This window comes from Tasmannia lanceolata, unplaced genomic scaffold (genome assembly GCF_043159265.1).
Source record: "Tasmannia lanceolata isolate RefF3 unplaced genomic scaffold, GAP_Taslan_0.1 ptg000018l, whole genome shotgun sequence".
Lineage (NCBI taxonomy): Eukaryota > Viridiplantae > Streptophyta > Magnoliopsida > Canellales > Winteraceae > Tasmannia > Tasmannia lanceolata.
In genome coordinates this window covers 61,617,748-61,761,926 of record NW_027518695.1, presented here as the reverse complement: position 1 = coordinate 61,761,926, position 144,179 = coordinate 61,617,748, and the positions used below count along the sequence as shown (strand labels likewise).

The following is a 144,179-nucleotide window of genomic DNA, read 5'->3' as shown; positions in this document are numbered from 1 at the left end:
AAATTTCAATATTACTGTCCCAATGTGTGCTGTATTGTATCGAAAGAATGGGCCATGGGCTGCTCTGTTCAGAGCAGAAAGTTCTGCTTCCAGTTGGCTTTAAACCAATCTTGTTTAGGCAGCTGAAAGTTCTGGAATTTCTGCTCTGGGCTTGCTCCCAAACTTTGTACTAAATCAGTGATGGCTCTCCAGTTGACAGAAAGTCACTAGTATAAATTTATCGGCAGCACGCTAGTCACACTAACAGTAAAAAAGAAAAAGAAAAAGTGAAATTCTGGACTTGGAACCCATTCCTAGCTGATCACAAGGTGTTAGCTCTGAGATCTGTTAGCACTTGCAGGTCTCTTTTCATATTCAGCCAAGCCAAAATTAAATCTGATCTGATGTCACGTTTGCCCTGAACAAAAGCAACACAACAAGATGAATGCAAAAGTGGCAATCAAGTGCACAATTGGAACAACGGAAGTTCCTTCACTGAACGGTCTAAATAGCTCTAGGAGTGAGGACAGATTGAAATATTTTCACCATCAAATTCCATAGCAAACATTTGAAGTTAGTTCAGCTAGCTCATGAGGCCTAGTCTACTCATGGATGCAACAATTCCAATCACATTCAAAACCCTCTTAAGTGACATTCAGAACTTTCCTAATGTGGTTAATTCAAGAATTATGGTCTAGGCTCTCGGTTAGGAACATTGGTCAAAAGTAAATCGAAGGCTCTGATTCTGTCTCCTTGAGTTCTATTCAATCAGACTCTACAGACTTCCTTCTAAATATAACACTTGCTAGCATGCAACTTGCCAGTATTGAAAGTCAGAAAACCAAAGGAAGCTCCAAGTAAAATAAGACTCAGCTACACATTTAGAAATGGAACGAGTTCAACAACACAATTCTGTCATTTTATCAGTAGTCCTCCACAGCAGAATCTGCCCCAAGATAGAATGTGTGCCCTAGCAAACATGTGAACTAGCAGTCAACAAGCAGAATGCCACCCTGCACTAACACATTAAAAGGTTGCAGCACCTTTGGAATGGGAGTTAGTGCTGCTATGACATCTTCAGAAGTGGAGAGGTGCCAAAAGTGGACTCTTCCGGGCACAAAGATTCACTGAGAACAGTGACCTACGCCATTTAAACCTTGCCACCCTTTCAACTATCAAACAAACCTGTTGATGTAGAGGGAAAAATATCTAGAGGAAGCTCAATTCACCAAAAGTATCTAGAGGGCACACTTTTGATGCTAATCCCTTGGCTTCAGCTGAGCACATGGAAACTGAACTTACAATGCAATTCTTCCCTTGGTTGTAACTTCTGTTGTAGGACTGAGTAGGATCCAACAGAGCAACTCTTGGTATCCCAAAAGGTCCCTTCTCAAGCACTAGTTCAGTTCCTCCCTCAGAAAGCTACCACTCTCTAACACAACTAAAAATCACAGGGGATTCAAGCCAATCTACAATTGAATTCTGTCAAACACCTGGAGTTCACAATTGGCCACTGAAGATTTGTTTTGGCTCAAGCAACCCTGGTTGCATACTTCCCTTGAAACTCAGATTTAAAACCCTGCCCGGATGAATTTTAGGCTGCCCCTCTCTTCTAAAGTAACATAACCATATGGCTTCTACCCACTTCAATAGAGTTTAACATCAACAGTACTCATGCATGAACCAAAACCGAAAATAAATGGGTATTTGAATAGCAATTAGGCAATCTTAATGGCAGAACTCTGTTGTTCATGGGATTCTTTATCACCCAAATAGGGAACCAAGCCAACAACTTTAGAGCCAATAAGCATTTAGGGGTTTCCCCAATAAAACATTGTCTTCTAAAAACAATACACTGGCAGCAGCTGAAGTTGACCAAACATTGTACGGAGATGTAATCTTCCACAATTAAATCTCTCGAAGAGATTCCCTAGGAGCAATTGCTCCATTCAGACGATTTCAATCCAAGGAAACTCAAAACCAGTAGTATTCTCTTGGAAATCAAGAACTCAACACTAAATTTCCACAAAAGATAGCTCTAAGAATGGAATTTCAAAAGCTCACTTGAGGAAAAAAAATTGCAAAGAGAAGACTCTCGTTTTGGACAGTTGGTCCCTGAGCATGCCGAGAGCAACAGATTCCGTTTTAAAACCCAATGCCAGGAATTTCTCCCAATTTCCTTGCCAACTCTTATTTCATCTCAGATATCCAGACCTAACTAGTTAATTTGAACTAGACAAGGCCAGTGAATGGTGAAACCGAGAACAATGAAGCTACTCGTTTTTTCACTGGCCTAGCAGCACTTACATTGCCTTCTCCATAAAAATTTCTGCTACGAATCAAAGGTTTAAAAAAACACTTACAAATTGGATTTGTTGGAGAGAAAATTCAACCTAGAACCTCTCAAGATGACTCCATTTCCTGGAAGATTTGCAGCATCTCAAACCTAGGACAGATTCTTGATAATATCCGCAGACCAACACTATTTTTGTGGGATAATTACATTTACACCCCCTCAACTATGGCCAAATTCCGCTTTTGACCCCGAGGTATCAACTTCACCAAAGACGCCCACTCACAGGGTGGACGGGAACGAAGAAATTGTCAGGAGATGTCTTTGATGAAATTTGAACTATAGGCTGAAAAGTCAGGGTCTACTTGAAAATGTCAGAAAGTTGAGGAGGGTGTCTTTGGTACCTTCAATAGCACGGGGTTAGAAGCGGAATTTGGCCATAGTTGAGGGGGTGTATATGCATTTTTTCCTTTTTTTTACCCTAGGACAATAGAAATTTCTACTATCCGGCTCTGATACCAAATTGACGCAGTACAGCGCGTTCGGAGGCGTAATATTTAGAGCATGTTGAAATTAAACCTATAATTTTTCTTATATTTTTTTAAGGCATAAGGAGCTCGATCTTAACACAAGCGAGGGGACGCACTAGGTGGAATCAAGCACGGAGTCGGCGAAATGAAATTCTTGCATTCAACAAGGATAGATGGGAGAGATGGAAGAAAAGCTACATGCAATAGCTTGCAAATCCATTATCTCAAGGAAGAAGATGAAGATACAAGAGGAGTCAAGCTCTCTCAAGAAGAAAATTTTCTACCCAAAACTCAAATCATCAAAAACATAGTAAAAGAGAGAAATAAGGGGCTTCATATTTCAGCCCTAGGACAAAGTTACTTCCTAAACTACTTAATATAAGGAAAAGACAATGAAGGGAATACACTAAATACAAAAGTGGCATGCAAAGACAACTAAAAATGATAGAAAATGACTATGCAGTCTAATAATGCAACTACCCTAAGAAAACATGAAGGCTGACGTAAAATACCCTGGGGATGCTCCTACATCACTAAGGTGTTTCGGTGGTTGGATGGTTAGAAAGGTATTGTAGAAGGTTACCGGGAAGGCTGATGCAGGAGGAAGTTTTGGATGATGGTGGAAGTCTGTTTACAGTCTCTTATGTTTTTTTGCATTTTCATACTATGTAATTCTGGTGGGATTACAGATCCCCGTGTATATTCCATGATATGAATATAATAGTCAATTTTCAAAAAATAAAAATAAAAATACTCCATACCCCAAAGGGAGAACAAAATAAGTAATCAATAGTCCTGTTCTTTACACCCCAGGCTGTCCGAGTATCCCAACAACTTCCCAGCTGGCCAGTTAATTCCGACAAGTGAACTTTTTGAGAAGTAAATCTTTAGGCCGGATACGAGCTCAAACTTTTTTTTTTTGAAATGTATACCGGCTCAAACTATTTGAAGATTATTTTTGTATTCCTCACATACTCCAAAAAGATATGCATATCGTCAACACACTATAGATGAGATACCGGTTGTACATTTCTGTTAGGCACCAGCCCTATGATTCAGCCCAAACCTTCCTTTTTTTTGTATCAGCGCGTCAAACAACATTATGGAAAAGATATTCTTTTCAATTTTTTTGGCACACATGCAAGCCCAACACTGCTACTTGCTGCCGTCACCCATACCTCTACCTCTTACAACACACTATCTACTCCCTTAAGCATGCGTCTGCAATTAAACCTCACCCTCTCAACAGAGATTATTACCAACCCTCCTCTCCCTTCTCCATAGCAACATTCGACACGCCCCACAACCCCTTTCATTCAATCATCAAAACCCCTTAATCCCTTCCTCTATTGACTGCCAAGGATCTCCAATTCAGCTCATCAAAACCCCTTAATCCCTTCCTCTATTGACTTCCCAGGAACTCCAATTCAGCTCGTCACCCAACCAAGAAAACCTAGAAGCCCTGCTACCCCTATACAACCGACAACCAGATCCATTATAGTGAAGGCCTACAGCACCTCGTCCCCTCACTAAAATCCCTCGACTATCACAAACCCATGACTGCTACCTTTGCAGCAGGCCTGGACCCATTCCCTTGTCAAACTGCACATTTTCATAGGTTCAAGAACCCATTTTAAATTCAACTACAACCCTGTGATTCATCTGAAACTCGGCCAACATCCTACCTTTCCATCGTACCCCCCCTAACCATCCCTGAATTGTAACCAAAATCAACCCTTACAGTTCATACTTGTGTATTGTCCAAACCCCAAGACCTGTAATAGTACACCTATGACCCGTAAAACCCTTCATAAACCTTTTCCTTGTGACGGGTAAGCATTCTATAGTTTTCTAAGCATATAGAGTTCACTTTCATTGACTGAATTACCCAAAGCCTTTCCTCTACACCCAACAGTCCGTGCGTACCCGTCGATTCCTAACACTATTCCCAGGTAGCAAGCAAGCTGATAACTTAGCGAATAGCATGCTGATAAGCTAGCGAAAGACGGTGCGGAGTTGGATTCGTTGATGTTTTTAAACCCATAATGGTGGTTTGAATGCCCTGATTCAGCTGGTTGATTATTTGGGTCGGAAATTGATGCAGTCCATTTCCATCAGAGAGATGCCGGCTTCATGCTGCCTTGATATATAGGAGCAATAAACCTGTAATGCTTGTTTTTTCCTTTTTCTTTGTTTTTTTTTTTAAATAAATACCAAATATATTAAGAATAAAGGATGAAAAGTGCACTTCTGGGGGTTAAGATTGCCCAAAAAAAAGATTGCCCCATAAACAATAAGACATCTTAGACTGCTTCTTCATAACCCAACAGTTGTAGTTTATAGTCTCAAACTAGGAGAAATCATATGACGAATGGGCGGGCCCACTTTTTAGATGTTACTATTGAATTAAATATCAAGGGTGATAGTTCTAGGCTTACTGAACTACACCACAGACTGCCACAGGAGAGTCCCCATTCAGCTTAGCCTTCGGAGTAGAGGCAGTGATCCCAATAGAGACCGGCATCCCGTCCTTCAGAGTCGAGAACTATGACGAGCAAGAGAATTCCCAACTTCTGACGAACAACCATGACTTGAAAGAAGGGAGAAAGCACGGATTCGCACCGCCGCCTAACAGCAAAGGGTCTCCCGATACTACAACTAGCAGATGAAAGAGTGAGCCCTAAAGCCTGCAGACATGGTCCTTCGACGATTAGAAGTTTCAAACCCTAGGAACGCTGGAAAGCTCGCCCCCAGTTGGTAAGGACCATACAAAGTCGCCAGAGTCCTCCAACTGGGCACCTATTAACTGAAAGATTTGAATGGAACCAAGATTCCTCGCACATGGAACATGGAGATCTTGAGGAAGTATTATCAGGAAGCGGTTGGTTTGTTTAGATTATGTTGGCTTTCGTTTGTTTCTTTTTGCTCGATGTAGGAATAAGAATGGTCCACTTTCAATGTAACGAGATCTCCATTATATCCATTATGAATGAAAACTCGATTATCTCCACACTGTCTCCAAAATTGCGCCGCTCCAATATTTCTTCAGATTATCTCCAAGGGCGGACTGACCATACACCCTAGAGGAAAAACCATGACCTGAGAGAGGAAAGAAGGGAGAGAGCACGGATCCACACTGTCGCCTACTAGCAAAGGGTCTCCCGATACTACAATTAGCGGACGAAAGAGAGAGCCCTAAAGCCTGCAGACATGCAAGGAAGCACAAAGGGGATGCCCAGAAACCATAACCCCTTCAAAGACATGGTAGAGCGCATCCTCTCTCCGCGAAGCTCCCCCCTATCTCCGGAATGATCTCCACAGAGGATTCTCCAAGGGAAAAAGCTCGGATCCTACCTCTTAAGGTCATATCTCAAAGCTCGCCTCTATCTCCGGAAAGATCCACACGGGAAATTCTCTAAGGAAAAAGCTCAAATCCTACCTCCTAAGGTAAGATATCTCGAAGCTCGTCACTATCTCCGGAAAGATCTCCATAGGCAATTCCCAAATGAAAAAGCTCGAATCCTAGCTCTTACGGTCGGAGATCTCGAAGCTCGCCTTTATCTCCAGAAAGATCTCCACAGAGGATTCTCAGAGGAAAAAAGCTCAAATCCTACCTCTTAAGGTCAGAGATCGTGAAGCTCGCCTTTAGCTCCGGAAAGATATCCACAGAGGATTCCCCAAGGAAAAAAGCTCGGATCCTACCCCTTGAGGCTGGAGATCTAGAAGCTCGCTTATCTCCGGACAGACTCTACGAAAGCTCCACCCCGCCTACTCTCAAGTAGCAGGGGAACAAAACAGGAAAAGACCTCCGCAAACAAAGTCCGGAACTGTAAGTGTTAAGTAGGACTCGATAAAACAATCAAGTATCGACACCCGAATAGTCTCCCTAAAGACTTTGTTAAAACCCATAGTTCGATTAAGTCCCCCAAGAGTTCGTTATTAAAGAAGATAAACTATGACAGAAGAGAGAGAGCAACTCCGTTAAAGTAAAAGGTTTTCTACAAACAAAAGACCATTCGGCCAATTACATCGCTTGATCGAGTCAACATCAGTACAATTACATCGACAGGAAAATCGTATAAGAATACAGATTATAGAAAAAGAGCGCCCATTCAAGGTCAGCACCGAAGGACAAAGATCGCCCTCTGATAGGACTACTTCCCGACCTTAAAAAAAATAGCTTGAGATTTTGACACGCTGCAATGGCACGCCAAGTTGTTGCCACATCCTTGCCCGCCACCTCTTACAGGGCTGTACTCCACAACCTTGTCCACCACCTCCTTAGCATGCGCCTCTATCAAAGAAGACAGAGAACCTTCTTCCCACACATGAGGGGACAGAGATCGTGCCACTCTCCCCACAAGGACGATACTACACGGTGTAACGCCAACATTACCCCTAACTAATGAGGCCATATCACTTCGTACACACACCGAATCGCAGTGTATGAGCTCCTCTCCGAATAAAAGACAACACGCTCAAAGGTACCAGGATCTCATCTTCTCCCCTCTCTCACTTCATCTTCGATCTCAGAAAATACTATGATACGCTCATTTGGCAGCATCGCTACCAAAGTCCCGCACCATTCGGAGCACCCGCCCATCGAGATGAAATGGAGATTCCCACGAGGATTCGCTTTTATCGTTGTAAACAAGCTGAGCAACAGAGAGCTTTCCATAAACCCTAATACCCACAAGGGGAATCATACAAATCCCTCTCCAGGGCACAGATTCATACATTTTTGGGATGAAGAGCATACCCATTCCTTTGCAATTTTTACCAATCTTTCCCGAATGGTAATCATGTAAAAACAAAACTGGGACAAGAAGAAACTGTGTACCTTTATTTGATTTCAGACTTAAGCTTTTGAATCCAACCTTTATTTGTTACTTGCTCTTCTTCAGCAAACGCCGAAGAGAACAAAGAGATAAAAGAAAAGCCAAGTCTCGATGTATTTATAACCAAAACCCTAACCCTAATTGATCATTAATATGACCCCGTATTTAACTAGAGACGCCCCATTCTAAGTGGTCTACTGGGTGCCTCTATCTCAAGTAGTTAAGGCTTTGTGGGTCAACAACCTTCAGCTGACGTACACCCGAGAAAAATTAAAAATAAAAAACAAATAAAGAAGAGCTTACCTAATAAAAATGGATGAATTAATGAATTATCTACTCCCAATTAGACAAAGGTTACTGCTAGTTTTAATATGTTTTACTATGTTTTAATAATTGCACAAACTCAGCTTGTATTTTCTATGTTTTAAATATCGACCGAAATCCGAGATTTCGGGTTTCGGCCAACCACGAAACCGAAATTGGAGATACCTGAAATGTACAATATTTCATCCGAAATTTCGATTGAAATTTCTTTTTCCATGAAATTTCACCCCAGGAATTTCACCCAAAATTCTAGATTTTTTTAATGGAAAAATTATTAAAAAAATGCAAAGTTTACGTTATATAGTGAATAAAGGGTGGGGTTTTCAAATTCATGAGAAAAGGGCTGGCAGGTACGGTAGGGAATGGAAAATGACTAAAATACCCTCCCATCACTTTAACCACTCGTTTTACCCTTTCTCCCCCTTTTACCTTTTTTCACTCGTTTTCTCTCTTTTTTCACTCGTTCTCCCCTTTTTACCTCGCCGACGGTGACTATTCTTGCCGGAAAGCTTCGGTCCGCGTCGGAAAGCTTCGCTCCTCACCGGAAAGTGCAGCTCCTCTTGCGAAAACCACTACTTCAACTCTCCCAAGATTATTTTTAAACCATTTAATCTAGGGTTCATTTTTTGGGTTTTCTTATTGGGGGGTTGGATATGAAATAGTTGGAACCATTATTGAAATTGTATAAAGCTATAATTAGTTCCTGTGTTAGGGTTTCAAAGGGTTTCAGTTGATTTCTAGGTTATCAATGGTTTCAAATGGTTTGGAAAGGGTTTCATTTTGTTGATTTTCATTTTTTTAGGGTTTGGATGGAATGAAAGAAATATATTTTAGAAACCAAATATTTTCTTAGTTTCCATGTATTTGACTATGGTTTCGAAGGATTTAATTTAGGGTTTCTATATTTTCAAGGGTTTCATTTAGGGTTCCAAAGGGTTCCATTTGTTATGAAAGGTCTAATTGTGGTTTGTTAGGGTTTCATTCAGGATTTTTAGGTTTTTAAGGGTTTCATTTTGGTGGCCAAGGGTTTTATTTTTGTTTTCAAATGGTGTCATTTGATTTTGTTGGCAGAAGGACCGTTATCAATTTTGCTTTGTACTCTTTTGACAGAAGGGAAAGAGGCAGAACCATTATTTTTGGGATTTTTGAGACTTTAGAACCCTTGAAACCAGTAAGTATGGTTCCAAGGATCCTTGTAACCATTGATTATGATTCGAACTGTCTAATACTGTATTTCAAGTGGTTTGAAGTCTGAAAATAGTGGTTCCTATTGTTCATTCTGTGGAAATAATTATCCTAATTGTCAATTTTGGTTCAATTGTGGTTCCAACTCTCTAACTTGTGGTTCCAACCCTCATATTTGTGGTTCCAAGGATCCTCTATTTCGGCATTTTTCAATGGGTTCATCTTTGGTTTCTTTTTTGTATATAGTTAGAACCATTTTTGTTTCTGAAGGGTTTCAATAGTTTAATTTTTGGGTTCAAAAGGTTTCAATGTTTTAGGGTCAGTGGGGATTGAAAGATTACTAAAATACCCTTCCTTCCTCTTTAACCACTCGTTTTACCCTTCTCCCTCATTTACCTTTTTACAATCGATTTCTCTCTTCCATTCCTCGCCGACGGAGATTGTTCTTGCCAGAAAGCTTCGCTCGTCTTCGGACATCTATTCCAATGTTGCCGGGATCCATAATCCTCTTTCCAAAACCACTACTTGAACTCTCCGAAGGTATTTTTTTAATCAGGGTTTCTTTTTTTGGGTTTTGTTCTTCAGGGGTTGGATCTGAAATACTTGGAACCATTACTGAAATTGTATGAAGCTATAATTAGTTCATGTGTTAGGGTTTGAAAATGTTTCACTTGATTTCTAGTTTATCAATGGTTTCAAATTGTTTGCAAACGGTTTCGTTTTGTTGCTTTTCGTTTCTTTTGGGTTGAAACAAATATATTTTTGAAACCAAATATTTTCTTAGTTTCCAAGTATTTAGCTATGGTTTCCAAGGATTTAATTTAGGGTTTCTATGTTTTGAAGGGTTTCATTTAGGGTTCGAAAGGGTTCCATTTGTTTTCAAAGGTCTAACTGTGGTTTCGAAGGATTTCATTCAGGATTTGTAGGTTTTAAGTGGTGGCCAAGGGTTTTATTTTTGTTTTGAAAGGGTTTCATTTGATTTTGTTGGCAGAAGGACCATTATCGATTTTGTTTTCCACTCTTTTGACAGAAGGGAAAGAGGTAGAACGATTATTTATGAGATTTTTGAGACTTTAGAACCCTTGAAACCAGTAAGTATGGTTCGAATGATCCTTGTAACCAGTAATTGTGATTCCAACTGTCTAATACTGTGTTTCAAGTGGTTCCAAGTCTGAAAATAGTGGTTCTTATTGTTCCTTCTATGGAAATAATTATCCTAATTGTCAATTTTGGTTCAATTGTGGTTCCAACTCTCTAACTTGTGGTTCCAACCTCATATTTGTGATTCCAATGATCCTCTATTTCTGCATTTTTCAATGGGTTCATCATTCGTTTCTTTTTTTAATATAGTTTGAAGCATTTTGGTTTCTGAAGGGTTTCAATAGTTAATTTTTGGTTCCAAAGGGTTTCAATGTTTTAGGGTCGCATTTGTGGTTTCAATGGTTTCACTGGTTTCACTTAGTGTTTCATTAGGGTTTCAATGGTTGCATATAGGTTTTCAATGGTTTGAAGGGTTTCATTTGGTGTTTCAATGGTTTTCAATGCTTTTCAATGGTTGCAATGTTTTGAATGTGTTTGAAGGGTTTCAATTAGGGGTTTGAAAGTTGGAACCATTATTCCATGGAAGTTTGATCCATAAAACCACATATTACAAAGTTGGAACCAATATTCCATGGACCCTCTATCCAGTAATAGTGGTTCGAACGGTCTAATTTGTGGTTCCGTAGTTCCTCTATCCAGTAATTGTGGTTTGAACTTTCTAATATGTGGTTCCAACTGTCGTATTTGTGGTTTCATGGATCCTCTAACATTGGTTTGAAGTTGTTCCAAGTCTCTAAATAGTGGTTTTTGTACAAACATTATGAAACATGGTTTTGTTCGAAGTATCTTCTTTTTCAACTTTTCAACTATCTTCTACTTGAAATATCTTCCCCTCCAAGTTTATTCTCCTGCTTTCTGCAGATAGTACCGGAAGCTGCTCCATTTTTACTTTGTGAACCCCTCTAACCACCTAAGCCAAAACCCCTATAGTCATACTGCGCGCTAAGCAAACAAAGAAGAATGTGAATATAGACGAAGGGTCTTCCACCCGCAAACAGCGTGGGAAGGCTATCCGTGAGCCCTCCCCTACTCCTCCTGCCTCTGACGAGGATATGGGTGATGACGATCAAGATGTAGAGGTCAGCTCCCTCGGTCGTATAGAAACGAAAGGCATACTCCGAGGTAGGAAAGTCATTTTTAAAGATCTCGAAGATTTTAATGTGAAACCCTTATTTCTGGCCTTTGGATTGGTCAATTTTCTCGAAATTCACTGTGACTCGTACGCGACTCTCGTGAAGCAATTCTATGTCGACAAAGATTCGAAGGTCTTCCAATCCAGAGTAAACAATAAAATTATCCATATGACACTTCAAAAGTTTTGTGAAGTTGTCTCTCTTCCCACCACAGGCGACGAAATCTACTTTTGGCCCGGTAATATGGATGACATTAGCGCCTGTATACATGATCCGGTCGCCGCCTATAGGGAGCTTGGTTACGAAGGCCCACCTACTGACGGCTCAACCAACGTATCATACAATTCCCTCAACCATATGTGCAAAGTCCTACACAAGATTCTGACGAGCAATATCACGCCTCGCGGAGGCAATGCTGACATGGTCCGGCCTTTTGAGGCTTTTATTATGCACCGACTTCTTCGCGGCACGGCCCTTCACCTTGGATATATCCTCCTTAGGTTCATGGAGGACACGAGGACGAAGGCCTTGGCTAGTCTACCATTCGGGATGCTTCTCACGCATATCTTGAAGCATGAGATGCTGATACAAGGTGGTGAAGAACGCCTTAGTCCCTCTACTACGTTCAATGCTAAAACTATAAAGGCCATGCGGCTTGATGTACAGGGCCCTGCTCCCCCTTCTCGCCAGTCGGGTCAGCATTTTGCATCACAGGAGTTTGTTGTGCAGGAGCTTCGTGCACATTGTCAGTACCTTGACGGGCAGTTTACCGCGGTTCATCAGCTTCTAGAATCCCATCATCAGGACCAATTGGCGACTCAACAAGCTTTGACTGGGCTACGCACCGCGGTCTCCATCCTCCGCGAGGACTACGCCACGGCAGTCACCTCCCCCTGCCAGGACTACGGCACAGCGGTCACCTCACTGACCGAGCAGGTTTCTTCACTCACCAACTTGGTCCGCCGTCTGTTGCTCCCAGATCATTAGACCGTTGCTGTGCAACTTTTTTTTTGTTTACTGTTTTTTGCACGTATATGGATCATATGTTATTATGGTTGTTGTGGTTGATATTATGGATTGATGGATGTTATGTTATATAGGGGTTTCATATGTTATTATGGATGGATGGATGATATGTTAGTATGGTTCTATTTCTGTGTCTTGCTTGCATGATATGTTTCTGATGGTTGTTATGAATTTGATTCAAGTATCTATATAGCTATGGTTGTTTTAAGTGATTTTTGGTGGTTTAAGTTTGAATGGTTTAGCATGAGTCTCATACGGTTTGTTATGGTTGTTATGAGTTGGGGAGCCGTATGTTGTTTGAAATGATGTTTGATTGTTTAAATTTGAAGGGATTAGCTACGGTTGTCATATTTGGTGTTGATGATCTTTACGTATGGTTGTTTGAAGTTACTTGGGGAGCCCTGTGTTGTTTCAAGTGATTACATATGGTTTCTCTATCCTTGTTGTTTCAATGGAGTAATACTGTGTTTGAATAGACTAATATTGTGTTTGAAGTGATTGTTGCTGGTTTCTACAGATACAGACCAAGTTAAGAAAATTATTGATCTTTCCCATCAATTATTTGCATCTTCGTCATGGTGAGTAACTGTTCTATTTTCCGTTTGCATCTCCTCGTGTTTCTACCTCAACTGTTTCATAGTGCCATTTTTTGCAGGCGAAATATGTCTTATCTAGATGCTGTCTGTCACGCTTTCACGAGTCCCTAAAAAAGATTCGGTTACGGGATGCGCATAAGGATTTCATAAAGGAGACCCCATTTACAGATTTGATTCTGCATGAGGGCCTCAAAGATGTGGAGTTGCAGAAGAAGATTTTGACGACACTGGTAAATAAATGGGATCCCAAACGGAAAGCATTTCGTTTGGGCGGCATTGTAGTCCCATTTCTAGTTAGTGATGTAGTGAAAATATTAGGTTTAAGTATGATTGGGGAAAGGCCGCAATTAGATTGGTCTAGCAGGGATAGTGTAGATGGTTGGAGGTTTGGGGCTCCAACTGCCACCTTTGACAAGGTGGTCAAGGTTATTCATGCCGATATGGATTCAGACGAAGAAGACTTCGTGAAGTCGACTGTGAAGCATTTGATATTGTTATTCTGCAGCACTGTCTTGTTTGCGCAGAGGGACCAGAAGGCATGTTCTTGCCTCTTCCCGTATATTGATCTGCAGACTATAGGAAATGTTGCATGGGCTTATCCCGTTCATGAGTTCTTGGTCAGATCATTAGATTCACATGCTGCACTCCGTGGAAAGGGACATATATTGGGTTGCTCTATCCTTTTACAGGTAATTTTCCATTCATTGCATATAGTTTTTTGTTTCTATCTTATACGGATCTAATCTAGTTTGATATCAGGTATGGCTATTTGAGCATACCACGTTATGGGCACCTAATTATTCTGATGCGTATCTGCGTCTATTTAAGTGGATCGCTTAGATGGATACGAAGAAGATGGAGCATAAACAGTTGATTAACTGTATTCTTCATGGGATGGTGAAAGCCTCAGAGGTGAGAGTATAATGCATGTTGGTCGTTGTATGTCTTTCGTGTTATTTTTTACAGTCGTATTTGTAATTAATAATATGGAATGTATTCTAGGTGGTTAGGAGGGTCGAAGCTATGGCAAGGGAAAAATCTCTACTTCGAGTCGATGATCAACACGACGATGCTAGTATTCCTTGCGATTCAGTCGGTTCAATTGTGGTTGCAGTGGGGGATTGCATGGGTCCAACTGTGCCTGTACTGAGGGATCCAATGAGGCCAATTGCGACATATCAGAGGAGGGAACGAAGGAGGAGTAGTAGGAGAGGAAGAGGGGAACATGGGAAGTCTGAGGTACATGAATCCGTTACAAAGAGGTCAGTGGGGGATGGCATGGGTCCAATTGTGCCTGTAGTGGGGGATTCAATGGTGCCAACTGCAGTAGAGCAGGGGAGGGAAAGAAGGAGGAGGAGTAGGAGAGGAAGTGGGGCACATGAGAAGTCCGAAGTAGATGAATCTGTTACAAAGAGCTCATTGTTGGAGAGGATAACCAAAGTTGAACGTGAAATGAGGGAGATAAAAACTCATTTGTTCGGGAGAGATTCGAGAAAGAGGGAAGGTTTGTAGTCAGGGAATGATATCCCAACGAAGATAACGAGAAAGAGGGAAGGAGAGGGCGAAAATAAGGATGGGGAAGCCGAGATAGTGACTGCCAAGGGGGAAGTAGGGGATGGTATTTTTGTAGATGATATGGGAAAATATTTGGTTGATGATAGCGTAGAACATATCTCTATTGAAAACCTAATTACTCGGGATGTCAGGGATGCTGCAACTAAATGGTTACTATCTTGCTTGACAGTCCTGATTTGAACCCCAGTCAGAGTAAGAAATCAAATAAGAAACAAGATAAAAAACTGATTGGGAGCATTGAAAAAATGTGAAGCAACGTCGAAGGAGGTTACAACCTAGTAGAGCACTCAGTTCACCGTATGTTATAAGCAAGCGGAAAAGTATTTATGCTCTTCGCAATGTCACCGGGCCTGCAGCGATGAAGGATCCGCATTGGCAGCACTACAACCTTGGTAAATTTTCGTACAACCTAGATTGTTTTGGAATTCTAATTTCTTCGATTAATTTCATAGATAGGTTGTTTCAGTACAATTATATGAGCAAAGGTCCATAGAGGGAGATGACTTTTTACTGGATTTGCAGTGACAGAGTCATTCACAGTGATGGGTACCACATGTGTAAAGAAGACTTGCTTATACTAATCGATTGTAGATGGTGGTTATCATCTCCGATAAGATGTTATATGGTTCACTTAGTAACGTAAAGAGTGAATAATGCGTTGCTACACATTTCTTCTTAAATTCCTTCTTGTTGACCTATGGTCTGTTCTGTAGATTGTTAATGTATATACGGCTTACTTGAACTTGCGGGACGAATGTTTGCGAACAAAACAAAAGGGAGCATGCATTTGCCTTACTACCCATCTAGCTGTGAGATTAAATTCACTTATAAGTAATTATTTTTGTTTTTGAAGCTGCAGGCAATTCTAACATTTCCTTTTCTGGTTGCAGCAACTTATACTTCACAAAAGATATGAACGTCCCGATGCATGTTCCAGATTTGTAAATCGTCTACAGAACATCCCATTTCAAGAGATACGAAAAGTACCCATTCCAATTAACATAGATATGGTTCATTGGGTTCTTCTAGTGTTGTATATGGGGCATCGTACCTTCCTTCTTTATGATTCTCTAGTCGCTCACACGAATTCTAGAAGGGTGCAACCCCTTGTGAGTACTACTCTAAACTTGATTCGTAGGCCAATTATTAATTAATTTGTGATGACTACTGCCCTAACGTACGGAATTATTGATTTGTAGGTCGATTACCTTGTTCAATGGTTCAAAAGGTTGAAAGACAGTGATATAAGTGCATTCCCCATTGATGTAGTAGCCGATCGGCCCATACAAGGTAACAGGTATGTTACGTGCAATTACTTCAGTTTACAAAACCTCCGTAAACGATTAATTCTTATTGTTGCATATATTCTTCATGTTTTGCAGCCACGACTGTGGGCTGTTCGTTTTGAAAGAGATGGAATACATCACCTGTGACGCTAGCCTCGATTTCACCCAGAAAGATATTACGGCTATGCGAGCTTCGCTACTTTCCGAAATGTTGAATGGGGTGTATGGGACGGTATCCATGTAACTTGTTGACATTCTTACCTGGGAGACATTATTGTTGGTTGTACATGTATTAGACTTCAATTGGTCGCCAGCTGATCCGATACTTGCTCTCTTCGTTCCAGAAGTAGGTGGCAGAAATCAACCTGCTAGGGTGAGTGGATATTGTTCAAACAATTGGGAAACATCAAAATGTTTTAGTTATTCATTATGATAATTGTGCTTGTTTGCAGGTAAGCCTTGTTCCAATTCCTGACTCTCTTCAGCGTTAGTGGCAAGTTGAAGAAGTCGTGGATGAAGAATGGCTTCAACATCTGCTCCTTCAATGGCAAGCTTATGAGTGAGCAGGATCGAGAGAAGTGGAAGAAGTTGCAGGAAGAATGGGAGAGATGGGGGAAGCACTGGAGACAGTTGCATGAGATGGCAAAACTAGTGATGAAGAGGAAGAATATGAAGCCAAAGAAGTGGAAGTTGAAGAATTCGTGGATGTTACAGAACAGATTGTCTCATATGATTTTTTAGTAGTAGTACTCATTAATCACACTCTATTTTTTTTTAACTTTTAAATGTTGATTGTATGTTTAATTTCAACCCATAACTGACACAGCTGGGACTTTTTGTTTCAGTCCCTATGTTCCATGAAACCAAGAGGCAGGTGCTAATTTTTCTTTCAGCCAGTGGTCTCTTGCTATTTATAAATGTAATCTGCAATTTATTATTTTTGCTGATATTGGCACTACAATGTTTTGATATTAGGGCGAACTCCTCTTATCTTTGGCTTATGACAGCATTTTGGCAATTGTACTACTTTGACAGCTAGTTAAATAAAAAATGAGAAGGTGAGTTTGTTCCATTATCAAAGCATGGGATCTGTTTCTCCCCTTCCAACTTTTCAGGTTTGTTTGTGGATCAATGCGTGTATAAGGTAGTGCTTTTAGTAAATCTGTGTCATCGTTCTCTCTGCCGTTGTTTGACCCCTTCACCTTAAATTCATTTTTCTCGGCTGGACAAATGTTTTTCAATTCTGCCCATACGAAAAAAATACTGGAATTGCACCCAATATTACTTACACAGTTACATGTAAACCCCCTTAAAGGTTTGAATTTGTATAAGGTAGCCCCCTCTTTGAAACACGAGCAATGGTAATGAAGACCCCATACACCCCTCTGAACCCCATTCCCATATCCAAACACTGGGATTTGAATTGGTGTTAGATAGGAAATCTGAAAGTTTGTTTCGGACTTCCGAATGAAGTCCAGGGGAATGGCCATTCTACTGGTCTTCATTCGGAAGTCTGAAACTGTGTTCGGACTTCCGAAAAACCTTTCGGACTTCCGAATGAAGTCCAGTGGAATGGCAATTCTACTGGACTGCATTCGGAAGTCCGAACAAAGTTTCGGACTTCCAAATGAAATCCAGTGGAATCGCAATTCTACTGGACTTCCGTCGGAAGTCCGAACGGTTTTTCGGAAGTCCGAACAAAGTGTCGGACTTCCGAATGAAATCTAGTGGAATCGAAATTCTACTGGACTTCCTTTGGAAGTCCGAGGCTTTGTTCGGACTTCCGAGTAGGCCTACGTACACATTGTTGGTCCACAGATGGAAGGGTTACGATGATCCGATGGACCTGATTTTTGGGGCACACCCTATATATGTGACGGTCCATCAAATGAACGCTTTGGATGATCCAAACAATGTAGGCCGACTGAGTTTTCGCTAGTGTTTCGAACCAATGATATTTCCAACACCAATGATACATTAATGATCACTTTTACAACAGTCACGATCAGCTGTACAACCAATTTAATACTATAAGTTTATAATAACGTTTAATTTATACAAATTCTGTGTGAGTAAATATCATGTGCAGTATGAAGTGTCCCAAAATCAATGCCACTTTGTACAAAAAAACCAACAACTCCATCCCTAAGCAAAGAAAGGAGGTACGAAGGACACACTGGACCTACAAGAGAAACTTGCAACAATCAATAAAATGATGGGTTTGATATAGAAATCATATCGAGTGAGTAATAATGGAACATACTTATTTTCTGTAGGTGCGGATGGACCGATGGGCGTCATATTTAACTGACGACTTACAAGGGGGGGATTTTTGCACGTTCTTTTGTTGTGTCCAGGTTCCGCACATGATTTGCAGTTGTGATGTTGTCCAAATTGCAGCCCTCTTTCCATTCGTACTTTTTTGGGTCGTCCAGGCTGTCTTCTTACTCGTGGTGGCAACACTACTTCTAAAACATGGGATGGCCCCGGCCATTGTGTTCGATCTAAAGTAGGGTGAATCACCTCCTCATATGTAGTCCGATAAGTTGAAGCCAAAAACCAATCCTGGCAGTACCTATATTTGTCCAGCTTGTTTACTCCCATGGCTGCTATGGCATGCCCACACGGCAATCCCATCATTTGGAAAAGACCACATGTACACGTTCTCTTCTCTAAGTCCACACGATCCGTATTAGTTGATGATATCACTTCATATTCATTCCAACTACACGGTCGGGGTGTAAACTTACTGCCATACAGACATGATCTGTCTAACAATTTTTCTGCATTATGGGTCAAATGTGTTTTCCATTCAGAAGCAGCCTTGCGGCGAAAGTGGAAGTAGTCTTGTACTTTCCATCTAGTGTGATCGACTAGAGTGGCGATCGGTAACTCCCGTGGGCCCTTTAATACGTTGTTGAAGGACTCCGCGGCATTAGTTGTCAACATATTCCACCTAGACCCTTTAAAGTATACATTAGCCCAGTTTTCTTTAGGAATCTCAGATATCCATTTCTCTGCTTTTGCGTTTTTTGCTTTAATACATTCCATCGTCTCCTTATAGTCTCTCTCCCTTAAAGCATATGCGGCTCTTGAAAATAGTTTGCAAAGTATTTGACTCTTAAAGGTCTTCAGGAAATTGGCATTGAGGTGACGAATACAGTAGCTATGGTAAGATCCCGGCAATGCTTCGTTTATAGCTCTAGGCAAACCCTTCATCCGATCAGAGGAAATAGTGAATTCGTTGTTGTTTTTTTCTGCTGGTATCACCCTCTGGCGGAGTAAACGAAGAAACCATAGCAGCTCTCATACATCTCATTCTCAACCACCGCATACGCTAACGGAAATAATCCACCGTCACCATCTACTCAGTCGCAGCCAATAAAATTCCTTTATACTTGCCTCGCAAATGCGTCCCATCAATTAGTATCAGTGGTCTAATTGTTCGACTGAAGGCGCGTATGCTAGGGCCGAATGACCAAAATAAACGACCAAATGTATTATCTCCACCCGTCCATAGCTCCCGACTTCGATATACACACATAATGGTGCCAGGATTGCATCTCTCCATCTCTTCAGCATATGCAGGAAGGATGCGGTAAGACGCCTCGGCATTTCCACACATTATTTCGTGTATAATGACCTTCGCAATGAAAGCCTTCGCATAGCTTATGGTTATACCCCACTTATCCTTGATGTATGCTCTTATCAAAGTAGGCCTCACGTCTCCTGGGCGGGGAAATAACCCAAGGCAGGTGTCTGCTGCCCAAGCTGTTGTGACAAGGGGATGGTCATTACCCCTCAAAGTACGTGAGCATGTATGCTCTGGCACAAACCTTTTTACCATAACATGATCCAAATAATTTCTCCCACTGATTTTGAAGGGGCAACTTTTATCCTTGCATCTAACAACATACTTTGTAGGCTTTGAATCTACTGGGACGAATACAAACTTCCGTTCAATTGCGTACTCTTTGACTTTCTTCTTAAATACTTTCAAATTCGGGAAGATTCCTCCCACCTTGATCTCCTCAAGTTCTATACGTCCCTCATTTAATTCATCTACAACCATCTCATCTACTTCCAACGGCTCCCTTGTATACGTATTACAGAACGGGTCGCCCACAACGTTCTGTAGACCAACGAGGGAGCATACACATTCACGCTCATCTTCCTTACCAAAGTCACCTTCGTGCTCACTGTCCTCAACAAAGTCATCATCACCAAATGAATCCTCACCCTTTATACTGTTACCATCATCGCATTCAATGCCATCACTAACATGCATATCACTATGGGAATCCCTGCTGAACTCTTCATCGTGCCTGCACAGTAGGGACTACATTAGAATGACTATTGTATGAGACAAACATAGAACTGGCCAAGTAAATGTAATTAGTAATTAGAAGATTACATGGCAGTGCTCATATGTTGAGTTGTATTTTCCTCTATCTCATTAAGAATAGGGTCCTCATAGTCTTGGTTCAAGTCCACTGAATATTTTTCGGATTTCGAGCAATATTGGTATCTTTTCGGATTCTGCCCAATATTGGTATGTTCTTCGGACCAGCAACGTCATTTCAATTAGGTGTTGCTGAGGCTGCACGGATGGAATTATTTCTGGGGTTCAATGGCGGTTCAAGAGGACGAGAAGAAGGTTCACAAATATTTCCATATAAAATAGGATCTTCATAATGTTGATTTCTATCCCCCATATTCCTGACCAATGACAAATTTCACATGAGCTAATAGTGTAATCGAATGAGAGTTCAAAGAATGAAAATTTCCACCTGAGTGAATATTTTACCTCCGGATGGGGATCGGTGCAGAACTAATTCTTCCTACTTTGTACTCTTTGGTTATGTACAGGCTCATACAATTGAAGAGGCTATTCTCAAAAAGCATCATCACCATAGCTAGGTCATCATCATTTCGAATGTCGTACAACAAGATTTGATATGGATCCACGACATATCGACATTTTATAGATTGCGAGATACCGGTTGTTGTGGTCCCAATTTTTTGATTAACTAGAGACTCACATTCTGAAAATTTTATATGCCGATTCACAATTAAAGACATCTTCGTCCCGCCAATAGACTGAAATGATACTTCATCCTTCAAGTACCCATCAACGTGTAAGATAAAAGAAGCCATTCTTTCCACCATTTTCGCAAACCCTATTAGGATAAGAACCATTATTAAACCTTCATAAAATTTCAATACAAACTATGAACAATCATTTACAATGATACAACCACTTTAGAATGTTAGAACCACAATTGGAACAATAAGTTAGACTCTTGGAACCACATTTTATACCTCGGAACTAATACGGAACCACATTTTATACCTCGGAACACTTAGGGGACCACATTCTATACCTCGGAACCACTACGTAACCACATCTTACACCCCAGAACTAATTAGGAACCACAATTGATAGCCCGGAACCACTAGGGAAACACATTTTATAGTTCGGAACGACTAGTGAACCAGATTTTCTACCCTGGAACCACTCGAGAACCACATTTTATACACCGGAACCACTAGGGAACCACATCTTATACCCTAGAACCACTTGGGAACCACATTTTATATGCCGTAACCACTAGGGAACCACATTTCATACCCCGGAACCACTAGGGATCCACATTTTATACCCCTGAACCACTAGGGAACCACATCTTATACCCTGGATTCACTTGGGAGCCACATTTTATACGCCGGAACCACTATGGAACCACATTTCATACCTCAGAACTACTAAGGAACCATATTTTCTACCCTGCAACCACTAGGGAACAACATTTTCTACCCCGGAACCACTAGGGAACTACATTTTATAAGCCGCAAGGACTAGGGAACGACATTTTATACCCCGGAACCACATCTTATACACTGGAACCACTTGGGAGCTATATTTTATACGCCGGAACCACTAGGAACCACATTTCATACCCCGGAACCACTAGGGAACCACATTTTATACTCCGCAACCACAACGGAACCACAGTTTATACCTTGTAACCACTAGGGAACCACATTTTATACCCTGGAACCACTAGGGAACCACATTTTAAACCCCAGAACCACTTGGAAACCACATTTTATACGCCGGAATCACTAGGGAACCACATTTTATACCCGGAACCACTAGGGAAACACATTTTATACAACGCAACCACTACGGAACCACATTTTATACCTCGGAACCACTAGGGAACCACATTTTCTACCCCGGAACCACTAGGGAACCACATTTAATACCTCGGGACCACTCGGGAACCACATTTCATACCCCAGAACCACTAGGGACCACATTTTCTACCCCGGAACCACTAGGGAACCACATATTTTACCTCGGGACCACTCGGGAACCACATTTTATACCCCGGAACCACTAGGGAAACACATTTTATACCTCGGAACCACTAGGGAACCACATTTTATACCCCACAACCACTCCGGAACCACATTTTATACCTCAGAACCACTAGGGAACCACATTTTCTACCCCCGAACCACTAGGGAACCACATTTCATACCCCAGAACCACTAGAGAACCACATTTTATACCCCGGAACCACTACAGAACCACATTTTATACCTCGGAACCACTAGGGAACCGTATTTTCTACCCCGGAACCATTAAGGAACCACATTTTTTACCCCGGGACCACTCGGGAACCACATTTTATACCCCGGAACCTCTAAGGAACCACATCTTATACCCTAGAATGACTTGTGAGCCACATTTTATACCCCGAAACCACTAGGGAACAACATTTTATACCCCTGAACCACTACGGAACCACATTTTATACCTCAGAACCACTAAGGACCCACATTTTCTACCCCGGAACCACTAGGGAACCACATTTTTACCCAGGGACCACTCGAGAACCACATTTTATACCCCGGAACCACTACAAAAACACATTTTATACCTCGAAACCACTAGGGAACCACATTTTATACACCACAACCACTACGGAACCACATTTTATACCTCGGAACCACTAGGCAATCACATTTTCTACCCCGGAACCACAAGGGAAGCATAGTTTTTACCCCGGGACCACTTGGGAACCACATTTCATACCCCGGAACCACTAGGGAACCACATTTTATACCCCACAACCACTACGGAACCACATTTTATACCTCGGAACCACTAGGGAACCACATTTTCTACCCCGGAACCACTAGGGAAACACATATTTTACCCCGGGACCACTCGGGAACCACATTTATACCCTGGAACTACTAGGAAAACACATTTTATACCTCGGTACCACTAGGAAACCACATTTTATACCTCGCAACCACTCCAGAACCACATTTTATACCTAGGAACCACTAGGGAACCACATTTTCTACCCCGGAACCACTAGGGAACCACATTTCATACACCGGAACCACTAGGGAACAGCATTTTATACCCCGCAACCACTACGGAACCACATTTTATACCTCAGAACCACTAGGGAACCACATTTTCTACCCCGGAACCACTAGGGAACCACATTTTTTACGCCGGGACCACTCGAGAACCACATTTTATACCCCGGAACCACTAGGGGAACACATTTTATACCTCGAAACCACTAAGGAACCAGATTTTCTACCCTGGAACCACTAGGGAACCACATTTTATACACCGGAACCATTAGGGAACCACATCTTATACCCCGGAACCACTTGAAAACCACATTTTATACGCCGGAACCACTAGGGAACAACATTTCATACCTCGGAACCACTAGGGAACCATATTTTATAGCCCTGAACCACTACGGAACCACATTTTATACCTGGGAACCACTACGGAACCACATTTTATACCCCACAACCACTACGGAACCACATTTTATACCTCGTAACCACTGAGGAAACACATTTTATACCTCAGAACCACTAGGGAACCATATTTTCTACCCTGGAACTAGGGGTGTATACGAGCCGAGCCGAGCTTGGCCAGGTTCGGCTCGGCTCGTTAAGATCAAAAGCTCGGCTCGGGCTCGAACCAAGCTCGGCTCGGTCAGGCTCGGCCAGGCTCGCGAGCCTTATCGAGCTCGAATTATATTAATTTCACACCCCTCATCTTCCCTGGCCAGCCCTATCTAGTGTTTTTTTACTACTCTTTTTACACTACGGGGGGTGGTCCAAGTGACAAATGGGGTTCCAAAAAAGAAGTGACATATTTTGCCTTCCCCTTTCACTCCCTAGACAACCCTTTTAGTGTATATATTAATATATAATATATATATTTAAATATATTATATTCTTAATGGCCTTAACGAGCCGAGCCTGGCCTAACTCGGGCTCGGCTCGTTAAGCTTAATGAGCCTGGCCAGCCGGCTCGGCTCGTTAAGGATTCGAGCCGTGCTCGAGAGAGCTTCCGAGCCCGAGCCAAAATTGACACCCTTACCTGGAACCACTAGGGAACCACATTTTATACACCGGAACCACTAGGGAACCACATCTTATACCCCGGAACCACTTGAAAACCACATTTTATACATCGGAACCACTAGGGAACCACATTTCATACCCTGGAACCACTAGGGAAACATATTTTGTACCCCTGAACCACTGAGGAAACACATTTTATACCTCAGAACCACTAGGGAACCATATTTTCTACCCTGGAACTAGGGGTGTATACGAGCCGAGCCGAGCTTGGCCAGGTTCGGCTCGGCTCGTTAAGCTCAAAAGCTCGGCTCGGGCTCGAACCAAGCTCGGCTCGGTCAGGCTCGGCCAGGCTCGCGAGCCTTATCGAGCTCGAATTATATTAATTTCACACCCCTCATCTTCCCTGGCCAGCCCTATCTAGTGTTTTTTTACTACTCTTTTTACACTACGGGGGGTGGTCCAAGTGACAAATGGGGTTCCAAAAAAGAAGTGACATATTTTGCCTTCCCCTTTCACTCCCTAGACAACCCTTTTAGTGTATATATTAATATATAATATATATTTAAATATATTATATTCTTAACGGCCTTAACGAGCCTGGCCAGCCGGCTCGGCTCGTTAAGGATTCGAGCCGTGCTCGAGAGAGCTTCCGAGCCCGAGCCAAAATTGACACCCTTACCTGGAACCACTAGGGAACCACATTTTATACACCGGAACCACTAGGGAACCACATCTTATACCCCGGAACCACTTGAAAACCACATTTTATACCCAGCAACCACTACAGAACCACATTTCATACCCCGGAACCACTAGGGAAACATATTTTGTACCCGTGAACCACTACGGAACCACATTTTATACATCGTAACCACTAGGGAAACACATTTTATACCTCAGAACCACTGGGGAACCATATTTTCTACCCTGGAACCACTAGGGAACCACATTTTATACACCGGAACCACTAGGGAACCACATCTTATACCCCGGAATCACTTGAAAACCACATTTTATACGCCGGAACCACTAGGGAACCACATTTCATACCCCGGAACCACTAGGGAACCATATTTTATACCCCTGAACCACTACAGAACCACATTTTATACATCAGAACCACTAGGAAACCACATTTTATACCCCGGAACCACTACGGAACCACATTTTATACCCCGCAACCACTACGGAACCACATTTTATACCTCGTAACCACTAGGGAACCACATTTTATACCCTCGAACCACTAGGGAACAACATTTTCTACGCCAGAACCACTTGAGAACCGCATTTTATACGCCGGACCCACTAGGGAACCACATTTCATACCCTAGAACCACTAGGGAACCACATTTTATACCCCTGAACCTAGTACGGAACAACATTTTATACGCCGGAACCACTTGGGAACCACATTTTATACGCCGGAACCACTAGGGAACCACATTTCATACCCCGGAACCACTAGGAAACCATATTTTATACCCCTGAACCACTACGGAACCACATTTTATACCTCGGAACCACTAGGGAACCACATTTTAACCTCGCAACCACTACGGAACCACATTTTATACCTCATAACCACTAGGGAACCACATTTTATACCCCGGAACAACTAGGGAACCACATCTTATACTTCGCAACCATTACGGAACCACATTTATACCTCGTAACCACTAGGGAACCACATTTTATACCCTGGAACCACTAGGGAACCATATTTTCAACCCCGGAACCACTTGGGAACCACATTTTATACACGGGAACCACTAGGGAACCACATTTTATACCCCAGAACCACTAGGGAAGCACATTTTATACCCCAGAACCACTAGGGAACCACATTTTATACCCCTGAACCACTACGAAACCACATTTTATACATCAGAACCACTAGGGAACCACATTTTATACCCCGGAACCACTATAGAACCACATTTTATACCCCGCAACCACTACGGAACCAAATTTTATACCTCGGAACCACTAGGGAACCACATTTTATACGCCGGAACCAGTACGGAGCGACATTTTCTACTCCGGAACCAGTACGAACCAAATTGGGTAGAAACAAGTAATGGTCTTTTTCCAACAGAGAAAATGGTGGTTTTAACTTTCTTTTAAAACCCAAGAAAACAATGAAAATAATTATACAACCAACATAGAACAACTTGGGTAATTTCTCTGTTTTTTTCAACACAAAACAATGAAAATAATGAAAACCTTCATAAAATGTTAAAACCCAACAAAACATGAAAACCTTCATAAAATGTTAAAACCCAACAAAACATGAAAACCTTCATAAAATGTTAAGCCCTATTCAAGTAGAGAGGCATGGACCTACTTGGAGCTATGTTTATCACCCAAGTTCAAATTTGTCACAAGTAATGGTGTTTTTTTTAACAAAATACAATGGGATTGGAGATTCCAAAGGATGGCGATGGCTGCACTGGGTGTTTTTCACGTTGGATGGGTGGGGAAGAAGAAAGAAAAACGTGAAGTGGGTAGCTGAAAAAAACATAGGGATTAGAGCATAAAAAATGGTGGGAAAATGAAAGTGGGGGTATATTTGTCCTAAAACTCATACTCTCTCACCTGACATCCCTTTTTTACAAAATTTAAATATCTACCCTTTATTCACAATTTAGCATAAACTTTGCATTCTTTTAATAATTTTTCTTTTTTAATTATTTAATACTTTCCCGAAATTCCCTGAAATTTTAGCCAAAATTTTCTATGAAATAAAATAGTATTTTATTTGGTTTCGTGGATTTCTTCTAAAATTTCGAAATTTTGGGCGAAAATTTCAGTTTTGGTGAGGACTGAAAAGCTTTCCGAAATCGAAATTTGAAACCATGGCAAAAAGTGACTTGAACCAGCGGGTCCACCCGGCCTGCCCATAATTTACGAGTCCGGGTCACTAAATCATGACCAGTTGAAAATTTGACCCGGCCGGCCCAACCGGTAAAAACTGGGCCTGGTCGGGTGGACGCGCGGGTGCCCATAAAAACCCAAATGTTCGAGATTTTATACGGTGTAAGCCCTCATGGTCCCATAATTCTCAGAGAGTACTGTACTGACCACATCATAGGTGATCTAAACCATCCATGTGATGGAACTCACCACAAATAGGCAATTTGGTGAACCCGGACCCCACCCGTACGGGCCAGGTGGACACACGGGTCACCTTTTTTTTTTTTGCTGTTTTTATTCCCACATTATAATAGGATGATCCAAGCCGTCCATGTAATGCACCATAACGTAAATAGGTTGTATCCAAAAAATCATTTCCATATGATGATCCGCCCTCTGATCTATGGAGGAATTGCATATTATTATTTATGGAAACATCTAGATTAGAGGGCTAGGATCATCCTATGGAAATGATTTTTGGTGGGTGACCCGTAAAATTCCGGGTCATTTTTTACCCGGCCCGGCCGTTTGCCAGGTCTAGAAACCATGCTTCTAAGAGCTTTCTGGGAGCTGTGATAACCTTTGGCTGCTGTTTAAATAAAAGTTCTACCACAGAACGGAACCAAACAAATGCCTACATTAAACATGGCATAGAGCGGGGTAGTTTTCGAAATTAGAAGAAAACAACATGGGAAGAAAAAAACTCTGATGGTTCCATTATTCTTTAAATAATAAAAGACAAGACGAGTTATTGCAATTAATACATGGTGGTGCCAATATCAGTGGCCAAGATAAATCTTTCTAAAGGACCATTTTTTTCCGGCTCCACATGTCCCACGTGGATGTGATCAGCTCCATTGATTTGTCTATCACAAGTCTGGTCATTATCCTTCTCCCCACCTTGAATAGATGATCCTAGAAATGACGTGTTGTGCTGCATTGGACCAGGAGCAGAATATGGGGCCACCACATGTTAGTAAACAAGATCAACGGTCCTGATTGCACATGTATGCTCCCTTGTGGGACCAGAATTGATGGCTACGCCTAGGAGTCTCCTCGACCCATCTGAAAAACACTATTGAGGATGGTGGACTTCACCAAAATGCCCCTTTTTCAGGTTAATTTTTCAAATAAAATGACCTCTTTTACATTCTCAGTCATCACCATTTTTTGCTGAACTTTGAAATCCTTGTCTCAGCTATTAGCAGTCTTAATACTTAACCAGTACATACATATCAGACCCCCCTTTGGTAGTTTTATTAGCATCACATTACATGAACAATAACAAAAAGTAGATAAGAGAGAAACCAAAACATTCACCATTTTTCACCTTCACACTCATCTGTATCTTTCTATCTCCCCTCCCTCAGCTCATTTGTTTGTCTTGCATAGTCGCATGCCATCGCAGATTAATAAAACCCATAATTCATAACCAGACAACACATGTTTCGCATCTCAGCCGCCCTAAGTAGCATTATTGAAAGATTAGAAATTTCTCATTCCATAACATGGAGCCTTATTGGGTATCCCTATTGACCTCGTGGGTTAGCTCTCACTTTTCGCCTCATTTGGCAAATCAGACTCTGGCTCAACCACAGCCTCACTCACCATGGATTGAATTCCACCCACATCATTGTTTGACGAAACCATCTGCTTTTCGATCGGACTTTGACTCCCCCCATACGTATCGATCGTGGTTTGATTCTCTCCCACTCCCAGGTTTGACAAACGTGTCTGCTTTTCAGTACCAATTGGATTTTCAATTGCCTCAAAAACCTCGACTGTCATGTTTGGCAAATCTGTTGGCTTCTCAACGGCTGTAGGATTTTCACCCACTTGAAGGTTTGGAAAATCTGACTGTTTCTCAATAAAAATTGGGTCTTCACCCACTTCCATGTATGAAAAATCTGACTGTTCTTCAACTATAGTTGAATTATCACCCACTTCCATGTTTGAAAACTGTGTCTGGTTCTCAATCTCTGTTGAATTTTCACAAACTTCCATGTTTGGAAAATCAATCTGCTTCTCAACCATAGTTGGATCTTCACCCACTTCCATATTTGACAACTCTGTCTGCTTCTCAACCATAGCTGGATTTTCACCTGTCTTATTACCTGCGGTTGGATTTGAACCAGCAACATCGACCATGGTATGATCCTCGAGTTCCTTTGAGATTGGCAAAGATGCTGGATCTTGGACTGACACTTCTAGAACATTGGCTGAGCTATCCATTCTATTCTCTGCACATTTAGCCTCTTCCCCAGAAGAGGAACCAACAGTAAAAACTGTCATGGCACACACAGGAATTGCCGGCTTGGATGATTGGACCTCTTGCTGAGCTGGAAGGTCTGATGATGTGGCAGCAACAGACACAGAAGGTTGTGTGACACTTGGCATGGGGCTATAATGGGTGGGCCCCGGCAACTTCTTTGGCTTTCGAATAGAGTGATCTTTGCCATGCAGTCGAGGTGTGGATAGTGATGATTTGGAGAGTGAAGTTCCTCCTTGTCTAATATGGACTGCATTTCTAGACTGTGCGGCTTTGAGTAGAGAGGCAGCAGTAGAAGGATTGGCAATACGAGCTCCGGCAGCAAATGCAACCTCCTGTATAGAACACTTCATTGGAACTGATGGTGTTTTAGTAGCAGCTTGAGATTTAGGAGCTCGATTGGATTTTCCCTTGTGAGAATCCCCTTGGTTGGGAGCTTGCTGAGATTGATATGATGCCTGTGAAGAGCTGTTGAGTGTAGAAATGGGCAGAGCATCTGCTGTTGTAGCAGGCAATGTTGATGAATTGCTTGGAGAGGTTGAATGTGTGCCAGTTCCTTCAGAAGCAAAACATCAGAAGTTAAATGCTATGTCACAAATATCTCCGATATTTTCAAAATACAGAGATTTTATCACGATAGTTTGATAAAACGACAAATCCTGAAATAGACCCAATTTCATTTATTGAAATAAGATCATGAATAAAAAGAACCCGATTCAAAATGTAATGGACAAAATGCAGCAAAATTTATTTAAGAGAAGGGGGGCTTGATATGGGGTGAAAAGATGAAAAAAGAAAAGAAAAATAACTCACTGCATCTAAATCATTCCAGTAAGCTCTGGATTCGAACAAAACCAACGAATTCTATCATTGACAAATATATTAATAAGTCCAGTTATTTTATTTTATTTTTGAAAATTGACATATTTCATTAATACTCAAAGAGCATTCGGGACCAGCCTGCATTACAAGAGATTAACATACATTGGCACGGGCATACCCGAAACCAATGGAAAACAAACAACACAAATATGACCTGAAAGACATAAAATATCCATTTCCTCTCTTTCCTAAACATGCCTTCTTTAAATCATCTATTGTATTTCCAAAAAACTTTCATATGTACCCTTCCGAAACTGCACAAAACTCTAATTAGCCTAAAAAAAGTACCTCTGATTGATTGATTAACTGATAATTCCGAAAATATCAATTCTCACTTGGGGATTCTAAAGATCTAAATGTAGAAGCAACACCAGGAAGATATAGCAAAACTAGAGGATCCAGAATTCCAGACATGAAGACAAAACTCTAATAAGTCCAGTTATAGTAACTCTTTAAACAAAGGTTTAACAGTACAGTAGAGAAATTCCTCCAAATTCTACCAAATATTTTAGTGTTGGCTATGTTCTAGCCTAGAAGTTGCATTCACCATATGATTGCAACCGATGGACAATTCAGTCACTATGAAAAGAGAAAATGAAACTAAAACCTACTTTTCACTTATCTGAATAAATATCCATTTTGCATTTATGATAGATAAGAATTTTTATAGATAAGTTAGTTGAGGCTAACTGAAAACTTCTACATAGAAGGACAACTGGATTCGAAACCATGACCTCTCTCCCTAGAATACATAGGACAATGGCAATCCAAGATTTTAGTTTGTGTACAATAAATTGATTTTCCATAGCTTGAATGTTTAACGAATATGATTAGTAAACCTAGAACTTAACAAATGTCTACCTCCCCCAAGCGGGCCAAGCCGGTCTATATGGAGCCACATCCTTTACCAAGTTAACATATCTGTAAATTCAGCTTGCAGGTCAAATTTCTCCACAGTACCATGTCATGAAGTAAATAATCTTGAGCATATTCTGTTAACAAAAACATAATTGCCATTTTTCTATAGATTTCATTGAAACATACTCTTTTTCATAACCTCTGAAATGTTTTAAAATCAAATGCTTTTCTCAACCAATAACGAGCAATCAATAGATATGACACCATCTTTTTGACAACATAACATCCTAGATACAAATAAAAGAATTTTGTGTTCTTTAATTTACAAATCAATAACACTCAAAAGATAATTAGCACAAGTACTTTTTACTATTGCCTCATTTGTTGTAGTGAAATCTGCTTATTCTACTTGGTCAAAAAGGTATCAACGGGTAGTACAAACTTCTCATAAAATGTGTTATAGCCATATACAAAATGCATCTAGAAGTCATATACAGATTCACGTCATTATATTTTGTGAAGACATTTAAGATATCTATGCCATATCAGTTTCATTTACACTTTACAAGGTGCTTGATCCTGCAATGCCCAAGCTAAGTCATGGGTGCTAAGTCATGGTTTTACAATATCTAGACCAACTTATCCACCTCAAAAAAAATGCATAAAAAATAGAACGAAGAGACAAGTGTTCAATGCAAAAAAACCAATCTCACCATGTGTTAGCTGATAACTCTTTCTTCAATGATGATTTACTTGCAGGAGCCTTTTTTCGTTTCTTCTGAATTTTTTTATGCAATTGTGACTCTATAGAAGATACTTCAAACTCTCACCGGAGAAAAGTTAATCCCAAAAGTCTCTCATGCATTCAGTCTTCTTTTTTCTCTTAATAGGAAAGGAAGTGAAAAAAAATAGAGTACCAAAGGAAAAGGATTCAATATTCAAGCTTGAAGACTTACATCAAGGAATCGAGAAGCAGAAATCGTGGCAGAGAGAGATAAAGAGCTAAGAATGAGAAATGACATTGAATTAGTGATGGAAAGGGAATGGAATTAGGGTTTCTGCGGAGGAGAGCTGAAAGAGGAGGGTTCTGGCATGTTTCTCTTCGAATCAAACAATAATCCAGTACTTACATGAATTTAGAATATTTATGTAGAGTAGAATTTGCTATTATTGCATATACTGCATCAAAGATTGTGAACTAAAATGAAATATTGTAGCATTCATGCATAATTAAGATGAAATATGATTGCTACTATGGCATATGCTGGCATTGAAGTCTTCACATGCATTTCCTAATTCTTCATTGCATTCATATCAGTACTTATAATTTGAACAGAATTTCAAGATCGAACTTTAAAAAATGCTTATAGAAGAACCCTTACATTAGAGAATAATAACACCATCAGTTACCCTGTAGAAACCATACAATCATTAAACTCACCCCAAATACGAAGCATAAAGCAAAAACTCCAAAATAACTAAATTACAAATGCAATATCTCGCAACAGCAGTATCATGCAAAAATCATAATACTACTATTTTTTTTTTCATTTCCTTGCAAATGATCCATAAAATTCACTTCAAATCAAAAGAAAAACAATTAAAATTTAAGAATTCACAAATATTAGAAGATATACATAGAAATTTAAAGACATGTGACGTCTCATGTCACAGGATCACATAAGTTAGTCATCGAAAAACGTATTTGATCACCAAAAAACTACAAAATCATCAGGATTCTTTTCGGAATTCAAACTTAACTGGTCAAATTTATTTGAATGCCCAAAAAAATTGCAAACATGAAAGCATCTAAACCTCAATTTCTGTTTAATCATGATCAGCAAAAACAGGAGAAAGCATTATAGAAGCATAAATCAATAAAAGCTTATCTTGCCTCTGTCTGGAGAATCCGGCCCTAGGAACAGCACATCCATGCAATGTAGATATCTTGGAGAATAAACACTATATCGGAAGCCCAAGGTCAGGGATAAATGTTGCATTTTTACTATTGCAATTCCAACCTCTAATCGGAAAAGGGAAGAAATTTAACACCACAATCTTGCAGACTGATGGCGGGTTGTGGGCGAGGATCGGTTGGTTCTCGATTGAGGAGTTGGAAAGAAGCCCAAAGCAAAAGAAAGAGTAAATTCCGAAGAGAAAGAGGGGGAGAAAACAGGGGTGTGAAAATCCAGAGTGGGTAAGAGAGAAACAGAGATAGGGTTTTGCATCACCGTGACGAAAAACCGCAAAAGAGGGTGGGTTAGAGAGAATGATGGAGATAGGGTTTTGCAAAAGGACGGGATCTGAGGGAAATCACAGAGGCTCAGAAGGAGAGAAATAGAAAGGAAAGAGAGAGAAGGGAGGTCGGTCGACACTTCTAGACACAGAGAGAGCCGGGGCAAAAATCATCTCTAGGATGAGAGAGAGAGAGAGAGAGAGAGATCCGGGATAAAGGGGGAATTCTGGACTTTAGAGGGAGTTGACTATCCTAAACGGCGTGAAAATGCACACGTCAAAACAACAGATTTTACAAATAAATGGAAACAAATCTAGCCTTTTCTCTTCTACTATATAGTATATAGACACACACACACACACATTTAAATAATTTTATTTTATCATTTTCTTCCCGTTATAAACCCGAAAAAAAAAAAAAAAAATAAAAAAAAAAAAAAAATATATATATATATATATCACGTGATTTTACTACCAGAGAAATTCCTGACAATGATATTTGTGACATAGGTTAAATGCAAAGAAAGGTTTATATAACGTAATAGAAAATATACCATTCAAAAAAAAAGAATTAGAGGTTAAATGCAAAGAAAGGTTGTATATAAAGAATTAGAAAATATCCCTGACCTGGAACAAAGAAACCAAAGCCCTAATATGTGATCTACATACGAAAGTCTAGAAGTTGTATCGTCCATGCATATGAAAGCTGATTCTTTTTCCTCTCTTGAATTCCTTTTTTTTTTTTTTTTGGGGGGGGGGGGGGGGCGGGGGGGGAGGATTGAGGTTAACTGAAAAGTTTTATGAAAAAAGTGAAGAAAAGAAAGTACAAAGAATACAGGATGAGTCTCCTAAACACATTCCATAGCACATCTCAACCAAATAACTATCTGTTGATACATTTAGCATCACCAACATTTAATTGAAAGATCATTTTGTATGCTTGCTTGAAAGTGAATGTTGAGTAAATGTTTCATGTTAGTCAACTAAAAATATGGATCAATTGTTCAGTTCATCTTCTATCTACTCTTCACTTGCTGGTCTTCTATCATTTTGTTCATCATAAAATTCTTAAGATCCTATTTATCTATAGTTGGCACTAGGAAATTTAAAATTTTGAAACCACAAGAATAATTTTACATCCGAGGCATCGTTATTTTGTCAATATCTGAAGTTTAAGAGTTCAAGCTTGGGAAACCCCAATCCAGCAGGCATTGGAGGTGTTTTGAGAAACGACTTAGGGGAGGTTGTTTGGGCCTTTGCAGGGTCCATTGGAGAGGCGGATGCGTCAGAAGTAGAATTTCGTGCAGTTCATCAAGGTCTTAAGGATCGCATAACCACCCTCGGAGATTTGATAGGTTCTTTGATGAATTGTTTGACCAGTTTTTAAATAGCTGTCAAATGTGATTACCTTTCCCAAAAACTGTCAGCAGCCACCAGTTGATATGCTTGGCCATCATATTTAAGATAAGGCCTAACAATGCTTTAGCATCTCTTGGCATAACATTAAACTAGAAAGAGAGCACAAGAGAGACCCGGATTAGCACTCCAAACTGACCCATGACCCCATATAGCGAAACAACTTAGCCTACCCTCATCGTACCCCATACCCGTACCGCGTACTGAAACGAACCGCATTCCAGGTAACCTTGGTTTCAACGTGTGAGAAGATCCGATAATTCGGTGGCGGATAGACTAGCGAGAGATGGAGTTTCTAAAGAGTCACTAGCATTATTTGACTCCCTTCCCCCTTCAGTCCTTGACTCCTTGTATTTGTAGTTTCTTTGCTCTTCTTTTTTTCGTTGCTCTTTTGCATTTTGAACATTTCGGTCTCTCTTTTTAATAAAATTTTTGGCTATCATTAAAAGAAAAAAGAGTTCAGGATTTCATATCCCTTTATTAAAAAAATTAATTTCTTGCTTGTCTAAAATGAGCACAATATTCATTGGTTTTGAAACCACTAGAGTAGTTTTAGACCCCGATACATCGTTATTTAGTCAATATTGGAAGTTCAGGAGTTCAAGCTTTCTTGTTTGGTTGGTAAAGGGGTAACTTTATTAATGGATAAATAAACACAGCATCCTCAATTTGAAGGGGACTATTATAAGTCAATGTTTCATATTAGTTAAATAACAATGGATAGTCTACATTTTCAAAAAAAAATAAAATAGATACTCTTAGAAATGAGGTTAGGGTTAGAGAGAGGAAGAAGAAGAGGAATGGAGAGTCTCCACTAAGGAGCTCTTCATGTATATAATGTATATATAGGCCCAAATAGGGCAACAATGTACAATGACTACAATACCCCTCAACATATAACTAATGCCTAAACTAAACATATTATTCAACACTCCCCACAAACTGGAGTGTATATACTATTGAACTTCAGCTTGCTACAAAGAAAGTACAACAAACAACTAAAAATACAAAAAAAGGACCATACAACAAAAAGTACAATAATCTCATACACATAGCCAGCTTGGTACAACACTCCTCCTCAAGCTGGAGTGGTGAATACATAATGAAAAGCATAATAATAAGAGACAACGGCCACCATGAGTCCAATCATCGAGATCAGCGACCACTAAAAAGGAACAGCTCCCCCCAGAAGAAGCACTACTGCGAGATAGATCAGATTAAAGCCTCCCCTTGAATGAGATACCAGCGAATAAATCTGCAAAAAGCGAATGATCGAACAGAGACACAGTGACAGGGAAATCGCAACAATACATCAAGCAAAAAGGGCACACCAAATGAGCACATTACAAACAACAACAAAGTAGCACTGGCTGGCAGAGAAATCAGCTGAGTAGCACAACGCCAAGAGAAGAAGAGCAACCACCGGAAAGGTAATCGAATCCAACCAACGACGGGGTACACCGTCGTCTAGAGAGAAAAGGTCGACGACAGGATATCGCCGCCTGAATATAAGGAGGGAGAAGATAACGATCCAACGATAGGGACACCACCGTCTGGAAAGAAGGTCAATGGCATGAACATCGTTGCCTGAAGATGACCAACCAATGATAGGGAAACCGTCGTCTAGAGAGAATGTCGGCGGAGACACCATCGCCTGAAGAGAACCAACCAACGATGGGGAAACCATCGTCTGGAGACAAGATCGACGGGGACACCGTCGCCTAAAGAGAACCAACCAAGAATGGAGAAACCATCGTCTGGAGACAAGGTCGACAGCGTAAATATCGTCGCCTGAAGATAACCAACCAACAGTGGGGAAACCATCGTCTGGAGACCAGATCGACGGGGACACCGTCGCCTGAAGATAACCAACCAACGATGGGGAAACTATTGTCTAGAGACAAGGTTGACGACATGAACATCGTCGCCTAAAGAGATAACCAACCAACAATAATAAGAAGGAACAATTAACAATGAGAAGAACTATTAATGCGAAGAACGACTGACAATGCGAACAAGAAGAAACCAAACACTTGAAGAATGGTGAAAAACATCAAAGAGAAAGATAACATAAAGCAGGACGAAAAATGGAATCACCAACAATACTCCCCCCCGGGTGAGACTACATAAGCCCAAAGACAACAAGATAAGAAAACAAGACAAAACTCCTTAAAAAAAAGACAACAAAGAGAAAAAAAGAAAGAGAGAGACAACCCAAGAGCTACAATACAACACCCTCCCTCAAGTTAAGGCCGAATACCTTCAACTTGCAAAGAAAAGAAGACTTACAAGGCACAAAACCTCTCTTAGACATTTCATCGAACACTTGGGATGCACCTTGGAGATGAGGAGAAAGGTCATAGAAGCCAAAAAAATAACGAAAAGAGAAACTAGATGAGTTGGAGTGGAGTTTTGGGAAAGGAAAAGGATTTTGGGGAATAGATCTAACCAAATACAAAGGCCATACAAGCCAAAAAAAATAGAAAAGAGAAAATAAATGGGTAGAGGGGAGATTTAAAGATTGGGAAAAGGGTTTTGGGATGCCGAGGGGGATTTGGGTAGAAGATTTCTTCCCAAATGAATTCAATGAAAAAGAAAGGAGAGATTGGTTGTGGAAGGAAGAGAAAGAGTTGTTTTTTTTTTGTTTTGGTTGTGGGTTTATGGCAAACCCCAGTTGCCGAGAGACAGAAAGAATTTTTGATAAGAAGGAAAGAAATGGGGTTTTACGTAAAACAAGAAAGATAACCGGGAGATTTTTATTTCTTTTTTTCTTGAGATTTACGGCAAACCCAAGAGGGATTCCGTAATGTGCATAACAGAGAGAGAGACCCGAGAGTATGAGAGAAAAAAGATATGCGAGAGAGAGAGAGAGAGAGAGAGAGAGAGAGAGAGAGAGAGAGAGAGAGAGTTGCCAGGGAATATGCTAGAGAAAAGATATGTGAGGATGATAGAGAATGGAAAGATTGAGAGATTTTAGGGATCTTCTAAAAAAACAAAAAGGAAACAAGGAATATGCATGGAGAGAGAGATTTGAGGGATTTAGCTTAGAGAGAAATTAGGGCTTGACAGATTTTAGGGGTTTTGCCTATTTGGCAAAAAACCAAACACACCACAATGCAAATGCGCAAGATAATTGAGAGAGTCTCACGGCAAACTCAAAAAAAAAAAAAAAAAAAGGGAGACGAGAGCTAGAGATAGAGATGGCATGGCTCTTCTTCTTTCCTTCTACCTCTTCCAAAGGATCTTTGCTTTGATACCATGTTAGAAATAAGGTTTGGTGTGAGAGAGGAAGAAGAACAGCAATGGAGAGTCTTCATTAGGGAGCTCATCATATATATATATATATATATATAGAGGAAACTGTTGGTGCGCTTAAGCTCACCAACCTTATGGTGCGCTTAAGCGCCCAATCACATGGCTCCCACATTTTCTGTGGTGATCCAAACCATTCATTTGCAAGGTCCTATCGTAGATAGGGGGTGTACCAAAAATCAGCTCCATAGAATCATCCTAACCCATCCATTTTTGGAGAATCATCCTAACCCATCCACAAATCTGCCCAGTTTTGTCCTCCACAAATGGAGGTGTTAGGATGATCCTATGGAGCTGATTTTTGGTACACCCCCTATCTACGATAGGACCTTGCAAATGAATGGTTTGGATCACCACAGAAAATGTGGGACCCATGTGAATGGGCACTTAAGCGCACCATAAGGTTGGTGAGCTTAAGCGCAACAACAGTTTCCTCATATATATATATATATATATATATATATATATATATATATATAAGCCCAAATAGGCAACAATGTACAATGACTACAATACCCCTCAACATATAACTAGTGCCTAAACTAACCCTTACATATTATTAAACAGATACCACTGATTTGGCTCCTCTTCTATCTATTCTTTGGTTGCAGATCTTGTTTATCTGAGTTTAAGTTTGGTTATTCTGAGAAGGAACAAAAAGAAAAAGTTCACCAGTAACATCCTATTCAATAGATACCCATTTTGCTTGGTTTGCTCTCATCTTAAGACTAAAAAGTATAGAACGGGTGGAGAATCATCAATACCAATTGAACACATAGCTGATAAGCTTCCCATCATAGGCATATTGAGAGCGATGGAGACTGCTTGGCGTGCTGCCAGCTGTGCCTCAGAAAGTGTTGTACCCGTTGAGTTGCTAGTACTGCCTCGATTCAGGTTGGCCTTACGTTTTCTGATGATGGCCCATCTCTGCATGTATATTAGCAAACAAATTAATATTCTTTCCAAAGAAATATAAATTAATAATGGGATAAAACTAAAATAGAACTACATATGACCACAGGAAAGAAATAAGGGACGCCTTAAATTTTAAACAGCAGATATCACATGAAAAAAAAGATCACATGGCTTTGTTGAAACTTGAAAGCCCTTGCTTGATAAGATTATTATGATTATTATTATTTTTTTATGGGTAAGCAGGCATTAGGCAGACCCCAACCAGAATTCATATAAATGGCAAAAGGTACACTAAGGGGGCTCGAAAGCCAACAATTTTAGGGGGGCAATCCAAGAAGGACCCCTAACAAAAAAACCCAAAAAATACAACATGAAAATAGAGCAGTGCATCCAAAGTAAACTATCCCTAAAGCCAAGGGCGATGTCCACAAGAATAATCAGCAACCACAGGAATAGGGCACTACTCAAAAAAACAGGGCAGCAGCTAGACCGATCCGGAATGAAGAAACCAGCCTTCCGAGCAGCTAACTTAAAATCGAATATAAGACTTCTCATCAGTAACATCAATAGAAAAAAGGATTACACACGAGCATACAAAGTTCCCCCCCTATCTTCCTCAAGAAAGGACAGAAGGGGAGGAGGGCAATCCACAGAGGACATGCAGGAACCTTTACAGGGGCAATCAACTTTAGATAGAAAATCTACGACCCTATTTGCTTCACGCCAGATGTGGGATAATTTCCAAGAGGATAGTGAGGCTAGGACTATTTTGATAAATTCAAGAGTTTGAATTTTGCGCCAAGAGCAGGTTGAATTTCCTAAAATCATATTCTCAGCATTTTTTGAGTTTGTTTCAATCCAGAGGTGCTGGATCCCTTGGGAGGAAGCAATTTGGAGGCCATGAGCTATAGCTTCGAGTTCAAGGTCATTGATGGAGCAGGCTTTCATGTCTAGCTAGTATAGGATTGAGGGGATACCTCTGCAATCCCGGAAAATCCCCCCTATTGAAGCTCTGTCTTCTGAGATGGATGCGTCTGTATTCAGTTTAACTGAGTTCCCTTCAGGAGGTACCCCCAGCTACAAGTTTGAATAAGCTCCTCTTTCTGAAATAGAGGGATATTCAGGTTCAATGCAATCTAATTGTTTCTATCAGATTCAATGTCATTGAGTTTCAGATTAAGCGTTCTGACTTTGATAAGGGAGAGGATATGCCTGAGTATAATCTGCATGTGTGTCTCTCTTTTCTCAAAAATTCTTGAGTTGCGTTCCAGACATTAAAATCTGGAATTCTCTAGTTTTTGGCAGAATTGATATCCAAGCTCCATTAGTGCATAGTGAACTTGAAGAGATTTAGAAAAGATGTGCTGAGGATCCTGCTAATCTTGCTTTGAGAGCTGAAGAAGTAAAAGTAAGGGAAAAGTTCATCTCCACAGCTCTTCTGGAGGAATTCCTCCTTCGGCAAAAGTCTAGAGTTGACTGGATCAACTTGGGAGACCAGAACTCAAAGTTTTTCTATTCTGCAATAAGCGCAAGGCGCAATTCCAACTGCATCCAGGGGATTGTAGATCAAGATGGTCAAATCACATTAGAGCCCAGTTTAATTGAAAGCATTTTAGTCTCTTATTTTGAAAAGATTCTAAACTCAAATGTTCATCTTCAACCTTGTATCACTCCAGATCCAATTCGCACTATTACTCCTGTTGAAGCTGATGATTTAACAAAAGAATTCTCTCCTATCGAAATTGAAGCTGTTATCCAAAATTCTAATGGTGATAAAGCCCCTGGTCCTGATGGATTCAATGGAGCTTTTTTCAAACAATTCAGTAAAGGATGATACAATTGCTGCTATCAAAAAAAATTTCCGTTCAGGTAAGCTTCTATCTGAATCAAATGCAACTTTTATCTCACTGATACCGAAATGTGCAGGAGCTTCCTCCCCATACCAGTATAGGCCAATTTCCTTATGCAATTTCATATACAAGGTAATTACAAAGTTGATGGCAAATAGGCTAAAAAGGATCATGGGGAAGATTATATGTCCTTCCCAGTCAGCTTTCATTAAAGGAAGACTCATCCAAGACAACATCCTTCTATCCCATGATCTTTGCCACAATTTTCATCGGAAGGGCACAAAAAATGCAATGTGTGTCAAAATGGACCTAAGAAAGGCTTTTGATAGCATCAGGCACGACTCCCTCCTTGAATTCTTAAAGAAGATTGGTTTCAATGAAGTGTGGTGTAGGTGGGTTCAGCAGTGCATCACAACTCCCATCTTCTCTGTGTTAGTAAATGGCTCTCCAAAAGGATACTTTCGGTCCTCAAATGGTATCAGACAAGGGGACCCTTTATCACCTCTCCTATTTGGCATAGTGATGGAGATGTTATCCGTTACTCTTGAAAGGTCTCTCCCGTCATCGGATAGATGCTCTCCCTTCGCCAGAAAGAATATCAGAATATCCCACCTACTGTTTGCAGACGATGTTATGATTTTCTCCTCTGCTTCCATGGAAGCAGTAAAGGAAGTTAACAGATGTATGAAGTATTTCCATGATTACACTAGTTTGGATGTTAACCTCAACAAATGCGAATTTTTCTTTGCTGGGGTAGATGGCTCAAATCGTCGAAGAATTTGTAGGGTGCTTCAGATAAATGAAGGAAAACTTCCTATAAGGTATCTGGGCCTACCACTTTTCTCCTCCAGAATAACATTTCAAGACTGTCAACCCTTCATCTCTAAAGTGAGGAAAAAGATTACTCTTTGGTCCAACAGACTCCTCTCGAGAGCAGGTCGAATTGAATTAATCAAAACTGTGCTGAATTCCCTTCATCTGTACTGGTCTTTTGCTTTTTGTATCCCAATTGGTGTACTGAACTCTATTGAGAGAATATTTCGTGATTTCCTTTGGGGTGGATCCTCTCTTCAAAAAAGATACCACCCAATTGCTTGGGAAGCGCTATGTAAGCCAAAATCTGAAGGTGGGGTTGGCATCCGGAGGCTCACTGATATAAATAAGGCTGCTCAGCTGACACTATTCTGGCACATTATTCAGCAAAGGAATACTCCTTGGGTGAAATGGTTCTATGGGAAGCACGTAAAGAAAAACATCTGGTTAATGAACATGCCCTCTAAACCATTGTGGGTTGCAAGAAGCATCTTCAAAGTGAGAACTGAGGCAAAAAATCATATCTGTTATGCCATTGCCTCTGGGCAAGACATAAAATTCTGGGAACAACCCTGGCATCCAAATGGTCCCATCGATTCCCAAATCCCTGTGGGGAGATCCCTCACCAACATTCCCAGACAGTCTACCATTGCAGAACTGAGAAGCAACGGCATCTGGGATCTTACCCTGATGGATCCTCCCTATAATCTCTCGAAAATTCTGAAAGAAGGAATATATCTCCAATCCTCCACAGAAAACTACCCCATATGGAAACTGGAAAACAGTGGCATATTCTCTTTTCGCAATGCCTGGGATCAAATTAGACCAAAATCTCCAAAAATTGTTTGGGCAAATACAATATGGTTCCCTGGCCATATCCCTAGACACAGCCTCATAGCTTGGCAAGCTCTGCAAGGTAAGCTCAGCACATCTGATCGCTTGTTTTTTCTTGGTACCAACAGAGATTCGAGATGTGTCCTATGTAAGCAAGTTCAGGAAACTCATGATCATCTATTCTTCCATTGTTCTTTTTCTTCTTGGATCTGGAGATCCATTCTTTGGAGGTTTTCCCACAGGAGGAATCCTGCAAGCACTCTTCTGGCTGAGGAGGAATGGGTTAGATGCACTCATAGAGGAAGGGGGAAATCTGCAATAGCAATGAAAATTGCATTTTCTGCTTGATAAGATTATTCACAACTAGTATGAGGTCACAATTTCCTTCAAACCAGACCCAGAAAGGAAAGTGCATCCGTTTTCGCAACGAACTATACTTGAAGATTTTATAGATTAAGCTCTTCTTTATGTCACATTTAGAACTGTATTGTACATTAGGGAGATGATATCTGCACTCCCATGTTTGGCTGTTGATAGCTTGCTGTGTGTGCGTGCGTGTGTGTGTGTGTGTGTGTGTGTGTGTGTGTGTGTGTGTGTGTGTGAGAGAGAGAGAGAGAGAGAGAGAGAGAGAGAGAGAGAGAGAGATGTCGGGTGTATGGATAGGCCATGGATGGATGTTTTCCCATGACTGTATAGCCTGGACTTAGATAGAGAGAGGAGCACATCAAAGACTTATGGGTCTAGGATGGAGTTGTTACCTGGGCCATTCCATTTCCCCATCCCTGGAGCTGTTACCTGGGCCATTCTATTTCTCCATCCCTATCATTGACTAAGAGAAATTCGCTCGGATGTCGAGGACAGGCAGTTTCTTTCTTTTTTTTCTTTTTTTTTTTTTGGAGAAAATGATAATTTCATTCCATAAGTCAAAACATACATTGTTATGGGGACAAGACGTCCCACCATACAAAGTAAGGGATTGATAGAATGAACCCATAGAGGGTGATTTACATATAAGATTCAAATTCGGAAGACAGGATTAATCCCCCCCTAACGATTACAATAACGCGCATAGCTGGTAATCCTGCACCTTTCTTTGCAAGCTCATCCGCCTTTGAGTTTGCTGACCGACGCATATGGCGAATGGACGGTTTGATGAGGCAAATTAGATCGCAGATTTCGTCCAATAAATGAGCTAGCCTCCATGGTCCCGAGCGTCTATTTTTCAACCAAGCAATTACATTCACAGTCACCTTCTACAATGAGGGGACCAAGATTATGCCCGGCATAGCACTTCAATCCGGACGGGAGTGCTCTTGTCTCAGCCTCAATTGCATCCCAGAATCCAGCAGGCCCAGAATATGACATGATGATTTCACCATTCAGATTCCGTATAACACCTCCAATACCTCCAGCCACAGGGTTCCCCATTGAGCTTCCGGCAAAATTGAGCTTCAGCCACCCTTCTGGCGGAGGTTCCCATCTCGGAGCTATATTGAGATGCTGAACGCACTCGTTGATCACCAACATCCAATTTTGTAAAATCATTCCCGTAGCATACGGGATACCTACTGTTGTCTTTGCCCGTGAGATGATAGCCAATTTAATGTCTAGTACTATGTATTTCCAATGCCTCTCTTTAGAATTGAAGATTCTGTTATTTCGTTCCTGTCATATATGTGATGCAGGAGCATCCCCTGGGCATTTTACGTCAGCCTCCATGTCTTCCTAGTGTAGGTTTTATTTTGGTTTCACTAGTATTAGTCATGTTGTGTCATGTTTGTCTTTTCTTATTTTCATGTGTTTTAGTGGTCATTTGCTTACTAGGGTAGTTACGTCATTTTATATTGTAATGGGCTAGTATATAAACATGATCTGTCATTTTAGACACCCTCTGAGGATTTTAAATTTGGAGAGAAATTTTCTCTTTTCTTGTTTTTCTTGTTTTTCTTGAGAAATGGGAATTGCAAACTATTGATTGCAGTTTCTTTTCATTTTCTCCCATCTTTTCATCCCTTGTTACATGCAAGGTTCTTTGTCGACGATTCCGTGCTTGATCCGATCCCGAGTGTCCAAATGCCAGAAGTAAGATCAAGATCCCTATCATTTTCAAATTTCAAAAAAAAAATATTTTTGCAGATCTAGATCGCTTCCGCCGATCGCGCTCTACATCAATTTGGTATTAGAGTTAGCTCACAGAAATTTTAATTTCCACAATCCTCGGACAGAAATTTGCAGAGATTGAGACGACCTTGATCATGGCGATTGTGTGTGTGCTTGGTTGAAGATCAGCTAAGGATAGTGATTGCAAATTACCCGGATTTCCACAAAGCTTGAGGAATCTGCTTGTGTATCTCGCAATAGGTGATTGTATATTTTTCCAAGGTCTGCATCTGAAATCTCCTCAAATTGAAATTTAGGTAAGCCTCCTAAATCTTTACACCAGAGTAATAGAAAGGTCCATCGTCAAACTCAAAGATCCCTAGGTAGAAACATTCTCTCGGTTTGAGCACCAGAGATCCTGAAAAATCGGAACTAGATCTGGAATTGCGTTGTTCTTTTCCAGATCTTTTGTATGATCCTTAATCTTGCTTGGATTGAATCTCCTCTCAAGCTTCAGATCTACAGCAACTACATTCCTCGAAGAGAAGTCCAGCTTTGAATTGGAAATCATAATCCTACAATCAACATGCAGAATCTTCAATGCCTTCAGGACGAGTTTGTTGTTTGAATAAGGTTCCATGAAGTGAATGGCTAGTAAAATCCTTACCAAGCTACACATGAGAGATGAAATCATGTTGATAGCATTGTAAGTGCTTGCTAAAGTGCTACAGTGAACCTCTTCCTCAACTCCTTGCAATTTCAGTCTGGAATTTCATTTTGCATATTGTTTATATGAGTTCCTGAGAAGAGATTTTTTGTGGAATTATCAGAAAAAAAGATGCACCTCAGCTGTTTGAGAAATGTCCTGTTATAAAACAACCTGTGAACCACACTACAGAGCAAGGACTGTTCTGCCCACAATATTTTTACAGTGTTTTTTTTTACATATTTGGGCTTTACAAAGTACTCTATTCTTGCTTGATCTACCCGAAGGAGCACCATTGAGCACAGATTAGAGCAAAGACCCAACACCTTAATTTTGGTCATTAGCGGAAATGAAACATGTTGAAATTCCTCACCATTTGAATCTGAACAAGAAGCACTTGTCACATGGATCAATTTGTCCATGGTCATTCCTCAAAGATGGCATTTTCATTACAGATTGTTTTGGATCAACCCTTATCCACATTTGCTAGCAGAACCAGTTAAGGCTCTTAATTGAGTTGGATCGGAGCTGATGCTAAGGCCTTTTACAGTTTGGTCTGGGTTACTTGGCCACTGTTAGTTAATGTGCTATTTGAAACTTTCTGCTACTTGATCGTCCCTAGCTGATTTCCTTTGCTGGAACATTATTAGATTTAATGGAATTACAGTGTACAAGCTTGTTGAATGTGCTATATTGGAATTTCTCAAGGCATGGCTGTGATATTTCAAACAAAACACTAGCGGTTGATATTGTGCTATGCTAATTGTACTGAGCCAATATTATTTTTTTCCAATAGTACCAACCTACAGTTGAACATCGGACTGTTGTAATTTCAACTCAGTGTTGGAACATGCCATTGGGAGTGGACAGTTTGTGGAGAGCAGCAGCTGCGTAGTTGGGTTCCAATCTCGAAGGAGCAATTCCCATGCTAGACACCTTCAGGTACTTGAATCTTGTTGAACCAAGCTTGTTGTTCGCTGGAGTTAGAGAACAGTCCCAAGACCTGCCTACTGCATACTTCCATTTTGGTTGGAATATATAAGTAACTCCAATGAATTTTTTTTTTCAGGTTGGCGGGTTGCCCATGCTAGACACTTTCAGGTTGCCCATGCTAGACACTTTCAGCTACTTGAATCTAGTTGAACCAAGCTTGTTGTCCACTGGAGTTAGAGACCAGTCCCAAGACCTGCCTACTGCATACTTCCATTTTGGTTGGAATATACAAGTAACTCCAATGAATTTTTTTTTTCCAGGTTGGAGGGTTGAATACTAGCATAAGATGGCTCTCAATTTCAGTTTCTCCATGTCCGTCAGTTCCTTCTAGTACAAAACTCTTCCAAAACAGAGAGCTCGTTGACCAATCTGACAGTCATTGCATGTTCTTTCAAATTCAATTTTCAGAAATTACAATCTCTTGGGACGTCTTAAATCAAGGTGTCGGAACATAAATCATTGGCTATTATATTTGGCTTCTTGGCATACAGGAGCAGCAAGCAAATTAGAGTATTTCATCTAGAACTTGAATGAGAAAACCGGCAGCTTAATCATCAAATCTCAGGCTTATTATACAGAATTTGCAGGACTTATTATCTCTCAGTTGGAGATAGTTCTTCAAGGTTTTCTGCAGTAAACTATTTGGCCGTTATAGCTGACTGGTTCACATCCTGGGTGCTGATTCTAGGAGTATATGGTGCTGAGTATGTCACTGATCAGATTTTATAAAGGCGTGAACTGATTTGTTTTTACAGAAGTTGCTAATTGAGAACCGAGGAAAGAGCTGTCAACATAAATTGGCAGTTGCAACTCTCAAATCTGACAAAGCTGCAATTGTTAAAAGACAGAGAACTTCTAATCTAGCAGACACCAAACCCAAGTTGAGCCTTGACTTCAGTTGAGTTGAACCAGCCTGTTGCTTGCCAAGCATTGAAGAATAGTTCAGATTTGCAGACCAGCATCCTTCAGCATATAGCATCACAGAGCATTAGTTTAGATTTGGCTTAGTAAAACCGCAGTGTGGCATTAAAGGCTGCAGCTAATTTCCATCTAGTTTTTTTTTGGAGCCGCGCAAGCATCTATGGCATCACCACTTGTTCCTCACATCTATGGCTATGGTGATGTTGAGACTGAGTGTACGATTTGGGCCGATGCACTTGATTCGTATCACAGATACAATGGCTTCAACCATCGTGAGACATTACGGCTTGCCAGAGAGATTGTCAAACTAAGTGCAGAGTCTATGTGGATGCTCATAGAAAGAGAGCGTTGTGACTTAGGCAAACCTCCATTCCACCGATGGGAGCAGGTCTGTGATCGCTTGTTGAGGATTCATGCTCCGAACGAGTATCGACGGTGACATGATGAGGAGAGAGCCCAAGAGGACCGATGGGAAAAATTAATGGCCCAGCATCGCCGAGAACAGGAGCCTCGCCATAAACAGAAAGATAATCTTGATTCCCTCACCATGCAGTTGCAGAGACTAGAGTGACATGCACATACAATGATGGTGGCATGCTTGGCACCCGTGTTGTTGTTGATACTGTTGGACTCGAAATTTTACAACAAGGGCAAAATAGTAAAATCCCTTATTAAGATTAGAAGAGAGAGAAAATGGGTGGTTACGCATTACGCTATCCCCTAAAGTAAAAAGGGATTAATAAAAAAAGTTAATCCCTAAATACAGTGATGGTTACGTATTCCTCCGAAAAGATCTGTTAACAAAAAAATCATATCTTGCTGAAGGATAATTAATTAAAAATTGTATTTAGATAGGGAACCTCTCAATGGATAATGAGAGGCATTTTCTTTCTTCAAGAAATGTAATTAACGACTAATAAAGCCGGAAATGTACGATCCCTACCAAAATTAATAAAACCTCTTCTCGCAGGAGGGAAATTTAATCCCAATTTATTTTATGTGTGATTTCCCTTTTCATGCATGTGAAATTTGTTGCGAACAAATTTTTAGCATGTCCGGTAGGACACACTTCTCCTCTCATCTTGGAGTAAAAAAGGTTCCTTCAACTAAAGCTGAGTCCTGGTTTGCACACACTGGGTCAGGATTTCCTAATCATCATAACCTTCCATGCCGGGTTTTTTTTCCGACTCCGGACGGCACGGGGCCCCCTACGACTTGGCTCTCAGTCGGCGAGGGCATATGCTCTTAGTCGGTGAAGCCTCGCAACCAGAGGTAAGGCTCCTTTAGGGCCTCCACTCACGACTTGCTTATAGGGACATGATCTGAGAGCTTGAAGGAGAGGAGGCTCTCGGTGCTTCTAACCTAGCCCTCCAGCCCAAAAGGGTTCCAATACCAGCGTATGTTAGCTCAACCTGTAATTCACTTGTTGGATATAAAATAAAATATCTCGTACCTAGAGTTTATGTATTCCTATTTTCTTTACTCTTTGTGCAGAGAGAGAGAAAGAGAGAAAACAATGGCTTTTGTAACACCGAAATCAACTTGTGTTATTTCCTCAACTACGGATTCATTCACTCCAGCTGCATCAAGAATATCGCTTCCAGCTCACGTGGAGACTTCACCACCTTTGAATATCAACTTTCGAACAATCTACGCCGTAGAACTCTCAGTTTGTGGACTTCTCAAAGGGAGTCCACCAGTGGGCGTGGAATCCTCTGTCTCAAATATTAGGTTGGGAGCAAACTTCATCTCAACAGCGGCGACGACTTCTGCAAAAATGCCCAAGATTTCGAGAAAGCAAAGGGCTAAAAGGAACAAAGCCAAGAAGGAGGTTGAGATGAAAGTCCCTGACTGCAGCCAATATGCGGGTCCAGTTACTCGCAATATGACTAAGAAGATCTTGAAGACTTTATCCAAAGTGGAATCTCCTGTGTCACAGAATACACCATCGGTGATGAGGGAAAATCCAATGTACGGAGATATGGAAGCAATTTTCGTCGAAAGTGATTTTCCGGAGTCGCCAAAATTATCAACTCCCCGAACCCCAACTCCTATCCATTCTCCGCTAAGGTCACCATCTCCAAGGTCGTCAACGCCTCTGACCCTGCTAGGATTCTCTAATGAATATGTAGTTGAGTTATGACTACTGGCGCCACAGAACAATCTGCACTGGCCGCGGAAATTGCGGAATTAAGGAGGAGATTGGAAGAAAAAGAGGCGGAAAACATAGCTCTCAAAGTTGGGCAACCACCAACAGTGACACCCTCAATTATTGGGGCCTTAAAAGATATGGTGATACAAATGGTCCAAGAAGTTACAACGGCGGCATGTAAGACCCCACTTAACAATCAAAAACCATATCCCAGATATATGGACGATATTCTATTTCCTTCAGGATACCAACATCCAAAATTTGATAAGTTCGATGGAACTGGATTCCCAAATGAACAAATTGCACATTTCATTTCTGCGACTGAAGATTCGGCAAAAAGTGGCCCTCTTTTGGTAAGGCAATTTGTGCAAACCTTCAAGGACGCAGCTTTCACATGGTACACAAAGTTGGAGCCAAATTCGATTACTAGCTGGGAACAAATGCAGTATGAATTTCTAAGGCATTTTTACAGCACTCGACGAGATGTAAGTGTTAGTGAACTTACCAAAACCAGACAAAGGCCAATTAAGTCTACTGATGACTATATAGCTCGTTGGAGAAACCTGAGCCATAGGTGCACCACCAATTCGAAAGAACCAGAACTCATTCAATTGTGCCGGAAAGGGATGCATTTTGCAATTTCGCACCCGTTGTTTGTTACTACGATCAGGAGCTTCGAAGAATTGGGCACCAAAGCGCATAATCTAGAAGCTTCTCTCAAGCGAAAGCAGACGGAGCAGCCACTCCTGCCTAAGAAGAAAAAGAATGAACTTCTCCTTAGGTTAATGAAGTAGCCTTTATAGAAGTCGGAAAAGATCGAAAAAATAAAGGAAAAGAAAAGGTTGTTGAAAACAAAGAAATAGTAAATGAAAAAGATAGAGTTAAACCAAAAACAAAATCAATTAAGGAGAGACAAGAAAAAATTTACTCTTTACCAAATGAAGAAGTCGAAGATTTGTTTGAACATCTACTGGAAAAGGAACTAACAGAATTACCTCAGCCAAAACGTCCAGAAGATATGAAACGACCGATCATCTGAAGTATTGCAAATGCCATCAATTGGTCAACCACAATCTTCAAGAATGTTTTGCTCTCAAAGGCAATCCAGAAGCTGATTGATGAATGGTCCATACGTCTGAAAGGAGATCACAAGGAAGATAATACTAATGCAGCAGCTACCAATGTTATCTCCATTAAAGAAGCTCCATCTCTTGCCAATAGAAAGAGAGGGCAGCTTCCGAAAGCTACAAAACGATCTCCAGATATTCCATATCCCAAAGATGGGTTCAAACCAAAAGCTCGAAGCCTCGTGACACTTAGAGAGTTTATGCCGCCAGAATTCTATAATAGAATACAATGAGAAACCTTACCGATATTGGTGGTGCCTCGCTCCTCGGTGGACCATGAATTCTTTCCAAGTGATAATAGTGACACGGATTCTTCATATACTGAGGATTCATGTGATGAAGGCGGGTTTCAATGGTTTGTCAGTCGTAAAGAGAAACGGCTTTCAGAGAAGTTAATGGTTGAAGCATTGGAAAGATCAGGGTTACCTACCACTCAAGAAGAAATGCAAAGGAAAGGATTGCCGTGGCCATTGCTAATTAAACCCGGGCTCCCACCAAATTTTAAAGATACGCCCTGGAATGAAGATGAAGGATGCGAGGTGCCTCCGCCATATGAGCATTTGGAGTCTCCACGTCTGTTCGTTCTAAATGTAGCGTCAGTTTCACCTATCTCTGAGGAGGGTCAACTATCAGAAGATTGCTTGATGGCGCAAATATTTGAGGATGACGGTGATCTATGCTTTCTATCTGAAGAGCCTATCGAAGCAAATGCAACCATTTTACAATATAGTCGACGACCAAAGCAATCGGCAAATCCTTCAGGAAAAGAGAAAACTGAGGGAAATGAAGATTCTTCAAACCTAGTCCCAAATGCTTTACCCTCAACAAAGGAACCGGTTAAGTACGATGTTGTAGCACACCTCAAAATGGTTCCCGCTTTACTTGGCGTTTACGATGCTTTAAAAATGTCAAAAGAGTTGAGATATGCACTAATTTGAGGACTCATAAGCCCCGCCGATTTTCTCACTGAAGTTTGTTAAGTCGGAATAGGAGAGAACCCTCCAAAACCGGAGACAATCGTAGAGTGTATGGCAACCCTCACTTTTACTGACGATGATCTCTTGCTGGGCACAAAAGCACACAATCGACCACTCTTTGTTAGAGGGATACTGGAAGAAGCAGAAATCAACAGAATAATGTTAGATTCTGGAGCTACAGTCAACTTGTCGCCTTGGAGAATCATCACTCATTTGGGTTCGAAGGTTCAGGATCTCACGCCAAGATCTCTTGTGATACAAGGGTTCAATCAAAATGGTCAAAGAGCCATCAGCACGATAAGTCTCCACCTTGAAATTGGCAACCTGAGATCCATGGTCTTTTTCCATGTCATTGACGCTGAAACATCCTACAATGCTTTACTTGGAAGATCGTGGATACACAATAATGGGGTGGTATCTTCGACGCTACACCAGTGCTTCAAATATTATTTTGAAGGGAGTCAAGAAAAGGTGAATGCAGATGAACATTCTTTCACTAAGGCTGAAGCATAATTCGCGGATGCAAAATTCTACATGGTAGAGGATCCTCAAGAATGTACGGTTGCAGATCTTGAAAAGTCATCTATCGTTGATCCCAAGGAACCTAAAAAAGCAACAATTGAGTCGTAAAAGGAAAAAGAAAAGAAACTCGTTTTCCAATACATACCAAAATCTCAACAGAAAGCGTGTGAACCTAGGTTGGTTCGAATCAATAGAGGGAGAATGACTCTATCACCAATTGAGATGATCCACCCATTGACCAAGATTGATCCTTTGATTCCAGAGGAGCTAAAGACTTGCATAGTCCCATCAAAGAATCCAAAGCAAAAGCCTATCTGATTCTCTAAAGGACCATCTTACGTATCACCGACTCCGAAAGAGGGTTTAGTGAAATTAGACCCCCCATGTCTCGATTATATAAATGTTAAGGCGGTAAAAATGGTAGAAAATATGGGTCTTGACCTCAAGAAGCCCCAAATGAGACGAGTGGCTCCATTTGAAGTCCAACAAAGTTGTATAAATGCCACACACGGGCTAGGATTTCAGCCCTTTGTGGTAGGAAAGCGTAAGATGGTTGTCCATCACATAGCGACCGGTGCTCAAAAAACTCCATTATCAAAAGGCAAATCTTCAGCCTCTACAAGTCGGGCACATACGACTTGGCAAACGGAAGCTCAAGAATCTTCATCAGGAAAGAGATTCTAAAAATTCAAAGAGTCAAAGGCATCTCATAATAAATCTCCTCGTGTATCTGTCTTCGAAAGACTTGGAAAACCCAAACTTACAAATGGAAAAGGGAAGAAGATAGTCCCAAATCACGTACCTTTTAGGGGAAGACAGCCAGCAAGGTTTGTCAAATGGAATCACCGAGTGACACCAGCTATGGGACCTGTGAGGATCACTAGGCGATTTGATCAACCGAACAAACCAATATATGGGACACACAATTCTCATTCCCAACAAACTCCGAGTCCAAAACCCTTACATCATTATTCGGAGAAGGCATTCAAATTGATTATGTTAATGGGATATGAAGTTGGCAACAGTCTGGGACGGAGTGGCCATAATGATATCCACACACTAGAAGCCGATTTGTCTCGCCAGGTGCATGTGACTGGGATGGAACCAGAAGAAATAGAACACGTCCTCATGGTATTTGTAGATAAAATACCGACAGATGAAGATGTTATCGAACCAAACTCTGCTCCGCCCCAATTTGAAGGAGGCCAAGCCACTGTTGATGATTTGTATGAAATTAACCTAGGAACCCCTGAGGAACCTAGAGATACTTATGTAAGCAAATTACTCAATGATAACGAAATGAAAGTGTACAATGCGCTCCTTCTTGAGTATATTGATGTGTTTGCTTGGACTTATCAAGAAATGCCTGGTTTAGATTCTAAAATTGCTACTCATAAACTCACAATAAATCCTGAAATAAAGCCAGTTGAACAGTCCCAACGAAAATTCCAACCCGAATTAAATGTCCAAATTGAAGCAAAGGTTGATAAGCTAAAATCTGCAGACTTCATTCGTGAAGTAAAATATCCCATATGGGCAGCAAATGTAGTCCCTGTCAAAATGAAAAATGCGCAGATTCGGGTCTGTGTGGATTTTCGTGACCTTAATAATGCATGTCCTAAAGACAATTTCCCACTGCCAATTATAGAATTAATAGTTCATTCGACCACAGGTTACCAAGCCTTATCTTTTATGGACGGCTTCGCAGGATATGATCAAATATGTATGGCACCTGAAGATAAAGAGGTCACTGCATTTCGAACCCCTAAAGGGATCTACTGTTATAAGGTCATGCCTTTTGGGCTAAAAAATGCAGGAGCCAGATATCAACGTGCAATGACAATCATCTTCAATGATATTCTCCATGAACTGGTTGAATGTTATGTGGATGACTTAGTGGTCAAGACAAAAGATTGGCAGAATCATGTCAATGACCCTCGTTGTGTATTCGAACGCTTAAGGAAGCACCAACTAAAAATGAATCCTCTAAAATGTGCTTTTAGAGTGACGTCTGATAAATTCCTAGGCTTCATAGAACGTCATCAGGGAATCGAAATTGATCCAACAAAAATAAAGGTCATCCTTGACATGCCTCCACCTCGCAATATCCGAGAATTAAAAGGGTTGCAAGGGAGATTAGCATATATCAGGAGATTTATTTCAAATCTTTCTGGTTGATATAAGCCATTTTCCCGATTAAGGAAAAAGGATGTTCCTTTTGAATGGGATCAAGCTTGTAGCAATGCGTTTGAAAGCATTAAAACATACCTCCTCAATCCACCAGTATTGACAACACCTGTCAAAGGAAAACCCCTAATCCTTTACGTCGCGCCATTGGAGGGATCACTGGGAGCATTATTAGCACAGGGCAATGACGAAGGTAAGGAAAGTGCCTGCTACTATTTAAGCTGCACACTGGTAGGAGCGAAATTAATATCTAGGGTTGATCCACTAAAATAATTGATGTCCCGGCAAACCCTTTCTGGACGCCTCGCGAAATGGTCTCTACTGCTATCGGAATTCGAAATCACTTATGTACCACAAAAACCAGTAAAAGGTCAAGCTTTAGCCGATTTCCTTGCTGCAAATCCCAAATCCGATAATTGGCCATTATCAGAAGATTTACCTAATGAAGAAGTCTTCTATATGGGAATTCGAAAAGGATGGCAAATGTTCTTTGATGGAGCTTCTCAAAGGTCTGGAGCGGGGGCAGGCATTGTATTTTGCATGCCGGAAAACGGCGTACTACCATATTCCTTCACCATTATCGACCCATGTTCAAACAACACTGCAGAACATGGAGCGCTAATTATTGGGCTGGAAATGGCAATCGGCATGCAAATCAGCTCCCTACAAGTATTTGAGGACTCAAAACTAATTATAAATCAACTTCTCCATGTTTATGAGGTAAGAAAACCCGAGTTGGTCCCCTACTTTAAAAAGGTCCAACAGTTAGTAGGTCAATTCCAGCATAAAGAAATGATGAATATACCACGCGGAAAAAACACCCAAACTGATGCTTTAGCTAAATTAGCTGCATCGCTAGTACTTCCTAGTAATGAGATAACCCAAGTTAATATCAGAGAACGACAAATTTTGCCATCTTTGTATGACTTTCTTGAAGATGAAAGTCCCATTATGGATACGGTCTCGATTTATGAGATCGAAATAGATGACTGGCATCAACCGTTGGTCGATTATCTGCAGAATGGGAGACTACCTCCTGACCCTAAGCAAAAAGTGGATGTAAGGAGACGTGGTCCTTGATTCATATACTTCAATGACGCTTTGTATCGAAGGTCCCTTGACGGCATTCTCCTAAGATGTCTCTCCGAAAATGAGGCAAGAAGTGCATTGAACGAAGTGCATGCTGGTATATGTGGTGCTCACCAATCAGGTCCAAAGTTACAACAACAGTTAAAAAAAAAGGGTTATTATTGGTCTACCATGGTAGCAGATTCTATGGAATTTGCCCGAGCCGAGCTGAGCCAGGCTCGAGCTTGGTTGGGTTCAGGTTCAGCTCATTTAGTAAACACAACAAATAAATACCATTAAGTAATATATACATATAATATATATATAGTAATATACGAACATAATCCGAGCTTTAAAGCTCGGCTCGGCTCGGCTTTATGAATCCAGCCTAAAAAGTTCACGAGCTTGTCCAAGCCGAACTATACAAAGTTTGAGTTCGACTCGTTTATTTGACGAGCCTAATTTTTGGGCCCATGTTCGGCTCGTTTAGTAAACGAACGAGCCTAATCCCGAGCATTTAATGAGCCGAACCCAAACTTGTTTGTGATCCGGCTCGGTTCATTTGCCGCCCTACAGGCAATTCCCCTTAAAGTTGTAAAGGCAACAAATGTTACTAATTTCATCCGAACAAATATTATCAACCGTTTAGGTACCACAGCGAATTATCTCAGATAATGGAACACCTTTTAAAAATTGAGCCATGGACCGATTCTGTGATAAATTCCACATCAAACAACTGCATTCGTCAGCCTACTACACTCCAGCAAATGGGCTGGCAGAAGCATTCCACAAGACACTCTGTAAAGTTCTTAAGAAAATTACCTCAAGAAATAAAAGGGATTGGCATGAAAGACTTCAAGAAGCCTAGTGGACGTATAGAACAACATATCCCACCCCCACACAATCTGCCCCTTATTCTTTAGTCTTCAGTGGAGAGGCTAAATCACCTTTGGACGTACAATTCCCGTCTTTGAGAGTAGCCATCCAAAATTCCATCACTGAAGAAGAAAATGCCAAATTAAGATTGCAGGACTTAGAAGCATTAGACGAGCACCGCCTTGAAGCACAACAACGACTAGAGGCGCATCAAGCACAGATGATGCCTTCATTCAATAAGAAAGTTAGGAGACATCCTTTAAAAAAGGTGATTTGGTACTCACCATCAAAAGACTTATAGTGATATCGAGACGATCTCGCGGAAAGTTCAATGAAAAATGGGAAGGGCCGTATGTAGTTGAAAAGACTTGCAAACGGCGCCTATTAGTTGATTTGTGTCGAAGGTGATCGCCTCTTCCCTCCTATCAACAGGCGTTTCATGAAGTTATACTACACATGAAATCCGTGATCTCAAAAAAACAAAGCCTACATCACATAACCAATAAATGAATAAATAAGTAAAGAAAATAATTTCTTTTCAAAAAAGGGGAGATACATAACCAAATGTTATCCTCCCTAAAGGGGAGGGAAGAAATGAAAACATACAATAAAAATCCGAACAAGTCATTTGAAATGAGGCGAAATCTCTAAATTTCTTCCTTTCCTCCAAAGTTGTCTGGCTTTCCCTCAGAAGATTTTGTCGCTCTGAAACTCGTCATTCTGCATTTTCTTAAGAAGCTATGGCAGCTACTCTTTCTGTCGTTGCCTTTATTAATGCTTCTTCACACTCTTCAGATCACTCATCTTAGTCTGCATCATTGATCATTCTTTTTTCAAATTTTTAAGGCGGGTGTTTATAACAGATTCCTCGGCCTTAAGGGATTCAATGGCATGCTTACTTTGATCGTACTTCAAAGAGGACACAGAAACTCGATGCTCCGCTTCTGCAATACAATCCCAATGAAATGATTGTTTGTCTTTATCAAGGGAAGATTCTTCCCCCAACCTAAGGATTCCCGATATATGTGCCTTACAACTTAGGGAATGAGCTCCGTTGATTTGAAATGGTTCGATTTTACTTAGGATCATTTGTGCACAATCCTTCACTCCATGGAGTTCTGAGACCTGACAACGAGCTAAGGCTTTCAGTAGTGTCTCCCCATACACTGGCGGCAGCTAAATTAGCGGGTATCAATGCTCACATCAAAATCAGCCATGTCAAAAGGTTGTTCAGAAACTGGAGTCTCGGTTGATGAATTGTTGTGAGACGACGACATCACAGTAGTAATCTCAGTCGAAGAAGAAAGTGCTGCCATAGATGGTTTATTTGCCACCAAAGGGGATGTTGGTATTAATATAGCACTAGGTGTCAGTTTTGGTGTCGGTTTTGATATAACTCCGGATGTTGGCGTTGAAACACTAGGGCCAATAGCAGAAATGCCATTTTTTTTTATTTCGAAACTTGCACAAGTGGACCACTCAAACTTGATGGAACACCAAAAGAAGCATGTGGTAGCGAATGAGAAGCCTTTGATGCAGCCATCGAGGTCAAAGCAGCCAAATTTGACACAGGTGATGAATTAGTTGGAACCAGCAGCGATGGTGTAGCCGTTTGTGTCTCTGAGTTACAACGGATGGTTTCAGCATTTGTGTTGCAGAAGTCAACCCTACATCCTACATTCGATGACAATTTCAAGGGTGCAAATTGGATAATGTCCTTTGGAATTGGAGCATTCTTCTGCGAAACTTTCCGTAGAGTGTCTTGATCCTCCACGTCCACCCTTAAGGCAAAAAAGGGAAAGATTAGAAATAGAAAAGAAAAATCTCTCGTAGAAATTTATACTTGAAAGAAAAAGCGAGAACTGGAGGAGATTACCTCCATCTGATGGTACACCATTCAATATGCTGTCAATTGAAGATCCCATAGGCAATTGATCCAATGACTCCAGATCTATAGGATCGAAGGGGATATCTACTTTGTCACCCACAGTCAATTTTTTCGATTTTCTTCTTTTGGCTGATTTTTTATCTTTACCTGAGAAAGAAAGGAAAGAATAAGAAAACGCAAACATTGTAATGTATCAAATCATCAAAGAGCGGAAAAATAGACCGTACCTTGCTGCGAAACTACTTCAGTCGGTCCAATAATGGTAGGAGTCGATCCAGTGACAACAATTGGATCTTCAGAGGCACAATCATTACTACCAAAGAAATCATCTGGAGCATGCTCTAAATCATCTTTTTCCTCCTCCTATGTTTAGGATTTCTGTCTTCATCTGAAGACCCTTCAGAAGTAGGTCTTAGGTCGTTTCGCCCTTTGACGCGAGGTAACATTCTTATTCTTTGGTTTGGATGAAGCTGAAACTGGTGTGGATGAAGTCTTATTCTGGACCTTCGCACTAGGTTTAAGGTTTGCTTCGCTATGCCTATGAAACTGATATCTTCCCCCACATGATTCAAAAGCAGCATGTTCCGGCAGAACAAGATTGCCAATATTCTTAGCAAAAGGTTTTCCAGGCAGAAGACCACCAACGTACGTACACAATTCCTTCCTCTCGAGTTCTTTGGAATTATAAACGTCACACCTGTGCCCTCGCGCAATAAATTTATCCAAAGGCCGGCCGGCTCGGCAAGATTCACATTTCGACGATCCAAATGTTCTAATGGAGAAGGTAGCTGAACCCTTTGATCATAACGAAATATGTGACCATATCGGTATGGGTAGTACGGCTCCAAGCCAATTTATTGAAGATCTCTTAATGTCAGAAGAACCTCCCTAATAGAAATACGAAATTCCAAATCCGACTCAGGAATGCTATTTCTTTTCCCTCCTGTGGTCAAGTAGATGTTGTCGCTTAAAGTCTTATCTTCAGGGCCACCACCAAGAGTATAAGGACGAAAATTGACCTCTTTCTAGCTTCTGAATAGAAGTCTGCTTCTTCGAGAAGTGTATTTTTGTGGATGCGTGCCCATAAAACGCTCTGCAATACAATCCAGTCGATTATCAGATGGCATCTTGCCATAAGTCGTCGGGAAATAGCTACCCACCCATACGACTGAGAAATGAACAGTAACATCTCCAGGATTGTCCTTACAACGGGAAATTTGTTCAAGACTGTTACAAGTACTTACGAAAACCGACGGGGCAAGCGAGTGCTTGATTTCCACTGAAACTATAAACGTTTCTACGCATACATGGTCTTTATCTCGTGGCAGCACGAAGCGACTTAACCACAACGACTAGCTTAGAAGCACGACAAGGGCAGGGGCGGGGGCAGAGGAGGGAGCGGGGAAGCGTGGGGTCTAGAAGAGTCCGGAGCGCCATGGGAGCGTCTATGTAATATTTTAATTATATTTCTTTAAAAATTCAAGTACATCAAAAAGTAATAGTTTCTAACCATTTTGTTATGTATCTTTTAAATTTTAAGTACATCAAAAAGTAGTAATCTCTAACTATCTTTTTTTTCCCATGCTCATTTACGTGTACTTGTTCCTCATGCCTTCTGAAGATGCACAAGCCTTTGTGCTTGCTCCAATGAAGTACTTTGAAGAGTTGGAGAAGTATGGTGATGGTGGGACTAGAGTAATTGAAGCATGTGAGAGAATCATGGAGCAATTCCCATCTCTTTGGGGTCACGCTCCCTGGAAGCTCCTTCCTAGGGAGCGCCGAATCAAGGTTCTGAGGGAGGAGCAGCACCTCAAGGGAAAGTTCCTACTTCTAAGACGACAAGTAAGCAGCTAAGAACCCGCTCCTGTACAAGTCAACACGGCAAAATCGAACATGATCACCCTCTAGACTATTCCATGATGAGGGATTTCCTTTGAAGAAATGATCAATCCAATCGTTATAAGTCACACGAGACTTGCTTCTTTTATATTCTGGATTTGAACAAATTTCATTATATTCATAAAATTACGTTCGAGCCTCTTTTGGATGTAATATGCATCTTGCTGCCCGTGGGAAATTGGCAAATATAATTCCTTGTTTGTCGGAACGTATTCATCAAAAGTCTTTCCGCAGATAGGCAAACCACAGAGATAACGGAGATCCCACAAAGATGGGGCCATCTCCCCCCACGAAAAATGACAAGTGTTAAGTCCTCCAACACCACATTTCGCATAAAGCTGGCGTGAGTTGAGGATCAATCTTATATCCATATTTCGCATAAAGCTCGCACCACATTTTCCAGAGTTTTGAATTCTTTACTGAACATTCCCAAAATAACTTCTGTCCACACCGTAAATCCATGGTCATGTGACACGTAGCCTTTTATGTTGAAATAATTATTCCAAAGGTAACGTCTCTTATTGGAAATAAGTTTTCCGAGGATGTCAAACTCTTCTGGGCCGGAAGTACAAGTATGAGGAACCAGACTACGGATCTTTTCCGTACGCTGAGAGAAATACTGAAGTCGGTGGTTCAAATTATCAAGTTACTCTGTTTTCTCCAAATACAACTCACGAAAATTCCTTGGCACTTTGAAGATAGGGTCTAAAGAATATCTTCCAAATAAAGGATCGCCCGTGATAATACTACTCCAGTATATTCACCTCCACGATCATCCTTTGATTTTAAATTTTCTTTGACCATCCTAAAAGAAGAAAAGAGAAAATATAAAATCGGTAAAGAGAAAACATAAAATCAGTATGATGACCCAGCAATTAGTCCAATTCTGTAAATCCAAATAGCATAAAAAGGGGTGCCCCAAGAAAGAGCTCCACTGAGGAAACAATAGCACAGTTCGCCCAGAGTACTCCCCTGCTGATGTGGTATGGCACCCATGAAAAAAAAATCAACGCAGTTTGCGCAGATGACTCCCTGTCGATGTTGTATGGTACCCATTAAAAAGAAAAAATCAGCGTAGTTCGCAGTTCGCCTAGAGGACTCCTCTGCCAATGTGGTATGGTAGTCATGGAATGGAAAAGGGAAAATCAGCGCAGCTCGCCCAGAGGACTCCTCTACCAATGTGGTATGGTACCCATGAAAGGAAAAATCAGCGCAGTTCGCCCAAAGGACTCCCCTGCCGATGTGGTATAATACTAAGGAAAAGGAAAAACCAGCGCAGTTCGCCTAGAGGACTCCCCTACCGATGTGGTATGGGACCCATGGAAAAGGAAAAATCAACGCAGTTCGCCCAGAGGACTTCATTGCCGATGTGGTATGGGACCCAATGAAAACGAAAAATTAGCGCAGTTTGCCTAGAGGACTCCCCTGCCGATGTGGTATGGGACCCATGGAAAAGGAAAAATCAGCACAGATCACCCAGAGGACTCCCCTGCCGAGGTGGTATGGTACCCATGGAGAAGAAAAAATCAGCGCAGTTCACCCAGAGGACTCACATGCCGATGTAGTATGGGACCCATCGAAAAGGAAAAAACAGCGCAATTCGCCCAGAGGACTCCCCTGCTGATGTGGTATGGTACGCATGAAAGAGGAAAAATCAGCGCAGTTCGCCAAGAGGACTCTCCTGCCGATGTGGTATGGTACCCATGGAAGAGGAAAAATCAGCGCAGTTTGCCCAGAGGACTCCCCTGTTGATGTGGTATGGGACCAATGGAAAAGGAAAAATCAGCACAGTTCGCCCAGAGCATGGTTTTAAATTTCGGCCGTTCGACCGAAATTTTTCGGTTTCGGTGGAAAACGAAACGAAATTCACAGTGAGTCGGAAGAGTACCAAACTCCGCCGAAACGTTTCGGAAATTTCGGCCGAAACGTTTCGTTTAGGTAAAATTTCGGTGAAATTTCGGAAATTTAGGTGAAATTTCGGAAATTTCGGTGAAATGTTTCAGTGAAGTACAAAATTTCACCTGAAATTTTGGAAATTTCGGTGAAACGTTTCGGAAATTTCTGAAATTTCGGTGAAATTTTTACAAGATTTCGTCCGAAATTTCGTACCGAAACCGAAACCGAGATTTAAAACCTTGGCCCAGAGGACTCACCTGCCAATGTGGTTTGGTACCCATGGAAAAGGAAACTTCAGCGCAGTTCGCCCAGAGGACTAACCTACCAATATAGTATGGCACCCGTCGAAAAAGCCTCACATGTGTAATTAAAGATCACCTGCTTGCTTTGCAATAAATGAATATCTCCTACGAAGTTGAATCTCCTGCGAAAGTTGAATCCACTGGGCGAACTGCGCTTTTCTTTTCTTTTCCATGGGTCCCATACCACATCGGCGGGGGAGCCCTCTAGGCGAACTGCGCTGATTTTTCCTTTTCCATGGGTACCATACCAAATCAACAGGGGAGTCCTCTGGTCAAACTGCACTGCTTTTTCTTTTTACATCGGCTTCCCTTTCCATGGGTGGCATGTCACACCGGCAGGAGAGTCCTCTGGGCGAACTAAGCTGATTTTTTTTCTTTTCCATGGCTGTCATAACACATCGGGAGGAGAGTCCTCTAGCCTAATTGCGCTGATTTTCTTTTTCTTTTCCATGGATGCCATCCCACATCGGCGGGGGAGTCCTCTAGCCTAACTGCAGATTTTCTTTTTCTCTTCCATGGATGCCATCCCACATCGGCAGGGGAGTCATCTAGGTGAACTGCGCTAATTTTTCCTTTTCCATGGGTTCCATACCACATCAGCAGGGGAGTCCTTTGGGCGAACTGCACTGATTTTTCCTTTACCATGGATGTCATACCACATCGGCAGGAGAGTCCACTGGGCGAACTGCATTGATTTTTCCTTTTCCATGTGTTCCATACCACATCCGCAGGGGAGTCCTCTGGGCGAACTACGCTGATTTTTTCTTTTCCACGGTTTCCATACCACATCCGCAGGGGAGTCCTCTAGGCGAACTTAGCTGATTTTTTTTTCCACAAGGGAGCTCTTTCTTGGACACCCCTTTTTATGCTATTTGGATTTACAAAATTGGACTTATTGTTGGGTCATCATACTGATTATATATTTTCTCTTTACTGATTTTATATTTTCTCTTTTCTTCTTTTAGGATGATCAAAGAAATTTTAAAATCAAAGGATGATCGTCGAGGTGAATATACTGGAGTAGTACTATCGTGAGGCGATCCTTTATTTGGAAGATATTCTTTAGACCCTATCGTTAAAGTGCCAAGGAATTTTCGTGAGCTGTATTTGGAGGAAACGGAGGAACTTGGTAATCTGGACCACCGACTTAAGTATTTCTCGCAACATAAGGAAAAGATCCGTAGTCTGGTTCCTGATAATCGTACTTCTGGCCCAGAGGAGTTTGACACCCTCGGAAAACTTATTTCCAATAAGAGACGTCACCCTTGGAATAATTATTTCAACATGAAGGGGTGCGTGTCACATGACCATGGATTTACAGCATTGACACGAGTTATTTTGGGAATGTTTAGTAAAGAACTCAAAACGCTGGAAATATATGGGGCAGTCGTTAGTTCTCAAAGCAGATATAAGATTGATCCTCAACTGGCGCGAGCTTTATGCGAAATGTGGTGCTGGAGGACTGACACTTAACATTTTTCATGGAGGGGGATGGCCCCATCTTTGTGGGATCTCCGTTATCTCTGTGATTTGCCTATCTACGGAAAGGCTTGTGATGAATACGTGCCGATAAACAAGGAATTATATTTGCCGATTTCCCACGGGCAGCAAGATGCATTTGAACATCCAAAAGAGGCTCGAACATTATTTTGTGAATATAATGAAATTTGTTCAAATCCAGAGTATAAAAGAAGCATGTCACGTGTGACTTATAACGATTGGATTTATCATTTCTTCAAAGGAAATCCCTCACGGAATAGTCTAGAAGGTGATCATGTTCGATTTTGCCGTGTTGACTTGTCTAGGAGCGGGTTCTTAGCTGCTTACTTGTCGTTGTCATTAAGTCGCTTTGTGCTGCCAAGAGATACAGACCATGTTCACCCAGAAACGTTTGTAGTATCAACAAGAATGGCGGTGGGAATCAAGCACTCGCTTGCCCCGTCGGTTTTGGCAAGTACTTATAACAGTCTCGGACAAATTGCCCGTTGTAAGGGCAATCCTGGAAATGTTATTGTACATTTTCCCATTCATTTCTTACTCGTATGGGTGGGTAGCTATTTCCCTACGACTTATGACAGGATGTCGTCTGATAATCGACTGGATTGTATTGCAGAGCGTTTTATGGGCGCGCATCTACAGGAATACACTTCTCGAAGTAGAAGACTTCTATTCAGAATCGAGAAAGAGGTTAATTTTCGTCCTTATTCTCTTGGTGGTGGCCCTGAAGATAAGACTTTAATCGACATCTACTTGACCACAGGAGGGAAAAGAAATAGCATTCCTGAGTCGGATTTGGAATTTCTTATTTCTATTAGGGAGGTTCTTCTTCCATTAAGAGATCTTCAGCAAACTGGCTTGGAGCCGTATTACCCATACCGATATGGTCACGTATTTGGTCATGATCAAAGGGTTCCACTACCTCCTCCATCAGAACATTTGGATCGTCGAAATGTGAATCTTGCCAAGCTAGCGGGCCTTTGGGTAAATTTATTGTGCGAATGCACAAGTGTGACGTTTATAATTCCAAAGAACTCAAGAGGAAGGTATTGGGTACGTACGTTGGTGGTCTTCTGCCTGGAAAACCTTTTTTCTAAGAATATTGACGATCTTGTTCCGCTGGAACATGCGGCTTTTTAATCATCCGGGGGAAGATCTCAGTTTCAAAGGCATAGCGAAGCAAACAAAGGTCCAGAATAAGACTTCATCCACACCAGTTTCAGCTTCATCCAAACCCATGAATAAGAATGTTACCTCGCCTCAAAGGGCAAAACGGCCCATAAGACCTACTTCTGAAGGTTCTTCAGATGAAGACAGAAATTCTAAGCATAGGAGGAGGAGAAACGATGATTTAGAGCATGCTTCAGATGATTTATTTTGCAGTAATGATTGTGCGTCTGAAGATCCAATTGTTGTCACTGGATCGACTCCTACCATTACTGGACCGACTGATGTAGTTTCGCAGCTAGGTACAATGTATTTTTCTCTATCTTTGATGATTTGACAAATTAGATATCCCTTTCGATCCTATAAATATGGAGTCATTGGATCAATTGCCTATGGGATCTTCCATTGACAGATATTGAATGAGGTACCGTCAGATGGAGGTAATCTCCTTCTCCAGTTCCCGCTTTTTCTTTCAAGTACAAATTTCTATGAGAGATTTTTATTTTCAATTTCTAATCTTTCCCTTTTTGGCCTTAGGGGTGGACGTAGAGGATCAAGACACACTACCGAAAGTTTCGCAGAAGAATGCTCCAATTCCAAAGGACATTATCCAATTTGCACCTCTGAAATTGTCATCGGATGTAGGATGTAGGGTTGACTTCTGCAACACAAATGCTCAGGTTGAACAGAGAGACACAAATGCTCACACCAACGCGGCTAGTTCCAACTAATTCATCAACTGTGTCAAATTTGGTTGCTTTGACTCGATGGCTCCATCAAAGGCTTCTCATCCGCTGCCACTTGCTTCTTTTGGCGTTCCATCAAGTCTAAGTGGTCAACTTGTGCAAGTTTCGAAATAAAAAAATGTCATTTCTACTATTGTCCCTACTATTTCATTGCCAACATCAGAGTTATATCAAAACCGACACTAAAACTGACACCTAGTGCTATATTAACACCGACATCCCCTTTGGTGGCAAATAGACCTTCTATGGCAGCACTTTCTTCTTCGACTGAGATTACTACTGTGATGTCGTCGTCCCAGATCAATTTATCAACCGAGACTCCATTTTCTGAACAACCTTTTGACATGGCTGATTTTGATGCGAGCATTGATGCCGCCAATTTAGCTGCCGCCAGTGTATGGGGAGACACTACTGAAAGCCTTAGCTGGTTGTTAGGTCTCAGAACTCCATGGAATGAAGGACTGTACACAAACGATCCAAAGTAAAATCGAACTATTTCGGATCAACGGAGCTCATTTCTTAAGTTTTAAGGCACATATATCGGGAATCCTTAGCTTGGGGGATAAATACGTGCAAGAAGAATCTTCCCTTGATAAAGACAAACAATCATTGTGTCGAGATTGTATTGCAGAAGCGGAGCGTCGAGTTTCTGTATCCTCTATAAAGCGCGATCAAAGTAAGCATGCCATTAAATCCCTTGAGGCCGAGGAATCTATTATAGACACCCGCCTTAAAAATTTGAAAAAATAATTATCAATGATGCAAACTAAGATGAGTGATCTAAAGACGAAGATTGCAACTGCAAAAAGTGAGATGAAAGAGTGTGAAGAAGCATTAATAAAGGCGACCACAGAAAGAACAGCTGTCATAGATTCTCAAGAAAATGCAGAACGACGAGTTTCAGAGCGTCAAAATCTTCTGAGGGAAAGCCAGACAACTTTGGAGGAAAGAGAAGAAATTTAGAGATTTTGCCTTATTTCGAATGGCTTTAACAAGTTATTTTCGAATTTGGAATTTTGTTATATGTTTTCATTTCTTTCCTCTCCTTTTAGGGAGGATAACATTTGGTTCTATATCTCCCCCTTTTGAGAGAGAAATTATTTTCTTTCATTTATTTATTCATTTATTGGTTATATGATATTTAATGGTTATGTGATATTGGCTATATTTTTTAGATCAATGATTTCATGTGTAGTATAACTTCATGAAACGCCCGTTGATAGGAGGGAAGAGGCGATCACCTTCGACAGAAATCAATTGATAGGCGTCGTTTGTAAAAGTCTTTTCAACAACATACGGCCCTTCCCATTTTTCATTGAACTTTCCGCGAGATCGTCACGATATCACTATAAGTCTTTTGATGGTGAGTATCAAATCATCTTTTTTAAAGGAACGTCTCCTAACTTTCTTATTGAATGAAGGCGTCATCCGTGCTTGATACGCCTCTAATCGTTGTTGTGCTTCAAGGCAGTGCTCGTCTAATGCTTCCAACTCCTACAATCTTAATTTGGCATTTTCTTCATCAGTGATAGAATTTTGGATGGCTACTCTCGGAGACGGCAATTGTACATCCAAAGGTAATATAGCCTCTCCACCGAAGACTAAAGAATAAGGGGTAGCCCGTGTGGGGGTGCGATATGTAGTTCTATACGCCCACAAGGCTTCTTGAAGTCTTTCATGCCAATCCCTTTTATTTCTTGAGGTAGTTTTCTTAAAAAGTTTACAAAGTGTCTTGCTGAATGCTTCTGCCAGGCCATTTGCTGGAGCGTAGTAGGCTGACAAATGTAGCTTTTTGATGTGGAATTTATCACAGAATTGGTCCATAACCCAATTTTTAAAAGGTGTACCATTGTCTGAGATAATTCGTTGTGGTATACCGAAACGGTAGATAATATTTGTACGGATGAAATCAGTAACATTGTTGCCTCTACAGCTTTAAGGGGAATTGCCTCTGCCCACTTGGAGAAGTAATTTGTGGCGGCGAGAATGTACTGATGATTTCCGGAAGATTTGAGGGTTAATTGGACCTATCACATCCATTCCCCAAGCCTCAAAAGGCCATGACGTGATGTTAGATGAAGTGGCTCTGGTGGTTGATGAATAAAGTCTGCATGGAATTGACAGACTTTACATTTTCGGGCAAATTCCATAGAATCTGCTACCATGGTAGCCCAATAATAACCCATTCTTTTTAACTGTTTATGTAACTTTGGACCTAATTGGTGAGCACCACATATACCAGCATGCACTTTGTTCAATGCACTTCTTGCCTCATTTTCGGAGAGACATCTTAGGAGAATGCCGTCAAGGGACCTTCGATACAAAGCGTCATTGAAGTATAATATTCCATAGAATCGAGGACCATGTCTCCTTACATCTACTTTTTGCTTAGGGTCAGAAGGTAATATCCCATGCTGCAGATAATCGACCAACAGTTGACGCCAATCATCTATTTCGATCTCATAAACCGAGACCGTATCCATAATGGGACTTTCATCTTCAAGAAAGTCATACAGAGATGGCAAAATTTGTCGTTCTCTGATATTAACTTGGGTTATCTCAGTAAAAGGAAGTACTAGCGATGCAGCAAATTTAACTAAAGCATCAGCTTGGGTGTTTTTTCCGCGTGGTATATGCATCATTTCTATATGCTGGAAATGACCTACTAACTGTTGGGCCTTTTTAAAGTAAGGGACCAACTCGGGTTTTCTTACCTCATAAACATGGAGAAGTTGATTTATAATCAGTTTTGAGTCCCCAGACAATAGTAGGGAGCTGATTTGCATGTCGATTGCCATTTCCTGCCTATTAATTAGAGCTCCATATTCTGCAAGTTGTTTGAACATGGGCCGATAATGGTGAAGGAATATGGTAGCACACCATTTTTCGGAGTGCAAAATACAATGCCTACCCCCGCTCCAAACCTTTGAGAAGCTCCATCAAAGAACATTTGCCATCCTTTTCGAATTCTCGTATAGAAGACCTTCTTCATCAGGTAAATCTTCTGATAATGGCGAATTATTGGATATGGGATTTGTAGCAAGGAAATCGGCTAAAGCTTGACCTTTTTACTACTTTTTGTGGTACATAAGTGATTTCGAATTCCGATAGCAGTAGAGACCATTTCGCGAGGCGTCCAGAAAGGGTCGGTCGGGACATCAGGTATTTTAGTGGATCAGCCCTAGATATCAATTTCGTAGGATGTGCCAGGAGATAATGTCGGAGTTTTTGTACAGCTAACACAAGAGCTAAGCAGTTTTTCTCAATAGGAGAATAATTGTACTCCGCTCCTACCAGTGTGCAGCTTAAATAGTAGCAGGCACTTTCCTTACCTTCGTCATTCCACTGTGCTAATAATGCTCCCAGTGATCCCTCCAACGGCGCGACGTAAAGGATTAGGGGTTTTCCTTTGACAGGTGTTGTCAATACTGGTGGATTGAAGAGGTATGTTTTAATGCTTTCAAACGAATTGCTACAAGCTTGATCCCATCAAAAGGAACATCCTTTTTCATTAATCGGGAAAACGGCGTATATCGACCAGAATGATTTGAAATAAATCTCCTGATATATGCTAATTTCCCTTGCAACCCTTTTAATTATCGGATATTACGAGGTGGCGGCATGTCAAGGATGACCTTTTTATTTTATTTTTGGATCAATTTCGATTCCCCGATGACGTACTACGAAGCCTAGGAATTTACAAGACGTCACTCCAAAAGCACATTTTAGAGGATTCATTTTTAGTTGGTGCTTCCTTAAGTGTTCAAATACACAAAGAAGATCATTGACATGATTCTGCCGATCTTTTGTCTTGACCACTAAGTCATCCACATAACATTCAACCAGTTCATGGAGAATATCATTGAAGATGACTGTCATTGCACGTTGATATTTGGCTCCTGCATTTTTTAGCCCAAAAGGCATCACCTTATAATAGTAGATCCCTTTAGGGGTTCAAAATGCAATGAGCTCTTTATCTTCAGGTGCCATACATATTTGATCATATCCTGAGAAGCCATCCATAAAAGATAAGGCTTGGTAACCTGTGGTCGAATCAACCATTAATTCTATAATTGGCAATGGGAAATCGTCTTTAGGACATGCATTATTAAGGTCACGAAATCCACACAGACCTGAATCTGCCCATTTTTCATTTGATAGGGACTACATTTGCTACCCATGTGGGATATTTTACTTCACGAATGAAGTCTGCAGATTTTAGCTTATCAACCTCTGCTTCAATTTGGACATTTAATTCGGGTTGGAATTTTCGTTGGGACTGTTCAACTGGCTTTATTTCAGGATTTATTGCGAGTTTATGAGTTGTAATTTTAGAATCTAAACCAGGCATTTCTTGATAAGTCCAAGCAAACACATCAATATACTCAAGAAGGAGATTTGAGCTTATCAACCTCTGCTTCAATTTGGACATTTAATTCGGGTTGGAATTTTCGTTGGGACTGTTCAACTGGCTTTATTTCAGGATTTAATGCGAGTTTATGACTTGTAGAGGCTGAAGATTTGCCCTTTGGTAATGGAGTTTTCTGAGCACCGGTGGCTATGTGATGGACATCCATCTTAATGGAAAATGAAGAAGACATCTCCATTAAATACTCCAAGGACTTTCTAAAGGGAGGAAGATGAAGACCACCTTTCTCTCTTTAGAGTCTCTTTCGGGGACTTTCTAAACGGAGAAAGATGATGAAGACTTCCCTTTAAAGTCTCTTCCAGGGACTTTCTAATGGGAGGAAGATGAAGAAGACATTTCTCTCTTTAGAGTCCTTTCAAGGGACTTTCTAAATAGAGAAAGATGATGAAGACTCCATTTAAAGTCTCTTCCAGGGACTTTCTAAAGGGAGGAAGATGATGAAGACTCCCTTCAAAGTCTCTTCCAAGGACTTTCTAAAGGGAGGAAGATGAAGAAGACCTTTCTCTCTTTAGAGTCTCTTCCAGGGACTTTCTAAAGGAGAAAGATGAAAAAGACTCCCTTAGAGTCTCTTCCAGGGACTTCCTAAAGAGAGAAAGATGACAAAGACGGTGGTTTTCCCCAAAAGATAAAGACGGCAGTTTCCCCAAAAGAAAGACGGCTTTTCTATTTCAAGAGAAAGATAAAGACTCCCTTTAGAGTCTCTTCCAGGGACTTCCTAAAGGGAGAAAAACGATAAAGATGACGCTTTCCCAAAGAAAAAAAAGGAAGAAAGTTTGAAAAGATGAAATTTCCTCAAAAAAGATCTGTTAACAAAAAAATCATATATTTCTAGAGGATAATTAATTAAAAATTGTATTTAGATAGGGAACCTCTTGATGGATAATCAAAGGTATTTTCTTTCTTCAAGAAAAGTAATTAATGGCCAATAAAGTTGGAAGTGTACGATCCCTACCAAAATTAATAAAACCTCCTCGCAAGAGGGAAGTTTGATCCCAATTTATTTTATGTGTGTGATTTCCCTTTTCATGCATGCGAAATTTGTTACGAACAGATACTAGTGGTGAGCTTGTTATCCTTGATAATGAGGTCGTCGATGATGATATTGAGGTTATGACACAGTATGTTGAGATAGAGTCTGTCGCACTGTTAGTAAGCACAGTTTTAGATGACGAGCATACACTTGTAGATGTCGAAGGGTAACATCACCATTACCCCAGTTGCATAGGAATTCTTGGCAGATGTTGTTCATGTTGAGATGGTGTTGCCTATACCTATTACACCCGACATAGATGAGTTATTTGTTGAGATCACATCTGGTTGGCATGGCGGACCACTATACCACTCCCACTTTTAGCAGATGCTTATTTTGATATGGACGACTACCCCTCCAAACCGCCCCATCTGCAGGGATGATCCATTCTTGATGAGATGCATGGGGCGGGCTAACTTCTAGTGGTTACTACTATCCCTGAGAGAGTGGGTCATCTAAATTTTTGACCCCCGGCGGATTCCTTCCACTACGAGATTGATGAGAACTCGAGGATGAGTTCTTTTAAGAAGGGGAGTTTTTAATGCAAGAGCATCCCCTGGGCATTTTACGTCAGCCTCCATGTCTCCTCAGTGTAGGTTTTATTTTGGTTTCACTAGTATTAGTCATGCTGTGTCATGTTTGTATTTTCTCATTTTCATGTGTTTTTAGTGGTCATTTGCTTACTAGGGTATTTACGTCATTTCATATTGTAATGGGCTAGTATATAAAGCCCCATGATCTCTCATTTTAGACACCCTCTTATGATTTTAAATTTGGAGAGAAATTTTCTCTTTTCTTGTTTTTCTTAAGAAATGGGAATTGCAAACTATTGATTGTAGTTTCTTTTCAATTTCTCCCACTTTTCATCCCGTTTACATGCAAGGTTCTTTGTCGACAATTCCGTGCTTGATCCAATCCCGAGTGTCCCCACGCCCGAAGTAAGATCAAGATCCCAATCCTTTTAAAAATTCAAAAAAACAAATTTACAGGTCTAGAACGCTTCCGCCGATCGCGCTCTACATGAATATGCCATAGAATTGCAAAAGGGATTGCGCTCCACATGTCTTTGCCCATGCATCCTGAGAAAGCATTCCCCCAATGTCGGAGGATTCTTGTAATACTGTTTTGCATCACGGTTGACATACCAAGATATCGTATTATGCTCATCCAGATTGCGTACATGTATGGGCAACGAAGAAATACGTGATCTAATGATTCCTCCACTCCATAACATAAAGTACACCGACTCGCTAATTGGAAGCACCTTTGTTTCAAGCGATCGTGCATATTTATGCATCTGTATGACACCATCCAGGCGAAGGCCGTAATCCACGGCAGTGTAAATGATAACCACAATTTTGACCTACGGGATGCCCTTTGGTTTCCATCAGTGATGACCCGAAACATCGACCTTACCGGAATTCTCCCTCAGCTTTCTGGAGTCCAAATCTATCCATCTTCCTCCGCCGATGACAGGTAAATAGATGATAGAAGCTGAAGCATTGAAGCGAATGCAGTTATCTTCTCATCAAATCAGATCCAATCTTATATCTCATGACAGGTTTCCACTATCATTCATTCTCAGCACATGATGGATTATTTTATGCAGAAATCCATTTCAGGGGATAAAAATGGTTTACCCATTTTCGGGGAAATCAATGCAACAAAAATAATAAGGAAATACAAAGCGGGGATAATCATGGAGGATCATAAAAAGCCAGAGACTCCTTGGAGACACCTGCTCTAGCAAGACCATAGTTGCCGGCTCCACCACCGTTTTATGAGTTTTGGTAGCCAATCGGTAGATGCTAGGAAAAGTGGTCATTAGTGACGCTTCACCAATCCATAGATCGTCCCAAAATCTGATTGTGTCCATTACCAGCTTTAAATCGAACATTGGGTAGGAACATTTCACGAACCGCACTCACAGATTTCCATACACACGATCCCTTCCCTGACGGGAGGTTTTTCACAAACCCAACCTCCCCATCCACGACCATACTTGTCCCCTATTATATCGTGCCACAGGGCCTCCTTTTCAACCCCAAACCGCCATAACCACTTCCCCAATAGCGATTGATTCCGGAGTCTTATCCGTCCAATTCCAATCCCACCTCTTTTTTTGGATTTGCATACCTTGCTCCATCTTAACAGATGTTTTAACTTCTTGCCCTCCTCCTTTCCTTCCCATAAGAAATCTCGTTGTAATTTCTCAATTCGGTTCGCCACCTTCGCCGAATTTTGAAGAGGACAGGCAGATATGAAAGTAGATCTCGAATGGGGTGTTCCCAGCCAGCTCATTATAACCCTAACTCTCTAGGAGTGGTGCCCTCGAGGCCTTTTACCAGAAGTTGGCATTTTTCTGCTCCTGTGTGTGCTTGCTTTCTGCTGGACTACATGTCGCAATAAGATTCTAATTATGCACCATCTTGTCCATCGTTTGAGGATTATCGCAATTCATTGTTCGATCAGTGTGGTTGACACAGAATCAGTGGACCCAAGGTTACCTACCCCAGGAAGGTGGGAAGCGCGCTTCCGGGGAATCACATTTCGGAAGGAGGAAACGCACGACACTTCCCCAAAACAGGGGAAGCACATTTCCGATTCGTGGAAAGTGCGCTTCCGAAATTGGGAAGCGCGCTTACAAAGTTCCACTTGTACTTCATTGGATGTGGATTGGGTTAAATAGAAAAGTAGCTACTAAAAAAGACCACTCCTACTTTTAAAATCTTTAAAAATAGCCAACTCCTTTTTACTATGTATAGAAGGTCGAAATTTTCCAAAACATTTCTTCAGACCAATCATTAAATCGATGGAGAGAGAGGGGGGAAGCTGTCCCATGTAAATGATGTATATATAGGCCCAAAGTAGGGCAACCTTGTTCAAAGACTACAATACCCGTCATCATACATATAATGCCAAAACTAACCTCACACGCTCTTTAAAATCTTGGATGTAACAAAAGCCCAATAATGCAGCCAAATTCTGTCTTTGGCTTCGGACTCAGACCTGAAATAGGACAAAGGGATTCTAGATTTAAGAGTAGGTTTTCAGTCGGTCCACGGAAAGACTGGTGAGATTAATAAAGGCTTGAGAATTCGTATTTTCCTGCATTCGAGCCTTCTAAATGCTGAAGATCTATGTATATGAAAGAACCATCATTCAAGCAGGAAATAAAGAATCAGTGGATTAAAATGGTGTATCTCATAGCAGCTCTATGACGTCATAAGTCACAAATTCAAGGCAAAATCGTCATGAACCAAAGTAGCTTGGCGGCCTTCTTTCGAGATGGATCTTTCGTTAAGGATTTGAACTCAAACACCAAAATCAGTCGAGGAAAACTTTTAGCCTGAATTGGCAATCTATGACCAAATCCTGTGAAAAATGGGGACTCCTTGCTGCTTTGAAGTCCGGAAATGGATAGTTTGTTCCAGATATTGATTATTCAATGGAATAGATCTGATCTCTCAACCAGAGCAGTTCAGATATGTTCATTTCATATCCTTGCAAGCTTCTTTTCATTTCAAACACCACAAATTGATGGACTTAACATCGGGAATTTGAATATCTTACCAGTATTAGGAAGATAATTGAAAATCATCTACAAAAATCCAGGAGTATAAGCTCTCAGCAGTGACATAATCCACACACAAACAGTAAAGAGATGCTGCCTTAATTCTTGCAATTAAGGCCGATGTAGACATTCCCCTGGATGTGTTTGGTTTGTTTTGCTTTAGTCTCTTTTGTATTTTGCCTTTGACCAGATTCACTCTTGCTTTAGTTGTTTCAATAAAGCACCTCAAATTTCTCATAAAAAATCCTCAAAACCCCCTCTTTATGATAAAGGAGGTTATGCTCATCCTCTAGCATAGGACTATCAACCTCTAAGGTCTCATGGAGGCCAACTATATCGTCTATTCAAGCATCGAGATTCGAGACATGTTTCACATGAACAGGGTTGAGGATGGAGCCATGGGAGATTTATCATTTGAATAACTTTTTATTGATTGTGGTTGTTACCTGGTAGATTAGCACCCAGAAATGTCAAAAAGAACTAGAGCATTGGAATTGCGGTACACATGCAATAAAATACTATTTCTTAATATGCATATAATACTGCAACAATGAGGAAATGGATACTAGAAACTATTCTGGCCTCTTCAGATGAATAAGTATTAAGTTGCATGTGAATTTTTATGAACTTCAATAGTAATCCGCAAGCCAGGATAAGAAATGAAATGAACTACTACAAACTATGACATAATGGCACACAAATTATAGAAGAAACCAAGGTTTAAAATTTCAGTTTCGGTGTCGGTTTCAACAGTGGCCGAAACCAAAATTTTGGCCAAAATACCGAAATTTCGACCGGAATTCGGTAATAAAAAAACAATTTCGTCATGTGCCAAAATTTTCTGAAATTTTAGCTGAAATTCCGAAATTTCAGCCGAAATCTGGGCATGAATTCATGTACTTTCGGTGTCGGCCCTGGCCGAAATTTAACACCATGGAAGAAACTATCCAATGAAACTGTGGGATAAAGGTAAGGAAACCTGAGATAGCTGTGAAGCAGTTCTATCGTGCTTGAAATCTCCTCTCAGCATGTTTGCCCAGTTCCCTTCGCCGCATTTTTGTACGGCCGCAATAAGTTCCATATCCTCCTCCGCCGTCCATAGTTTCCTTTTTCTTTTTGCGGGAAGGTTTGTACTTAGTATTCCATTTCCATCCAACCCTTCTACAGATGGCACCGTAGGCAGAGGTTGCTTCTGAACAGAAACTGGAATTGTAATGTTGGTCCCTTGTGTAGAACGCAGGATCTGTGAATTATCTGATGGGGTACGTGATGCCAGACCATTAGGTATGTTTATAGTCAAAGGAGCCTCTACAGTTGAAGGGTTCATGGGACCAGAGTCATTTGGCAAACCAGAAGCAATTAGAACCTGACCAAGCCAATAATTCAGATGTCTTTAGTACAAACATATGGATGAGATCCTAAAAGACTTGAACTGAAAGTATTGTTAACGTATAACAGAAACAAATATATCATGTTTTAGATAAATTACACGCCACTTAAAAAAATCTTCTTTCATAAGTAGCTTCCCTTTATTAGAGGAAGCAAAAAATAAACAGGCACAAAATTCAAAATCTAGAAAACATGGAGTGCATCCTTAAGACATTAATGTCTCAAAAGTTTAGATACATCTAAGGAACCAAAAATGTCACTAGTTACCTCCATCTCGTTCATAACCCTATAAAGAAAAGTGGCAACTCCACTTGCTAATTAGTTCACATTAAACAAGTTGCCATGGGTAACCCGGGTTGGCCTAGGATTGGAGGTATTTTTTTAAATGATAAGAGGTAAGGTGGTGAGAGTTTCTCCGGTCCAATTAATGTCATTGATGCCAGAAAAGCCAAGATTCTTGCATTGTTGATGGGAATCTATCATTTTTGTTGACAGAGTTGTGGGAGTTTATGAGTCAATGGTGATAATGTGCCTTGTTTGGCTGACAATAACAAGCAGCCTACACTAAGCTACATTTAGAAACTAAGCTACATTTAGAAAGCAACTGATCGAGCAAAGAAGTAAATTAATGGAAGACGATGGAATATCCTAATTTAGAAAATTATTTATGAGTGGGATATATAACTCCAACAATCCATACACGCAGCTGGATACTTCCCTAATCGAGAACTTTATAATTATTAGAATCTTACATTAGATGGGGCCCATCACTTATGTCAGTTATACGACTAAATGTGATGGGTCTCACATATATTGTGTGCATATAAAAAAAGAGGAGAAAATTCATGAGGGTTTTCATTTTGAAAACCTATGAACCTCCTCTCCAAACCTTATCCTCTATACTCTTCCACTGTTTACATGGTATCGGTGCAGTGATCTTATCCTCATGTTCTCTCTGCTTCTTCTTCTCGTGTCTTCTTGATATGTTTAGGAAACTTCAGATCTGTTTTGATCAGACCACCAGATCTAGGGTTTTTCCCTTGTTGTACACAGAAAACCTATGAAGTTCACAGTGCTTTAGCACCTGGATGTTACAATTGAGGCTATTCCTTTTTCCATGTCAAATCAAGGAGGAATAGTGACTTAGATCGCCTAGCTAACCAATTCTGCCAGAAAAGTGTGTTTGTCTTTCTTTAAAAAAGCCTATTGGCAAGCTAGGCAGTTTTGAGCTGTGCTTCTATGGTTGCAAGGATCCAAATTTCGGTGTCGGTTTCGGCCACCACCGAAATCAAAATATTTCGGTTTTGATGGAAATTTTAGCCGAAATCATGTAAATTTTGGTAAAATAAAATTCGATTTTTTTTTTAATTTTGGTGGAAATTTACAAAATTTCAGTGGGAATTTCGTTAATTTTGGATGAAATTTCGGTAATTTCGGCAATTTCAGTGGAAATCTTATAAATTTCAGGATTTCGCCGAAACTCTATAAAAAACGGATTCAACGTACTTTTTTTTTTTTTTTTTAAATATGACAAATATATTCATACTAGCAAAATTACAATGGGGACCAGTAGTCCCACTAGATTTACATAGTATGAGATGCCCAGGAGCAATCTCCTTGGCTCAAGAGAGAACCCATTACCCCTTACATTACCCAATAGCCTTAATTGAGACAAATCCAGCAAAAATTGCCAAATTTGCGGTGTGGAGACCCTTCCTTTCTGCACCAAGCTATGGGCAGATTTTACATGCCAGTCAGACTTAAAACTCGAATCTTTCTCAAAACCCTTAGTAGATTATCTACTCCTAGCATCAACCCCTTCTAAAACCTTTAGAAGCCTCACCAAAGTCCTTTATTTCTTGAGGTCCCGCTCCCATCTCTGCAAATCGGGAGGAAGGCAAGGCAATCATCAAAACATATTTGTCATCACCATCTAGATAGTCATTCAGTTTGTACTTTTAGACAAGTCGCCTAAGCCGAACACTTTTCCAACTCCTCCATGATAAGCTGGATATGAAAATCCGGCAAATCAAGAAGCAGGTCCTCCGGAATCCGATCCAAGAATCCAGGATTTTTTTTGCTCGCAATCCTTTCTTCCACCAACCGGATACCCACCGCCTTAGTAGCTTCCCAGTTTTGCCTCCTCACAACCCTTTCTTCAATCGCACGTAGAGTAAAGAACGGATGATTGGGCAACGGCGAATGGGTGTCTTTGATCGGAGTAAAACCACAGAGGCTAAACCAAGTGAATGGCCTGTTTTGAGAGTCTAGCTTGAGTAATTTCCAGTACAAGCGAAGAAGATCTACCAACAATTCTTTGAGGGTTGGAGAATTGATAGAAGCCCGCTCTTCATTACAGACCATCGATCTCATCCTCTTAAGGAGGTTTTCTAAAACCATGATTTCCATGAATAGCCGTCTACGACGTCCTCCAGAACAAGAAGAAGATTCTCCTGAATCACCGAGATTTTCCATTCCTCCTTTGTTAATGGTAGAGACAAATAGAGGCAGGAAAAATCGATGAAATCTTTCTTGTGGCTTTTGTGCCTTCTCAAAGTTCTGGATTGAAGGTACCTTTTAATACAAATTTCAAAGCCTTAAAACATTCGCTCCTAGAAAAGAGAGTTGAAACAAAGAAGTAATGAAAAGACGTGTAATGAATAAGTAGAAGTATAACCCACTTCCCAACAACCGAGAAGAGATAAGATAATAGAGACACCCGCAAGCGCTTTAGTCACTATGGCCTCTCGTCTAAGGTAGATATTAGACACACGCCCCCCCTCCCCCCCCCCCCCATAAAGCCAATATCTACAGGCGCCCAGGGGCCAAAACTACTAGATTAGCCATAAACGGAGCCAATCGTGGCAGATTTGGAGTAAAATTTTAAGAGATTTACCAACCTACTGTTTTTCTTCCTTGATCCTAAATTTGTGACCAGAAGATTATCCAAAATATTCATAAGAAAATTTTCTTCTGATCTTGGCCCCCTGGCAAAGAAATTTAAACAATCATGATAGCCGCCAGGGGCTCGATAATCAGAGATGTTCCTTACTTTTGGTTGGAGCCCAGCTGTCTTGTTATTCTTGATGGGCAGAACCAGCCAGGCAACTTTCCACCTAGGGGTAGGTTATTTTGACTTAGTTGTCTCGGGACCCGCCAAGAGAAGACAGGGTTGACCTAAATTTCTATTTTCAGGTTCCACCTCACCTTTTTCGAGGTGAACCTTAGGATCATCCTTGGGAGGCAAAACCGGAAGCTTTGATTAGTTAGATTTGAAAGTTAAAATCAACACGGGATCCGAAGGCTCACCAGGAACCGGCCCCTGACTCGCCGGGGATCTTTCAGCAGGCGAACGGATGCTCGATCCAAGAAGGCCCAAGGAGAAAGAGGATACAGGAGAACAAACGCAAGTTTTATTTTCCTGAAGAACAACCCCAATGCTATAGGTCAGCCCTAAAATCCTAATTTTAAAGCAGGAATTAGGAAAATGCAAACCGATTTTGGCCGAGACGAAACTCATACAATTCGTGTGGTTGCCTCCCATCTTGGTTTCTACAACCTTACCAAAAAGGCCCCGTATAACCTCCACCATTGACACAGCCCAAGCATGCAATGGGATGCCATAAAAGTGACCCAGTGAGCTTCCTCGCCTTGAAGAAACTCCATTTTCCACGGTGAGAGAGAGAGCAAGTAATTACCCAAGGCCTCAGGTCCCTTAGCAAGGATCTGTGATGCCTGGGTTTTCGTTTCGAACATAAAAAGAATTTCATTCTTTGCCAATATAGGACATTGTAAAGATGGAATTGTTAGAGTTAGTGCCCTAAAACCCAGTATATTTCGCATGTTAATCAATAAAAGTTTCTTTTCATGACAATTAATGGGTACCAAAAGTTAAATATGTGTTATATATTACATGTTATTGACACATATTTGTCCTTAGGTAGCAAAGTAGGAAACCCATGCTCATGGATTCACAGATCCTAAGGAGCAAGGAGATATGGGATTCTGGTTCTTTGCAGACCTTAGTAGTTCCTAGTTGGGGTTGAGGTTGGACACCTCCTCCTGTATACAACTAGCATTTATCTTGCCTACATGCACGAGATGTGGAGTGACTTATCTCAATCACTTCGGTAGTGGACCCTAAGCAAGATAGAATGGGCGTGACAATGAGATGTGTATCACATTAGAATAGCTTGTGGACAGAAGACAGTTGAGTTATTCTACTAGACAGAACCCTTTACATGTCCTTTGACCTGAGGGGTCATATTGGTATGTTGGAGAGTCTCTCATTTTTTGTCTACCCGTGATTCTCTTGGAGTCACCAGAGGGTAGTACTGGCGTGTTGGACAAACCTTCGAGGTCAATACTAATACCCGACATGGAATTCTCCACCTATTTAATAAGATAACATCTATGGTTTTTAACAGAGCAATAGGCCTAGAAAAATACCTGACCAGGTGGATTTGATAAAGTGTTTATCAAAAGAATTTCACAAAATAAGTTTTGAAATGGTTTTAGCAAATGCATTTGCGGGCCAACATTGCTTGACTGAAAGGTATACCATGAGTGAGCCCGGGGGGTAGTTGATGTCCATCCCCCGTAGGACTCAACTCGGTAGATGTGGACTTGGAGAAAGGACTTGCACATTTGATGTGATTAGGGGTATGATTATTTGACAGTTATCTTCAGGGTTAAGTCTAAATGGAGGCCACTGACTCAATGCGGTTGTAGCATTAAGCTACGGAGCAATAATCGCAGTGGGGCCCTCTTGTGGGTTCTGCAGGATCTACCATTAAATCCCTGCTACAATCCCACTTACTACTCGATTGACCTATTATAATTTATTAGATAGAGGTCCCGCATTTATTTGGTTGCTCACACGAACTAGTTTAGTGGTATTTGATGCATTGAAAGGATATACACAATGTATATAGTGTATATGTACTATGGGATACATTAGGAATACCAAAATGGTTTTGTATTAACCATAAGGGTATTTTGGGAATATCATAAAATATATTGGAGCTTAAATCCTATTGGATAGGATTAGATTGCATTAATTTAATTGGGAATTAAATGTGAAATGCAATGGGAATTTGAATTGGAAAAGTGGACCCACATGGGACAAATTTGGGTGGGACCCATTGCCACACGCCCCATGTGGTGTGCCATTATCAAATTGGAATTCAAATAATATTTAGAACATTATTGCTTGATCTGTGTTCTCAAATTAAAGCAACACATGTGATGATATTGGAAAGAGAAAGAAAGAAGAAACAAACCAAATTGGAAACTTGGGAACCACATGGGCAACCAAGGGTTGCTTGCAAAGCAAGCAAAACCCTTGGGGACGTCCCATATGGGTTTCCCAATATGGGGTTGCTAGCTTTGCCCAATTGAAGCTTCCAATTGTGGCTAGTTTCCATAGATTTTGGGATTTCTCTAGAAACTTTGGATTGTACGTATGGAAATTGAGAACTCTATAAGACATATTGCTGGAGTTTTCAAGAGTTCTTCCATAATTCTATGTGCTGAAAATTGGTAGAGACACCCCAAAGTCTCTCTTCTTCTTCTCTTTCAATTACATCAACTAGTTTTGTCTTTTCTAGATCAAAGACAAACATCCAACCAAGCTCCATTGATCTAAATACATATTCACATATTATAATCTGATTTAGATCAGATTCTAAAGTGAACAAAGAGTTGTACACAAGATCCTTTGCGCAACAAAAGGAATCCATCGATTCAACGTGCGGTTTTGCGTCGATTAGATCGCCGGCGAATTTTCGAGAAGTAGATCAAGAGAACGAGTTCTTTTCTACATAAAGGTATTTATATTTGTGTTTATTAAATCACAATAAAATCAATTAGTCCCTATGAATCCTGGATTAGAGCAAAATTTTTGTTCTACACGGTTTATTCTTCTACAACGTGTAACAATTTTGCTTGGGGATTTTCAACCAATCTGACAGGAATATCCCAGGACTTTTGTTCCCATTTCCAGAGCTCCTGCAGGGTCCCACTATGATTTTTCTTTTTCCCTATCAGGCAAGCTTTTAGGGTATCCATTCGCATATCCACTTCACCACCCGAGATAGATAAAGATGGACTCTCTGAACTCTTATGATGATAAATTTTGCCAGAATCAGGCCAAAGATCATCCTCACCACGATTGGACTCTAGTCGAGAAGTTGAGCTAGCACGGGGTACCCATTTTGAGGTTAAGGTATTGACACGGGGTACACAAGCGGCATTTATCCCGCCATCTGAAGTTAAGGTATTGACAAGGAGAGCAAGACCAAGCTTCAGATCTATTAGCTTTACTTGGCTTAGATCTCCCTTTGGATCACCCCCTCCAAATCGCGTAACAGATGAGGGGATCGAATTCGCTCTGGCTTGCGAGCTCTTTCTGCATCTTTTCCGCGATCCAAAGTTGTGGTAGAGGCAGTAGGGGCACTGCCAATCCTCCGCCAAGATGCTCATTCCGCCAACATGTAACTTGGATCAATATTAACTAATTCAAGCAGTAAACTTCTCTTTTTTCACTTTACCATCCATTCCTGTGCTGCCATTGGCTTGCCTATGTGCTTTTCTCCGCTTGTAAAGTGCACACTCCAAATTCTTCTCTGAAAATATTCTGAGACCTCATCCTTGCTTTCGGATCTGAGGAGAGTTGCAAGAAGAATCCAATGTACTTTTGGTTTTAGACCAAACTGAAACCGAAATATTTCAGCCAAAATTTCAGATTTTGGCAGAAATTTAAAACTATGTATGGTTAGCCTGCCAGTATGAAATCAAGATAAAGGCTACTGCTATCAACTACGTACTTTCTATCTATCTAACAAGATTTTGAACAAGGTTTGATGTGGACCAACATCAGCGGAAGCACAATCATAGTTCATAGAGTAGGAGATGGATCTTCTTGATTGCAGTCAGTGTTTAAAAACTCGTTGACTCGACTCGGAACTCACCCGAGTCGACTCCCTTTTACCTTGGCCGTGTTCCGTGTTGCATTGCATCCACATTCCACGTTTTCCCGACAGAGTCAATAAAAACTCCTTTGACTCTCCCGAGTTATGACGTGTCAACCGCGTTCTTAGCTGCATCCTCGCCGAGTCGACAAGGAACTTTCTTGGCCGCGTTCCGCGACACATTCGCATTTTTAAACACCAGATTGCACTAAGCAACCATCGTCAAGAACACACAAGGGATGAGGATACTTGGTTTACAACCACTTAACTTCTTGGTTAGGTAGAGGTTTCAAGTAATTCATGTGCAAAAACTGATGGATCTATAGAGATGAATAGTATTTCAATTATAAAACTCAGAGCAGATGAAAAGGATTCAGTTCTCACACAAATTTGGCACAGATCAGCTCTAACTGAGAGCTACATAACACTGCAGGTTTTGAATTCGACTAGAAATTCAAGAGCGTGGAGGATTAAATCTCACATAATTATAAGTGCCTTCGTGAGAATTATTTTTTTTACGATGAAATCCAAAGTACACTCAGGACTTGATGGAGCTTGAAAAGATTAGGGGAGGAAGCTCAGAAATTCAAGCTTTATGTCAACCGAAAGGACTCTAGTTCCGCAGAATTTGGTCAAGGTCTGAGAAACCAAGACTTTAGATGAACAGATCTCTGTTGACTAGTGAATTTCTCAATGAGGATTTTTTTTTTTAGCGGCGCGATGAGGATTCTACAGTATGATTTCCAAACAGCACTCAGAAATGGAATGGAGATAAAAAAGACCGGGAATGTATTTAAAAATCCGAATTCTATTACTAAGAAGAGTGCTAATAATCTGCAGCAATTTCTAGAATGCAACCTAAGAATTCGAGAATTCGAGTGATGGAAAGGGGTAAATCTCTCATAAGATATGGAGTGTTCATTGATGGATCAATAGAAAATTGGTCCTCACATCACTCAATAAAGGTAAGAATTCGAACAGGACTGGGATCAGGTCCGAAGTTAACCGAGAGCTGGATATAGTTCTTAGGTTTTGTGAAACAAACTCTTGAAAGTGGCAATCTTTTGATCTGTTAAAGAAGAACAGATCAGAGCAGAATCTCATTAGATATTGACGATTTGTGCAAGAGATTATCTCAGGTAAGACTAAGGAAACAAATCAGATAGAATTGATCAAAGAATGAAGTGTTGCCAATCAGCTAACTAGTCATGACAACAAGTTCAGATTAGTGAACTTTTGCGATTATGCGAAACAAGATTCTTCATCAAAAGAGCAAGATCTGAGTCAAAGGTCAGATCTGATCTGAATTCATTTTCGTCGAGGCAGGAACATACTTAGATCTCAGGCAGAAATGGAATTTGATTTATGAAGAGAAAAAACATAACTAGAAATTGTAAGATGGGAAATTCAAGATCAATGAACTCAAACTAGAAAAGAAAACATCCAAAAGAGAAGATAATTGAACACTGATATTGATTGCAAATTTCCAGGCATTATCAGTAAGTAAACATTCAATTAAATACTGATAATATGGAATGCAAATCTCAAAATAAAGAGCATGAAATGCAGGGAAAACTTCAGAAAGATCTTTCAATAAAAAGAGTAATGTAATTGTAGAATAATCATCAAGAAAGATAATAAAGTACTTAAAACCAAACAAAGATGGAGTTTGACAAGAACCTCATACATCACAATGGACTAGCTCAAAAGGATGAGATACTCGACTAACTACTCTGGAGGGAAATGAGACCCTATGGTGTTTTCCCAGTTCACAGGACTCGCAATGAAAGAACTAAGTGGACTTGATACTAAGACCGATTTTCGAAGCTTCTTAAGTAAAGGGTGGCCCAAACGGCAATGCCACTGAAAGGAATCAACAAAGCTTCGTAGGGCTGCACTTTCCCCTGTCTGATCAAGGTAATAAAGACCATAACTTCACGACACGAACCAATATTCTTCCCGGTCTTCATATCCTCAAAAAAAATAAGGAAAGAAAAAAAACTAAACAATTTAAATGTTTAGTTACCTGACTAACAGAAAGGAAATTAAAAGGAAATTTAGGTACACAAAGTATGGACAGTAATGAAAGACCTGAATGAGAGGAAGCAACACCTACTCCAGAGACGAGATGCAGTCCCATCAGCCAAGATAGCACTATGACTAGGGGTGTTCATTATTCGGTTATAACCGAATAACTGAACCGAAATGAATTGGTTTTTTTTCTTTTCGGTTCGGTTTCGGTTATTTTTTTTGGAAATTCGGTTATCTCAAAAAAAAATTCGGTTAACCGAATAACGGAAATTACGGATAAAAACCATTATTTTTCCAAAAAAAGTGCTATATGGTCACTCCGTAGGATGATCAAAACCGTCCATTTGATTTATCACAACTTAATTAGGTTGTGCTCAAAAAATCATTCAATAGGATGATCCTAGCCCTCCGATCCAAATCAAGATTTTGCTTTTTTTCCTCTTTTTCCCCCGCTATTCGACCGAATTTTTAATCGGTTCAGTTTTTGGAAATTTCGGTTCTATTTCGGTTATCAAAATTTGATAATTTCGGTTATCGAAATTTGATAACTGAAATCATTTCGGTTATCAAATTTCGGTCTATTCGGTTCGGTTATAACCGAATGAACACCCCTAACTATGACACAGTGAACAATATAACTAAAAGGAAGAAAGTATACCGGATTTATCGGTTATGTGGTTGGATGCTCCTGAATCAATAAGCCATAACCCAGAAGTAGTAAGGGAACAAGAGGAAAAGCTACCATGTTGAGCTAAAGTGGTAGTTGGTTGCTTGTCCTTGTCCTTAGACCTCAAAAACTCATCATATTCGGCATGGGGGACCACTAGAGAATCACCTTGCTCAGCCTGTCGGGATGGCGATGGGACTGAGCCCTCAAAGGCAACAACTGAAGCATGATTGGCATATCGAGAATTCGGATGCAAATCATAGCAATAGTCGAGCAGTAGTCGACAATGCGATGAGAATCACGACCACGTGCTATTGTTCACGTGGTATTGTTCATGCGGTATTGTTCACATGGTAATGTTTAACTTTTTTTGAGTTCAGTAGAACAAAAAAAGAAAGTAGGACAAAAGACAAAAGGATGAGAACTTCACAGCTAAGAACCCCCGGGCTCTGATACCATATTGATGACGGAGAAGGAGAAACGTTGAGAGAGAGAGAGAGATGTAGAAACGTGAGGCAAAATCATATCAGTAACGGAATATGATATATATATATATATATACACACACACACACACACACACACACCATATTGATGACGGAGAAGGAGAAAAGTTGAGAGATGTAGAAAAGCGAGTCGAAATTGTCAGTAACGATATATATATATATATATATATATATATATATATATATATATATATATATATATATATAGAAAAGTGTTTCTAGTCTGCCGACTAGAGATCATTCTCTAGTCCGGCGACCAAAAAACATGGGTCCCAACTTCTTTGGGTGATGCAAAGCATTCATTTGATGGGCCCTGACATAGAGAGGGTGTCCACAAAAAATCAGCTCCATAGGATCATCCCAACCCTGTGATTTTTGGAGCTTAAAATGGACAGCTATAAATCGGCACAAATCTGTCCATTTTTTAGCTCCACAAATGGAAGGGTTAAGATGATCCTATGAAGCTGATTTTTTGTGGACACCCTATCTATGATGGGGCCCATTAAATGAATGCTTTAGATCACCACAAAAAAATGTGGGACCCAAGTGTTTTTTGGTCGCCGAACTAGAGAATGATCTCTAGTCGGCAGACTAGAAACACTTTTCTCATATATATATATATATATATATATATATAGAGAAAACGGTTCCTACACATATGTGTAGAGAGTTCTCTACACACTAGCTTAAAATACAGTGGGGGCCCACATTGTTTGGGTGATCCAAGCCATCCATTTTAAAGGCCCTCACATAGATAGGGTGTCTACAAAAAATCAGATCCATAGGATCATCCCAACCCTACGATTTGTGGAGGTAAAATGGATGTCTTTAAACCTTCACAAATTAGTCCATTTTTTGTCTCCACAGTTCGAATGGTTAGGATGATCCTATGGATCTGATTTTTTGTGGACACCCTATCTATGTGAGGGCCTTAAAAATGAATGGTTTGGATCACCCAAATAATGTGGCCCCCACTGTATTTTAAGCTAGTGTGTAGATAACTTATCTACACATATGTGTAGGAACCGTTTTCTCATATATATATATATAGAGGAAACTGTTGGTGCGCTTAAGCTCACCAAACTTATGCTGAGCTTAAGCGCCCAATCACATGGGGGCCCACTTTGTTAGGATGATCCAAAGCATTCATTTGAAAGTCCCTTACATAGATGGGGGGTGTACCAAAAATCAGCTCCATAGGATCATCCTAACCCCTCCATTTGTGAAGGACAAAAATGGACAGACACAAATCTGCCCATTTTTTGTCCTCCACAAATGGAGGGGTTAGGATGATCCTATGGAGCTGATTTTTGGTACACCCCCTATCTATCATAAGGCCTTGCAAATGAATGGTTTGGATCACCTATGGAGCTGTGGGACCCATGTGATTGGGGAGCTTAAGCGCACCATAAGTTTGGTGCGCTTAAGCTCACCAACAGTTTCCTCATATATATATAATACTAGGGTTGTACAATGAGAAAGACAAAAATACCCTTGGACTGGCACATAATTACTTAACCCTTCTAACAACACTATAAACCCGAACATGGACTCTAACAAATAGGTGATTGACGGTTTCTATAATTGTATAGAGATGCTTGTTCCAGATACCAACATGCAAGATATCATTTCCATAGAATTGCATGTCACAAAACTGCAAAAGGGCTATTTGGAAGGGATATGGCCGTCCCATAAAGGACAAAAGTAGAGCCTAGTATCTTTTCTCTTTAATCTTTACATGCTTGGAATTAATTTTTCCACCTAGGTCCCCGATTTTGGTTGATTGGTTGGGATAGAATCAGTAATTAGTAAGCCATTCTTTAGGTTGCAGCTTCGCTCTTCCCATCACAAGCCCTCAGTGCATGAGCAAAGCCGCCCTCTTCGAGGCTGTGTAAAAAAAAAGGAGTAATGCGCATACCTTTTTAAATTCTTAGTATGTGTTTATAAGTTAGTTTTAATTAACATTTTCAAATTAACTGACAGACTGATTTCAGTTGAATGGTAGAAATTGTCAGGCAAGGGACTCCAAATTTGCAATAATCAGCCTTTGATGTGCTTACCCTATCTTTTCTTTTTTTTTGAAAGTTGACATATTTCATTGATATTAGAATTACATTGGGGACCAAGAGTCCCGTCCTATATTTACAAAATATCAAAGCTGGTTCGGGCATACCCTTGACCAGGAAACAGTAAGACAAGAAAAACAACGCAAAATACAGTAACTTTTCTTCCTTCTTCCTTTACCATTACATTGACAAAATAAACTTTTAAGGTCCCAAGTGCGCCTATCTATACCATACTCTTCCCTTAGTCTTTTTACAAGCTGAACCACATTAAACCTGTTAGCCCTAATATTCACAACCACCAGGTATTCCACACTTGCTCTAACCGCCGCGCCTCCAGTGAAATAAATTGTAAAGCAGAAAGATCCAGACAAAAATCCAGTCTTAGCGAAAGAACTAATCTCTCAAGTCAAGCTCGGTCGTAAGTGTCGCCCATCTGGATACAAAACAAACTTTAAAATCTTTGCTATGTAATGGTGGCAGCTTTACCCTAGATAATCACAAGATGTTACAAATAACCTTCCTGAAACTTCCCCAATATTATACTTCAAACGGCCTCCAAATATACCCTAAAGATCGAACATCTCCTTCTGAGAGCAAGAAAACCTCTAAGGAGTGATTGCACCCTAAGTGAATGACCCTAAAGTCTATCAAGCCCTAGAGAATCAACTTCCAGGCAAATACTCCACGGCTTCCATTTAGCTCAACGCCTCAAGTGGGCCTATATGACAAAGCACGGTGGAGACTTTCAACTAGTGTTTCGCTAACTTGCAACCTCCAGGAAACTAAGATCCTTCATCTATGAGCCTAACTACCCTATGAACTTCCTAAACAGCTTCTATAAACACTAGAGAAACTAACTAAATATGTACTGGGAGGGGGCCGGAAGGTTCTTCCTTCAGGGTTTACGACCCTCGGCCCCCAAGACATCAACCTGCTTTCCCGATTCTTGTTCAGTACAGCTCTCCCTTTTTTCCTTTGAATCTCTTATCACCATTGACAGAAACAATTTTTTCATAGCTTCAAGGTCGTCATCAAGTCCTATCCCAAAAACATCTCCTATCACCAGCATCTCATCAAACTCCTCAGTAGAAAAAACATCATTTCCTGCTTCCCCTGAACTTTCCCCTAGAAAATTCACCTGCTCAAATTTTAGCTTCCAAAGTAAAACTTCTCTTGAAGGATTTTGATCAACCTCTCTCCCCTAAAATGTCGGAGGAAGACGGTATCACGAACAAGAAGAGGAAGGCCACCTCCTTCAATGTAGAAGATCTTAAGTTCCTAAGAGAGCTGGAATATGATGAGACGTTGGCCTCGAAAGAATGTCCCACACCGAGAGAAATTTCTATGGGGATTTGGAAAAAGCAATGGAAGCAGCTCAAGGAAGGATGCAAAGGAAAATAAGGAGGAGCTCAAAAAAGTCTCTGGGTCAACTGACCCGAAGGATGTTTATGTTCGGATCTATAAGCTTCCTTTTTTCAGGAAGCTTTAGAAGCAGAAAGAAGGGCTCGTCGTAGGCGATGGGAAGAGAAGAAAGCAGCAGAGATAGAGAGGTTAGAAAATTTGGTTGTGGGCTCATTAGAGGAAGCACAAGATTCTCAGGACTCATTAGACAGGGAAGTTAGTAAGGAGATTCGGGAACGGTTGGGAATGGAGGATGGAGAGAAAGGCTCATATTCCAGGTTGATCAAACTCCGACATGCTTGCCCTATCTTGAAGTGCATTTGGCAGCGAATGCAACTAGAGAACATTTGAGCAGGTGAATTTTCTAATAATTTTAAAAGTTTCGCAATGATTATTCTTATGCTTCCATTTTTTATTCACTCTAGCTGATTTATTTCATTCCTTTACAGCATGAAGATCCATAACAAAAAGAGACGCCTGCTAGAACAAAAGAAATTGCATACTGTAGTATTTGTCTAGTACAACCAGTATCTTGGAGTTGAAGGAAAATTATCAATAATAATTACTCACTGGAGGGATGTGTTGTTTTGGATATTATATTTTAATTATAGCACGGATAATTTCCCTTGGATCTTTAATCATGAGATGGATGGATCAAGGATTCTTCATTATTTTAGTTTTTGTTTACTCTTTACATATTTGAATGGCTTTTTTCTGAATGGTACATATTTGAATGGCTTATGCAATAATTGTTTCCATCATTTGACTCTTTGAATAGTTATGTTTTATTTTTTGAATTTGAATGGTTTTTTTTATTGGCTGCTCATGTTAATTATTTCCATGTTTCTTCGAATCTTGTTATTTGATTTTCATGCACCGGCGACTGGTCGAGAATCTTGAAAAATAGTAACAGCTAGCTGATGTAAATTGCCAACAGAACTGTTCATTCCAAATATAAGGTACCCACCTTTGCCATTTTAAAAAAAAAAAAAAAAAAAGAGGTACCTACCTTTACACATGCTGCAGCCTCTGTTGAAGCATCACCACTAACAGCAGGAACAGGTTCCAATTCAAATTCCAAATCACTATCATCATCCTGCAAGCAAAATCTAAGCATCATTCACATTATATAATTTTCATAATTAGAATAGCAATAAAAAAGAGGGCATGGTAAGAAACGGTAAAGGTACAGCCGTACAGGCAGCTCTGAAGTTTGACGTAGAGTATTTTCTAATTGCTTATAGAAAACCCAAACATGATCTCAATATATTGAAGAAGTAGATAGCAGCCTTCTATCAGTTGCTTATTTGTGTTATTTTCCATCCTTGATTTGTTTCTTGGACAATAACATTTTCAAAGTGTTTCCTCATTTCCCTAGCCGGTTAGGAACTGCTCAATCACGTATAATCGCAAGTTTTGGAATTTTCCATTCCAGTTTTAAATCGCATGCCTAATTATATTTTAGGGAAATGTATCAAAACATACTTAGTTTTTAAACTAGATTCTAAAACAAAAATTGCTTAATATCTAAAACCTATTTACCTTTTACTGTATTTACGGAAAACATACTTCAAATCAACTATGCATCTTTACCCAACCTTTTAGATAGTGTGAAACAAGTTTACCCTTTCAATTTAGAAAACCAAAAACCTATTTAGTCCATCTTTCCCCTCCCGTCCATCATGTTGTAAAATGCTAGAAAAACAACTCCTGTCCGTCACATTCAATTAGACCCAACTTCCTATGCTCAACATGCTGGTGTTAGGAAAGGGGAATCCCCATTCCCCACAACCAAATGTGCCTACTGTAAATGAGTCCACTATACAAAATTCTCAACCACTGAGATCCTAACCATTTGATCAATGTCAAAAATTTTGAACCATTGAAATTAAATGCATTGATTTGGCATGTGGCATCTCACCAATGGGTGAGATGTTGGGCAATGGACTACGCTCGGCCCCATCTAGTAGTGTGGGTCCCACATCACAAACATTGTGCCATGTTAGGTCAATTTAACTGCTGTTAGCATTAGATGGAATTTGCAGTTTTAATTTTTTTCTACTCTGCATTACATGTTATACATTTCATGTATGTTGGCTAAAGAAGATGACCCAATTATGAAACCCATTTGTACATTCTACACAATGGACAGAAAGATTGATATTTCTAGAAGTTTCAAACTGACCAAAGGTTCGGCGCCATCATCCAATTTTTCGACCAATATGTCATGGTAAGCCAAATGTCGCCATAGCATCTGATATTCCCTCGCACTAGATATCCCAGTAGAAGTCTTCTTCACTAGTGTATTCCAATCTATTTTCACACCAGCAAACTGAGCAACTTCCTGAAGTAGAGCGAGTATCGTTGGTGCAGTGTACCTTCCACAGAAAGGAAACCAATTAGAATTGTAAGTGGCATTACAGTTCTGAAAGTTCTGAAATTTAACTTTATAATATCCACTCTAACAATTAACTGCAAATCTATAGATTTTTATTTTCCGCCCTCTTTTAGCTTGCAATCTACACACAAATTGAAACCAAAGGCAAATAGGGTGCAAACCCAAACTGACCCTAAATACTAACTGTTCATAATATCCCTTCACACAAATTTCACAGGAATTCTAATCCAACTCGAGAAATAATTAGATAGTCGAAAACCCATCAAAGATGTGACATACAAACTAAAAATAAAAACTCAAATGGTGATTCACAACTAGGAAAACAATAAGAAAAAATACATATATGAGAAAGTGGTGCACTCTAAAAATTAACTGCAAATCACCCTTTTTTAGCCTGCAATCTACACACAAATTGAAACCAAAAAATCAAATGGGCTGGAAACTCAAACTGACCCTAAACACTAGAATTGTTCATATCTCTAGAATTGTCATCATATCCTTGCTCAAAAAATTTACAAGAATTCTAATCCAACTCCAGAAAAAAATTGATTGTCGAAAACCCATCAAAGATACGAAATACAAAATAAATGTAAAAACTCGAATGGTGATTCAAAACCAGGAAAACAATAAGAAAAAATAAAAGTAATGGTGGTGCACTCCAAAAATTAACTGCAAATCTAGAGATTGTTAATTTATCACAATGTTTTAGCTTGCAATCTACACACAAATTGAAACCAAAAGGCAAATGGGTTGCAAACCCAAACTGACCCTAAACCCTAGAATTGTTCATTATATCCCTGCTCACAAATTGAAACCAAAAAGAAACTGGGGTGCAAACCCAAACTGACCCTAAACCCTAGAATTGTTCATTATATCCCTGCTTAAAAATTGAAACCAAAAAACAAATGGGGTGCAAAGCCAAACTGCCCTTAAACCCTAGAATTGTTCTTTATATCCCTCTGTGATGCAGGAGCATCTTGCCAAGATCAACGGTCCTTGATAAATCTAGTTTAATTTTTTTCCATGGAAAGTTGTTTTTGGAAAGCTTTTAGTTGTTTAGGAAATCAAGAAGTCTATTGAGTTCGGTCAAGTGATAGGGTTGAAGAAACTTCTAGTATTTATCTTCATCTCTTTGTTCCTTAATCTATTTCTTTAGCATAAAGGAAACAAAAGATAAGGACTCCTAAATATGAAAGGCAAGCTTAGAAGGAGTCCTGGGTGATGGAGAATTTAGGAGTTTGTTTTTTATTTTATTTTTCTCTAGTTGGATAGGGTTTAGGAAACATAGTTAGTCTAGGAAAGGTCTTTTACAAAATTCTATAAATTCCATGGTTGTAACAGAGAAAAGCATTCCAGAGTTTCATTAATAAAAGCTTGTGTTGTTTTTTTAGGAATTGAATTCCTTCTATCTTCATCTTCTTCTTGGTTTGAATTTACAAATTGAAATAATTTCTTTTTTGTACCTTCCTTCCCCATCTCCTTCCATCTTTTTCTATGCAAGATCTCAACCATTGAAGTAGCCATACCTGCTTCATCTCCTACCTTCCATCATCACCAATCCCCATCTGTCCGAGCCACACCAACCTGCAGATTTTAATGCTCTAAAACACCCCATCGTCAAGCCTTTAATTTCATCCGAGTCATTCCATAACAGCAGCACAATGCCTTCATCCCTTTGATACCCGATTAAACAATCCATAACCATTTCCTAGTTATTAAACGATTGAAACCCTCTCCTTGGACCCAACCTATAACCCAATCCAAAACCCAGTCCTTGTAGCACCAAAAACTAGTCCTCAAAATTTCCTTTGCATCCCCATAAAAGTCACCCGAATACCACCCTTTTCAGCCCACTGCAACTGACTTTAATAACTTAATATTCTTCCCAAAATAGCCCCTGTTTTAACTTCAGATTACCCTTCTTTTGATCAATCAAACCCAACCCTATCATCAACCAAACAACCCTCTTAACCTGCTACCCATAGCCCTTGTTTCCTTTAACCCTATTTTTTATTCTCAGCCCACCTGATTTCCATCCTACTTATTATTAGCCACCCCATCTTTGCATCTTATACCACAAACCTTGATCATAAACCACATCCGATCATACACAGACCCTATTGGTTGTATGCAAATAGTCCCTCCAACAACACCTCCCTTCCCTTTTATTCACCTTCCTTTAATTCCTAAACCAAGTCCTATTCTATCCGCGCAAGCTTCCGCAACCCACCCTCTCATCACTCTGTTCACAAATTTCACAAGAATTCTAATCCAACTCGAGAAATAATTCGATTGTCGAAAACCCATCAAAGATATGAAATTCAAACTAAAAATAAGAACTTGCATTCTGATTCACAACCAAGAAAACAATAAGAAAAAAAAATACAGGTAGAAAAAAAAAAAGATCTCTTCTTTTTGTGTCTCTATATTATGTTTTATAAAAAGAAAAACAAATTACCTTTGTAGAAGTAAGGAAACATCGTCTTCGCTGATCGAACCATTCTTCTTTGTGTCAATCATAATGTCTCCACATTTACAGTACTTATGAAAGGTGAGTATAAATATATGCAAAAACTGGATTTTTGAAGAAACCCAGAAGAGAATTTAAAGATACTGAGGTTTTTGGAGCAAAAGGGCTGTTAATAGTGAAAGGATTTGAGTGTTGAGAACTAAAAAAATCAGGGTTTTGAGAGTGGGGTTCAAGCCCTCGACTGTAGAACAAAATATCAAAAACCCCAAGCAACTCGGGTTTAATAATAGAGACGGGTACTGATATTTGCACTACAGTGTTTTAATAATTGCACAAACTCTGCTTGTCTTTTCATTTTTAATTGGCTTTTTTAGAGCTTTTAGGGAACTGTAATAACCTTTGACAGCTGTTTAATTAATAAAAGAGGAAATGAGTTAGTGCAATTATCAAATTAGTGCCTACATCTGTAGCCTGTAGAAACGCTAGACTCTCAGAAAAAACACTTGAACATACAGCCAGGCTACTACTATTGTGATTTAATAATGTCACAAACTTTGCATGTCTTTTCTTTTTTTAATTGGCTTTTAGAGCTTTTAGAGAACGATAATAACCTATGACAGCCCTTCAATGATAAAAGACAATATGAGTTACTGCAATTATCAAAGGAGCAACTACCAACAGTAACGACCCGGATTTTGAAAACCCCTAAAACCTGGATCATTGAACTACAATTAGAGTATTCATATCTAAAGAAAAGTTTAACGATTCATTATTGGAAAAAAAACTAAAATCATGTCTCATAACTAAAAAATAACCAGTTTACAATCTCATCATTAGTGGATTACATGCCAAAGGTACAACTATACATCAAAATTTCACTATAAACATATTAATTACTGGCTACTCATATAGATCATCACCTCCCTCACTTGACTATATACCCAAAATTCTCTTTCTTTAAAACTATATCACCTCCTGCCACTGAGATGTCGAGGGTAAGTATATCTCTAATTAACTTAATAACAACAAGCACTGGTAGAGGGAGTTTGTGATTAAAAATCGAGCGTTAGGAAAGAAGAGCAATGGGTGTAGAGAGTAAGGCAACAGGCGTTGGTAGAGGGAGGCAAGGATTTCTTGGACAGTTTATGTAGGGGTAATTTAGAAGATGTAAATAGCAAGATGGGATGAGGTAGCCAACTAATGGGATGACTTTTATGGAAGAAATGGGAATCAAATGTAATGGGAGACACGAGTGGCATGATAAAATGGGAGTTTGGCTTTTAGAATAGTAAAGATTATTATTATTACTACTATTATTAGGCAACTAATATTGGCACTGACTTATCTTTTTTTTATTTAAACAGTATTCAAAGGTTATTACATTTCCCAAAAAGCTATCAGAATCATCCAATTAAAACAGAAAAGACTAGCTGAGTTTGTGAAATTATTAAAACATGGTAGTGCAAATATCAGTATCCTATTATTAGTAGGGATTTGCTAGCGTCCATCGGAGAAGTCGCAGATGGCCTGTTGCATATCAGAGCAGCCACACAGGCTCACTTTTCAGCAGATTTTGTCTTCATTCATGAGGTGGGCGCTCTGACATGCAACATGCCATCCGCGAAATGCCTTCTGCGATGGACAATAGCAAATCCCTTATTAGTAATATTATTACTTTATAAAAATACTTATGTATTTGCCAACCCAAAACTCATGGACACTTGATTGAGTGTGTCAAGACGTGTGTAAATCCACTTGAGGGGTTGGTAAATCATGCTTGGGAGCTTTAACGGGTAATTCGTTTGTGGATATTCGTGGAGACATAAATGGCAATATATGATTGGTTGAAGTCATTATTCTTTTAAGGAAAACACTTTGAAAATGGGATTCCGTTTGGAAGATAAAAACGGTATAGACATGACCGATGATTTGACCTTTTTGATGGTGTATTTATTGCTTTTATGAGGATTTGAACCCCTTCCTTTGTCTTTTAGTGGATGTGGCTCCATTGATTGATGCAAGGAAGCAGGATTCGTCCCTTTAGGAGGGGAATCGCTAATCCCCGGAACACGGATCCGATTCGGGATTCGATTCAATTACCTTAATTTTGGGAATCCCGAATCAATGTAATCGGAAACGCGAATCCCATTTTGGGAATCACAATTTACAATTCACGAGAATCACGATTCTCATATTAGGATTCGAGATTCACTAATCATGTGAATCGCGTTTCAAATATTTACGATTCACTGATTTAAAAAACATAGATTCGAGATTCCCATTTTGTGAAACAGCAAATTCTATTCACTGAAAACCATTTTTAAGTAACGGGAATCGCGAATCCCATACTTTTGTTGTGAAATTACAGTTTTTTCCCACTTTTTAAAGAACCTAGGGTAATTTGTTTAAGGGCATATGTGTATTTTCCCTCTTTAAATCGTATAAAGGTTAGAGAGCCTTTTTTTGAACTTTTGCAGCAAACCCTAACCATAATATCCCTTTCACCGAAACCATAAACCCAAATCTGCCGGAGAAGAGAAGAAGAAGAGGAAGAGCCCGTCAATCTGTCCAAAGGAAGAAGAGGGAAGACTCCGGCCGACAGTGGGTGAAATTTTTTTTCATTTTTTTGCAAAAAAAAGAAAGGGAAATGATAATTTCCAGTTTTTCACCACCCCTCCCCCTCTTTAACGGTTTCTGTGAGAATGGTTCCCTCCCCCTCTCTAATGATTTATGTGAGAATGGTTCTCCCCCCTCCCCCTCTCTAACGATTTATGTGAGAATGGTTCTCCCCCCTCCCTCTCTTTAACGATTTCTGTGAGAATGGTTCTCCCCCCTTTTATGGTTTCTGTGAGAATGGCTCACCCCACTTTTTTCAGTTTTTGTGAGAATGGTTCACCGACTTCACCCCCTTAAACGATTTATGTGAGGGTGGTTCACTGCTTGAGGATAAATTCACTCCTTTTAACATTTTTCTTTGACTATAAAATCTAACGAATAATTTTAAAGGGAGGGATTTTATCCATCAGAGGCGGGGGGGGGGGGGATATCATTTCCCTTAAAATTTTGTTTTTGTTAAAGGGGGGGATTTTATCCATCAGAGGGGGGGGGGATAGCATCCCCCCCTTTAATGGTTTATGTGAGAATGGTTCACTGCTTGGAGGATAAATTCACCCCCTTTCACGTTAAATGGTGAGTTTTATCCGTCAGAGGGGAGGGGAAAATCATTCCCCTTTATTTTTTATTTTTTTAATCTTTGTTGTTAATATTTGATTTTGTGTTGTTGATTATGTATTTTGTGTTGTTGATGATTGTCATATTTGATTCTGTGTTGTTAATGATTAGTATTTTTTAATATTTTGTTGATAATATTTGATTATGTGTTGAATATTTGATTATGTTGTTGATAATATTTGATTTTGTGTTGATGATTTTGTGTTGGTAATATTTGTATTCTGTGTTGATGATTTTGTTGTTGATAATATTTTATTCTGTGTTGTATTGCCTTTAAATCTTTTTAGTATTTAGGCCCTCTTTGTTTCAGATTGTGACAACCTATTGTGAGCCCATCATCTGATTATTGGCTCGAAATTTTGTAAATGTGAGCCAATAATCAGTTGGGGGTTCACAATTGGTCCTCACAACAAACAGGGTCGTAATGGGCTGTGAAAAAAGGTTATCAGAGTTCCCAAGAAGCTCTCTCAGAAGCCCTTTAAGTACTAAAAAGACAAGCTAGGAGAGCACAAACTCAATTTGTCTCTTCTTTTTAATCGGATTCTGGCTTTATGAGATAAAAAGATGGCAGTGCTAATATCATTTCCCTAGCTATATGTGTTGGAAATTATTAAAGGGAAATGATTTTTAGCCCTGCCAATGTCAAGTTGTCAACAGCATTTTACTGTTATTAATCCTAGATCTTGGTGTTGTCCATAATAGTGAGAACTGTGAACTCTATCAATTTGAGCTAATAAGAAATTGTTTATCATCTGCCAGTCGATAGTAGTAAGAGTGATGACGACTGGGATGTCTGAAGTCTCCAACAATGGTTTGTTGGAATGGATCAATGGGTTGCAACAAGTGGAAGGCATTAATCTTGGCACGGTAGGCCTATGCAGCTTACGCAATATTGCCACTGTCTTTGTTGATTAGGGTTTGGTTCGTATTGCAATCAAATATTGGGATCTCGATATACATGTGTTTTATTTTTTAATGCAAGAGCTTTGTCCGACTCATGAAGATATTTGCATGATGCTCTGCATTTCCCATAATGGTCCCTTGTTCAAGCCTTCCCTTAAGGACAGCTATGATAAGGCACTGAGCCATCTAATTGGCGTGCCAAAGAAGTCCCTAGCTCACTACCGTCATGCGATTAGTATCTTCCTTCATAAGCTAGTACAAGTCTTTTCACCAAATAGAGAACTGGATAAGGAGTATTGTCGTTGCCGTGAAAATGAATTAGCACTATGTGCTTATACAATGTTTCTCTTTCATGTCCGATCAGAGTCATCCGACTCGATCCTGTTATATTTTGTAGGCTTGGTTGATCAAGTTCGCCAATGTGCAAATCTAGCTTCTACTGTCTTAGCCGAACTTTTTGATAGCCTAGATAGTGCTCGCCAATCTTCTGGATCTGACTTCTTAGAAAGTTTCGTCATTCTTTATGTAAATATTAGATGGTTTATTAAAAATGCTTGAATGATGTGCTTTGTTATGGATAATTATTCCTCACTTTCCTTTCTTTATTCAGGTTTGGTTAGTGGAGAGATTACAAATATTGGCTCCACCACCTTTGCCAATAGGCCCAATACGACCCTGAACGAGGAGTTTTAATACTCGGGAGGTGTTGGTTTCATTCGATGATCCCGCCAGTTGGGCTATATGGCTTGAGGGTCACGAAAGTAAGGACATCGCCTATGGTTGCCCATTTGCTCTGCAGTCCTCGAGACTTTTGGTCAGAAGTGCGTTTGGATAATGGGCTTCCAGAGCACTTCCTCTTACTTGCCTCTGCGGATCCTTCAACAATACTATGGAGCCCAACATCACATAGAAATTATGGATTTTTCGGTACCGGACTCCTTTCGGCCTCAACCCTTGAAGATGAAGACAGTGAATGCGATTGATAGATACTGGAATCGGCGAACCATCATTGCCCTTCAGAACACGCCCACCCCTGGAGAGGTGAACAACTATTTTTGGGAATGGTATGGGACTGGTGGGGCAAGTTGTGCTCTTGGGGCAAGTGCTGCTTCTGGGAGCGGTGCAAGGGGGTGAATTATTTGTATTTTGATGATGTATTTTGTTGGACGGGTATCGGGTCTATGTAATAGCTAATTACTTAATTATGCTTATGTATAATTCTCAAATAGTGCTTATGTGTAGTTAACTTAATTGTTCAATTATTACTTCATGTTATTTCTTATCTTTGTAATGTTTCATGTAGTTTTATATTTCGATGAAAGATAAATATCACACACTCTCTCAAGTACAACATACTTGCATTTTGCATTGCAGTACGTCCCTCATGGATGTAGTGCAAAGCAAAATGTGCTACGTCTAATGCAAAATACCCTCGGGAATTCCCACGTAAGATGGTCTGTTGGAAAATCCAATGGATTCGACACTGCGCCACGGAAAATCCAACCCTGACCGTACTCTTGTAAAATAGTGAATACTCCCGAGAATTCCCACGTAAGACGGTCTGTTGAAAAAATCCCATGGATTCGACACTGCGCCACGAAAAATCCAACCCTGGCCCTATGCCTGCAAAATGGTGAATACCTCCGGAAATTCCCATGTAAGACAGTCTGTTGGAAAATCCAATGGATTCGACACTACCCTATGGGAAACCCAACCCTCACCCTACCCCTGAGCTTACCCCTACATACCCTTGCTTGCATGCATGTAAGACACTCACAGCAGAAAATATCTATCATACTTAGCTGAAATAAAAGTAGGGCAACCCAAGAGGGGGGTGGATTCGGAAATTTAAATTTTTTGCCTAATTAAGTGTAATATTAAAAATAATTTTAACAATTAGTAATTATAAGTTTAATTAGGATGTTTAAAACATTACAAGTTTAAGTCTAACCCTTGTTAATTAACATAAACATAAAGAGGGTTAGAGATTACCAAACACCAAGTGCAAGAAGCCAAGCAAGAGAAGAAGAGGCACACCAAGATTTATAGTGGTTCGGTCTATCAACAAGACCTACTCCACTCTTCCAAGTTTGGCTCCTTGGATACTCCACTAATGGTGAGATTCTACAAGCCGAATCTCCAAGCTTTACAAACGCATTCTCCGCCTCCGAGGGAACAAACCCTCTTTGCTCCAGATTCACCATCTTAACGGGCCAAATCAGAGACCCTCTTACAATCAAGCTTCTCCTTCCAAAGGCCGAAGCGAAAACACTCTTCACAATCTTGATTCTCCTTTCTTACCGGGCCGAATCGAAGACCCTTAATACAATGAAGAATAATAAAAGAAAAACTCTCTTAGCCTCTTGACTAGGCCTGATACAAAGGTAATAGCTCTCAAAAACTCTCCAAGAGAATAAATAATGTAGAACCTATAGAGATCCTCTTGGCAAATGTAGAATACAAATTCAAAGCATAGAAGAGGAATAACCTTTGATATGAAAGTTTAGGTTCAAAATAGATGTGAAATGATCTTGCAAAAGGTTGTTTAGTTGGTCATGGATAGGGTATAAATAGGCCATACAAAGATATGACTGTTTAGGGGCAAAACAGTAAATAACAGGCCAAAAAAGAACTAGCCGTTTGAGCTCCAACGGCTACTTTTCGATACCGGCACGGTCGACCGAGGTGTCGCGGTCGCCCACCTTATCGGGCGCTCTCTTTTTTATTTTGAAATTTCTTACCGCTGCGGTCGACCATGTCTATCGCGGTCGATTGGACTTTTTATTTTTTGTCCAGATCCCTATCCGCAGTCGCCCGGCTCTATGGCGGTCGACCGGCTCGACCATGCTGGATTGTTTCTGGATTTCCAGAAACACATCTGCGGTCGCCCGGGAGGCCCCGGTCGACTGGCCTGCTAAGTTTCGGTAGGTGCTGGATTTCCAGCCACCATACCGTGGTCCCCCGGGAGACCGGCCCTGTTTGAAAATTCAATTTTAAATATAAAAATTTCAGGGACTTGGGCCATTGTCTTTGGGCTTTTGTCCAAGGTTTTCAAAGGTATTTTGGGGAGTGTAGATGGTTTCCAAAGATGTTAAATTTATTTATGAAAACCATTTTGAAAACCCTTTGAAGGTACAAACACAATTAAACAAGAGGACTCCAACATAATCTAAAAGTGTAAAACCTTGAGTCTTCTTGATGTCTTGGCTCCACCGCACTTTCTTGGATATCTTCAACTTGTGAGTAAACTCTTCGACTTTCTTCGGGTCTTGTGAATTTCTCCATTCTTTGAACATCTTCTATATTGTATGAGAAGGCCACCAACGCTAGTTCATCTCCAAGCTTCTTCTGGCCCTTGTAAGGCATGCTTGTTGTGGACCCCGATCCCGAGGACGAGTGGGCAAGGGACACGAGATCCCGCGTCAATCCTCTAAGATCTCCACAATGTGAAGGAGAGCTCTACCAAGGAACTCTCGAAATGATGCCACTCACAGCATGGGTGGCGATACAAATGAGATACCTCTCGATTCAAGGACTGGCCCGGAACCAAGATGTACCTATAACAAAGAAGAGTCGCCATCCAGGGAAGTAGGCCCTGGATCCCATGAAATACTCTGTTGCAACGGATAACCAGAGATACAAAAGTCCGTGCCTGATGACGAATGGGAAAGGTGTTAAGCGCCCCCAATTCGCCCAAGTGCAAGCACCTGGTCTCTTATGCCATTTTAAATTAATTTTGAAAAGTTTTGGGCTAAAATCATGTGAAATGGGAATGAGCATCCCCGAGAAAACGTCTATCTAAGCATGCATGACCCGGGGATGGGCAAAAGAAAATAAACATCCAAATCCTAACTCACCGCATCTAATCCTAACTCATCACATCTAGAAAAGCAGTAACATCCACACGCACAGCTACAGCTAAGCAGATAATCAAGATAAGATGAACAAATGCTACAACTAAGCAGGTGAGAGGACAGATAAGCACAGCTGTAAACTACCAAAGCAATAGAATAAACACACTAGCATGCGAGCCTATGTAAGAGATAATGCTAAGGAAATAATAATCAATCTCATGCTAGGAAAGTAAACAAGCTAACAGTAACACATAAGAAGTCAAAGATAAACACACAATGAGCTAAAAGATACAGGGAAAGAAATGAATCAGAAAATCAACGGTACATGAGGACCGAGAATGCCAGGGAGAAGAAAAGTGAGCGTACGATAGGCTCAGGGAGCGATTCTAATGAATCAAGCTCAGCGATCCTGATCCGCTAAAGATCGGATAAGTCTCACGATCGTCATAGCCTATCGTTGGGCTCAGCGAGGACAATCCCTGTGAAAGGGCCACGCTACGTCGTCGCCCGTCCCAAAACCCGATAAAACGTCGGAAAACCGATAAAACCAGAAAACCATGATCAAAATCGGAAATGAAATGAAAGGAAGGCTCCGAGTGACCTGGCAATCACCATCCTTGCCCATTTTGGTTTTTGTATTTTTGGAAAAAAGCTTGAAAGATATTTTCAGATGCTGAAATGATTTTTTTAAGGGTTTAAATGATTTTATTGAAAAGTTTGACTGAACTTGGGATGACGATCCGAAGCTGCCTACGTACCCTGTGAAAAGGGATCAAGCCAACGTAGTTCGAAACAGCTTTTCGAAAAACGCTTTGAGTGTTTTTTTTTTAATGTTTTTTGGATTTTTGTTATTTGATTTTTATGTATTTTTATCCCTTTTGATCGAAAGGGGGTTTTGGCTCAAGAGGTTGCCGTCCGTCATCGCCTGAACAACCCTTCATTCTTTCTCATTACAGGCCATTCGACTATCCCCTGATGATTGCGACCCAGACCTGCACCGGGAAGGTACCCCTGTTTACGCATCATCTTTACAACCCGGGGATTAGTGCTGGTGAGGAACAAAATCTCTTCATTCTTTGCCTTTTCAAATGATATGACCGTGACTTCTACAGAGAACCCGGTCAGACTAACATCACCTTTCTTTTCTGAGATACCCTCCTGTGAAATTTGGCCTACCTCTAAATCAGGATCACCCTTGACTGTTATCACCCTGTTGTTTCTGATGAACTTCAGTTTCTGGTGCAGTGAAGAAGGGATAACTCCAACCTTATGGAGCCAAGGTCGGCCAAGCAAGAGAAGGAAAGACGCTTTGATATCGAGCACTTGGAACTCTACTTCAAAGATTTCTCCTCCTATCAGAATTTCGGTTGCTAGCGTTCCAATAACATCGCGTCTGGTACCGTCATACGCCAAAATTCCTTGTTCGGAAGGGATGAAGTCATTCGGCCCAAATCCCAGGACAGTAGCAGTGGCTAACGGACATACGTTCAGTGCGGACCCATTGTCAACTAAGACATCTGGAACCTTCTTACCGTTACAGACAACAGTGATCTTCAGCGGACGCGTATGATTGTGACACTTAGATGTCAAATCTTCATCAGTGAAAGAAAGAGTCTTGGACACCCTAGCCATCCTACCAAACCAACCAGCTCATCTGATGTAATATCTACAGATACTTGTGCAGCATTCAACTCTCTTAGTACAACTTGACGGTGCTTTGGAGACGCCATGAGCAAACCCCAAATTGAAATATTGGCCTGGGTCTTTTTAAGTTGACGTAAAAGACTCTCATCCTCCTCTTCGCAACTCGGCTTGTTCTGCTTCTGTGCTTCTGCGGCCCTTACAACTTCAGCTGGGTTCTCAGCTCTTAACTCGGCGGGTTTGAAAATTCGCCCACCTCGAGTAACATGGCGGACTTCGTCACATTGATCGTTCAAGAAATCAAAGTCATCGTCATCAAAGCTCAGAACATACGGAACCACATTTTGAACTTCCTCTTCATCGCATTGAAGGATGTAGGGACCAGTAGAAGACTCAGCATAATCATCTTCGTCTCCGCCCAGCACATAAGGTTTCCCTTCCTCTACTTCTTCAACTTCTTCGCCAAATGCCAAGACAGTCGGTGAATCGGAAGCGATAGCACAAATCAGGGAAGCAGGGTCAAGGATAGGCTCTTCAGTAAAAACCGCCCCAACTTGTAGGTGGAGGGCGCGCAGCATGAGCTGGTAATGGATTCCGGGTAGTGTTTGGCATAAATACAGCGATTTTTTTCGCTTCTATCATATCCTGAATTTTATGCCTCAAGGCCATGTAGTTATCTGTTAGGTGCCTTGTTCCTTGATGATATGCACAATGCTGATCTTCACGCCAATATCTGGGGAGAATAGGCGGTGGAGGTCTCGGTTCTAAGAGAGTGATCTTTTTGTCTCTTAGTAACTTCTTGAGAGCGACGGATAAAGGGTAAGGTAGCGGATCAAAATGCCTTGGCGCTTTCCTCGCTGGCTGCTCTGTCTCTGCTACAACTCTTCTCATAGGGCGCGCAGCAACCACATTGTTAACCTCAGGCTTTGAAACTACCATTGGTTTCTTTCCATTCCTCGGATCAAAAGATGATTTCGCCAGAGAACCCTTCAACAACGCATCTTCAGTTATGGTTCCTGTCTTGATCAAGTGATTGAAATCAGAATAATACTGCGTCGCCATGAAGTGGTAATACTGCGGAGACAGGTTCTTGACCACAATTTTGATCTGATCTTCTTCAGAAGGGCGGTTAGTCATCTGGGCCGCTTTTCTCCTCCATCTTCTTACGAAAGACGTAAATGTTTCCTGAGGTCCTTGCTTGATCGCTTTCAGATCCCTCTTCGTAACTTCAATTCCTTCTTCCATCGAAAATTGCTCAACAAACTTGTTAGCAATTTCGTCTAAGGTTCCGAGCTCTTGGGGTTTCAGATGAAGGAACCACTTCTTGGCTACTCCTGCTAGAGACATCGGAAACACCTTAGCGATCTGCTCTGGAGACAGCCCATACCCTTCTAAATTTGAAATGAACGACCTCAGATGACTCCACGGGCACCCCGTCCCGTCATATTTATCAAAATCTGGCATTCTGAATTTTGGAGGAAGAGTGACACCAGGGAAAAGGGAAAAGTCAGACATATTGATCTTCCTTGGGCCCTTAACTTGCATGCTTTCAACTTGCTGGGTCAATTTTTCAACTTTATCGACCAATTCTTTCTCTTTGCTTGGCTTGACTGATTGCGGGAGACAGTTCTCCTCTACATACTGCTCGTCATAGAAATCATCTTCAGGGGAATGACAGACCGAACAAAGCCTGGAATCACATTGGGAGGATTTTGGACAACAGGTTGTTTCGAGGTAGCGGCTTTATCGCTCTTCAACTGAGTAACCTCTTCCTTTAAGGTAGATACCTCTCTTGTAAGGTTCCTCATCATGTCTCTCATTTCAGCCAGCATCTCATTTGACTCGGCCATTTGGTTAAGACTAGGGGAGATAAGTGGAAATAAAGCTGGTGGGAGAGGTGAAGAAGATCTACGACTTAGCCTCGACGTAGAAGATTGCCGGGACCAAGCAGGCTGTGAAATGGTAACTTTTTTCGAAGCAATGGCTATTGCTTAACTCAGACTCCTGAAATGGAAGTAAGAACACTAATTTAAATTAAGATAATCAGAAAGAATGTTATGCACAAATTGAAACAAGAGGTAATACAAACACATCTCTCCTCTGGGGAAAGACCAGCAGTACAACAATTGTAAGAAGGGTCATGACGGCCCATCAAACCTAAACGGATAACCATCACACTCATGTTGTTTCAGATAAAAATCCGACAGCATAACGGCGTTACAAAAGGATCATGGCATGGTAAACTCCTGGTTTATCACTAACACTAGAGCATAAAGTCATACTCAGAAGGTTTTAAATAAAATCCGGCAGCATAACAGCCCCGTAGAAGGATCATGGTAAGCTCATGGTTCCTCAATAACCCTAAAGAATACCGGTCACACTCAATATATTCTGGGTAAAATCCGGCAGCATAACAACTGTACAAAGAGATGTGATAAGGTAAGTACATGGTTTAGCTACCAGCCTAAAAAGATGATGACCACACTCAGGACATTTAGAGAAAATCCGGCAGCATAACAGCTGTACTGAGATATATGGTACGGTAAGCACATGGTTTATCAATAACCCTAAAGGATAATGGTTACGCTTAAGGCTTTTTGGAGAAAATCCGGCAGCATAACGACTGTACAAGGAGGGTCTCGGCAACCAAGCATAAAGAATACGCCGACAAGGTCAAGATGAAACAGGGCTCTCAGCAAGAACACACTCTAGTAGTGATAATGGCAAAGTAGACTCGTAATTGGCATGCAGAGCGATCTGATCAAGATCGATCAAAGGATCAAGCTCAGGGAAGATAGATCCTGGCTATAAAGATAATGATGTGAAACCAATGATCTGATCATAATCCAAAAGACGGATGGACGGGAAAAATAGATTAGATTAGGAAAGAAAACCTAGCTATGAAGCAAACCCTAATCTAGTGATAAATATATGTACATATATATACACCCTAACCAGGGGCACCAACCCTAGTCTAATCTAGCGGAGTCAAGGAAGTCTCGACTCATGACAGACAAGTGAGTGTACCAGGACCGCATTTGTAGCCACACGAGGTGAACTACCCTAGTCTATAAATGGGTCAAGGCTCCTAACTCTAGGCTCCACATGTGTAAGCAACACATGTTCATCCCCAAATGAATGCAATATATATATATATATATATATATATATATATATATATATATATATATATATATATAAACACGGGCACTTCCTAGTTGGATTTCACTAAGTCAGAAAGTATATACATAATATATAAAACAAAGTAGGGCTCCGGACTCAATCTATCGGGTACTATGCGTATGAACCATACTTAATATGTATAACAAAAGTACGCCCAATGTTATACATAGTATGCTTCATTGCTCATCGGCTGCTGTAAACACAAGTACGCCTAGTGTTTACGGCTGCAGCACCGGCGCATAGCTTGGTAATAGATACAATAATCCCATCCAGGTAATGACTTACCATCTGGCATGTACTGTATCTATCCCATGGAGCCAATAATAAAAAACAATGAAAGAAATAAAGAATATGATAATGCATGTTGTGCAGTGTGTGAATCCCTTGTTTTATTTACGCACCTACTTGGTGCCCCTGGATTCTAACGGAAAAGGTTCCCATTTAAAACGATTTTAATCCAAATTTCTTCAAAATTAGTAAAAATGGCATTTTTACAGAGTTGGGCAATGTTCCAAGAACTCCCCAGCAGAGTCGCCAGCCTGTGGACCCCAATCTCGAGGACGAGTGGGCGAGGGACACGAGATCCCGCGTCAATCCTCTAAGATCTCCACAATGTGAAGGAGAGCTCTACCAAGGAACTCTCGAAATGATGCCACTCACAGCATGGGTGGCGATACAAATGAGATACCTCTCGATTCAAGGACTGGCCCGGAACCAAGATGTACCTATAACAAAGAAGAGTCGCCATCCAGGGAAGTAGGCCCTGGATCCCATGAAATACTCTGTTGCAACGGATAACCAGAGATACAAAAGTCCGTGCCTGATGACGAATGGGAAAGGTGTTAAGCGCCCCCAATTCGCCCAAGTGCAAGCACCTGGTCTCTTATGCCATTTTAAATTAATTTTGAAAAGTTTTGGGCTAAAATCATGTGAAATGGGAACGAGCATCCCCGAGAAAACGTCTATCTAAGCATGCATGACCCGGGGATGGGCAAAAGAAAATAAACATCCAAATCCTAACTCACCGCATCTAATCCTAACTCATCACATCTAGAAAAGCAGTAACATCCACACGCACAGCTACAGGTAAGCAGATAATCAAGATAAGATGAACAAATGCTATAACTAAGCAGGTGAGAGGACAGATAAGCACAGCTGTAAACTACCAAAGCAATAGAATAAACACACTAGCATGCGAGCCTATGTAAGAGATAATGCTAAGGAAATAATAATCAATCTCATGCTAGGAAAGTAAACAAGCTAACAGTAACACATAAGAAGTCAAAGATAAACACACAATGAGCTAAAAGATACAGGGAAATAAATGAATCAGAAAATCAACGGTACATGAGGACCGAGAATACCAGGGAGAAGAAAAGGGAGCGTACGATAGGCTCAGGGAGCGATTCTAATGAATCAAGCTCAGCGATCCTGATCCGCTAAAGATCGGATAAGTCTCACGATCGTCATAGCCTATCGTTGGGCTCAGCGAGGACAATCCCTATGAAGGGGCCACGCTACGTCGTCGCCCGTCCCAAAACCCGATAAAACGTCGGAAAACCGATAAAACCGGAAAACCACGATCAAAATCGGAAATGAAATGAAAGGAAGGCTCCGAGTGACCTGGCAATCACCATCCTTGCCCATTTTGGTTTTTGTATTTTTGGAAAAAAGCTTGAAAGATATTTTCAGATGCTGAAATGATTTTTTTTAAGGGTTTAAATGATTTTATTGAAAAGTTTGACTGAACTTGGGATGACGATCCGAAGCTGCCTACGTACCCTGTGAAAAGGGATCAAGCCAACGTAGTTCGAAACAGCTTTTCGAAAAACGCTTTGAGTGTTTTTTTTTTTTATGTTTTTTGGATTTTTGTTATTTGATTTTTATGTATTTTTATCCCTTTTGATCGAAAGGGGGTTTTGGCTCAAGAGGTTGCCGTCCGTCATCGCCTGAACCCGACGGAAGTGTTCCCATGATCGAAAGGAATCGCGAAACTCAAAGAGGATCCCGAGGGACATGCAAACAGTAATCCCGAATAAATGAAGTAGATCAGTAACGATAGAAATGATTCAGATAAAAGCCAAACATTCTTTTCTTTGTCTCATTTACAATCAAATGCTCATTGAAAACTCAAGGACAATCAAAAAATAAAAATCTGTTACAGATTCAAGCCCATTATCTAGAACACACCCATTTTACTCAAAATTGAAACCCACAACCACCAACAATTAAACAAAGCGCAATCCAGAGGGATCTACTTGCTTCTGTCAGGTCTTCCAATACAAATCGAATGAAGACCGAAAGCAATAAGAAAATGCGAATCAACTCATGCGATCAAAACCCCCTTAGACATCGGCTCGAAACCATTCGAAATACATGAATCACTTAGGAAAAGAGTAGATTAAGCAAGAATTTCATTCCCGAATTATAACTAAAACATCTAGGATAAAAATTGCACACCAAAAGAAAGAAATGAATAATAAAAAAAATCACTCACAGAGAAGACGGACAAAGACCTGTGAAGCCCAACCCGAATTCTCAGCTAAAACTGCTCGTTCAACTTACGAAGTGAAGCTGCCCCTCTATCTCCTCTGTTTGTTTGTTTTTTTTTTTTTTTATAAAAATGAGAGCCCCATGCTCAAATCTCTCTCTTTCGCACCCCTATCTACTTCTCTCAATCTCACACCAGCCCTTTCTGCTCCTCTCTCTATTTCTTTATGTTGTTTTTTTTTTCACAGATCTGAGAATTGAAGGAGGAGAAGATGGGGGTCGGTGGTGGAGATAGGCGGTGGAGTCGAATTTGTAGGGGGTTTCAGCAGCCAGTGGGGTGGGTGCTGATAGGATTTGGGTTTCAATGCCTTGAAGCTAAAAGGATAAATGAAGAGGGTTTAAATGGAAGAAGAGTGGTAGAAGAAGAAAATGGTGGAGTAGGCGGCTGATGGTGGCAAGGATGGAGGTGTTGGCTGGAGGAGGAGTGGCCGGAGAAGAGGGATTGGTCGGAGATGGGAGGGGTTGAAGAAGACGTAGCACCTCTCCTTCTCTTAGCTCTCTGTTTTCTTTTTTTCTCTTTTTTTCTCTGCTAATCTCTTGCAAATGAAGGTGGGTTTAAGAGGTTGGGGATGGTGATGATGAAGATGGAAGAGGGTTTTCGAAGGGTGGTGTGGGTGGTGGTGGTGGTGGTTCGGTGGAGGTGGGTTTCGGCTGTTGGAGTGGAGAAAATGGGTTTGGGTTTTGGGTTTTGAAGAAGGGTTTGGGGTGGAGATGGGTTTCGATTTTGGAGGTGAGGGTTGGAGGAGATGAGGGTGGGAGAGGGTTTTCGAATGGGTGGTGGTGGTGGGGTTCGGTGTAGGTGGGTTTCGGCTGTTGGAGTGGAGAAAATGGGTTTGGGTTTTGGGTTTTGGGTTTTGAAGAAGGGTTTGGGGTGGAGATGGGTTTCGATTTTGGAGGTGAGGGTTGGAGGAGATGAGGGTGGGAGAGGGTTTTCGAATGGGTGGTGGTGGTGGTGGTTCGGTGGAGGTGGAGGTGGGTTTCGGCTGTTGGAGTGGAGAAAATGGGTTTGGGTTTTGGGGATTGAGGATGGTGGCTGGTGCGGTGGAGATGGAGGTGGTTGAGGATGGTGGTGGTGGTGGTTCGGTCAAGGTTGGTTTCAATGGTGGTTTGGGTGGTCGGATTCCGGCAAGCTTGCCGGAATCAATGGAGGTGGGCTTGCAGAAGGGGATAACGAAGAGGGTTTTGATGATGGGAAACGGTGGAGGAGATGGTGGTGGGTTCTGATGGTGGAGATTGGCGGTGGATGACGGTGGTGCTGTTGCCTTGGCTCCCTCTCTTCTCTCTTCTCTGCTCTTCTTTTTTTTTTAGAAAAATCTCCCTCTCTTGCTTTCCCACGAGACTTGTTATTTCTATAACTAGGGTTGCCACCCTCCTCTAATCTCAGCCATCCATTTCCTTCCTTTCTTGATCCTATGGCCCTTGATTCCTTATCCCTCTTATCCTAATTCTATCCTAGAAACCCTAAACCTAGAGTGTCTAGTTGATCCAAGCCCTACACCTCCTCTCTTTAATCTAATGGCCTATGCTTGTGGCTTGCATAGGAAGCAATGGAAATGTCCAATAATGCCCTCTTGGAAATGGGAAATGATATATTATGCCCCCCCATCTCTCTCATGGGCAGCCCCCCATCTAGTGTATTTTATTTCTTCCTTTTGCACTTGAGTGGGCTGCCCCAAGTAATAAAAAAAAACCAATATATCTTTCTCCTTTTAATACAGGGGCTTGGTATTGTCACACCTTCCTTGTTTAAATCAACCTCATTCCATTTGCAAATGAAACAACCTCATCCTCGCTTTGATAATCACACAAACTCAGCTTGTCATTTGACAGATTTTTAATTCGAAAATGTACCCATTTAATCACGGTCTAAACATTAAGAGACAAGGTAAGTTAGTAAAATATCAAGGAGAGGTCGAGTTAGCATCATCCACACTTGAGAAATTTGTGTAGAGAGGTGTCAATACCAAAACTCAGGGGTATTTTGTAACTCTTTCAATTTTTTGCAAAAATGAGATAGAGGATCAGGGCAATTGAACGGAGGATGCCAATGGGGTTCAGAGATCACCCAGGCTTTCAAACGATTTCCAAAATATATGGAAATGGGCATTTTTAGGGTTTTCGGGTTTGATTTTTCGAAAATTTTGAGATTCGGCTCCGGGATCTTGACTCAACTTCGGGATTGGGATTTTATTCGATTTCTAGAATTTATTCGATTTTGAGGAAAATGGTCCGGTCAAAATGGGGTGTCTACACTTGTGGAATCTTTGACTTGAGCTCTTGACTTGAACATCTTCCAAAGATGATGTCTCCAATGTATGTGCAAGCTCCTTGGTTCATTTTGTATGTCGATCCGTAAGCCATGTGTTGAGTTGTGTTGTGTAATGGCGATATGACATGTAAAGTTCATGTCTAAGGCACAACACTACAAAACAACACATTAGTCCATAAAGACTAATCACTTTGGGTTTGCTAGCATCAAAACAAGAAGGTAAAGTTGAATAGTTGAACCCATGGGAACCCTTGGGCTAACATTCGCCAAATATTTTACAATTTGATTGTGTCAAAGGCAATTAAAAAAAAAATGGATGAGACTGTCGACCAAGAATTTCAAGGCAAAGGAGATGTAGGTGATGATGACGTAGTTTTTGAAGGGGACCTAGAATACCACTATGATGAAGAAGAATATGTGGAAGAAGCTTATGATGACGACATAGTGTTGAGTCCGAACGCAAGGTCATCGATAGTTTTATGGTTACACGTAGTTAAAGGAAGGAAAGCTGGCGAAGGACATGGGGGATCCAAAAAGTGAAAATGTAAGCACTGTAAGAAGGTTTACACTAGGACTTATACAAGGGTGCACGCACACCTTGTAAAAGCACCAAGAGGTCAAGGTCAAGGAATAGCATATTGCAGTGTAGTTGCAAAAGACAAAGAATTACAAGATCATATCAGAAGTCAAGTCCAACGAGCAAAGAATTTACCCGGGAGAGTGCTACTGAAGAAATCACGGTTAGACGTGCTTGGCAAGTCTTTTAGCTCTGGTGGGACTTCTTCAAGTAAGGTTGCTGAATCACCAATTGGCAAGTCTTTTAGAGCAAAGGATAGAGACAATGTTGATCATAAAGTACTGCGATTTTTGGCCGCCAATGGGATTCCCTTTAACGTCCTCCGATCTCCATATTTTTAAGAGATGATAAGTGCTGCCAATTGTGTGCCTGGATACAAGTTGCCTTCTTTTGAGAAAGCAAGAACTTTATTAGACCATGAGAAAGAGAATGTGACAAGAGATTTAGGTGTTCTAAGAGAAAAATGACCTGAACACGGGCTTTCTATTGTCTCTGATGTATGGACAAACGTGAAGAACAAAATCCTGATTAATGTACTGGCATCGAATATATTCGGTTCGATGTTTCTCTATGCGCACGACTTCTCTGCTGTGGAGAAATCAGGAAAAACATTGCAAAATTTTTGTTGGAGGCCATTCAAGAAGTAGGGCCTTGTAAGCTCAAGGGTTCCCATGGGTTCAAGTAATCACCTTGTTTTGAATTAATTAGTCATTTATGAACTGATGTGTTGCCTTGGAGTGTTGTGCTATAGAGAGGTATTTCACAGGCTGACATATGCTAGCACACCACCATACATGGCCTATACTTGAAGATTAACCAAACACAAGTCAAAGGAGCAGGATCATACTTAGATCAATCATGCCTTGGAGGCTGACATATGCTGGCACACCACAATACATGGCCTATGCTTGAAGATAAACCAAACACAAGTCAAAGGAGCTGGAGCATACTTGGATCAATCATGCCTGGGAAAACAAAGGAGAAGCTCAACATCAAGCATCTCAAGCATTCAAACAAGCAAAGGAAGATCATTGAAGGTCAAAGCTTAAGGATCAACATGCAAAGGAGCTTGAAGATACTGGTGGCATCATCCTTGGAAGATGTCAAAGCAAGGAACTCAAGTGAAGATCTCACAAGCAAGCCAAGAACCATATTGAACATCAAATAAAGATTGGCTCCAGAGTTTATTCAAGAGAGTGTTTAAAATGGTAGAATGTATTTCCCTCTCTCTTGGACTTTCTCTTGATCAAGGCACATCTTAAAACCCCAAAAAAATATTTTTCAAAGATACTCACAACCTTAAAAAGGACTGAAATGGATAAGTGAATGACCATGGTGGTGTACAAACATGTTGGGACCAATATGGCGTTCCATTAGATAGTATAAAAACAAGTTCTAAGGGGCAAGCCTGGATCATCAACTAAATCCTATCATAACTGATCCAAAATATTTTCAAATATATTTTTAAAATATTTTCAACAGAAATATCTCATTGTTTCCATTCAAATCGAGTATAAGAATGTCGAAATCTGACGAGAAACGAAGGAGATATGAATTTTATAAGATTGAAACTAGAATCTGGAATCCAGGTTCGGAACTCCGTAGGTTTCCACGGAGCTCCGTGAAGCTCGCTGGAACAAAAAAATATAGCCGTTATGGCTATAACCGCTAGTTTCTTTTTGACCCAGAAATTACCAAAATGCCCCAAACGGTCGTATTGAGTTGGATACCCATATATACACATCAAATGGACTTTAAAATCAAGGATTATGATGTTCCAACTCTAAAAACCCCTAAATCAAACTTGTTTATCAATTTTGGGTCTAATCTCTCTCCAATTCTCTTTGTACCTTGATCTTAAGCAAAACCATTTGAGATTGGATTAGACTTTATTTGTAATCAATTTTTAGAGAATCTTGTGAGCTATACATTGTATCAAGCCTACAAAGAGGCCAAGTGTTCTACAACATCTTTTTCATCTTTTTCATTGTATTTTGGTGAAAGGAACGCTGTATTTAAGTTCTTTGGAGCGGTTGTGCTCGGATTGAGCAGTGGAGCTCAGATTGTATTTGGCGGAAGGAATGCAGTATTTAAGTTCCTTGGAAGATCATTTGTGGATTCCTCAAGAGATTAACTTGGGAAGAGTGGAGTAGGTCTTGGGTTTAAGACCGAACCACTATAAAATCTTCTGTCAAGCTTCATTGTCTCTTCTCTTCTTCTCTTTTGTAAGTGCTTCTACTCTTGACTCTAAAACTAATCCGTATTCTTGATCTACTTAAAACTAGTGCAAGAAAGTTTTCCAAAGTTCTAAAAATTTTAAAAGACACCCACACCCAATTCACCCCCTCTTGGGTTGCCTATTGGGATTTCACTTGGTATCAGAGCTAAAGGCTCTTATATAGATTTTTGAACTTTCAAATTTCTCCAAGAGAAAAGATCTATATTGGCAACCTAATGGCTTCTAGACTTCCATGTTTTAATGGAACCGGCTATGGATCTTGGTCGATCCGTATGAAGTCCTATCTTAAAAGTCTTGATGGGGATATCTTGAGAATAATCGAAAATGGTTTACCTTACCCAAAAGACTAAGTGATTATGACCGAAAAATATTTTCTCAAAATTGCAAAGCTATGATTGGTATATGTTGTTCATTACCTAGTTGTATGTTTGAGAACATTGCATCTTGTAAAAGTGCTAAAGACATTTGGAATGAAATAGAAAAATCCCATAAAACAAATCCTTGTCTTTTAGCATCAATTCAAGAAGAGAATCCCCCTAAAAATAAAGGGTCATTTGAAAAACTTAGAAAGGGATATGATGACCTCTACAACGAGTTAATAGATAGAGACAAAAAGAATATACTTATTAAGAAAATTATTGACTCAATGAAAAATAGAATAGAAATCCTCCAAAATGAACTCAATGAAACTTCAAGCAAAGAAAAGAAGTTGTTTGAAGAAAATGAAAAATTAGAGAATGCAAACATTGAGCTCCTTGAAAAGTGTAAATTATTGAGTGAAGATAAAGAAGAATTAAGATCTAGCTCATCTCATCAAATAGATTACTTAGAAGATAAAATTGAGGAGATGAAACTACAAAAGGAAAATATTGTTTTGGAATGCAAGAAACTATAAGATGAAAAGGACAAATATGTTTGTAAATGCTCTTATAGTTTATCTTATCAGGAGGGTCCTACATCCTAGGTTAACTAGGCTTGTCCTACAGGGAAAAGAGGGTTAACTAGTGAAACTAATCTAAAGGTCAATTGCTAATAATAGCAATCGGCCGTGATGAGGCTGGACTCCTAACTCTAGTATACCCTAAAACCTAGAACACAATGTGACGTAAATGTTCCTAAAGCGACTCTAAAGGTTCCTACGAGGTGGGACCGTGATCCAACGGTTCCAAGATTGACTTGAACATGGGTTTACCCAACCCAAATTATTAGGTTAATAATTTTCAATTATTTTCAGGGTTCCTAACACCTAAAATTTAGGAAAAATCTAAGGCTCTAAGGGTTAGTTATTTCCCTACATGTGTTGAATTCACGGAAGGGGATCGTGCTTTCTACCCTTACACAGTTCGGCAAATAAATCATGATATACTGTTGCCTGACATTTTCTCAGGATTTCCGTGGACGAAGACCTCGGAGCCAACAATATATTTAGATTTAGATGCTAAAAAGTCAATGGTTGATCGCAATGAAGAAACGATTATGAATACAACCCTTTCATCTAAAATGACCTAGATTAGCTAGTTATGAAGGAACTTAATGATTTTTAAGGTTTCTATTCAAATGACTTAAGGATTACATGCATTCGGGAAAGTTATGATATTCTGAAATTTTTCACGATTTTTAGAATTAAAGTGAATTTTTAATGATTTTAACAAAATCAGACCAGATTGATAGTATTACAAAGAAACATATAGCAAACATGCTCCAAATCATTCCAAATTATCACTATAATATGCTCACAGTAATATCAAACCACAATATAAATTTCACACATTATCTCTGAAATTTACTATTTTAAATATATTTATTTATGTTCTATCAGATTCAAAGACAAATAATAAAAAATATCCACACATGCACAACAAATTCAAAAAAATCATAATATGATTTTTCTGGGCCAATTCATCTTACTACAAAATTTTAGGTTCCGAGGAGTTCATTTGATGGTATCTCCTTCATACATGTGAAAATAAGTAATTTTCATTAAAAATTTTGAGTAAATATAATAAATAAACTCAAAATCTTTTTTTTTAATGAGCAAACTGGGGTTAGGCAGACCCCTACCAAATATATTAAGAACAAAATAAGAATGAATTACACTCTCGGGTATAGTGCCAGAGGCATCATTGCAAAGAATGAGAGAAAAATCATCAGGGAAATTATCACATTGTTCACCTTTAATAGGGCAATTCCATTAGGATAGGTAGTCTGCTGCTCAATTTCCTTCCCTCCAGATATGAGATATCTTCCATGTTTCACATTTTGAAAGCAAATTTTTTATCTTTTCTACCGTACTAGCTCTTTTCCAGGGGCAAGGGAAATGGCCTTCAATAGTTTTCACCGCCATCATGGAGTCAGATTCGACCCATATTTTCTTGAGGTTCTTGGATACTACCTAATGTAGCCCATGATAGATGGCATCCAATTCTAACAAGTGGATGCCGTCTTTCTTAATACTATGAGAGAATGCTACAATTGCTTCTCCTTCCGGATCTCGAATGACACCCCCTATGCCCGCACCTTCTTCCATAACTGAGGCATCAATGTTAAGCTTCATCCAACCATCATCTGGTTTCTGCCATTGAACTGTTTTAGTATGTTTCACCCTGTGGATAATAGGCAGATTCATGTTTTCAGCAATGAGTCTATTTCTGGTCGTTGTGGAGTCCATTAGATTGCTGTGAAGAGTTCTCACTCAGACCTGGCTAAGGATGTTCCTAAGGATAGTGATTTTGTGGGTTGGGGTCCCCCCATATAACCTGTTATTTCTCTCCAGCCAAATGGCATATAGAGCACTCCCAAAGGCAATTCTGATCGTCGTTGCCCCCTGGTTTCCACCTGTAAAATTTGATCTGATCCATTCTTCTTCCTCAGTGAGAGTGGACTTTGGTTTCCTTCTGTGATTGAATCTCCATAAGATGGATCTCCAGATCCATGCTGCATAAGAGCATGAAAAGAACTGGCGGTTTATGGATTCTGGTTCTTCTTTACAGAGAAGACATCTGGTTTCCACTTGGATCCCAATGAGCTAGAGTCTATCTTTTGTTGCCAACTTGTAATTAGCAATTGAACCCATGTTTGGGTATATGTCCCTTGAACCAAACAGTTATGTACCAAGGAACTTTCAAAATTTTCTTTCGAACCTCGTTCCATGCTAATTTCATTGTGAGGATGCCATCCGGGCACGGTTTCCAGACAGGGGTGTTTTCTTTCCTCTAACATGTTACTAGTTCTAGATTACATATAATAAGATACTAACCGTTGATCGCTTTCCTTGTCTCTAAGGTGTGTAAATCCAAGATATACGCTTTGTCACACCTTGTATACACAAAAGAAAACCCCAAAGATCGCCCAATATAATCCGGTTTTGACGTTTGTTGAAGAAGAGACGAAGAAATCCAAGTGTGCTTTGAAGAAAAACAAGTAATAGAAGATGATCAAGAACACCACAATGGGGGAAGGAATTTTCTAGAGGGGGAAGACAAGGTGGGATGTTATTCCAAGAAGAGAAAAGCCTTGGGTGGGTTTGCTTTTATAGGCACAATGCTAGGTTTGAGTGAATTTGAAAGTTTCCAATGTGAGCTCTCTCTTTTTGGCTTGTTTCCAATTTGTGCTTTGACTTTCCCATTCTTTGATTTTCATATTGAACTTATTTCTAAACCTTGTTTCTTGCAAGCTAAGCAATGATAAATTACACAATGGAGATCCTTCAAGATCAATCTAGAAGCCTTCTCACATAGGAAACTAGCTTTTATGAATGATTTTTGTCCAAAGATGGTTGCCCAACGTTTGAGCTCATTTTTGACTTATTTAGAGGCTGATTCAGGAAAAGTTCTAAACTAGAAAGTTGTAGATATTTTTAAGATGTTCGAAACAAGTACAAAAATGAATTTTTAGACGAGAAGATAAAACGTTATGGCCATTTTACTCACCTAATCATACTCGCCTTTTCTATTTATAACTCTTCCTTCTTTTCATTCTTTTTTTTTCAAAACTCATCTAATATGACATCACCATCCCACCTCATCCATGTTCGGCACCCAACTAAGTGGGCCACCCATGTGGGACGCCTACTTATGTGGCTGACCCACATGGGTGGGTCCACTTGGGCCCCTTCCTATGTGGACTTTGCCCAATGGGCCTTCTCACATGGGTTTTGGGTTTTCATAAAAATTTAATAAAATTCTTTTAAATTCAATATTTTATATATGGACCCAACCCATTTGACATTTATGGTGCACCTCTAACACGTGATCGAACAATATTTTTTTTTGAAAAACAACTTTTTGGACCAAAATGCCCCTATTAGACCATTACACATCCAAATGCGACCAGAATACCCTCAAATTGGTTCACCCCTAAAGGGGAAAGTTAAAAATGAAAAGTCTTTGTGGTCAAACCTAAAAAATAGAACATTTTTAAATTTACTTCTTTTGGTGGGTAATATCAAACATGATCATTTGACATTCCATGAAAATGCCCAAAATGCCCTCAACACTCAAAATTTCCAAATCAAGCAAAACCCCTGAGAGGTCTAAATTTAGCAGGTTTTTCAAAATCCACGGAATCACTCAAGATTTTTCAGACACAACCCGGGGGTAAAATGAAACACATTGGAAATTACCAAATTACCACTGTGATGCAAAAATTGATAAAATTAGGGAAAATCCTGAGAAATTCCAAAATAACAGGTTTTCTTACTTGATTGGAAACTTGAATTCTCATCTTCCGGAGACTAAGGGAACCCCCTAGAGACCTTCGTGATTGCTAATCAACTTCAAAACACCTAAAATGAGGTGAAATTCACCCTAAAATGCAAGAATGCCTAACCTAATGCAGATGACTGACACAGACCAAACAAACCTTTCACTTTTTAAAGCGTAGCAAAATGGGAGTGTCTACAATTTCTACACAATATCCCTTCTGAGCAAACCCGTTCTGACGCGTTAGCTCTCCCGGGTCAACCTGTTAACACTCGGAAGCCCTCCAACTCAGTGTAGACCCATTTCTACACGGTATCCAATCCGAGCCAATCCGTTATAAACCCAGTAGCTCTCTAGGAAGCATTTGTTGTTTTTACACAAATCACCTTCCAGACTGAAGGTGTTTTGCTCTTGCAATGATCCTACAAATCAAATCAAATCCCGAGTAAGTCCGTTTATACACGGTAGCTCATCAAAATCAAACACTGTTTAGAACACAATGTTGTATCAAAATCTTGTGTACGATCCATCATATCGGCCAACAGGTGTCACTTCGACATTTCTGTTATCAGTGTCCACATTGGATGTCAAAATGACGTCCCCTGAGATCCCTCTCCAAGTCAGGTGCCCTAAACTTGACTTCTAATGCCCCTCCTGGCTGTTAGTAATGACGTCCATCCCAGAACTCGTGCTAACGGACGTATTTTTAAAACCCCAGAAACCCATCGGCGAGAGGTTTCCACTCAATGACCTGACAAAAAGACTCCTCGGTGAAGGTTGTACACATAAGGACCCGATGTGAATCTTGCTAGCTTATCATTCGTCTCCATTGACAAAATTTTGATGTCTCCTTACTTTGGCCTTCAGGTGCCTTGCACCCTCTACCAAAGAGGGGCATCTATAGACACCCAATTTTGTCAAGGATGTATTAGTGATTGGTGACGCGAGGAAGAACCTTATGATGAGTTCCAGAGCATCGGTTGTGTTTCTCTCAATCTCTCTTTAGGGCAACAAACTATTTCTGAAAGCTGTTCACAACCGCCAGAAAGCCTGTTTCCACAAAGCACCCGCCTTTCTTGGCAAATCTAAAGCCTGTCTACACAGCAACCGCCATTTACGGCATCCATCGGTGAACCCGTCTGTACACGGCATTCCAATTGGTAGGTTAACCTAGGGCCCAAAACTCTCTTTTTAGGCAGCCAAAGGACACCCTGTCTCCCAAAAGCACCCAATTTATGGTTCATTAGAAAGCCTTGAACACAAGAAATCCAACGTACCTGACCGCATGTGAATCGGAGTCCAATTGGAAGAAATACGGACGATCGAAGTCACCAATAAGAGACAAAAATCACCGCCATTAGAAAGCCTGTTTAAACACAGCAAACGTCCTTTTCGTCAAACCAGAAGCCTTTCCGCTCAGCACCTGCCATTTACGGCATTCGTCGGTAAGCCCGTCTGCACACGGCATTCCCAATCGGTAGGTTAACTTTGGATCTGAAACTCTCTTTTGGCATCCAAAGGGTACCCGGTTTCCTGAAAGTACCCAATTTCTGGTTCATTAGAAAGCCCTGAACACCAGGAATCCAACGGACCTGTCTGCGTGCGAATCGGAGTCCAATCGGAAGAGATATGGACGACCGACTGTACCGACAAAAGACGAAAACAATACAAAACAAAACTGAGAAGAGACGAACTATCGCGGGAACTGATGATGACATTATCCACCTTTATGGGGATGATGTCATCCCAGAATTCGTCCCAGACGAATTCTGGTTCAAACCAGATATTTTACCCCTCCCCTATAAGGGAGGGGGATAAGAGTTTTTTTATCCCTCTTCTCTCTCTCTCTCCCTCTCTCTCTCTCTCTCTCTCTCCCCCCCTCTGGTGTATACACCTTGTTTTAGTGTATTTCTCCCCCTTCTGAGTGAGATTCGAACCCTGAGCCCCTGCAGAAAATCAGACAGAAATCTTAGTTAGCTTGCTTTTAGAAGAGAGAAAATAGAGAAACACTAGGTAGCTCTTTTTGGATGTCGGCACTCCACCGAATTTCTGAAAGTTCAGAGCGTCTTTTCTTTTTTACGCCGTTGTTTTACCGAATTTCACAGAACTACGAGCTACTTTTCCATAGTAGCGCCGTTGTTTTGCTGAAATCTCTACAAACTCGGAGGCAATTTGGCTATACAGCGCCGTTACACTGCCGATTTCTTCGCAACCTTGAAGGCTCCCTTCCAACCCAGCGCGGTAGCGCTGCCGGATTTCAGAGAACCCAACGCCCTATTTTCAATATAGCAACATGGTTCTGCTTAAATTTTGGCAATCTCTGAAGCCTCTCTCATCAAACAAGCACGGTTATGCTGCTCAACTCTTCAAAGCGGTAAGGATAAACCCTAAAAAATGTAAATAATGTAATCCATTTACTTTTCAGTTGTGTCTTTACAAAATGAGTAGGGTGGGTTTCATCATTTCTGATGTCAAACCCCTCTACCTGCCCCCCTTACTACTTTCAGCACTTTACAGCTTTCATTTATGAAACTGTTAGGGTGGGTTTCATCGTCCAGATGTCAAGCCTCTCTACCTTCCTTTTACTAATTCTAGCACTTTACTGCTTTCTGTACTTTTACATTTCAAAGTAAGGTACGAGGTTGAGGTGTCAAAGAGACTTGTTCCGCTACGGCCGAGCGCTTGAGACATTATTCCCTCCGACTTGCTTTTACTTTCTGCACTTTACTGCTTTACGAAAGTAAGGTATGTGGTGGTGAATAAGTTCCCCGGCCCAAGGCGAATTTATATAAACCCTGCTATCTTTCTTTTGTTTTACCTTTTGTACCTTCATTTTCTGTTTGATTTAAGTTAACCCGCGTTGTGAGTAAGTTGCGATATCTGGATCTTCTGTAAGCAACTTACAATATCAATCAGGTTATGTATCGCTTATTTTTTATTTCTTTCATAAATACACTTCATTTATATTCGGAATTAAGCGTAATCTGACAAGGGAAATAAAATCAAATTCTTTCATTTTAAATCCTTCCAAAATGCCATTCTAAGTTAAGAGACCGGATTAATCCGGGCAAGAGGGGTGCCTAACACCTTCCCCAATTGTAATCACAACCCTTACCCAGATATCTGTAAGGACCATGCCTTAAGCAAACAGAGTAAAACATAAGATTCTAGGCCCAGAGCAAAGGAACCCCTGATAACTATTCTTCCAATGAAATTCGACTTGTTACCCATTTCCTTGGAAGAATAGGCACGGGTCTTAGGCCCTAACCTAGGTGGCGACTCTGAGTTTCTCTTACTTGAGAAGTTAGGACTACGGTCCCAAGTTCGCAAGTAGCGCAGATCAAGTAACACCCCCGAACCCCTCTTCCTAAAAACCCAATTGTGGTGATCCCTTGTCGTCCTGTGCAAACCCGGGAAAAAAGTGGCTCCCACAGGTGATCCCCAAGGAGTATAGAGAGTTGAAGTGTGAATGTTGATTAGATGTAGGGTGAAAGTTTAATTAGTAATTATTATGTTAATACAATATTTTATGGAGTTAATTTGGTTATTCTTGGAGTGTTTACATTTGTCGGAGAAGTTAGAAGTTTAGGTTAGTTCACTGATTATCGAGTGGTTTTTTGGGCACGAGGTGGTGTTATTTTGGTTATGTGTGGGTTATTTATGTCAATCTGGGAAGTTCAGAGAGTTCTCTTAGTTCTTTAAAAAGAGTGTGTGCATGTGCGTGTGCGTGTTCAATAGATGGGTCTCCGGTTGTCATTATAGATGCTAGGGTGGGTCGTTCATTTTCGGTAATTTTGACACAAGAAAGCTCCGATTTGTTTGCCATCCTAGATCGTGCATGTAAGTATGGAGGTTTCATCCTTTAGAATCTTCTTCACTAATTGTCAATCAAATCAAATTATAATGGAATCAATTTATCCCTTCGAATCTTTGTCTTGTAAAATAAGTTGGAGTTGTAATAGTGTCAATTTATCCCTTCAAATCTTTTTCGTGGAGAGCTCCGATTTGTATGCAATTCTAGATTGTGCCTGAAAGTTTGGAGGTTTTATCCTTTCAAATCTTCATCAATGATTGCCGATCAATTCAAATTATGAGGAAGTCAATTTATCCCTTAGAATCTTTGTTGTTTCTATTCTTGACAGATTTAAGCGAGTCTAGAAATTACGCCTCAAAATCTTCATCAAACTCCATAATGTTCGACTTAACTATGCAATTTAGACATAATGGATGCTCTCATATTCTTAACTTGTGATCATTCATTTATAGTGTTAACAAACTAATCAAATTGATAATCAATATTTAATTTTTTACCGTGGATAAAAAAGGATTAACTATAAACCCCAATCAACAGCCTCTGGCTTAAATTTAGATTAAATTTAGTCGAGGTTACCTCTTCTGAATCTCCCAACTTTGGATTAAAAAATTGATATAGTTGGCAACTAAGTTAAGGGACATGGGACCGTAGACACTAAAAAGCTAGGCATGTGTCCCAAAGATCAGATATATTCTCTTGAATTTTAAAAAGATTTGAATGGTGTTTTAAAATGATATGTGACTTTTGCTTCAAATAAGGATTAATGAAATCATCATTAAGATTAAATTTCTATTTAATTATATCAATATTAAGCTTAAAATGATATTGCACATGCAAGCATGAAAGTCCTTTTTTGTCATATTAATACTCAATGATTTATTTATTGGGAAGTAGTACTACTCTCACCCTTTTTTCTCAATATCTCGGAAGGGAAAAGATATCCTCGGACCCTTGCTTTGATAATGGCAATTCTCACCTTTTCAAATGGCTCCTCATACCTTTTTTGTTGGCTTATGTTAGTTTTTTTTCAGAATTATATCAACCTTTAATAACTAGTTAACTATCACAAATCTTGCTCTAAATTGATTTACCAATGCCAACTATTGCGACAAAACATCTTACGTAGCTAAAAAGATATAACGACAAATTTTGTGACTTCTGCAACCGATTTGTTTGTCGCCAATGAGTAGGGGTGATTATTCGGTTATAACCGAATAACCGAACCGATTTGGTCGGTTCGGTTCGGTTTTTTTCCATTTCGGTTCGGTTTCGGTTAGTTTTTTTGGAAATTCGGTTATTCGGTTTCGGTTATCTAAAAAAAAATTTCGGTTAACCGAAATAATGGATGAAACCATTTTTTTTCCAAAAAAAGTTGCTTTATGTGCACTCCGTGGGATGATCAAAACTGTCCATTTAATTGATCACAACTTATTTAGGTTGTGCTCAAAAAATCATTTTGATCGGATGATCCTAGCCCTCCGATCCAAGCCAAAATTTTACTTTTTTCCATCTTTTCCTCTCACAATTCGGTTATTCGGTTATAACCCAACCGAATTTGTAATCGGTTCGGTTTCGGTTCGAATTTTGGGAAATCGAAATAAAATCGGTTTTAACATTTCTGTTTTTTCGGTTCGGTTTTAACCGAATAACCACCCCTACCAATGAGTGTACTTCTTGTAGTGATTCAAACATTCAAAAAGGCACGTAACAATGCGCACACGAGAGAGATAGAAAGAGAGAGACTTTAAAATTTTATTAGGACTTGAGAGTACCTCATACTTAGGAAATTGATGTTGTTGGGACTTGAGAGGGTCATTGTTCTATAGCAGCATTTCCACTATTTTATACTTTGTGGATGCCTTAACCAAAGGTACAAGAGCACTATTAGCGCTAATCAAATAAAAATGATGTCTAACCATGTGTATAGCCAAAATAAAATCCACCAGAAGAGGATCAACCAATGTATATATACCCAAAAAGAACAAAGAAAGAATCTGCCAAATTATCCAGAAAATAACTAAAAGAATAAATATGTTTGTAATCATAGGGAAGGAAAATATTCTGAAGAGTCCCCTCCATCATAGGCTGTCAGTGCAACATGAGAATCGGTCTATGGAGGTACTGATGGAGTAGCAGCAACCGGTGGATCATCAGCATAGGATGGTGGCACGCTTTCTGGAGGGACTGCATCAGATGATGAAGAAATCTGGGTCTGACCATCGAAGGGTGGAGTCATCTGGACCATCAACGAATCAACAAAAGCCCGGTCTATAGCCGGGAAATTGTCTAGAGTCATGGGGGCCTCAATAAAAATTCGGAGCAGTACCGTATGTAGAGGGGATGTGGTAGAGCCGGCTCCTCAGTGGTAGATGGAAGCTCAGTCTCTGTAGTGCCCGAAGTCTCGCCGGCTCTCATTCTCTAGGAAGGGTCAATCCCTAGATCCTCAACAGTCAGAATCTTCCTCTTCTTCCTTGGAGGGAAGCCAGCAATCTTGTAGCCACTGGTATCAAGATTTGTATCCTCCTTTGTCGGCACCGGAGTAATAGCATGATTGTCGCTCCGATCATCATCGGACTGTGCCAACTCACCAGTCAGTATCTGCTCATCAGTCGGGACCTGATCATCATCGTACACCTGCTCATCAGTAGGAACTTGATCCTTAGCCTGCATCTGATCACCGATCGGGACCTGGTCATCATCATGTGTCTGCTCATCATCATGGACCTAGTCATCATCGTTGAGTTGCTCATCTGTGTTAGCTGGGACGTCACTCTAAGCCTGGGTGTCGCCATAACCAAGATCAGGAACCTCTAGGTCAAGCCTGTCATCACCTGCTGATATTGTGGCCTCACTATCAGACTCCTCTCCGCCCACGTTGTAGTCTTCATCGTGAAGCTGTAGTCGCTGAGAAAGAGAGGAATCAAATAAAACAAATGACAGAATCTTCAAAGAAGAATGCAAGAAAGTAGAGAAAGTGTACCAGCTCTCGAATGTGAAGTTCTTGAAGCGTGATTGTCTCATCCCTCTGGGACGCTGCCTCCCTCAAGTCACGAGCCTCGTCCTCTACCGCCTTGGCTCTCACCTCGACCTCTGCAAGAAGGGCGACTGATGTGTCTCTCTCTGCCTTAGTTCTCTCTCCCTGTAGAAGAAAGGAGTTATGGAAAGGTAGCAGGCAATATATATGCATAGAAGCATAAATGCAAACATTATATCATACCTCCAGGAGGAGCTCGCATATCTTGGCCTTCAGGCCTTCAACCATCAAGAGAAGCTCGTTCCCCTTCCTAAGGGGAAGCTGCATGTCCAAGAGGATGATATCATAATGACAAAGTCGTATATCTAATGCAAAAGAAAAGGACCGAGAGTGAAGAACCTTACCTCTGGTGAAGACTTTGGGATCAGATATCTTAGAGCGGAGTCTGGAAGGAGGACCGGCACCTTCATCAAATTGCCCTCTCGGACAAGAGAAACACGATGGCCTAGCAAGGGCTGGTGTGGTGGGTTTATAAGAAAATTTCTTAATATATGAATTTATGAATGTACATGTTTCAGGGCTTAGGGAATTTATATATAAGAGTTTTATATTAGATCAAGGTTTTATATCACATCATTGCCTTCTGTAAGAAAAAATAACTTGAAATGCCCACACTAGTTTCTTGTAAAAGGTTTCTTCCTATAAAACTTCAAATTGTAAAGCATAAAATATACCAATGTTAATTAATTGTATGTCAGATCTTTTCAGCAGCGGGTCGAATCTTGCCGCCGACCAAATTTCACTGGCAGTCTACCCACTTGAGGCATAATAATAAGGGGACAAGGCTCTGTTCGATGTCGGTCACATCCTGTCAGCATAGTTCTCAGGCGACAATCAGACTTGCCTCTTATTTTTCTACACTCTTCGACGCATGACACACACACACACACACACATATATATATGTGTGTGTGTGTGTGTGTGTGTGTGTGTGTGTGTGTGTGTGCACTTTTTTAGGAATACAACAACAAAATATTCAGACAAAAACATTGCCTTTTTAGCGTTACTCAAAAGCTCACTTTGAAGAAAACAAGTTGTCTATTGCTTGCAACAAAAATAAATACTTCATAGATTTTTTTTCTAAAAATTACTATTGTTTTTGGCTAATCATTTTTTATAAATTAAATACTCATATATAAAAATCCCTTTCTAAAATTATTCATACAAGCACGCATAAATACATGAGCACACACATGTGCGCACATATAGACACAGACATATACATAAACATACAAACACAAATAATGGATGAATTTTCTTTTTTACCTCCATTTTGATCAAGTTGCCGACTAAGACAACCATGCGTGGAAGTAGACCACCATAAATCAGGCTTGCTTGTGATGTCCCCACGTTTTCTTTTCCTATATCACCCATTCCATAATGTTGTTTGGCAAGGACTCTCTCGAGTTGGATCATTACAAGAACCTCGTATCGAACGACCCTGCCACAACTTCTCAACTTCTTTGGCATTGATGGAAATGGACCACGATACCAAAAAGACTTGTTTTGGAGAATTGACATGAAAACTATCTAAAGAAAGTAGAGCAGGCTTAGGTAGAGGTAGGGAAAGGGGCCTTGTTATATAGGGAAAATGCCATTGAAATTGACGATACATACAATGACACTAATAAATCTGACAACCAAACAATATCTGGCAAAGATATTGGCGTGCATTGAAACGTGGAGATATAATCTGTATGACATTATCTTTGAGGATGCCATTGGTGTTGACAACCAAACAATATCTGGCAAAGATATTGACGTGCATTGAAACGTGGTGATATAATCTGTATAACGTTATCTTCGAGGATGCCATTTGTGTTGACAACCAAACAATATCTGGCAAAGCTATTGGCATGCAATGAAACATGGTGATATAATTTGTATGGCGTTATCTTCTTGGATGGCATTTTCACAAATTTAGTAGGTTTCGGTGGACTTGACGGTCTGATAGACCCAAAAGGTCCGAACTTCATTTTACAAGACATGGGCACAATAGTTTGATCAATTGGATCTAATTTGGACCAATATCATATGGTCCAAGAATTGTACTAGATCAGGCTCAAACATAGCCAGAAAATCAATTGGCGCATCCTAAATTGTTTAGAGGAAGCTATATATATATATATATATATATATGAGGAAACTGTTGGTGAGCTTAAGCTCACCAAACTTATGGTGAGCTAGCTTGCCCAATCACATGGGGGCCCACTTTGTTAGGATGATCCAAACCATTCATTTGAAAGTCCCTTATCATAGATAGGGTGTGTACCAAAAATCAGCTCCATAGGATCATCCTAACCCCTCCATTTGTGGAGGACAAAAATGGACAGACAATATATATATATAGAGGAAAGTGTCTCTAGTCTCTCCCCTAGATAAGCTTATCTACTCCTCCCTTTAAAAAAACACAGTGGGCCCACGCTGTTTGGATGATCCAAAGCATTCATTTGATAGGTCCTAACATAGATAGGGTGTGCCCAAAAAATCAGCACCAAAGGGTCATCCTAGAACTTCATTTTGTGGTGCCTTGTGGTACCCAGAATGGACACATATAAACGTCCACGTTTATATGCGTCCATTCTGGACACGGTGTGCCCAACAAAATGAAGTTCTAGGATGACCCTTTGGTGCTGATTTTTTGGGCACACCCTATCTATGTTAGGACCTATCAAATGAATGCTTTGGATCATCCAAACAGCGTGGGCCCACTGTGTTTTTTTAAAGGGAGGAGTAGATAAGCTTATCTAGGGGAGAGACTAGAGACACTTTCCTCATATATATATATATATATATATATATATATATATATATATATATATATATATAGAGAGAGAGAGAGAGAGAGAGAGAGAGAGAGAGAGAGGGCGAGGTTTCTGAGCTCTAGCTCAGCCTGAGCTAGAGCTCTATAAATACACTATCTCCATGTTGTTTGACTCATCCAACCCATTCATTCTAAAGGACCTCACATAGATAAGGTGTTCCTAACAAACCATCTCCATACCATAATCCTAACCATTCAATCTATAGAAGACAATTATCTAGCCATCCATTCTAAACCTCCAAAAATCATAACCCTAACCCTAATCATAACATATAAAATGAATGGGTTGGATGAATTAAACAACTATGGGAATGGTGGTTTCTGAGTTCTAGCTCACTCTGAGCTCGAGCTCAGAAACCTTCCTAATATATATATATATATATATATATATATATATATATATATATATATATATATATATATATATATATATATATATATATATATATATAGTTTGTGAGTAGTTGCTCAGATAAGCTTATCTAAGCAGAGCTCACAAACCATAGGGACCCAAATTTTGGGGGTGATCCTAAGCATTCATTTGGAAGGCCCCATCATGGATGGGGTGTGTACCAAAAATCAGCTCCAATGAATCATCTTAGGGTGTCCATTTGTGGAGGGAAAATGGACAGATACTGTTTCTCCACAAATTTGCTCATTTTTTCCCTCCACAAATGGAAGCGTTAGGATGATCCAAAGGAGCTGATTTTTGGTACACACCCCTTCCATGATGGGGCCTTCCAAATGAATTATTAGGATCACCCCCCAAAATGTGGGTCCCCTATGGTTGGTGAGCTCTTCTCAGATAAGGTTACCTGAGCAGCTACTCACAAACCATTTCCTCTCTCTCTCTCTCTCTCTCTCTATATATATATATATATATATATATATATATATAGAGAGAGAGAGAGAGAGAGAGAGGAAAGTGTCTCTAGTCTCTCCCCTAGATAAGCTTATCTACTCCTCCCTTTAAAAAAACACAGTGGGCCCACACTGTTTGGATGATCCAAAGCATTCATTTGATAGGTCCTAACATAGATAGGGCGTGCCCAAAAAATCAGCACCAAAGGGTCATCCTAGAACTTCATTTTGTTGGGCACACCGTGTCCAAAATGGACGCATATAAACGTGGACGTTTATATGTGTCCATTCTGGGTACCACAAGGCACCACAAAACGAAGTTCTAGGATGACCCTTTGGTGCTGATTCTTTGGGCACACCCTATCTATGTTAGGACCTATCAAATGAATGCTTTGGATCATCCAAACAGCGTGGGCCCACTGTGTTTTTTTAAAGGGAGGAGTAGATAAGCTTATCTAGGGGAGAGACTAGAGACACTTTCCTCATATATATATATATATATATATATATATATATATATATATATATATATATATATATATATTTATATGATGTCCACAAAAAATCAGCTCCATTGTCTCATCCTAATTCTTCCATTTGTGGAGGGAAAAATGGGCAGATTTGTGGAGAAACAGTGTCTGTCCATTTCAACCTCCACAAATGGATACCCTAGGATGATTCTATGGAGGTGATTTTTGGTACACACCCTATCTATGTAAGGGCCTTTTAAATGAATTCTTTGGATCATCCCTAAAAATGTGGGCCCCATGTGTTTTTCTCGCTTGAGCAATTATAAGCTATACGCCCTCGAGCGCACTGACATTTTTCTCATATATATATATATATATATATATATATATATATATATATATATATATATATATATATATATAGAGAGAGAGAGAGAGAGAGAGAGAGAGAGGACTGTTGGTGAGCTTAAGCGCACCATTTTTTTGGTGCGCTTAAGTTGTTATAACGCCTCCCATTGGTGCACTTAAGCGGGACCCAAACATTTAAACGAATGGGAGGCGTTATAACAACTAAGCGCACCAAAAAAATGGTGAGCTTAAGCGCACCAACAGTTTTCTCATATATATATATATATATATATATATATATATATATATATATATGAAAGAGAAATAAATGGGGAAAAGTATTTCTAGTTGTCTGACTAGATGAATTTATCTAGTCCGTCGACTAGAAATAGGGGGTGGGCACACGTAGTTTGGGTGATGTAAACCATTCATTTGATCGGTCCTGATATAGATAGGGTGTGCCCAAATAATATCTTCGTAGGATCATCCTAACCCTTCGATTTGTGGGGGTTAAAATGGACGGGCATTAACCTCCAAAAATTTGTCCATTTTTCACCTTTCCAAATCGAATGGTTTTCTTGATCCAGTGAAGTTTGGCAAACTTCAAGATCGTGCAGACGCTCCTTTTCATGTGGTCCAGAAAATTTGGGGATAATTCAAGATTGAATTATATTGTGATTAGGGCATTTCAGCTACTTTTAATATTTCTTATCTTACTCCATATCATGAAAGAATTGATGCAGGTGCATTCCATCTAAAATGTTGCTACTCAATTTTGAAGCTAATTGTTGGGATAATGTATGAAAGAATTTGGAAAAATGGTGGACTTGAAAGTGGTAGCTCTTTGAAATATGTTTCAAACGAGTATAGACACGCAAAAATCGGATAAGTAGTTAGTGAGATATGACTATTTTAGTGGACCGTGTCAGTAAGTTCCTAGGCTAATTAATGTGTTTGTGAGTTACTAAGTTATTCATAAGTTTGTATGTCCCTAAACTAGTTAGTCGGCTAGGTTTAACATTTTTTCTCTTGTATACCTCTATTAAAAGTGCTCCAAACATATGTAATGGGGGTTTTACTTGAATAAGAGAAGCTTTTCTAATATTTTGGCATAAATTCTACTTCTTGTTCTTCTTTCACAATCCTAAGGATTGCGTTCGTCGATCCAAACGATATCAAACATGTTGTTGCAGTTGGTGACGGACCACATGCTCTTATGTCTGGTGCTCTATTTTTGACGGACCACATACAATTATGTATGTTGCTCTATTTTTGTCCCCAATAGAAAGGTTTTGGGATAAATGTCCTTGGGATAGGGTGTTTCATTAATTAGATATGAATAGATCAATGATGAACTACAAGGATTTACCTATTTCCGTTTAGGGTTACACCTCGAAAATGCTATCTATCTACTAATTAGAGTACTAATTAGAGTTCCAACTAGATGTGTCCTGCAGACCCCCATATACAATATGAACAGGTAAGAAACCGACTATCCAACATTTAAGAGTCTAGGAATGTTTAGCTTATATTAAAAAGATGAGCATTGGACCATTATATAGAAGGAATGTCACTTTCCTTGAGGAGTATTAAATGATTTCATCTTCAATCATGGCAAAACGAAATGTTTGTTCTAGAGACTCACGATAATGAGAGAGAAAGAGAGAGAAGTGATTTTTACCATGGTGGGTGATGTAAGAAAAACATTTGAGAGAGAGAGAAATCTTTGGGTGAAGTAAGAAAAACAATTGAGAGAGAGAGAGAGGAATCTTCAAATGAGTAATTTCAAGATCGAGTGAACATATAAAATACGGATCTAGAAGATTATGGTATGGGATTACCATCAATCGGATTGTTTTTCTTTAGGAGTTCACCAACAAATAATGGATCAATTACGTGACCAATTATGTTGTTTGCGGTCCAACCTCTGATTGACCCGAACCATTCATCTCATAGGCCTTGCTTTAGGTCCTCGATTGCCTGTATTCGAGTTAGTCATCGACAAATAGTATGTGCATTTTGTTTTTGGACATTCAGTAAAAAAACTTGATATAGATATATCTAAGGGATCACATTCAACGGCTATAAATATACATTATTACATGGCTCAATTCAATGATTTTAGCAAATTTAAGCAACAGAAAGCAAGGCCTACCAAATGGAATGATTCAAATCAATCAAAGGTGTGACCTACTGCACATAGTATGTTTGCCTCATTATATTAACTTCGTGACCTACCGAACCGTTCTCTTTGTTACATCAGGTGTTCCATCATAAATCAATAACTAATTTCTCATGAAAAAAAAACAAACTGTGGGTGTAGCTTGCAATTGGGTCGGGTTAGGATGAGCTTTTGTTAAAAAATGAATTCGAATCAACCTAAACCTGACCCGATTTTATGGTAAAATTTCAACCCGAATTCCACAAAATCAACATGAGTTGCACCCCTAAAACACATTGTATTTCTTTGCAATATGAAAAATGTGCCCTTACTCGCACACATGTGACATGAAGAGACCTCTCACATCAATAATAATAAATATTATAGTGCTAATATGGAGACCGATTTGGGGACCTAGAGTGGAACTGAACAAATCCTTACATGGAACTAAGCATGGGAGGGGTAGTTTTTCCACTTAAGAGTAAAAAAACTAAAAATTAAGGAGCCAAGATTGCAAGGTTGTGAAGAGTCCCAAAATCAGTCTCCATATCATTATTCTAAATATTAATAATTAATTTGTTCATCGGAGTTCCATGATTGTCGAAATCATATGAAAAGGGACACATCAATTGCATGTGTATTTACGCGGCAAATGGATTATATCGTTTACGCAGCAAATGGATGATAGTATCCCCCCCTTATTAGTACAATTATGTGAAGGTAGCACCCGCCGCTTGTTGCACTTTAAAGAAGTCCATTATCACGCCCTTATTAGTACAAGCCTTAAGCTGGAAACCCCGATACCATGCAATTTTTCGGTCATGATCAAACATTTATGGTAAACCCGGATCGGTCTATCTGTCATGCAACAAAATCAATGATCTTGATCTCATCATATATCTAAAATAGATCTCATGGAACCGACATAATTTAATACATGACTCTTTACTAAAACAGGGTATGGCATTCACCTCACAGTGTATCTAAAATAGATCTCGTAGAAACGACGTGAATTAATAGGTTTGAACATCTTACTAAAACAGTGTGTCACAAAATCTCTTGAATTGATGGGACTAGGCATGACTCACGTGTCTTTTCCTATATCCTCCTTCAAAAGTCATGTCTCCATACAATTCCCCTTTTAGCCATTATCATGTTACTATCTTAGGCTAGAAGTGCGACAGAAGAGGCAAGACGAGTCCATTTTGATTTCCCCATCTCTCTATTACCAATATTGGAAACCTAAACCCATTATTTGACTTCTTCATTCCACTGCCCACTCAATAAATCCTTTAACTGTTAAAATCCTCTACTAAACCCGTTATTTAGGCCTCTCAAACTACTAGCAGATCCCGGCTGAGATGGATCCCAACGCCACACCTTCCTCCATATCATGAAAGTGACCCAGTCAACTCAGGGATGAGTTGTCATTCAAAGGGGGGAGACTGATGCAGGTGCATTCCAGCTAAAATATTGCTACTCGATTTTGAAGCTAATTGTTGGGATAGTAGAATTTGGAAAAATATTGAACTAAAAAGTGGTAGCTTTTCGAAATATGTTTCCAACAAGTATAGGCACACAAAAAACGGTTAAGTAGTTAGTCAGATATGACTATTTTAGTAGACCGTGTCAGTATGTTCCTAGGCTAATTAATATGTTTGTGACTTACTAAGCTATTCATAAGTTCGTATGCCCCTAAACTAGTTAGTCGGCTAGATTTAACATTTTTTCTCTTGTATTCGTCTATTAAAAGTGGCCCAAACATCTGTAATGGGAGGTTTAGTTGAAGAAGAAAAGCTTTTCTAATATTTTGGCATAAATTCTACTTCTTGTTCTTCCTCCACAACCCTAAGGATTGCGTTCGTCAATCCAAATGGTATCAAACATGTTGTTGCAGTTGGTGACGGACCACATGCACTTATGTCTGGTGCTCTATTTTTGATGGACCACATACAATTATGTATGTTGCTCTATTTTTGTCCCCAATAGAAAGGTTTTTAGATAAACATCCTTGGGATAGGGCGTTTCATTAATTAGATATGAATAGATCAATGATGAACTACAAAGATTTACCTATTTCCATTTGGGGTTACACCTCGAAAATGCTATCTATCTAATCATTAGAGTTCCAACTAGATGTGTCCTGTAGACCCCAAATAAAATAAGAACAGGTAAGAAACCGAGTATCCAACATTTAAGAGTCTAGGGATGTCTAGCTTATGATAAAAAGATGAGCATAGGAATATTATATAGAGGGAATCTCACTTTCCTTGAGGAGTATTAAATGATTTCATCTTCAATCATGGCAAAACGAATTGTTTGTTCTAGAGACTCACGATAATTAGAGAGATATAGATGTGTCCTATAGACCCCATATACAATATGAACAGTTAAGAAAGCGAGAATCCAACATTTAAGAGTCGAGGAATGTCTAGCTTATGTTAAAAAGATGAGCAATCGAACATTATATAGAAGGAATGTCACTTTCCTTGAGGAGTATTAAATGATTTCATCTTCAATCATGGCAAAACGAAATGTTTGTTCTAGAAACTCACGATAATGAGAGAGAGAGAGAGAGCAACGATTTTTACCATGGTGGGTGATGTAAGAAAAATATTTGAGAGAGAGGAATCTTTGGGTGATGTAAGAAAAATATTTGAGAGAGAGGAATCTTCAAATGAGTACTTTCAAGATCGAGTGAACAAATAAAATACGGATCTAGAAGATTGTGGTATTTGATTATCATCAATCAGATTGTTTTTCTTTAGGACTTCACCAACAAACAAGGGATCAATTACATGAACCAATTATGGCGTGTGTGGTCCAACCTTTGATTGACCTGAACCATCCATCTTATAGGCCTTGCTTTGGATCCTCGATTGCCTGTATTCAAGTTAGTCATCCACAAATAGTATGTTTATTTTTTTTTTAGACATTTAGTAAAAAACTAGATATAGATATAGCTAAGGGATTGTTAGATTTGTTGTAAAACCCCAAACAAAATCGCTACACGTTGCGGAAGAATAAACCGTGTAGAACAAAATTTTTGCTCTAACCCAGGATTCCTGGGGACTAACCTGGGACTAATTGATTTTAATGTGATTTAATAAACATAAATATAAATACCTTATTTTGCTGATGAGAACAAAAACGTCTGCGTGATCTACTCCTCGAAAATCCGCCAACGATCTAATCAATGAGAAACTACAAGTTGAACCGATGGATTCCTTTCTTGCACAAAGGATCTTGTAAACAACTCTTTGTTTACTCTATAACCTGATCTAAATTAGATTATAATGTGAAAATATGTATTTAGATCAATGGAGCTTTGTTGGATGTTTGTCTTTGACTTAGAAAAGACAAAACTAGTTAATGGAATTGAAAAAGTAGAAGAGAAAGACTTTGAGATGTCTCTACCAATTTCCAACACATGGAATTATGGAAGAGCTCTTGCAAACTCTATTCGTTTGTCTTTTATTTATAGAGTTCTCAATTTTCATGTACACAACCCAAAGCTTTTAGAGAAATCTTACAAAATATGAAAACTAGCCACAATTAGAAGCTCCAATTTGGAAACAAGCTAGTTTGCTTTTTCAAGATAGAAACCAAACAATATGGGAGTATTTTTAGAAATTCTTGGACTTTTAAAAATCCCTAAATTGAGGTTTTTCCAAGTAAAAACCGTTGTTGCTTTATTGGATAAAAACAATCCCAAAAATATCTCACACATTGTTTCCTTTTTCAACCTTCCCGCTATAAGCCTGTAGGTCAAATTTCGACCTCCTTTTTCAAAAAGAGTACTTACAAATTAATGTTTGATAAGAGATAAGTAAGTTATGACTGTTTTAGTAAAACAAGTCTATTAGCTAAACTTACAATTATTTTAATTAAATAAACATATTTTCTCCCATCCAATGGGATTAAAAACTCCATCTATATTTTTCTATAATTCCCAAAGTACCCTTATGGTTTATATTAACCATTTTGGTATTTCCAATGTATCCCATAGTGCATATACACTATATACATTGTCTATATCTTTTCAATGCATCAAATGCCACAAAACCAGTTCGTGTAAGTAACCAAATAAATGCAGGACCTCTATCTAATAGATAATAATAGGTCGATCGAGTAGTGAGTGGGATCGTAGCCGTGATTTAACGGTAGATCCTGCAGAACCCACAAGTGGGGCCCACTGCGATTATTGATCCGTAGCCAATGCTACAATTGCATCGAGTCAGTGGCCTCCATCGAGATGTAACCCTGAAGATAACTGTCAAATCATCATACCCCTAATCACATCAAATGTGCAAGTCCTTTCTCCAAGTCCACATCTACTGAGTTGAGTCCTACGGGGGGTGGACATCAACTATCCCCTGGGCTCACTCACGATATACCTTTCAGTCAAGTAGTGTTGGCCCGCAAATGCATTTGCTGAAAATATTTCAAAACTTATTTTGTGAAATCCTTTTGATAAACAGTTTATCAAATCCACCGGGCCAGGTATTTTTCTTGGTCTACTGCTCTGACCAAAACCGTAGATGTTATCCTATGAAATAGGCTGTATAATTCCATGTCGGGTATCACTATTGCCCTCGAAGGTTTGTCCAACACTCCAGTACTACCCTCTAGTGACTCTAAGAAAGTCACGTTTAGATAGACCAAGAATGAGAGACTCACCAACAGACCAATATGACCCCTCAGGTCAAAGGACATGTAAAGGGTCCAGTCTGGTAGAATAGCTCAACTATCTCCTGTCCACAAGCTATTCTAATGTTATCCCGTTCAGTACGCAATCTCATTATCATACCCATTCTATCTTGCTTAGGGTCCACTACCCGAGTGATTAAGATAAGTCACTCCACATCTCGTGCATGTTGGTAAGATTGATGCTAGTTGTATACAGAAAGAGGTGTCCAACCTCAACCCCAACTAGGAACTATTAAGATCTGCAAAGAACCAGAATTCCATATCTCCTTGCTCCCTAGGATCTATGAATCCATGAGCATGGGTTTCCTACTTTGCTACTGAGGGACAAATAAGTGTCAATAACAAGTAGCATGTGACACATATTTAACTTATAGTTACCCATTAATTATCATGAAAAAAAACTTTTATTGATTAACATGTGAAATATGCTGGGTTTTTGGGCACCTACTCTAACAGTCTCCCACTTGCCCTCAAAGCCAGTTATGCATATATCTTAGACCCATCCCCTCAACATGCCGGTCAAACACCTTTTGACTAAGGGATTTGGTAAAAGAGTCCGCAACATTATCCGCTGAGTCAACCTTTGCAATAGCCACATCCCCAATGATCTCCCATATCACATGATACTTTCGAAGTACATGCTTGGACTTCTGATGAGACATCGGTTCTTTTGCTTGAGCATTCGCTCCGCTGTTATCATAGTACAGCGTAATAGGTCTCTGAACAGAGGGCACGACTCCAAGGTCGTCCAGAAACTTTCGCAGCCATACCGCCTCTTTCGCTGCTTCACTCGTAGCGATGTACTCAGCTTCAGTCGTGGAATCTTCCGTTGTGTCTTGCTTGCAACTTTTCCATGACACTGCCCCATTTGCTGAGGTGAACACAAAACCAGATGATGATTTCATATCATCAACGTCAGACTGGTAATTCAACATGGTAATTCAACCTGGTAATTCAACATGATAATTTAACCTCATTCAACCTGGTAATTCTACCTGGTAATTCACACTGGTTATTGAAGATGCTGGCAATTGATGTTGATTGAATGCCTTTCATTATTAATGTTGATTGAATGCCTTTCATGGCTGGTAATTCAACCTAGTAATTCAACATTGCTTTGCCTATTGATGTTGATTGAATGCCTTTCATTATTTCCCAATTAAGAAGTAAACACTGAAGTCAAAGCAAGCTTCATGATAAGAAACAGATTGAAATCCAATTCCATTTCTTCAACACATTTCTTACATAGAGTTAGATTATAAATCTTTCAAAACATCATTTCAAGACAGACAAATCCATGGGTACTACATTTTCTTCCCACTGCAATCCCATTCCAATAAACTACACCCACTACGAAAACATCACATAGAAGAGCACCACCCTATGACCAGGCAAGTAAGGTCCGCAAAATCTTTCCCCTGCGACGATACTTGTCGACTAAGGCCTCCAACCTTTCAAGCTCCGCCAGCGCCTTTGAGAACTTCTCCATAATCTTTGGTACGATAGCACTTCCTCGAAGATATATCGGTGGATCGACGCATTCAAAGAAACCACAGGAAGCACCCATCTAAAAACAGACAAGGTCATTTAGAGTTGGCCCATAATTCATATCCAAAGCATGACCATTAACAAAATATTGCTCTCCTCATAAGCAGAACAGCCCAAGAACCTTCTCCCAAAGTTACTACTAGTCCATGATGTCCTCATTGGCGCTCGTTGTCCACAGTGGCATGGTGTAAAGGTAGAACCTTGTGAACGTTGTCCGCTCGAAGAGGAACCAGCTGATGCCATCTACCTAGGCAAAAAAAATAACCCAATTGTCATCCTTTTTCCAAATTAGGTAAACCCTAACTGTCATAATGCACTTACAAGGGTTTCTGACAAGTAAATGAACCAACATGAATCAACTGGTAGGGTTTCTATTCACAACACTCATTCCAAACCCTAACTGTTATAATGCACTTATAAGGGTTTCTGACAAATAAATGAACCAACATGCATCAACTGCTAGGGTTTCTGTTCTAAAGACTCATTTCAATACACATTTGAACAGACGAAATCAAATACAAGAAAACCCCCAAATAATCACGACCAAGTAAACAACAAACATTAGGGTTTTTAAAGAAATAACATTAGGGTTTACATAATCACAGAGAACAAAGCAAGCAACACTACATTGGATGAAAAGGCAAAGTTTTCTCCCAGAAATACTACCAAACTTCACCACGCAGACGTGATTAACAGAAAATTACTTCGTTTGCACAAGGGGAAATGATGAAATACTATGCTCTAATAATCAACCATACATAGATGTAGTATAAAATCACAAACCCTACATGTAACCATGTAGGAGGTATGTCCAGACCAAAACCCTAACCCGTCGAAGTTCTTTCTTCCACAACGAATCTGTGTTTTCAAATTTTTTAACAAAAACGGTCTATAAATTACTTAAAGACAGAGACATGGGTATTTTGGTCCAAAAAATATCAACCCTGGTTAGTTTCTGCAGTTCCGTTGGGTTAACCTAACGGCCAGTTGACGGAAGGGGTATACTTATAACAAAATGAAACTACAGGGGGTGTAGTTGTCACGTTTTAAACTGCAGGGGTAGAAGTGGATTTGTCATAAACTAGAGGGGGTGTAAATGTAATTTTTCCTAAAGTATAATAAATGAATAATTAATTAACCATTTAATTAATTACTAACTCGCATCCAGTGGGAGTTATACGGCTCCAATTTGTCTTCGAAAAATTCTCTAATTGTCTCTTCTTAACTATTATCAAATATATATATATATATATATATATATATATATATATATATATATACTTTATTAATATCCACATTGATCTAACGGATCATATCCGTCCGTGCAATTACATAAAATGTAGAACCCTGATCCGTTTGGATGTTACCAGGTCATTCGAGTTATGAGTGGGATCATCGCAGGAATCCGACGGTCGATCCTGCAGAACCCTATGGTGAGCCCCACTGCAATCTCGCTCTGTAGTTAAATTACACTTGTATTAGGTCAGTGGTCTCCATCGAGACATAACTCTGAAGATGACCGTCAGATCATCTTACCCCTATTCACATCTTGTATCTACAAGTCCTTTTTTCTTGACTACATCTACTGAGTTGAGTCATACGGGGGGTGAACACCTCTTACCCCCTTGGCCCGCACTGTGATAGTTAGGCCACACCATCAAGGGCATATAATTATATTTATAATGGTAAGTTCATGCATATTGGACTTAGACACAGTGTTGTCAGGCTGTTACTTACTGATGGAGTTGTAACTGTAGATTTTGTGAAGTTAAGTCAAAACTTGCCTGATCCTTTAACAAAAAGTCTTGCAAGAGATATGGTGTTTGAGACATCAATAGGGATAGATCTAAATCCAGTAACATATGACCACCGATGATAGAAACTCAACTCAACACTTGAAGAAACATCAAGTCTTGAGTTCAATGAGCCCAAGTACATCATATGGAGTGGTTGCAAGCACTATATATATAACATCCCAAGGTAAAGTACTTGGTACTTATAATGTGTAATGGAGGAGGTTGAGTAGTGGGCTCTTAATAGGCTTGTAACATAATTGTTAAGGTGCTATAGTTATAGTGGCACTTTAAGCCTACTTATGTGAGTGTGAGGTTGGTGCCGCCTTCTATGACACATGGCTAGTCACTAGAGCAGTCATGAAATCGAGATACAGACACAAGGTTAGTTCATGTGTCTACTAATTAGAATCACTTGAGGAAATGAATTTCTTAGTGAAACGTATCCGGTTGGCTATATAGAATCGCTAGTTACTATGTTGTTCTTGTCAACTTTGATATGTTCTCACTAAGTGAAAGCTCAAATGGTAAGATACCTTCATTTATGCATAAGTGTTCCAAGTATGATGAGATAATACTTTTGATTTTGGAAAAAAGTGAGGGATTGTTAGTGTATTTTCAAAATAAAATAGCTTTTCAAAGTAATGTACAAAGAAAAGTGCATTTGTTTTGTAAAAGTTGGTGCTTTTAGAAAAGAGAGTAAAGTAGCTTTGAAAAGATAGTCCCACATCGGATAGGCAAAAAGTTGGAGAGAGGTTTATATAGCTTCTCCCACTTCTCTCTATTGCTTTATGGCACAATGGGTTCTAGCCATTGGGTGGACCCGTGGGACGGTGCAACGCACCGTTCGCAGACGCACAGGCACACACGCGGTGTGGGTAGTGGTCTATAGGGCGCTAGTGGGGCACTTTACGGCACACTTTGCACTTCGCACGACGCATCGTCGCAAGGAGCAATTGAAGCACTTAATTTTTTCCAGATTAGATCTGGACCGTTGATTGGATTGGTCGGTCGGATCGGGTTCGGTCAGCTAGCTCGGTAGGATTGGGTCGGTCAGGAAGCTCGGTCGGAACAGCCTGAGAGCTTGGACCCGTGGGATGAACGAACGGTCGGCTTAGTGCGTTTAATGGCTACTGCTCAGGCTGGTGCGATCTGAGTCGTCGAATCGTGTTGTAATGGCTAATGGGGATCGGGTGGGATGAGGACCATTGGATAATGTCCCATCTTCCCAACGGTCATGAGCCCAAAGGGTGCGATCCGCACCGTGGATGATCAATCTAATGGCTAAGGGGTTGGAGGGAGGTTTTACTCAAACTAACAGTCACTCCGGGATCGATTTGGACCGTAGAGTCGCGGATGGGTGTGATCCAACGGTTAGAATCGAACCCGCTCAGAATAGGTGCTCTATAAGGGTGCAAAATAAACAGAAAGGGTGCCAGTAGCTATATAAAATGGGCAGAAATGTTTTGTTCTCAACAGAATAACGAAATACACTTGTGGGAACTTCAAACTTCAGGAATTCCGAAGCATGAATTCTCTTGAAAAGTCTTTTCAAAGTTACCGTTTTACAAACTTGTTCTTGTTTATTATTTTCTGCAGAAACAGTAACTAGGGTCTCAAATACTTGTTTCTTCTAAAGGTGGTTCTTGGTTTTGTTTCCGCCTAGTACAAAGCGTCAACAACCATTTTGGTATAGACTGTACGTGCTTCATTGTATCTTGGAGGCAAATTCGTGGTAGCCCTTGCACACTTATTGGTGGGGGCGAGTATTGTCGTAAGGAAAGCGACATCACCTTGAAGCATCTCTTCTATCCTCTATTTCCACCATCTCCACAGCAAATTCTCCAACAAATGCCATCGATGCCGCATCAGCAAGCAACACCATATAAATAGAGTCTTTCAATTCAGATCATAGTCACAAAACAGATTGGATGAAAGGTTTTATAAGAGCAGAAGAGATGTATTTGGCAAATCATCACACAACATCAAAGTTCACACCTCAAATAATCAAGCAATCAAAACATAAATAACTTACCAAAGTGTAAGAATTCTGAGCAATATTCGATCATAAGAAATGTATTTGGCAAATCGTCACAAAATATCAACGCTTTCACCTTAAACAATCAAGCTTTCAAAACACCAATAGCTTACCAAACTCAAGTGTACGAACTTTGAACAGTAGTCACGCATAAGTGACAAATGAGATAGTAAATGTTCCAGAGCAACTAGTGTTCACTCGGTAGTCATTCAATAAAATCAAACTAATTGATGAATGATCAACTGTAATCACAAATCATTAGTGACAAAAATGTAAACTTAAAAGTAGGTACTATAAACTAAGCCATTTTGTGGTTGTAGACTTGAGTCATTCTGTATGTAAACTTAAAAGAGTTTACGAGGAAAAAAAAGGAGAAAAAGAGCAGAGAAAGCGTAGGAGAGGAGACATACGAAAATACTAGCACAAGTCCAACACTTCTAGATAATTCCATGAAGGCTCATTATCTTTTGATAAAGAAAAATGCACATATGTCCTATCCTTAGTGAGAAGAAACATCAAATATTTTAGAGGCTAGGCTCCTTGTAATTCTGGAAAAAGTATGCATCCAAGTTGGTCTGGCACAACTATAGAAGAACACAAGCAGCTCATACACGAAGTATGTTTTTGAGTTACCTTAAGCTCATATAATCAAATCCATAGTGTAATAAACATCTATGCACAAATCCAAGCAACCAAGAACCAATGTCATCTAGAAAACAAATGTTTTACCTTCACTGCAGCAGAGCTAGTGATGGGGCCAAAATCCGGGTTTGTGATCGCACGGCGGGTAGAGAACCTCCGTCGGTATCTGCAACCACAAACAAAGGGGTCAGGAAGGTCCGGGGTGGGTCCCGGACGATCACTTCGACACCCAAGTCAGATTCTAGACCAAC

At 40.2% G+C, this 144,179-nt stretch overlaps 3 protein-coding genes and 1 long non-coding RNA gene across 5 annotated transcripts; 1 reads left to right on the top strand and 3 right to left on the bottom strand.

Annotated features, from left to right (window-relative positions):
- The first annotated feature begins 15,500 nt into the window (after positions 1-15,500).
- On the top strand, positions 15,501-17,113 carry LOC143851420 (uncharacterized). Its single transcript, XR_013236327.1, has 3 exons — positions 15,501-15,877; positions 15,963-16,239; positions 16,319-17,113. It is a non-coding gene; the product is annotated as an uncharacterized LOC143851420 (long non-coding RNA).
- An 11,352-nt stretch (positions 17,114-28,465) lies between these two features.
- On the bottom strand, positions 28,466-94,781 carry LOC143849633 (uncharacterized). 2 transcript variants are annotated; one of them, XM_077358730.1, is made up of 6 exons: positions 94,528-94,781; positions 91,857-92,049; positions 90,681-90,767; positions 75,621-76,007; positions 38,937-39,099; positions 28,466-30,025 (listed from the first exon to the last, which is right to left on the bottom strand). In XM_077358730.1, exons 1-6 carry the CDS (start codon positions 94,587-94,589, stop codon positions 28,746-28,748), a joined length of 2,172 nt encoding a protein of 723 aa, XP_077214845.1. In that variant the 5' UTR covers positions 94,590-94,781; the 3' UTR covers positions 28,466-28,745. The 2 variants fall into 2 exon arrangements, with proteins under 2 accessions (XP_077214845.1, XP_077214847.1); XM_077358732.1 differs by lacking the exon at positions 94,528-94,781 and adding an exon at positions 93,533-94,222.
- Positions 94,782-103,445: 8,664 nt separating this feature from the next.
- Positions 103,446-106,018, bottom strand: LOC143850576 (uncharacterized). Its single transcript, XM_077359808.1, has 5 exons — positions 105,869-106,018; positions 104,787-105,809; positions 104,174-104,749; positions 103,851-104,078; positions 103,446-103,763 (listed from the first exon to the last, which is right to left on the bottom strand). The coding sequence occupies exons 1-5, from the start codon at positions 106,016-106,018 to the stop codon at positions 103,446-103,448; spliced, it is 2,295 nt and encodes a 764-aa protein (XP_077215923.1).
- Positions 106,019-125,303: 19,285 nt separating this feature from the next.
- On the bottom strand, positions 125,304-128,062 carry LOC143851814 (uncharacterized). The gene is made up of 5 exons (XM_077361303.1): positions 127,800-128,062; positions 126,879-126,989; positions 126,718-126,795; positions 126,481-126,639; positions 125,304-126,404 (listed from the first exon to the last, which is right to left on the bottom strand). Exons 1-5 carry the CDS (start codon positions 128,052-128,054, stop codon positions 126,273-126,275), a joined length of 735 nt encoding a protein of 244 aa, XP_077217418.1. The 5' UTR covers positions 128,055-128,062; the 3' UTR covers positions 125,304-126,272.
- Between the last annotated feature and the right edge of the window lie 16,117 nt (positions 128,063-144,179).

What these genes read in the sequence shown, in the direction of transcription:
- LOC143849633 (XM_077358730.1), bottom strand. Translation starts at nt 94,589, where the DNA reads ATGATTGACACAAAGAAGAATGGTTCGATCAGCGAAGACGATGTTTCC. An exon ending in AGGCTGCAGCATGTGTAAAG is followed by an intron (nt 76,008 to 90,680) that starts GTAGGTACCTCT and finishes TGGCTTGGTCAG; the next exon opens with GTTCTAATTGCTTCTGGTTT. An exon ending in ATCAGCTATGTGTTCAATTG is followed by an intron (nt 30,026 to 38,936) that starts GTATTGATGATT and finishes TTGCTTCTGAAG; the next exon opens with GAACTGGCACACATTCAACC.
- LOC143850576 (XM_077359808.1), bottom strand. Translation starts at nt 106,018, where the DNA reads ATGGCCGAGTCAAATGAGATGCTGGCTGAAATGAGAGACATGATGAGG. An exon ending in TTGTCCAAAATCCTCCCAAT is followed by an intron (nt 105,810 to 105,868) that starts GTGATTCCAGGC and finishes TATGACGAGCAG; the next exon opens with TATGTAGAGGAGAACTGTCT. An exon ending in TAGAAGCGAAAAAAATCGCT is followed by an intron (nt 104,750 to 104,786) that starts GTATTTATGCCA and finishes ATCCATTACCAG; the next exon opens with CTCATGCTGCGCGCCCTCCA.
- LOC143851814 (XM_077361303.1), bottom strand. Translation starts at nt 128,054, where the DNA reads ATGTCAATTCTCCAAAACAAGTCTTTTTGGTATCGTGGTCCATTTCCA. An exon ending in TCCCAAAGTCTTCACCAGAG is followed by an intron (nt 126,796 to 126,878) that starts GTAAGGTTCTTC and finishes TTGGACATGCAG; the next exon opens with CTTCCCCTTAGGAAGGGGAA. An exon ending in TATGCGAGCTCCTCCTGGAG is followed by an intron (nt 126,640 to 126,717) that starts GTATGATATAAT and finishes TTTCTTCTACAG; the next exon opens with GGAGAGAGAACTAAGGCAGA.